The following is a 132,053-nucleotide window of genomic DNA, read 5'->3' as shown; positions in this document are numbered from 1 at the left end:
TTTCGTTCGCTCCTGCGCGGCCGGGGCGGCATCGCGATTATGCCGGCCACGCGTCGCGAGCCATGGGTGTTTCGTTCGGGCGTCGAGCGCTCTGCTGCATGGGGCCGTCGAGCGCCTGCTCCCGCTCGCCAGTAACCGCTTTACTACCACGAACATCACCCAGCAAGCTCCCCTCGCTTGGGACCTCCGCGCACGACTCATCACAGCACAGCCTCGCCTCTACGTTCCACCGCTCCCGTCGAGAACTTCTCCCGGACGCAGCATGACGCCAGGACCTGTGTTTGTGATGTGTACTGTGCTCGGTGGCCCCCAGTGACTGTGGCAACGCTTCTTTTCCTCGCGGCGCCTAAACTTTCTCTTTACCTATCTCTTTTTTTCTCTACCCTATCCTATTCATCCCCTTCTATATTCCCCACCCCCCGGACTGGGTTGTATGCCGGGGAGCCCCCAGCTGGCTCAATAATATCCCCAGTCCATTTCTTTTCCTTTTCCATCAAACCAAAACCACTACGTCTCGAACCACCGAGGAGTGAGGTTGTGTTTTCGCTCGCTCCTGCCTCGTTCGGTGCCACGATCTACGTGTACGTGCGCGCGCCGCCGGCCACCGTGGATATGCCGACGCGTTGCGCGACGCGCTGACTACGCAGTTTGTGTGTGCTCGTTTCGCCCGTGCCCCGAACCGCGCCGTGAACTGTGTTATTGTGTACGCGCGTGCGCCGCTGGCTTCCTGATAGCCAAGCGGCCGGACCATGCCGGTTACGCGCGGCAGCCTGCCGCCACCGTCAACAAGTGCTGCTGCTGCACGCGCTTTTGCTATGCATCGCGGTAGCAACAGCCTGGGGTGCTCTCGCAGCCTTGAGAGGCTGATGCCTTCGTGCGGGAGCATCCTGCAGCAGCAGCTTCGTGCCCAGCAACTCGTTGCGTGCCTGGGTGACCCGCCTGCACCACCGCCGATGCCCGCGACCTGCCAGCAGCACGCCGAGCCAACCCAGGACTTGGCTCGCCCGCACGTGGCTCCAGCGCTGCCCGGAGGTGCTGGCGCCCAAAACTACGGTCAGGCCCCCCTTCCCCAACCACCGACGGAGCCCATGGACGAGGCGCTGTGTGCCAAGCGCCCGCGGGAACCATCGGATGGCTTGGATTCTGGCCGGGCACCCAGCGACGAGGAGCGCGACGCCATGGAGCCAGCGCCGCGTCGAGCGGCCGCCATTGCTCCCTCCTCGAAGCGACGCGCCCGCGGCAGGGAGGCTGCCGTGACGTCACGATGGCGCGCGGCCTTGCCCGCGCCGGCCCCACTCCTCCTCGTGGTTGCGCGGGCCACCGGCGCTCCTCCTCCCCCTCGCCTGGGCGAGTCTACCCTGCCGGCCGCCCCCTCTCCTGGCAGCGCGGTCGTCTCGGCGAGCCCTCCCCTGCAGCCGCTCGCTCCCAGCTTCGCCGCCGCTGCCTTCTCCTCCGCTCAGGCCGCCGCGCAAGATGGCGGCGCCCAGGAGGTAAACAAACTGCCTCCCGGCTCGGCGCTCGCCCACGCGGCGGCCTGCGGCGGCCGTTCGGGTGGCCCCACGCCTTCCAAACTTCCTGGCCAGGATGAGGAGGGGCAGTGGGTCACCCAGAGGAGCAAGGCAGCCAAGCGGAAGGCCAGGAAAGTGGCTGCGCGGCGCCCCATCACGCTGCCGGCCGCCGGCACCTGCCTCTTCCGTCCTGCCGACCGGGCTACCTCCTTCTTGGCCACATCGAGGGAGGTCATCGCTCGGGAGCTCGCCGCCACCTCCGGAGTTTCCCAGGTGAGGGTAAACACCCGTTTGAACGTTGTGGCGGCCGACGCCGAAACGACGAATGCCTTGCTGCGCTATTGGGCACACAGTCCATAGCTGGCATTGCTGTCCGCACCGGCCGCCCCGCGAAACGTGGCAGGAGTCGCGGCCTCGTTTTTGGTGTTGACCCTCGCCTGGAACGGATGAGATCCTCGCCCATTGTGACTGTGAGGTGGCGGTGAGCAGTGTGGAGTGGAAGACGGATGGTGCGCTGCTGATGGAGTTCGCCTCCTCCTCCCCGCCCCACTTCGTGGCCATCTTCAAGCTGCTGCTGCCTGTGCGGGGCTGCAGGCCGCGCCCACACAGTGTGCTCGCTGTGGCCGCCTTGACCATGTGACGGCCTGCTGCAGGGGCAAGGAGAGGTGTGCGCGCTGCGGTGGGGGCCACGCTTCTGATCAGTGTACCGCTTCTGCCCCCCCTGCTCCAACTGTGGTGGTGCACACGCCGTCGACAACCCTCGTTGCCCCCGCTGGCAGCAGGAACGTCAGGTGGCCACAGCTATGGCACGGGCGCCCCAGCCTGTGCCTCGTGCTGTGGCTGTTGCATCAGTACGTGCTGGCCAGCAGCTCCCGAGCTACGCCGACATGGCCAGACGCAGCTCCAGCCCGCAGCAGCACGGCACTCAGCAGCAGCAGCAGCGCCGCAGCAGCGCCGCAGCAGCCAGCAGCAACAGCACCACAGCAGCCCACAGCAGCAACCCACCACCAACCACGGACTGCCGCAGCGGCAGCAGAAGTCAGTCCGCCGCCCCCGCCCCGCAGCCCGTGGACCAGCAGCCGCCAGCAGGCCCCGCCGCACCCAGCCAGGACCAGCTGGTACCACTCCTCCTGGCCCTGGTTCACAGCCTGGTGGGCCGCCTGCCTGCTGACGACCCCGACCGCCTGGCGGCCACTGCTGCCCTGGCATCCCTGACCCCCACTCCAGCCCCCCAGCATGGCTAGCAGACCCTGCAGGACAGGCCAGAGCCACGCATCCTGCAGTGGAACTGCAACCATCTGGGGCCACGCCATGCAGAGCTGGTGGATCATCTGCTGCGGGAGCAGTTCGACGTAGTGGCGCTTCAGGAGGCATACGTCCGAGGCGACTCCCCGCGCCTGCCAGGATACGTGTGCTACCCCAGTCCCACCGGCTGCTCCCGGCGCTCCTGCCCCGATCACCCCTGCCTCGACGTCACCCACGCACCAGGGAAGTCGCACGCAGCCATCTACGTGCGGGCCGCACTGAGCCACGCCCCAGTCAACCTGGCCTCGGTAACTGAGGGCCCCATGCAGTGCGCCGCTGTCACGGTGCGCATGGGCCCCACGGACACCACCGTGGCCAGTGTGTACGTGCGGCCAGCATGCCCCTGGGACGCCACGGCACTGCGTCGACTGCGAACACTTCTGTGCCCTGATGCTGTGATATGTGGGGACTTCAACGCCCACCACCAGGCCTGGGGCAGCCCCCGCTCCACGCGCCGCGGCCGAGACCTCTTGGATGCCACCACCTCCTGCGGGTTGCTGATCATCAACACCGACAGCCCCACCTTCGTACGCCCTGGCCCACGAGGAACCACCGTGCAGACGCACATCGATCTGACCCTGGTGTCGCAGCGGTTACCTTACTGCTGGGAGACTGCCAGCAGCACCTGGGGGTCAGACCACTACCCCATACTGGTCACCCCCAGGGATGGCCGCAGGCGTGCTGACACCAGGGTCTATGCCGTCATCAGTTGGGGCAACTTCCGCAAGGAGGTGGCCAAGTGCCTGGAGGACCCGGAGCCCGACTTCCTGGCAGCTGTCGTGAGGAGTGCCGACAAGGCAACAGTACGGGGGAGGTACCCTTATCCACGGCACTACCAGACCTGGAGCTTCTTCGGCTGCGGGCGCGCCGTAACCAGCTGCAGCGACGTGCCATCAGGAGCGGGCGGCCAGGTGACTGGACCGAGCATCGGCGGGCAGACGCACAGTGCAGACGACAGGCTCGGCAGCGACGCACACAGGGTTGGCAGTCTCTCTGCTCCTCCCTGGACTCGGGCAGAAACCCAGCCAGGGCCTGGCGTGTCTTCAAAGCCTTGCTGCGGCCTGCCACAACCAGCCGGCGCCCGCTGCAAACTGCTGCCATCGCCCGGGGCATCACCGAGGCAGGCCTGGCAGAGATTCTTGCGGACCAGTTCGCCCAGTCTGTACAAGCCCGCCCTCCTCCTCCCCCTGTCCGGCGCAACGTCACTGTGGCCGTCCTGCCGGAGTCCCGGGTCGTGGCCCTGTGCATCACGGAGCTGACCTTGCGGGAGCTGCAGGCCGCCCTGGACCGCTGCCCCAAACGCCGAAGCGCCCCGGGAATCGATGGGGTGACGTACCAGATGCTGCGAAACCTGGACGTCACCCACCTGGGGCCACTCCTGCGGCTCTTCAACCACGCTTGGACAACGGGCATCCTCCCGGCAGCCTGGCTGGTGGGCCTGGTGTCTCCGATCCTCAAGGTGGGCAAGCCGCCGTCGGAGCCAGAGTCGTACCGGCCGGTGTCGCTCACGTCCATGGCGGGCAAGGTCCTGGAGCACGTGGCCTTGGCGCGCCTGCAGTGGATCGCCGACCAGCGGGCAGTGTTCCGGGAGCAGCAGAGCGGCTTCAGGCGGCACCGCTGCACTGCTGACTCCCTGGGCGACGTCGTCTCCATGCTCGAGCAGGTCCGACACGACAAGGAGGTGGCCTACCTCCTGCTGCTCGACATGAAGGCGGCGTTCGACACTGTCCCACACGGCGCCATCCTGGAGGCACTGGACGGCTTGGGCGTCGTGGGGCACCTCAGGGCCTATGTGCAGGCGTTCCTCGCTGGCCGAACCTTCCAGGTCAAGGTCGGCCGGGCAACCAGCAGCCCGCGGGACGTCTGCTCTGGGGTGCCCCAGGGGGGCGTGCTAAGCCCCTTCCTGTTCAACCTGGTGCTGGCCCCGCTTCCAGACTGCATCCCCGCTGGCCTCCAGTACCCAGTGGGGATGGCGGTCTATGCTGACGACATCGCCATCTGGACGCACGGGACCACCGGGGAGAGCAGGCGCGTGAGGGCGTGCCTGCAGATGGCACTGGACTCGGTCGCGGCTTTCCTGGCAAGCCGTGGCCTGGTGCTGTCTGAGGCCAAGACACAAGCCTTCATGCGGCACCCCTCCGGGAAGACCGCCCGCCGCCTGACGCCGGAGTTTGTCCTGAATGGCAAGCCCCTTCCATGGCGCCACCAAGTCACGTACCTGGGGTTCCTGGTGGACTGCCGGCTCACCTGGACACCAGCCGTGCGGACCCAACAGCGACGTGCTGCCGGGGTACTGCATGGAGTACGACAGCTGCTGGCCCGTGGCAACGGGTACTCCCACAGTGTGGCATTGCGCATCTATAACAGCATGGCGACGTCGGCCGTGCTGTACGCGCTGCCGCTGGTCACGCTAAAGCGCCGCCGGTGGGGGGAGCTCGAGCTGGACCAGCGCCGGGCCATCCGGCTCTGCCTGGGCCTCCCCAGGTACTCTCCCGTGGGGGGCACCTACACCGAGGCGGCCACCTGGACCATTGAGATGCGGGCCCTCCAGACGGGTCTGCGCCACATCGATCGGCTGCAGAAGTCCCTGGATGGGGCCGCCCTGCTGCAGCGGTTCCGTGGCAGGCCCAACTCGCAAATGGGCACGCTGCTGAAGCTCTACGAGGAGAATATCGTGGTGCCGCAGCGGCCCCGTCTGGAGCCGCCTCCGCCTGGCACGGGGGAGGCCCTGCAGATCGCCACCAAGCTCCCCGGGGTACGCAGCAAGCGCACCACCCCACACGCGGCCATCCACCAGGAGGTGGCCACCCTGCTGCACGCGTTCGCCAGTGGACGCCTACATGTCTACACGGACGGCTCGGTACTGCCCCACACGGGCACTGCGGCAGCTGCCTGCACGGCTCCTGCGCTGGGCGCCAGCCGAACGTGCCGCCTGCCCTTCCCTGCGTCGTCAACCACTGCGGAGCTGGCTGGCCTGCACCTGGCTGCGGACCTGCTGCTGGAACGGGCGGGCCAGGACAGCCAGGCTTTGGTCCTGACGGACTCTCGGCCAGCTCTGCTACGACTACGGGAGGCAGACCAGCCGTCCAGTTCCTGTGGGCATGTGGAAACATCGTTGGCTGCCAAGCTCCATGCGGTTGCCTCTGGTGGCTGTAACGTCCGCCTGCAGTGGCTGCCGTCCCACATGGGGATCCCGGGGAACGACGCCGCCGACGCCCTGGCCAAGGGTGCCCACCAGCCAGTCACCCCTGTCTCCCGGGACGTCACACCATTCGACGCTGCACGCCAGCAGCTCGCCAAAGTGGCCCCCGCCATGCACCCAGACCGACGTGTGGTGAGTGGCCAGACCCCTCGGGTCCTCCCGGGGCGCCTGAGCAGGGACGTCCGCAGCCTGCTGCTCCGGCTGCGGCTGAATTGTGTCAACGTGGCAGCCCGACTGCACCGCCAAGGCCGCCGCTCCTCCCCCACCTGTGCCCACTGTCCCGAGCCTGAGACGCTGGAGCACCTGCTTTGTTCCTGCCCGGAGTTTGCGGCACACCGGGGAGTGCTGCAGACTTCGCTCCAACGTCTTGGGCTGCCCCACCAGCGCCTGGTGGGCCCCGACTCCAGCAGGCCCCGACTCCACCCGCCGTGACGTCTTCCGCCTCCTGCTGGCCTACTTGGAGGCTACAGGACTTGCTCAGCGCCTGTAGACAGTAGTCTGCTGGACGCGCCATTGCTGCTGCTTCACGGATATTCACGTCGAGGCTCCTCGCTCTTGTGCTCGCCTACCTATCCCTTTTATCTCTCCCTTTCTCCTACCTATCCTTTTATCACTCCCTTTCTCCTCTAATCTTTATATACCCCTCCTCCTCCTCCCCCCCCCGCACTGGGTTGTATGCAGGTGAGCCCCCAGCTGGGCTCAATAATATCCCCAGTGCATCTTCTTTTCCTTTTCACTCGAACCACTTAGTAGTAGTAGTAGTGCTGTCCAGCGAACAGAGGTCGCATTGTCTTTTGGGCGCCAACCTTCGGAGGAGTCGGACGTGCGTAACGCGAGGTGCGAGCTTGGTCTCCGTGTGTGCTGCGGACGGTGCCGGTAAGTAATTTCTTGTGCTTCGGCAGCCTATTGTGGTGACACTGCTTAATAACTCATGTGACAGTGCTATTTTCACTGCTCCTTCGCGGGGCAGCTCTAGCGCGCTATAATTTGAGACGCATGTGATTCGAAACGCGTCGCCCAAGGTTCATTATTTCATTTAACAATGGCGTTATGGAGGGAAAAAAAAAGAACGCGGTGGCTCGTTGCTGTTGTTTGTGCAATTATTTAAAGTATCTAGCGGCTGTTTCCTTGTCATTATGCTTTCATCTTGACAGATAGCGCACGTGTGCGAACGGGGCGCTACAAAAAGAAATGCGGGCAGGTGCTTCAAACAATGGAAATTTGAATAACAGAAAAAAAAAAAAAAACGCCGCTTGTGGTGGCCGCATTTTGAGCGCGTTTTGCAAAATGTGTTGGTAATTTCGTGTGCAGCACGAGGCCTTAAGTCACAGTGCTAACGCAGTCTTTAATGTGACGGAGTCTCTATTGCAAAGCCTTGATGTTTTATTGAGGTGCTCGAACGGCATGACAGTGTTGTTATTTATGAGAGAAGAGAAGAAGGAGGCTGTGATTATCTTGCAAATGTGGGCCGAATTGCGTGCGCCGCGCGCTGCTGCGTTTGTTGTCCAACACACTCCTCCTGCTCATTAGTACAATAACTGTTGGTCTCTCTTCTCTCGTGCAGGCGCTGCTGCTGCAGCAGCTTTCCGACCTGAGGGCGGACGAAGCTGGCGCGTGCGTATGGTTGTTCCCGCACGCAGGTACGTTCGTCGGAAATAAAAACGAAAACATGGGGGGGCTGCCAAAATGTTTCTCTTATGGGTGCCTCGCGATGGTGAATTTTGACGACGCTTGCTGCTGCTGCTGCTACTTGTTTAAACGCGGGCTTGCGAGTGTCCCAAAGTTCATCTTCGCGGCGCACCACAGTGTAACGCAAACACGCACTATTGTTTGTTCACTTGTATCGAGCTGCTGCTTTTGCCAGCGAAGAGGATGGTGAGTGACCTGAGTGTTGTGGGTGCTGCTGCTGTTTGTGTTTCTTTCAGTGCAGTTTGAGACATGTTTGCTGCGTGTGTAGATCAGGAAAAATAGCCCCCTGTTCAGTCGCTTGCACGTGGTGCTCGTGCAGTCGGCAGGGTGCGGGTGTTGGTACTGCTTCTTTAAAATGAGCTCATTTTGCATACTTGTCAAGAAGTTAAACAACCTGTACTGGAGCATAACGGTTCTCTGCTGTTAAATTGTTGCAGTTTGAGCTCCTATCGTATTGTTACTCAAAAAAATCAGGCCAGGGTCGTCTTGTAGCAGCAATTAATTTTAATTGAGCACTGTGTTGCAACTGAACAGGGGCTATTGGAGGAGGCATCTGCAGCATCCGAATTTCAGCCGAATTGGGACAGGTCTGGTTAGCCCAATTTAGAAATAATGGGCGCTAGCTTAAATTAAGGGTAGTTAAGCTCGGTGGTATAGCTGTGAGTTGCACTTGCTAAGCTGAGGGTACACTGCTAGGCGCGAAGTACATTATGTGTGTTTTTTTTTTGTGTGTGTGTGTTTGAGTGGGGGGGGGCGGCAGGAGCGGCTTGGTTGTGTTTGTGTGGGAGGGAGGGGGGGGGGCGGCAGGAGCGGCTTGGTTGTGTGTGTTTTTTTTTTGTGTGTGTTTGTGTGGGAGGGAGGGGGGTGTAGGCAGGAGCGGCTTGGTTGTGTGTGTGTTGTTTTTTTTTGTGTGTGTCGGGGGGAGAGGAGTGGAGCGAGGCAGGCGGCCCCCTTCTCGCTGCGCCGTCGCCGCCGCCGCGGCGGCGAACCTCTTCCCACCCTCCGCGTAGCTAGGATGCTGAAAATGAACAATTTTCGTCGCCACGTAAATTCGCATCGTCACAATTTCCGAACAAAAAGAGCTATCAATTCCATTCAAATTTTGCCTTGTTGCGCCTTGTGTTTTCTCTTACCTGAGCAAAAATGGTGAACGTGGTGCAAATTGCGGCCTGGCTACGACGCAAAATATTTTGCTTACCATGCAGATTTTGCGAACGAAATAAGCTATCGATTTCATTTAAAGCGTGCCCTCTTGCGCAAGACGTTTATTCTTACCTGCGAAAAATTCACACACCTGGGGCGGTATTCTCGTAACTGTCCCTTTCGAAAACATCCCTTTTGCGTCCCTTTCGTCGTGACGTACTTCCGGTTAAGCAGTGGGCCTTTTATTCAAATAGCGTAACTGTTCTTGCAAACGTATTTTAAAGAAGTGAAACCGTATCAGAGTATCTTTTATGTGTTTATTGTTCCGCGAGCGAGCTGCGACGAAAAATCGTCTGCTCCGAGTAGCCACGGCTCATAGCTCCGCCGTGCTTGCATGGCGTCACATCCGGGTGTTCGCTTTTAGCCAATCAGGGCTCGCTCAAAAGGGACACTTTTGAAAGGGACAAAACACGGGAATACCGCCCCTGGTGCGACCCACAGTCGCGCTGCAGAAGGAAACGTGGGGCACACCATAATCTATCTTGGGGGCCCACAACTGCGCGCCTTGCAAGGTGCTAGCTTGAAAAACAAAACCGCTTGATAACTTTGCATTTATCGACCTTGAATTGGCCCTGTGAAGGTTACGCGGGCTCCCTGTTCGTATATATTTTGCTACTACCAGGGCTGCTGTTTTCAAAGCGGTTGTGTCATCTTGCAGGAGGGCTCCAAAACAGGCTTGTTACATCTTGTGCACAATGTAAACAAAGGTAACGAGAACAATGAAATGGCCATTTAAATGGGATGACTAATGAAATTAGTCACCGTGGCGTCTTGCACGCGAGTGTTTAATGAATTTTCGCGCGAAGCAAGCCTTCGTGTGGTGCGAGCGCAAGTGTGCTTCTTTGGTCCACTTCAGCCACGAATTTTAACGCCATGCGCCACTCGATCTTGTTCACTTGCAAATGCCAAGTGAAAGCCCTCAGTAGGCTCAATTTGCAACCCTTGGAGCAGGGCTAGAGCGGTGTTCGAGCCCGGAGGAGGCCGAAAACGTGTGCTGGCGTTGCCCGTCCGTTCGCTCGGGGCAGCTCTTGGAGGCCTCTGCTAGTGAATGGAGAGTCGTAGAGACTTGGTTCGGGCACCGAAATGTTCGCGGAAACGTGTTTGTTCGAAGCGCGCCTGTTATTTGGCATTTGCGCCAAGCGCAGCCGTTAGCGCAGCGAAAAACCAGCGCGCGAAAAGCACAAACGAGCCGTGCGGAGTGGAGCGAGGCAGGCGGGAAGGGGGGGAAGGCCCCTCTCGCTCTCTCTAAGTGGTTCGATTAAAAAGGAAAAGAAAATGGACTGGGGATATTATTGAGCCCATCTGGGGGCTCACCGCCATACAACCCAGTCCGGGGGGGTAGGGAATATAGAAGGGGATGAATAGAATAGGGTAGAGAAAAGGAGATAGGTAAAGAGAAAAGTTGAGGCGCCGCGAGGAAAAGAAGCGTTGCCACAGTCACTGGGGGCCACCGAGCACAGTACACATCACAAACACAGGTCCTGGCGTCATGCTGCGTCCGGGAGAAGTTCTCGACGGGAGCGGTGGAGCGTAGAGGCGAGGCTGTGCTGCGAAGAGTCGTGCGCGGAGGTCCGAAGTGTGGGGAACTTGCTGGGTGAAGTCCGAGGCAGACGAGCGGTTACTGGCGAGCGGGAGCAGGCGCTCGACGACCCCACGCAGCAAAGCGCGCGCCGCCCAAACAAAACACCCATGGCTCGCGACGCGTGGCCGGCATAATCGCGATACCGCCCCGGCCGCGCAGGAGCGAACGAAAAACACGTCCGCACCCCACGACGACCGAGGCCAAACTCCGCCCCTCTCGCTGCGCCGTCGCCTCCGCCGCCGCCGCCGCTGTCGCAACGCGCGAGTTCCGCTCATCTGCCTCGCGAGTTGTGTTCTTTGCAGTAGCAGCCAGCCGTTTTGGGCCGTATTTCTCTCGTCGCTCCGGAGTTGAGAAGAGACATGTCTGAAGAAACCAGCCAAGTGCCTGCCGCTACGGCGGCAGCGTCTTCGGCTCCCAAGAGCCCCAAAAAGAAGGCTGCGCCCCGCGGATCCGGCAAGCCCAAATCAGCGCCTACGCACCCCAAGGTTTCGGCCATGGTCACCCCCTCCATCGGTGCCCTCAAAGAGCGCGGGGGTTCGTCCCTGCAAGCCATCAAGAAGTACATGGCTGGCACCTACAAAGTGGACGTCGAGAAGCTGTCTCCCTTCATCCGCAAGTATCTCAAGTCTGCCGTCGCGTCCGGCGCGCTCGTGCAAACCAAGGGTAAAGGCGCCAGTGGGTCGTTCAAGCTGTCCTCCTCTGCTTCAGCACAATCATCGTCCGCCGGCGAGAAGAAGAAGAAAGCGGCGGCGGCGGCAGGCAAGAAGAAGCCTTCGGGCACCAAGAAACCGCGAGCCAACAAGACCACCGCGACGGCAAAGAACAAGCGCGCCCCCGCTGCCGGTGCGAAGAAGCCCAAGAAAGCGGCCGCGAAAAAGCCCAAGGCAGAGAAAAAGGCGTCCCTTCCCAAGAGCCCCAAGAAGCCCAAAGCGACCAAGAAAGCCCCCAAGAAGCCAGCTTCTTCCAAAAAGTGAATGACTTCTGCGGAAGCCCGCCTCATCCTTTTTTTTTTTTTAATTAACCACCCGGTCCTGATGGGACCACACCAACAGTTTGCCATGGCGACGGAAGCTTGCCACGCCACACCCATCTCGCGTCCTCCTCCTCAATGTATTCTTAATCGCACGATTGCGGCGCAAGCACACACACAGCAGTAAAAACAAGCAAACAAACAAAGAAAAACCAAAGGCACTGCAGCTTCGCTCCTCGCTGCCGCAGCAGCCGTGGCTGTGGCCCACAGATACCCGCACGCTGCTGACATCTGTCGGACAACAGTTGGCCTGGCCCTCTTGGTTTGGGAGCTGGCAGCGAAAGAGCCTTGATCTGCCGGCGCGGACGAAGCGCGCCCGGGGTCTTTTGCGGCGCCCTTAGGGGTCGTTAATCAAAGCCCAGGCAATCGAAACATGGTTCAATCGAGAGAACAGGAGTCGTAGAATTGGACAACATGTGCCGCTGGCGTGTGCGCTGTTTAGTTGATAGGTTACGGGGCGTCCAAAACACGTTTTTCGTCAATGTCGCCCGTTTCGCTTTGTTAACAAATGCTTCTCGGGCTGTGCAGAGGTAGGAAATCGTCTCACCGTGAACTAACGTTTTTTTTTTACTGCGAGCCACAGAAACACGATGGTATGCGCGAATTTCACGTGAGGATAAGGAAAGTTCAGCTGCAAGCCGATTAACATGTCGAACGCGACTTTTCAGTGTCCCAGGCGTGGTTCTCGCTCCTCCACCGCTCGCTGGCGGGCCGAAAAACGTATTCACGGCATCAGAGACCACTCGTTGGAAATCTTATTCTTTGAGCTACGCGATGGTGCAATTTTCGTTTTCGTGCGACGAACGGTCGCGATGCCAGCGCCAAAACTCCCACGCGGCGCGGCCGAAAAGGTCGGCGCGAGGTCTACCGCTCGGGTTGTAACCCTTTTAACAGCCCTTTCCGTACAAGTGAGAGGCCCGAACGAGCCGCGACAGTAAAGTAGAGGCCCTGGCAAACCTTTCGGTGCAATTTTAGTTGGCCTGACCCTCTTGGTTTTGGAGCTGGCTGCGAAAGAGCCTTGATCTGCCTGCGCGGACGAAGCGCGCCCAGCGACTTTTGCGGCGCCCTGAGGGGTCGTTAATTAAAGCCCAGGCAATCGAAACATGGTTCAATCGAGAGAACAGGAGTTGTAGAATTGGAAAACATGCGCCGCTGGCGTGTGGGCCGTTTAGTAAACCATTTAGGGGGCATCCAAGCTACGTTTTTGTCATTCTCGCGTGTTTTGCTTTGTTTACAAATGCTTCTCGGGCTGTGGAGAGGTACCAAATCGTCTCACCATGCTGAACTAACGTTTTTTTTTACTGCGAGCCACAGAAACACGATGGTATGCGTGAATATCACGTGAACAATACAGAAATTGTCTCAAGCCCGATGACCATGGCGAAAGCTGGCCAAGGGGGCAGCCGATGTGGCGCCCTCATTTCGCGCAGCCCTCATTTGCATAGCATCGTCATTGAAAGGAGCAAAGCACAGCAGAGACAGGCGGAGGGGCGGCAATGAGAGCCCGCTTCTTTTATTTGCGATCGTTTACTACCGAAGCAGCAGCAGCCAGGCAGGTAGGATCTGTTCCCGAACGTTGTGCAGAACTCGCACTGGCCGCGCCTAGCACTGCAGCAGCAGCAGCAGGAGAGCCTGCAAAAGACAAAAATAAGTGCAACATCGCCGCCGTGTGCGTACAAATCACTTGGAACAGTGAGAACAAGCCCAACTAAAGAAAAAGATCATGCGCATGCGTGCACCATAGCTAGCCTTTGCAAAGCAAACTAGGGGATGGCACGAAACGAACTGACAGGCACAAAGAGACAGCTGGCTCAAAGCCACCTGAATTCTGTCTATAATCCTGGTATCTGCCATAAACAGATACCAGGCGCGATAAAAATAAATATGGGCGAGGTGAACCATGGAATGAAAAAAAAAAAAACGTCTCCTGCGGGATTCGAACCTGGGTCGTGCGAGTGGTGGAAGCCAAAAATGGAAGCATAACGTTTGAGTGCAATGCCTAGCTTACGAGTGCATATAAGATGAGCCTCTTTTTTTTTTTTAATGCATGGAAATTTTAGAAAACTTCAACAGACACGACACTTAACACACAATATGAACACTAGCAGACAGCAAAGGGCAAGGCCAGAGCTCTGTATCCATGTAATGAGCACAGAATGGCATGCGAACGCTCGCCAGGGCCAAATTTAGTGCTGTTTATCTACACAAATACTCATCAGAGGCAATTGGTAATTTTTGTGGCCAAACTACGCCTACTATACCAACAGAAAAACATGTCTGGCTGCGTGACAAAAATTCAGAGTGGCCATTAGAAAATGCCAAACTTGGCTCAGAGGCCTATGTGCTCCCAACTTTGCCCCAAAATAGTAGGACAAGTTACAACCTTAGAATTTTTACCGAATTTTGACGCTTACACTGCTCACACAGACGCACTGAATTTCATAGTATAAAACCCGATTACAAACATGGGGACGCACGCAAAGTCAAAGAACTTGCATAACAAGAAAAAAGCATTTTGGATTTTGCAGAAATGCTTCCCAGACGTTCGCCAGTACATGTACTGGGCCGTATTTTACATAAATATACCATGCAAATCACTTATGCACAACTTTATTGGGAAGCTGTGGCTAAAATGTTAAGGTTGTAACTTGAGTTGCACTGCTCCTACCATTAGCCACACAGTTGGCAAAAAATTGGTCTCGGAGCCAAGTTTGACAAACCGTAAAAAAACAAATAATTTTCGGTCAGCCACACAATTTTTTCAGCAACATGTACAGTAGGTTTAATTTCAGCATCAAAATGACCTGTGTGCTCAAGCAAGTATTTCTTCAGATAAATGACGCCAAAATTGGCCACTTCCCAGGCAGTGGTGGGTAAAAATAAAAATATTACTTTACAGGCACTGTAAAAATATTACAGTGCCTTGTGGCACTGTAATATTTTTCACGTAGCGTATGTCTACCTAACACTCATTAGGCAATTATATATAAATAGAAGTTCAAGAAAATTGAAGAGGGCGACCAACAGCTATCTTTTGTTCAATGTTATTTGAACTCACACAGCAGTAATCCGAGCTCCTGTTCAAATGAAAGTGATTAGCCATAACCTAAAGCTAAAATGGCAAATGTGCTCCTCACACCGTAGACATTATGGGCTGCTGCCATGTCAAGGTTAATAAAATCTGCCTACAGAAATGCCAAGCCATCTCACGAAAAAGGAGAAACGAATTATGCCTACAAATTGTAACACGCGACATCGGAAAGCTCCCAACACTACTCTTGGCAGCAGAGAATGGCGAAAGAAACAACAAGCAGGAGAGAAACGCGGTTTCGGTTTCAGCAGCACGCGAGAACAAGCCAAAGCTTGCTCCGCATCCCAGAGCGGACATTAGGTAAACATAGCGAGAGAGGTGCGCTCGCCCTTGCCCATCTGCGATCCCCCACAATGCACTTCCCTGGCGCGCGCTTTGAATAACGACGGCAGTGGCGTACACAGCGACAAGAAAGCGAATCTGCCATTGCACATTGGTGGGACAAAAAACAGCGGCTGCAGATGCAGAAAGCGCTAGTATAAACACTCACCCAACTGACGCCATTGCAGACCACGTTCAGAAGGAAACGGCTCGCACCCGACACGTAAACACAGCACAGATGGCACCCACATACACCAAAGAGAACAAGATTGGGCACGCGGCGCAGCAGTCAAGCTGCACCCACTGTAGGGTGAAATGTGGCTCTTAGAAGAGCCGTTTTGGGATCTCTTTCTTTCCTCGCGGTGGCAAGACGAAGGGAGCAGAAGAGAATCAGCCGCCGAAGCCGTACAGGGTGCGGCCCTGCCTCTTGAGCGCGTACACGACGTCCATGGCGGTGACGGTCTTGCGCTTGGCGTGCTCCGTGTACGTCACAGCATCGCGGATGACATTCTCCAGGAACACCTTGAGGACGCCGCGGGTCTCTTCGTAGATGAGTCCCGAGATGCGCTTGACGCCGCCTCGGCGCGAGACGACGGATCGCTGGCTTGGTGATGCCCTGGATGTTGTCTCGCAGAACCTTGCGGTGACGCTTCGCTCCACCCTTTCCGAGTCCCTTGCCACCCTTGCCGCGACCAGACATGACGAGTGCGGTAGTAGCGAGCGCGACGACGATGAAAGAAAACAACCGACCGTGCGCACGATAGACGAGCGGAGGCGAACTGAAGGAGGGGGAACCCCCCGCTCCGATGTCGTGCGAGAGTGCGGACCATCAGGTTCCGCAAGGCCTGATTGGCTAGGGGACTAGCCAGTCAGGTGGCTGCAGCGAAAGAGTGCTCGCGGCGTCTAGTGGGGACGCCGAAAGCGGTTGTTTGCTGCGAAAATGGACTCGATTCACGCAGGTCGCTGGCGCAACTGATGTTTCTGTTATCACCAGTCTATTTTTTTCTTGCTTTTAAACTGAACCACTCAGTAATTTTTCTGATGCTTTCCTTTCGTGGGGAACCTCATCAGATAAGCGAGAAGCTTTCCTGATTCGTTACAACACTCGCTACACGAGTTTTTCAAGCAGCAATTCCAAAACAGCAGCATTGCATTTGGAAAACGGTGGTCGGTATCTGGACATCGTTTTTTTTTCTTTTCGGTAACAAAACTCGAGCCAAATGTTAGAATATTGATTCAGTTTGCTTATTTTTCACCAAAAACATACAAACACTTGTACCAGTGCTTGCAGGAATAAAACTTATCCCTGCTGTTAAATCTTGAACCTTGCCACCCTGAGGGTATACAGTCCCTCGCAAGAAATAAATAAAGCTTGAATCGCGAGGTTTCCTACTAGCCTACGAAATCTGTGCATCAATTTGACAACACGGAGTGAAGCAACTGCTCCCAGCAGGATGGGTTTGTATGTATGTGTGTGCGTGTGTGCTTATTTTTCTTTTTTTTGATGCTCACATTGATACTTTTTTTTGCCATCATTGCACAGCTGGCATATCGGCCAAGCGGCCCGAAATGCGATGCTGACAAGAGAATAACAGCAGCAGCAGCTATTTTCCAAGAGAGAACAGAGCAGGGTGGGTGGTTGGTGGCAGCAGCATCATCTCCAGCTACTGCACGCAATTGGTTGGCCCCAATAAGGGCCATTTTTGGTTGATGGTGGTCGCCTGTGGGGGCTCCTCCGAAGGCCTACTTGGAGCTGGTGTACTTGGTGACAGCCTTGGTTCCCTCGGAGACGGCGTGCTTGGCAAGTTCGCCCGGCAGCAGCAGGCGCACGGCGGTCTGAATCTCGCGGCTCGTGATGGTGGATCGCTTGTTGTAGTGCGCCAGGCGCGAGGACTCGGCCGCGATGCGCTCGAAGATGTCGTTCACGAAGCTGTTCATGATGGACATGGCCTTGCTGGAGACGCCAGTGTCAGGGTGCACTTGCTTGAGCACCTTGTAGATGTAGATGGAGAAGCTCTCCTTCCTGCGGCGCTTCTTCTTCTTCTTGTCCGTGGCGCGCACGTTCTTCTGCGCTTACCGTTGTCAGATGGTGGAGGGTTTGGCACATGAGTGCCGCACCCCAGGGCTACAGAACCCAGCCAACCATCATCACTCAACTACTACGCCACTCAGTGTAAGCGCCCCCCCGAAGGGGAGTATTTTTTTTTCGGAGTGGTGGCCCTTACCCCTGGGCATAGGGGGGTGATGGTCTGCCGTCTCTTCATTTCTGTACGAAAGGGAAAAAACCGTTACTACCGTGATACTTATATGGGGTCAATCTGCAAAAAAAGAGAAGCATTAGAATGTGACAGAGATTTTTCCCCCAGCCTCCTCGAAAATTACTGCCGGTGAACACCAAGTGGAGATGAAGCCCTGGGCCCCAAGCCGCTGCTGCTCTCTTTGCAGGTGAAACCATACCTCTTTCCGTACTTTTGCAAGTACTTCATGGAGGCCTGGTCGCTGCTCAGAGTGAGTGACAGCGCAGCGGGCCAGCCATACTTGATATCAACATTCTACCAGGAGCAAGACGAACTGATTGATTGCTGCGCGCGGGAGTGGGTTTAGGAACCGCACTGTCTCGTATGGAATACCAGGAACATCAAATATTTGGGCTACTTTGCGTAAGAGCGCCTGTGGAATTGCGCACTCCAAAAAGATGTGCATCGTGGACTCGGCCGCCCCACAGAACAAACAAAGTGCCCTGCCGTGCGCCGGAACCAATCCCACAGGTGCACGAGTGCGTCTGGTGTAGAAAAGGAGGCTCCCGCGCGCCAAAAGCCATTGGAAAGATGCCCTGCGGGGTTCTAGAAAATCTGCCAGAATTAATTTCCATTTTGGATTCCAGTTTACGAGCATGTACTGCTTCAAGTGAGGCGGGAGGCTGGGGGACAGTATCTCTGCCAGGTCCTTCAGCGGCGACGCGAAAACGTTGATGTCGGGAACCGCTTGCTGTAAGCGAAACAGGGCATTAGCTGCCCCGTTATAAAACAGCGATGGAGTGCCAGCACGAACGACGTTATTGCGGACGGAGCTCTGCATAAACAAACCAAGACGAGTACTAAGAAAATAGGACGCGAGACAACTGGTAAGTGGAATGTCACAGCCCAGTGCCACCTGCGTCCACTTCACGTGCAGCGCTGTCGCTAAAACTCCCACATCGGTGAGGCCGAGGCCTCCCTTGCTCCTGGGCAGTTGTACTATCTGCCTCTTGACCCTGTCCGGCTTGCCGCCCCAGAGGAAACGAAACACGATGCGCTCCGCCTCCAGTTTGGTTCGCGCGGGCACGGTCATGACTGAGGCGATGTAGCTTAACAGCGTAAACAGCAAAGTCCGCGCGATCGTGGCGCGAGCAGTCACTGGGCAGCGCAGGTTTTCGAAATTACGAGCCTTCATTTGCAGTTTAGTTAACGCGCCATGCCAATTGCTGGGGGCGGGACCAGAAGCGGAAAAACGATAGCCAAGGATCTTAACTTCCGAAGCCACCGGTAGCCCATGTTTTGGTTGCGGTGGTGCATCCCGAAGGTACATCACCGAACACTTGGCGGTGTTGAGCCGCGCGCCACTTGCCTGGCCATACCGATCGATCACGGCCAGCGCGGAGCAGAGAGAGCTCTCGTCTGGCACGACGATCGTCAGATCATCGGCGTAGGCAAAGATGGGAACACGCGGGGCACCCGGCGGCAGCGGAAAACTACCTATGCGTGGATCGGACGCGAGTCTTTGAAGAAGCGGTTCGATAGCCAAAACATACAGGACAGGGCTGAGAGGACAGCCCTGCCTTACCCCGCGATTAATCGAAAAACTATCCGAGACGCGTCCGTGGATGGAAAGCGCGGATGTTGGCCCATTATATAAAGTGCGAACCATTTTCTGGAAGTTATCTGCAAGGCCCGCGTTGGCAAGAGTTTGGAAAATATACTCGTGGCTAACTCTATCGAAAGCCTTCTCCTGATCAAAGCTACAAAGAAAACCGGAAAGATTTTTATTATTGGCCCATTCTAGCAAGTCTCTGAGAGCAAAGCCGTGCAGCTGCGCCGAACGAAACGGTACGCAGCACGCCTGGTACGGACCTACTATTGCATCTATGTCAGCAGTGAGCCTTGTGGCGAGGCACTTGGCAATTAACTTGTAATCGCAATTGAGCAGCGTGATGGGGCACCAGGCTCGCAGATCGGAGCTCCTCGACTCATCCTTACACAGGAGAGTGATTAGCCCTTCCCTTTGAGACGCTGACACAACCCCACCACTCAGCAGCCTGTTCACAAGGGCTGTGAAAGGCTGCTTTAACTGCTCCCAAAACTTTAGGTAAAACTCGGGAGGTAGACCGTCCGAACCTGGGCTACGATTGCGTTTTGATGTTCGGAGTGCTTCGAATAATTCGCCCTCGGTAATAGGGTTATCGCTCACGACGGGTGGCTCCTGTGGCCCTTCTAGGGGAAGCAGTTCAGGTGTTACTGCCTCCGCCGTGTATAGGTCAACGTAAAACCGGCGCGCTGCGTCCAAAACAGTGTCCGGCGTGCTCACAACAGCTCCTGAGTGCGGATCGATTACAGACGAAAGCGGCGGATTGGATCGCGCAAGCCTACGCCTCAAAATACTTCGCGAACACCAAGTTTCCATTTCCCAACGTTCGGCGCGAGCGATAGCGCGTAGGCCATCCCATCGGATACGAAGGAGGCGGCGATGCTCCCTTCGAAGCTCAACAAGTGCAGCGGCTACCCCAGGGCCGCAGGAAACAGGCGACGAGAGCAGGAGGATCGCGTCTAACACGACTTGAATCGCCGCGCGCTGCTCCTGTGCCAGCCGTCTGCCCCAGGCCCTGAGACACTCGCGCACTTAATTTTTAAAATCATCCCACCGCTCCGCATCGAGGTCCGATGTACTATACGCTACGAGGTGTTCTACCTGCAGCACGACAGCCGGGTTCTCGAGCAGTCGCGGGTTCAGACGCCAAGGCCCTCACGAGGATGGCACGAAGTCGGAATCCGCGAGGCGCAACGCAACAAACTGATGATCGGAAAGCGCCGAGGCGACCTTCCAGATGGAATGCAGGCGCGGGGTTAGCGACGGAGAGACATAGAACCGATCGAGCCTGCTCTGTGCGCCCCGGCCGGTCCAAGTCATTCCTGACTGGCCCTGCCGAAGTAATGACCAGGCGTCGACCAGCCCCAGCTCGTCTACCAACTCCCGAAGCGCCGTGCACCCACTGCCAGGCTCTCGGCGCCGAGGTACACCGCGGTGCGATAAGCGATCGGACGCGAACAACGTGCAGTTAAAATCTCCTACCAAAACAAGACGCGACGGGCCTACAAGGTAGGAATCGAGCGTCTTGAAAAAATCCCTTTGCGGTCCGGCCGGCCTAGTGTTCGGGACGTAAACATTCACGATGCGCGTGCCACAGTCTAGGTCGATCGAGAGCAATCGGCCGTCAGAGTCGCGGGAGTGACGAAGGATCGAGCCCGTGTATCGCGGCATCAAAACAATGCCAACGCCACGAGAGCCCGTCCCCCCGAAACTCCAGAGAGATCTGGTGCCAAAATTGCTGTCGAACTGCCTAATCTGCCCTGCTCGGTGGAGGTAGGTCTCCTGCAGAACCAAAATGTCAATATTCTTTGAGCGGGCTAACTCAATTACTTCGGCCTGCTTAGGAGGCCTCGTCAATCCGCGGCAGTTAAAGGTTGCGATCGTTAGGGAGTAGCCCATGTTAAGTGTGTTGGGGGGAGTCTGTTTACAGCCGAATAGTGCCCAAAAAACGGCGGTGAGAAGAAATGCGGACTGACAGTTTAAAAAAATGGTTCAGCAGGAGATGCACGCGCGCTTGTTTACTTTCTGTTCCCTTCCGACTCCATTTCACTCTCCTCTTCGGCGCTGCTAAATTCCACGTCCTCGTTTTCAGTGGGCTCTGTGCCCGAGCCAACTACGCGTTTGCGGCGGAGAGGGCTCTCGGTTTCGGATTCCAGTTCGCTTTCGACGGCTTTAAGCAACCCCCTCCTCGAACGCTGCTTCTTCTCCTCAAAGAGCTTCCTCTTTGCTTTGCGCCCCTTCTTTTTTTGTTTGGGGGTGGGCGTGCTCGGAGGCGCCGCTTCGCCGTCCACCGCGGGGGGAACCGCGGCGGCGAGAGATGGCGCTGCCGCCGGCGCGACGATCGCGGGAGGCTCCGCGGAAGGCTCCGCGGGCGTCTGCTCGGGCCGCGTCGTCTGCTCGAGAGCATCAGCGGCTGGCGCGGCGTTTTCCTCGCTCTTTTGCGCCTCAATGCTAGCGCCCCCTACGCTGCTAGTCTCCTCTTTTCTCCCCGCGTCGTCTGCGTTGCTGCCTGTCTCGTCGCTCGCGGCGACGACGACGACGGGTTCGCTGACGGCGCTGCTTGTGCCCTCCTGACCCTCGATCTCGGTCGCCTCAGCGCCGGCGGGTTTCGTCCCCGCAACCGCGGCCGCGAAAGACTTAACGCGACACTGCGATCGCGCGTGATCGCCCTGGCACAGCGCGCATGGTGCCTCGCACGTCTCATGGCCGTACTGGTCGCACCTTGAGCACTTGGGGGTGGTGCATGCGGCTGCATAGTGGCCAGTGCCACCGCAGCGAACGCATTGATGCACGACCCCGTCGTACTCAAAGCGGGCCACATACCTGTCCAGAACCTTGATGAGGTTCGGGACAGGCGTGACCATATCCATGCGGATGCGGCGCGTCCCCGATACGAAGTCCGCGAACCCCGGAATGGTCTCGCGCTGCATCCCGTGTACCTGGCCGTACTGGCTCAGGATTTTCCTCAACTCTTCATCTGGCTCTTCCAGTGGGTACTGGAAGACGCGCACCACCTTCGACCTCGATCCTCGATACTCAAATCGGAACTTCTCCTCGCGAACTTCCACGACGGGATCGATTAGAAACCGCTCGACCGCCTGCTTCGTCTTGAAAACAACTTCAAACCGGCCGCCCGAAAAGTCCTGGACGCCACTCAGCTCGTTTTTACTGAACCGCTGCACGAGCACCTTCACCAACTCAACATTAGTGACTCCTCGAGGGAGCCGCGCGTAGAACCTGTACGGCCGCAGCCGCACGCTGTAGCTAGCCATGGCGGTTCGCTAGCGGACACGAGCTAAACACCCTGCGCTAAGCACAACGCGCCTGAAACACGCTACAAAAAAGAGAGACCCTCGTCACTCACCAAGCTGACTTCGCACTTGCTGTATCCAAACAAAATCCTGGATGGAAGCTGAAAGGAAGACAAGTATCGCTGCCAACCAGCGAGCGCAACGAGCGGAAAAAACACAACACTCAGGTGAGCGCCCCGCGGCTACATGCCGCCACTGCACACGCACGAAACGATGAACAGAGCAGGTGCTGTATCCGAAGGGAATGAAGCTCACACAACCACGACCACGCAACGCCGCCGGAGATCGCGCCGCTCACACGCCCGCCTTCTTCACGGCTTTACCACTCGGTTGGGGAGGCATGACTACTGCGATGCGAACACGACGGAGTCGACGCGAGCAGAAACGCGGCTCGCGGCACTTTTATTCGAGCGCGCCGCATTCTGGCGCCTCTCGCTGGATGCGGTTTGGGCGGGGCTTATTTTTGAGTTCTCCTTGGACGCCGTGCAGAGTAGACGTGTTTTTCTCGCGCTCCGCAGTTTCCCTAACTCTAGACCGGGCCTCCGGCCCGTTAACTTCTTTCTTTTTAATGCCACCCTTGGCAAGCCCTTTTTAGGGCTCCATACGGCAGGATGCCGCTTTTCCCGCACGTGGGCACGCCCAGCCCACGGCGCGTAATCTCCCCCGCGATCCTCTCCGCGCTGGCGCAAGGTTTCGACCTCCTGGCCCCCCCCCCGCTCAGAGGAGGAGGAGCAGGACAGCGCCAGCGAAGATGCAGAAGGCGAGGATTTAATGGATACATCAACCTCATCCCGCAGCAGCAGCAGCAGGAACAGCAGCAGCAGCAGCAACAGCAGCAGTAGCAGTAGCAGCAGCAGCAGCTCGGGTGAGTCCCGTACCCCCCCCTTCCCCCCCCCTACCCCCCCCCCACGCGCACCCAGGCCAAGCCGCACGGCCTACGACCCCAACCGCCTTGGAAGTCGGGGCCACAGCCTCGAAAGCGCTGTGCGCCGCATTCGCTTCAACAGGGAGGCATGGGAGGCCTACCAGGCCGAAAAACAGCGCCAAGCGCAGGCGGCGCGCGCCCCCATTCAAGCTGCCCCCCCCGCCCCCACCCCCCGGTCAACGCCCCTGATCGAAAGACTACGACAAAACATCGGAGCCGACCGCGCCCGCCCCGGCGCCACGGGGACGGAAGAAAGCGGCGCCGAAAAAGGCGAAACCGCCAGCCAGCCCTGAGGCCCCCCTTCGCGCTCCTGCGTCCCCCCCAGCGGCGACACACGACCCCGCTTCTCCCTCCGACCTTGCGAACGCGAGCACGCACGACCTTGCCATCCAGCGCGCACCGGAGCACGCACACCAGGCGCGAGCAAACGATGCCCCAACAAGTCAGACCCTGAACGCTGCAAGCGATACCCCGCAGCCGCCGCTTTCCGAGAACCGCACCCTCGCGAGCGCGCAGGAGATGCCCGATCTGCGCACACCAGAGAGCGAGCGCACGGCGAGCCGCACCCGGGAGAACGAAAGCAGCTTAACGCTCGCCCCAGAACCGGCTGCCCGCACGCAGGAGAGAGGGGAAGACATCGCCCCAAGCAACTCAACGCGGCACAGCCAAGCGAAAGGTCCCCCCCGTCCTCCGCCCAGAAAGCGCCCCTCGCCACCCCGCGCCGCTTCCCCCTCACCCAGACAGGCCGCCGACGAGTCGAGGCAGCACCAAGGTCAACAAAGACTCCCGCCCCCCTCCCCCCTCCAAGAGCCGCAGAGCCAGCTCGACGACGACGGCTGGCGCGTGCAGAGAGGGCGGAAAAAGCGCACCCCGCCGCGCGCCTCTCCCCAGCCGAATGGAGCGTCAGGAAACGGAGCGGCCGTCTCCACCACCACAATCTTGTATCGGCCGACTGAACGCGGGGCAAACCTCGCGGGTATCAGCCGCTTCGAGATAGAAGATCAGTTGACGCATATCCCCGACATCAACGGATACAGAGTCAATCACCGCCTAAACACCGCGGCGGTGGACACTCAGAGCGAGCAATCCCGCGAGGCGCTCCTGGCCGTGCGCTCCCTATGCGGAGTGGCAGTGCGCGCCACAGTAGCACAAACACCTCGCAACGCCAGGGGCGTGCTCCACGACATAGACCTGCCAGGAACGGCAGAGGACATCATGCAAGTGGTGGAAACACCTATCCCAATCATCAGAGCAACTTTGCATGACAACTCCATGTTCCTGACGTTCGCGGGCCCCCAGCTACCCGAGGCTGTATACATACGGGGAGTCCGCGTACGCGTCCAGCGCCTCGACCCCCGCCCCATACAATGCGGCAAATGCGGCAGGTTTAACCACCTTACCACTGCCTGCCGAGGCGGGACGCGATGCGGCAACTGTAGCGGCCCGCACCTCACCTCCGCCTGCACCGAGCACACCCAGAAATGTGCCAACTGCGGGGGAAAGCACCATTTCTCATCCCCGCGGTGCAGGCTATACAAGAGAGAACGTGCGATAGCGGCGTACGCTGCAGCCCGGAGCCTACCCATCGGCGAAGCATGGCGTCACTACTTCGCCTCCAACCGCCGCGCAGCTTGGTAAAGAAAAAACGCCACCCAGACATCCACCCAAGCCGCCCCCCCTCCCAGCTTTCGAAGCTACAGTCAGATTCTGCAGGCGCCTCGGCAGGCGGCTCCCCCCCAGCCCCCGCCAGCAGCCAACCAGGCCCCCCAGAGCTTGCTGTGGCCCAGATACTGTCTGCCGCAGACACGCTGAACGCGGCAATCGCCCTACTCCTAAATGGCGGCCACTAATCCAAATGTTGCGCCCGAGAGGCTGCCTCGCCCCAACATCCTGCAGTGGAATTGTCGGTCCTTGCGAATGCGACACGCAGATTTGTACACCTTCCTACAGGCCAACAACCAGTACGACGTCATTTGTCTACAAGAGACGTACTGCCTCCCCAGTGAGCACAGGCTACCGGGCTACGTGGCGTATCACAGCGCCGCAGCCTGCGTAAAGACCGACTGCACGGCCACTAACTGCCGAGAAGCAGGGCACGAGCCTGGCCGCTCCAAAACGGCTATATACGTGCGGAGCGGCAGTGCTCACTCGGAGGTAGTATGTAGTATGTATGTAGTACTACGTACTACATACCCCCTCAAAACCTCGAAAGAAAGAAGCAGGGCTTATTTGAGTACCTCCGCCTCGCCGCGGCCGCGCCGGACACACACCGAACGTTCGCTCGCGCGTGCACATCTCGTACCGCGCAGTCGTCTTGTTTCTCTTCGTGCAGTAGCAGCAGTAGCAGCATCATCATGTCCGGACGTGGCAAGGGTGGAAAGGCGAAGGGCAAGAGCAAGACCCGCTCCAGCCGTGCTGGGCTCCAGTTCCCCGTGGGCCGAATCCACCGTCTGTTGCGCAAGGGTAACTACGCCGAGCGCGTGGGCGCCGGTGCCCCAGTCTACCTGGCTGCAGTGCTCGAGTACCTGGCCGCCGAAGTTCTCGAGTTGGCCGGCAACGCCGCTCGCGACAACAAGAAGACCAGGATCATTCCCCGCCACCTGCAGCTGGCCATCCGCAATGACGAGGAGTTGAACAAGCTGCTCTCGGGCGTCACCATCGCCCAGGGAGGCGTCCTGCCCAACATCCAGGCCGTCCTGTTGCCCAAGAAGACCGAGACGAAGGCCTGAGCTGCCCCTGTTTCCCAGCGGCACGAGCACCTACAAAACGGCTCTTGTAAGAGCCAACCTAAGTGCGTGTCACAGCAGAAACGATGCTGCCTTTGCTGCTGCTGCCTCCTCCTTATCTCGTAGTACTTTTCGCTCGTTATTCTTTGTCCATGCACGCCTAACGTGAGCGTTTTGTGTAGCGCGTTATTTAGGCACACGATCGACACCTTATTGACTTTCTCTGCTGCAAAACTTACACAGCATTTCGTAACGTGAAAGGGAATTCTTCTGCAAAGCGCCAGGCACTGCTGCAACTGAATAAAGCTTGCGCTGTGCAGTCAGTGTGTTTTCGCAGTTAGGCAGCTTTTTTTTTTTTCTTAGAGACCCCCAGTGTAGAAGAACATCTTGCCAGCAAGAGTTGTTCCCACGGAAGTTCCTAGCGTGCTGCTCTTGTTTTTTTTTAGCATGCATTTGCGTATTCTATACCAATCACTGCAAACACGTGTCATTCAGCTAAGCTTCTGGAATCGTTTGCTCACGTATCATTCCGTTCTAATTTGGCTGATTCCAACCGTGTCTGTTTTTTAAATCAAAACTGGCCTACAGAACCCCCACATCACTGCTGCGCTAGTTAAAGAAACCAACAAACCCACGAGGAGAAAGTGAGAACACCAACAGAAGCAGCAATTTGGTTTATTCATTTTCACGCACGATAAGAGTGGCAAATAAAGCATAAACTCACTTGTTGCACACACGCAAACTAAAAAACCCCACAACACTCACCTTTTTTCGTTGTGCGAACACGCAGTGCAAAGTACAACAGCAGAGAGAGGCAGAAATGGGGTTGACGAGCTTGGCGTGTTTCGCGCAAACGCTCGCCACGAAACAAGGTGGATTTGGTTCTTAAAAGAACCGTTTGTGGGCTTCTTTTCCTGGCGGCGGTAAGAAGGAGGCACGGTCTTAGGCGCGCCCGCCGCGGATGCGCCTGGCAAGCTGGATGTCCTTGGGCATGATGGTGACACGCTTGGCGTGGATGGCACACAGGTTTGTGTCCTCGAAGAGACCCACCAGGTATGCCTCGCTGGCCTCTTGGAGCGCCATGACGGCCGAGCTCTGGAAGCGCAGGTCGGTTTTGAAGTCCTGAGCGATCTCACGCACGAGCCGCTGGAAGGGCAGCTTGCGGATCAGCAGCTCGGTGGACTTCTGGTAGCGGCGGATCTCACGCAGGGCCACGGTCCCGGGCCTGTAGCGGTGGGGCTTCTTGACGCCGCCCGTGGCCGGGGCGCTCTTGCGGGCTGCCTTGGTAGCCAGCTGCTTGCGCGGCGCCTTCCCGCCGGTACTCTTGCGGGCCGTCTGCTTGGTACGCGCCATTGCGGCTACAGGTGCTGCAAAAGCTGCGAGGCAAGATACAACAACTCGGAGGTGAAAGGAATCACGTCTACACGCTTCGGCGTCAGGAGCGAGACTGCTCGCCCTACGTTTGGCGAACCGCGTTCCCGACTGAGCGCGCCTCTGATTGGTTGCGCCGCGAGCCCCTCTTCCCCTCTTTTCGATGCTTGAATGCTGGAAAGTGCACTTTTTTTCCGTGCCCCAAATTTGCGCCCCTGCGGTTACCGAACGAAAAGAGCTATCGATTTCATTCAAACGCTGTGTTGTTGCGCGCAACGTTTTCTCTTATCCGTCCAAAAATGGTAAACCTGGCCCAAACTGCCGTCCGGCTATGACGCGAAATGTCCGACTGACCATAAACGAGAGTGCCGGCGGCCGCCGCCGCCGCCGCCGCCGCGGCGAAGCTCTTCCCAACCTCCACGGTCGCTAGGATGCTGAAAATGGAAGATTTTGGTCGCAAGGTAAATTCGCATCGCCACAGTTTCCGAACAAAAAGAGCTATCAATTCCATTCAAATTTTGCCTTGTTGCGCCTTGTGTTTTCTCTTACCTGAGCAAAAATGGTGAACGTGGTGCAGATTGCGGCCTGGCTACGACGCAAAATATTTTGCTTACCATGCAGATTTTGCGAACGAAATAAGCTATCGATTTCATTTAAAGCGTGCCCTGTTGCGCAAGACGTTTATTCTTACCTGCGAAAAATTCACCCACCTGGTGCGACCCACAGTCGCGCTGCAGAAGGAAACGTGGGGCACACCATAATCTATCTTGGGGGCCCACAACTGCGCGCCTTGCAAGGTGCTAGTTTGAAAAACAAAACCGTTTGATAACTTTGCATTTATCGACCTTCGATTGGCCCTGTGACGGTAACGCGGGCTCCCTGTTCGTATATATTTTGCTACCAGGGCTGCTGTTTTCAAAGCGGTTGCGTCATCTCGTAGGAGGGTTCCAAAACAGGCTTCTGTGCTCGTTACATCTTGTACACAATGTAAACAAAGGTAACGAGAACAATGAAATGGCCATATAAATGGAATGACTAATGAAATTAGTCACCGTGGCGTCTTGCACGCGAGTGTTTAATGAATTTTCGCGCGAAGCAAGCGTTCGTGTGGTGCGAGCGCAAGTGTGCTTCTTTGGTCCACTTCAGCCACGAATTTCAACGCCATGCGCCACTCGATCTTGTTCACTTGCAAATGCCAAGTGAAAGCCCTCAGTAGGCTCAACTTGCAACCCTTGGACCAGGGCTAGAGTGGTGTTCAAGCCCGGAGGAGGCCGAAAACGTGTGCTGGCGGTGCCCGTCCGTTCGCTCGGGGCAGCTCTTGGAGGCCTCTGCTAGTGAATGGAGAGTCGTAGAGACTTGGTTCGGGCACCGAAATGTTCGCGGGAACGTGTTTGTTCGAAGCGCGCCTGTTATTTGGCATTTGCGCCAAGCGCAGCCGTTCCCGCGGCGAAATACCCGCGCGCAAAAAGCACAAATGAGCCGTGCGGAGTGGAGCGAGGCAGGCGGCCCCCCTCTCGCTGCACCGTCGCCGCCCCCGCGGCGGCGAACCTCTTCCCACCCTCCGCGGTCGCTAGGATGCTGAAAATGAACAATTTTCGTGGCCACGTAAATTCGCATCGCCACAGTTTCCGAACAAAAAGAGCTATCAATTCCATTCAAATTTTGCCTTGTTGCGCCTTGTGTTTTCTCTTACCTGAGCAAAAATGGTGAACGTTGTGCAAATTGCGGCCTGGCTACGACGCAAAATATTTTGCTTACCATGCAGATTTTGCGAACGAAATAAGCTATCGATTTCATTTAAAGCGTGCCCTCTTGCGCAAGACGTTTATTCTTACCTGCGAAAAATTCACACACCTGGTGCGACCCACAGTCGCGCTGCAGAAGGAAACGTGGGGCACACCATAATCTATCTTGGGGGCCCACAACTGCGCGCCTTGCAAGGTGCTAGCTTGAAAAACAAAACCGCTTGATAACTTTGCATTTATCGACCTTGAATTGGCCCTGTGAAGGTTACGCGGGCTCCCTGTTCGTATATATTTTGCTACTACCAGGGCTGCTGTTTTCAAAGCGGTTGTGTCATCTCGCAGGAGGGCTCCAAGACAGGCTTGTTACATCTTGTGCACAATGTAAACAAAGGTAACGAGAACAATGAAATGGCCATTTAAATGGGATGACTAATGAAATTAGTCACCGTGGCGTCTTGCACGCGAGTGTTTAATGAATTTTCGCGCGAAGCAAGCCTTCGTGTGGTGCGAGCGCAAGTGTGCTTCTTTGGTCCACTTCAGCCACGAATTTCAACGCCATGCGCCACTCGATCTTGTTCACTTGCAAATGCCAAGTGAAAGCCCTCAGTAGGCTCAATTTGCAACCCTTGGAGCAGGGCTAGAGCGGTGTTCAAGCCCGGAGGAGGCCGAAAACGTGTGCTGGCGGTGCCCGTCCGTTCGCTCGGGGCAGCTCTTGGAGGCCTCTGCTAGTGAATGGAGAGTCGTAGAGACTTGGTTCGGGCACCGAAATGTTCGCGGAAGCGTGTTTGTTCGAAACGCGCCTGTTATTTGGCATTTGCGCCAAGCGCAGCCGTTAGCGCAGCGAAAAACCAGCGCGCGAAAAGCACAAACGAGCTGTGCGGAGTGGAGCGAGGCAGGCGGGAAGGGGGGGAAGGCCCCTCTCGCTGCGCCGTCGCCTCCGCCGCCGCCGCCGCAGTCGCAACGCGCGAGTTCCGCTCATCTGCCTCGCGAGTTGTGTTCTTTGCAGTAGCAGCCAGCCGTTTTGGGCCGTATTTCTCTCGTCGCTCCGGAGTTGAGAAGAGACATGTCTGAAGAAACCAGCCAAGTGCCTGCCGCTACGGCGGCAGCGTCTTCGGCTCCCAAGAGCCCCAAAAAGAAGGCTGCGCCCCGCGGATCCGGCAAGCCCAAATCAGCGCCTACGCACCCCAAGGTTTCGGCCATGGTCACCGCCTCCATCGGTGCCCTCAAAGAGCGCGGGGGTTCGTCCCTGCAAGCCATCAAGAAGTACATGGCTGGCACCTACAAAGTGGACGTCGAGAAGCTGTCTCCCTTCATCCGCAAGTATCTCAAGTCTGCCGTCGCGTCCGGCGCGCTCGTGCAGACCAAGGGTAAAGGCGCCAGTGGCTCGTTCAAGCTGTCCTCCTCTGCTTCAGCACAATCATCGTCCGCCGGCGAGAAGAAGAAGAAAGCGGCGGCGGCGGCGGCGGCAGGCAAGAAGAAGCCTTCGGGCACCAAGAAACCGCGAGCCAACAAGACCACCGCGACGGCAAAGCCCAAGCGCGCCCCCGCTGCCGGTGCGAAGAAGCCCAAGAAAGCGGCCGCGAAAAAGCCCAAGGCAGAGAAAAAGGCGTCCCTTCCCAAGAGCCCCAAGAAGCCCAAAGCGACCAAGAAAGCCCCCAAGAAGCCAGCTTCTTCCAAAAAGTGAATGACTTCTGCGCGAGTTCATCCTCATCATCCCCGCCTCATCCTTTTTTTTTTTTTAATTAACCACCCGGTCCTGATGGGACCACACCAACAGTTTGCCATGGCGACGGAAGCTTGCCACGCCACACCCATCTCGCGTCCTCCTCCTCAATGTATTCTTAATCGCACGATTGTGGCGCAAACACACACACAGCAGTAAAAACAAGCAAACAAACAAAGAAAAACCAAAGGCACTGCAGCTTCGCTCCTCGCTGCCGCAGCAGCCGTGGCTGTGGCCCACAGATACCCGCACGCTGCTGCCATCTGTCGGACAACAGTTGGCCTGGCCCTCTTGGTTTGGGAGCTGGCTGCGAAAATATCTTGATCTGCCGGCGCGGACGAAGCGCGCCCGGGGTCTTTTGCGGCGCCCTTAGGGGTCGTTAATCAAAGCCCAGGCAATCGAATCATGGTTCAATCGAGAGAACAGGAGTCGTAGAATTGGAAAACATGCGCCGCTGGCGTGTGCGCCGTTTAGTTGATAGGTTACGGGGCGTCCAAATCACGTTTTTCGTCAATGTCGCCCGTTTCGCTTTGTTTACAAATGCTTCTCGGGCTGTGCAGAGGTAGGAAATCGTCTCACCGTGCTGAACTAACGTTTTTTTTTTACTGCGAGCCACAGCAACACGATGGTATGCGTGAATTTCACGTGAGGATAAGGCAATTTCAGCTGCAAGCCGATCAACATGGCGAACGCGACTTTTCAGTGTCCCAGGCGTGGTTCTCGCTCCTCCACCGCTCGCTGGCGGGCCGAAAAACGTATTCACGGCGTCGTGAGACCACTCGTTGTGAAATCTTATTCTTGGAGCTACGCGATGGTGCAATTTTCGTTTTCGTGCGACGAACGGTGGCGATGCCAGCGCCAAAACTCCCACGCGGCGCGGCCGAAAAGGTCGGCGCGAGGTCTACCGCTCGGGTTGTAACCCTTTTAACAGCCCTTTCCGTACAAGTGAGAGGCCCGAACGAGCAGCGACAGTAAAGTAGAGGCCCTGGCAAACGTTTCAGTGCAATTTTAGTTGGCCTGACTCTCTTGGTTTTGGAGCTGGCTGCGAAAGAGTCTTGATCTGCCGGCGCGGACGAAGCGCGCCCAGCGACTTTTGCGGCGCCCTGAGGGGTCTTTAATTAAAGCCCAGGCAATTGAAACGCGCTCTAATCGAGAGAACAGCAGCTGTAGAATTGGAAAACATGCGCCGCTGGCGTGTGCGCCGTTTAGTTATAAGGTACGGGGCGTCCGAGATACGTTTTTCGTCATTCCTGCGTGTTTCGCTTTGTTTACAAATGCTTCTCGGGCTGTGGAGAGGTAGCAAATCGTCGCGCCATGCTGAGCTAACGTTTTTTTTTTACTGCGAGCCACAGAAACACCGTGGTATGCGTGAATTTTATGTGAGAATAAGGAAATTTCAGCTGCAAGCCGATTAACATGGCGAACGCGACTTTTCAGTGTCCCAGGCGTGGTTCTCGCTCCTCCGCCGCTCGCTGGCGGGCAGAAAAACGTCCTCACGACGTCGTGAGACCATTCGTTAGAAAGCTTATTCTTCGAGCTATGCGATGGTGCAATTTTCGTTTTCGTGCGATGAACGGTGATGATACCAGCGCCAAAACGCCAACGCGGCGCGACCGAAATGGTCGGCGCGAGGCCTACCACGCGGGTTGTAACCCTTGTGCGAGCCTTTTTCGTACAAGTGAGAAGCCCGGACGACCAGCGACAATAAAGTAGAGGCCCTGGCAAACGTTTCAGTGCACTTTTAGTTGGCCTGACCCTCTTGGTTTTGGAGCTGGCTGCGAAAGAGCCTTGATCTGCCCGCGCGGACGAAGCGCGCCCAGCGACTTTTGCGGCGTCCTGAGGGGTCGTTAATCAAACCCCAGGCAATCGAAACATGGTTCAATCGAGAGAACAGGAGTTGTAGAATTGGAAAACATGCGCCGCTGGCGTGTGGGCCGTTTAGTAAATCATTTAGTGGGCATCCAAGCTACGTTTTTGTCATTCTCGCGTGTTTTGCTTTGTTTACAAATGCTTCTCGGGCTGTGGAGAGGTACCAAATCGTCTCACCATGCTGAACTAACGTTTTTTTTTTTACTGCGAGCCACAGAAACACGATGGTATGCGTGAATATCACGTGAACAATACAGAAATTGTCTCAAGCCCGATGACCATGGCGAAAGCTGGCCAAGGGGGCAGCCGATGTGGCGCCCTCATTTCGCGCAGCCCTCATTTGCATAGCATCGTCATTGAAAGGAGCAAAGCACAGCAGAGACAGGCAGAGGGGCGGCAATGAGAGCCCGCTTCTTTTATTTGCACTCGTTTACTACCGAAGCAGCAGCAGCCAGGCAGGTAGGTTCTGTTCCCAAACGTTGTGCAGAACTCGCACTGGCCGCGCCTAGCACTGCAGCAGCAGCAGCAGGAGAGCCTGCAAAAGACAAAAATAAGTGCAACATCGCCGCCGTGTGCGTACAAATCACTTCGAACAGTGAGAACAAGCCCAACTAAAGAAAAAGATCATGCGCATGCGTGCACCATAGCTAGCCTTTGCAAAGCAAACTAGGGGATGGCACGAAACGAACTGACAGGCACAAAGAGACAGCTGGCTCAAAGCCACCTGAATTCTGTCTATAATCCAGGTATCTGCCATAAACAGATACCAGGCGCGATAAAAATAAATGTGGGCGAGGTGAACCATGGAATGAAAAAAAAAAACGTCTCCTGCGGGATTCGAACCTGGGTCGTGCGAGTGGTGGAAACCAAAAATGGAAGCATAACGTTTGAGTGCAATGCCTAGCTTACGAGTGCATATAAGATGAGCCTCTTTTTTTTTAATGCATGGAAATTTTAGAAAACTTCAACAGACAAGACACTTAACACACAATATGAACACTAGAAGACAGCAAACGGCAAGGCCAGAGCTCTGTATCCATGTAATGTGCACAGAATGGCATGCGAACGCTCGCCAGGGCCAAATTTAGTGCTGTTTATCTACACAAATACTCATCAGAGGCAATTGGTAATTTTTGTGGCCAAACTACGCCTACTATACCAACAGAAAAACATGTCTGGCTGCGTGACAAAAATTCAGAGTGGCCATTAGAAAATGCCAAACTTGGCTCAGAGGCCTATGTGCTCCCAACTTTGCCCCAAAATAGTAGGACAAGTTACAACCTTAGAATTTTTACCGAATTTTGACGCTTACACTGCTCACACAGACGCACTGAATTTCATAGTATAAAACCCGATTACAAACATGGGGACGCACGCAAAGTCAAAGAACTTGCATAACAAGAAAAAAGCATTTTGTATTTTGCAGAAATGCTTCCCAGACGTTCGCCAGTACATGTACTGGGCCGTATTTTACATAAATATACCATGCAAATCACTTATGCACAACTTTATTGGGAAGCTGTGGTTAAAATGTTAAGGTTGTAACTTGAGTTGCACTGCTCCTACCATTAGCCACACAGTTGGCAAAAAATTGGTCTCGGAGCCAAGTTTGACAAGCCGTAACAAAACAAATAATTTTCTGTCAGCCACACAATTTTTTCAGCAACATGTACAGTAGGTTTAATTTCAGCATCAAAATGACCTGTGTGCTCAAGCAAGTATTTCTTCAGATAAATGACGCCAAAATTGGCCACTTCCCAGGCAGTGGTGGGTAAAAATAAAAATATTACTTTACAGGCACTGTAAAAATATTACAGTGCCTTGTGGCACTGTAATATTTTTCACGTAGCGTATGTCTACCTAACACTCATTAGGCAATTATATATAAATAGAAGTTCAAGAAAATTGAAGAGGGCGACCAACAGCTATCTTTTGTTCAATGTTATTTGAACTCACACAGCAGTAATCCGAGCTCCTGTTCAAATGAAAGTGATTAGCCATAACCTAAAGCTAAAATGGCAAATGTGCTCCTCACACCGTAGACATCATGGGCTGCTGCCGTGTCAAGGTTAAAAAAATCTGCCTACAGAAATGCCAAGCCATCTCACGAAAAAGGAGAAACGAATTATGCCTACACCTTGTAACACGCGACATCGGAAAGCTCCCAACACTACTCTTGGCAGCAGAGAATGGCGAAAGAAATAACAAGCAGGAGAGAAACGCGGTTTCGGTTTCAGCAGCACGCGAGAACAAGCCAAAGCTTGCTCCGCATCCCAGAGCGGACATTAGGTAAACATAGCGAGAGAGGTGCGCTCGCCCTTGCCCATCTGCGATCCCCCACAATGCACTTCCCTGGCGCGCGCTTTGAATAACGACGGCAGTGGCGTACACAGCGACAAGAAAGCGAATCTGCCACTGCACATTGGTGGGACAAAAAACAGCGGCTGCAGATGCAGAAAGCGCTGGTATAAACACTCACCCAACTGACGCCATTGCAGACCACGTTGAGAAGGAAACGGCTCGCACCCGACACGTAAACACAGCACAGATGGCACCCACATACACCAAAGAGAACAAGATTGGGCACGCGGCGCAGCAGTCAAGCTGCACCCACTGTAGGGTGAGATGTGGCTCTTAGAAGAGCCGTTTTGGGATGTCTTTCTTTCCTCGTGGTGGCAAGACGAAGGGAGCAGAAGAGAATCAGCCGCCGAAGCCGTACATGGTGCGGCACTGCCTCTTGAGCGCGTACACGACGTCCATGGCGGTGACGGTCTTGCGCTTGGCGTGCTCCGTGTACGTCACAGCATCGCGGATGACATTCTCGAGGAACACCTTGAGGACGCCGCGGGTCTCTTCGTAGATGAGTCCCGAGATGCGCTTGACGCCGCCTCGGCGCGCGAGACGACGGATCGCTGGCTTGGTGATGCCTGGATGTTGTCTCGCAGAACCTTGCGGTGACGCTTCGCTCCACCCTTTCCGAGTCCCTTGCCACCCTACCGTTGTCAGATGGTTGGGGGATTGGCACCAATGTGCCGCACCCCGGAGCAGCAAAACTCAACCAACCATCATCATTCAACTCCGATAACGCCACTCAGGGTAGGGTCCCCCCGGAGCGAGGGGGAATCTTTTGATTTAGAGTGGCGGCCCTTCCCCCTGGGCGCAAGGGTGGCGGTGTGAATGCCCATGGCTACGTAGAAACGAAAGAACGTTAGCCAGCCTGAAAAACAAAGAAAACCATTAGTACACCACCTTGATGCTCCCCCCAGCCTCCTCCAAGATTACTGCTGGACTACACCAGGTGAATGCGAAGCCCTGGGGCCCAAGCCTGCGCTGCTCTCTTTTCAGGTGGAATCAGACCTCCTTCCGCACTTTTGCAAGCACTTCGTGGAGGCCTGGCCGCCGCTCAGAGTAAGCGGCAGCGCAGCGGGCCACCCAAACCTGATAGGAACACTCCACGAGGACCAAAACGAACTGGTTTACTGCTGCGCGCGGGAGCGGATTGAGGAACCTCAGAGTTTCATACGGAATGCCAGGGATGTCAAACAACTGCGCCAATTTTCGAAGGAGTGCCTGCGGGAGTGCGCAATCGCGGAAGATGTGCTCCGTGGGTTCGGGCGCCCCGCAGAACCAACAAGAGGCCCTACGGAGCGCTGGAACCAACCCCACAGGAGCCTGCCTCCGTGTGTGAGCGATAGGAAGGTTCCCGCGCGCAAACAGCCACTGGAAAGTTGCTCTGCTAGGTTCTAAAAACTGTGCCAATATGAAATGCCAACTGGGTTTCTGACGCGTGAGAGAATACTGCTGTAGATGCGGCGGGAGGCTGGGGGACAGCATTTCCGCCAATACTTTCAATGGAGTCGCAAACAAGTCTATATCTGGAGTTATTTGCTGCAGGTCGAACAGGGCGTTGGCCGCACCTGTGTAAAACGACGATGGCGTGCCTGCGCGGGCGACGTTATTGCGGACGGAACTTCGCGCGAACAGACGTAGCCGGGTGCTTAGAAAATAGGACGCGAAGCAGCTGGTTAAAGGAATGTCGCAATCCAGCGCCGCCCGCGTCCACTTCACATGCAGTGCTCTCGCCAACACTCCCACATCGGTGAGGCCTAGGCCCCCCTTGCTCTTGGGCAGTTGCACGATCTGCCTCTTGACCTTGTCTGGCTTGCCGCCCCAGAGGAAACGGAACACGATGCGCTCCGCCTCCAGTTTGGTTCGCGCAGGCACGGTCATGATAGAGGCGACGTAACTCAACAGCGAGAATAGCAAAGTCCGCACGATCGTGGCGCGGGCAGTTTCTGGACAGCGGAGCGAGTCGTAATCATGCGCTTTTACTTGGAGCTTAGTCATGGCGGAATTCCAGTTACTAGGGGATGGACCAGTCGCGGAGAAACGAAACCCGAGGACCTTAGTCTCCGAGGCCACCGGGAGACCATGTTTGGGCTGCGGTGGTGCGTCCCGAAGGTACATCACCGAGCATTTAGCTTTGTTGAGCCGCGCGCCACTTGCCTGGCCATACCGATCGATCACGGCCAGCGCGGAGCAGAGAGAGCTCTCGTCTGGCACGACGATCGTCAAATCATCGGCGTAGGCGAAGATGGGAACACGCGGGGCACCCGGCGGCAACGGAATACTACCAATGCGCGGATCAGACGCGAGCTGCTGCAGGAGTGGCTCGATAGCGAGTACATACAGGACAGGGCTGAGAGGACAGCCCTGCCTGACCCCTCGCTCAACAGAGAAGCTATCTGAGACGCGGCCGTGGATGAGAAGCGCGGAAGTGGGCCCATTATAGAGTACACGAACCATGTTCTGGAAGTTGAGGGTTAAACCCGCCTTAGCCAAAGTCTCAAAAAATATACGAATGGCTCACTACATCGAATGCCTTTAGGATTAGGATTAGGAAAAACTTTATTTGTGCCTGCAAAACGACTAAGCGCCGCGACGCGAGCCTGGCGTCGTCCTAGGGATTGCCGTTACTAGGCGCAGCGCCAACGCTTCCCGTCACCGGGTCGCCTGGTCTGTGCTTTTCGAGCGCACCCCGGACTTGCTGGACGGCCCAGAGTTGAGTGTCCTTGTCGCTACTGCGTGCAGCGTCCTGGAGCTGCGGCGGATAAGTTGTTGATTGAGCTTCGTTTGGTAACTGGGCACAGTCCCAGAAGATGTGCCACTGGTCTGCCGGACCCACACCACACACTTTACACACGTCCGTCGAATAAAGCTCTGGATGAAACCTGTGCAGCGTCGCCGGGGCGAGGATGGACCCGGTCTGCAGCTGTCGTAGTAGAACTGCTTCCTCCCGGCTCAGGCCCTGGTGGGGGGGTGGCATGACCCGTCGAGCCAGGCGGTAAGCCTTGGTGATCTCGTTGTAGCTCACGAGGCGATCTTTGTTCGCGAACCACCACGGACGGTCGGTCTCGGAGGAGCGGAGGGTAAGTGCTCGCGCCTCAGAGTGTGCCGTCTCGTTGTGGTTGGGTGCGGTTGCGCATTCGCCCATGTGCGCCGGAAACCACTTGACACGAACTTCTCTGCCCTGGAGCCTTGCCTTGCCGATGATGGCAGCCGCCTTGGCGCAAACGCGACCTTTCGCGTAGTTGCGTACGGCCATTCTCGAGTCACAGAGCACTGTGCGGCACTCAACCTCAGAGATGGCCAGGGCGATGGCGACCTCCTCGGCGTCGTGGCTTCGGTGCACCGTACACTCGCAGTCGTCGTCTTAGTGCCCGTGGAGGCCTTAACGGCGACCGCGACGTAACCTTCGTGCTGGTACTCTGCTGCGTCGACGTAACGCGCGTGCCCGTCTTCGGCATGCATCTTGATGAGGGCTTTGGCCCGCGCTGCACGCCTCTCCTTGTTGTGCTCCGGGTGCACGTTTCTAGGTATTGGGTCAACGCATATGTGTGCCATCGCTCCCTCGTTTATGTCGCGCTGTTGCTGGTCCGGCGTGCGAGGGTTGTAGCCAAGGTTCTCGAGGATTTGGCGTCCCGTCTTAGTCATGGAGAGACGTTGCATCTGTGCCGCCAACTGCGCCTCCGTGATTTCTTCCAGGGTATTGTGCACTCCTAGCTGTAGTAAGCGCGCAGTGCTCGTGGTTTCCTTAAGGCCCAGTGCCGATTTGTAAGCCTTACGTATGAGTGTATTGATCTTGGCCCGTTCCATGACCTTCCAGTTATGGTACGCGGCCACATACGTAATGTGGCTGATCACGAAGGACTGGACGAGTCTCACGAGGTTGTCCTCCTTCATGCCCGTTCTTCTCGAAGAAATGTGGCGAATGAGGCGAATTGCCTCGGCCGTCTTGCTGTTGAGCTTGGCAAGGGTTTCACCGTTGCTGTTGTTCTTGTCAATGATCATGCCCAAAACCTTGAGTCTTGTTACTTCGGGGATGCGTTGCCCCGATGCGGTGACTATTTTGATACGGTTGGTTTCGCGCTGCGGCGTATTTCCCCTGCGTTTCGGTGCTAGCACGAGTAGTTCAGACTTGCTAGGCGAACAGAGCAGGCCGGTACCAACGAGATGCTGCTCGATGGCGGTGACTGCCGTTTGCAGTTGGCTCTCGATGTATGCGTCGCTGCCACCGGCGACCCAGAGCGTGATGTCGTCGGCGTATATAGTATGCCGGATGCCCGTTCGCGCTAGCGCCTCCGCAACCCCAATCATGACGAGGTTGAAGAGGAACGGTGAGACGACCGATCCTTGCGGTGTGCCTGTGCTTCCGAGCATCTTCTTTTTAAGCTGTAGGTCCCCCGCGTGGATCTACCATCCGATCCGTAAGGAAGTCCTTGATATAGTTATAGCTGGTTTCGCCCATGTTCAACTTGGAAACTTGTGCCAAGATCGCCGAATGCTTTACCTTGTCGAAAGCACTCTGGAGATCCAGCCCAAGGATTACTCTGTTATCTCTCGTGCCTTCCTTGTCGATTATTTCCGCCTTAAGCTGGAGCATGGCGTCTTGCGTGCTCAGCTTGTGTCGAAATCCTATCATGGAGTCTGGATATAGGCCTTCCTTTTCGAGGTAGTCTTGCCATCTGCGCGCGAGCACGCGCTCCAGCACCTTGCCCACGCAGGACGTGAGCGCGATTGGACGGAGGTTGTTGGTGTCTGGCGGCTTGCCCGGTTTAGGGATCAGGATGTTCTTGGCACATTTCCACTGGCACGGCAGCCTGCCCGATCGCCAGCACTCATTGTAGTATTGGGCAAGGGCCTCTATCGATGGGTCGTCTAGGTTTTTAAGCATCTTGTTCGTGACCAGGTCCGGGCCGGCTGCCGAGCGGGTGTTTAGCTCGTGCAGCGCAGCTCGCACCTCCGCTATCGTGATGTCCCGGTCTAGCCACGCATTGGGTGACCCTGCGTACGGTGGGTGGCGCTCCGTGGGGTAGCAGGTAGGTATTTGTCCTCCAGCTTCTTGAGCACAGCGTCTTTACCTTCCTGCTGCACCGCTGTGTGCATGAGCCTAGCGAGGCGGTCTCGTTGGTGTGACTTGCTTTTAGCCTCGTCAAGCAGGTGTCGTAGGAGGTTCCACGTTCTTCCACGATGTAATTGTCCATCGGCTTTGTTACAGATCTCGTTCCACTGCTGTCTGCAGAGGAGTTTGCAGTGGATCTCGATGGCCCGATTTAACTCGGCCACTTTCTTGCGCAGTTTACGGTTCAGTCTCTGTTTCTTCCAGCGTTCCATGATTGAGTGTTTGGCCTCGATGAGGTTGGCAAGGCGGCTATCCACGCTTACTATGTCTTCGTCGGTCTCCACGGTTTTGGTGGCTGATTGCACGGCTTTGCGAAGCGCGGCGGACCACTCACCTATGTCTCGGATGACCGGACATTCCTTGGGTTGGTTCTGTCGGAAACAGTCCCAATCTGTCCATTTGTGCAGCACGGTGTTACCCCCGATCGGGCTGGGTATCGTGATCTCGAGAATGTAGTGGTCACTGCCAAGATCAACTCCGGTGTTTGCCCACGCAATCTTGCCCGTTCGATCGTTCTTGACAAAAGTGAGGTCTGGTGTAGTGTCCCTTGCAGTTGCCTATCCTGGTGGGGTTGGTGGGGTCCGTGATGAGTACGTAGTCGTTGTCCAGGGCGCTTTGCAGCAGGTCTCTGCCCTTGATCGTGTCTCGGAGGTAGCCCCATGCTGTGTGCGACGCGTTAAAGTCGCCACCGATTACGAGCGTGCTGCCCCTGGCCTTTGTGCTGGCCTGGTGGAGGAGGGAGCGGAATTTCTGGTGTATGTGCTTGGGGTTGCTGTAAACGTTGAGCAGGAACAGGCTGCCCTTGCGTTGCTTGCTCGGTATGATCTCCGTAAAGGTGTACTGAATCTTGATGTTTCCTTGCTTTATCGTGTGCTCCACAAAGGTGAGACCCTTGCGGACAAAAGTACACACGCCACGGCCTTGATCGGGGCTAACGTGTGCTTTGTACCCGGGGAGGGAGGGGGCCGCCGAGACCGTCTCTTGGAGCATGATCACGTCTGGTTTCCTGTTAACCATCGCTATGTGCTGTTGTATTACCGCCTTCTTGTGATCAAAGCTGTGGCAATTCCACTGCCAGATCGTGAGATCTGACCGCGGTTTTACTGCTGCTGTTGGGTTGGCGGCCATGATTGCGTTAAGGTGAAGGGTTGCTGTTGCTCTTGGTTATAAGGGTGGTTCACGAACATTGGTGCAAAGGTCGGGTGGCGTACGATTGGGCGTAAGGTCTGCTAGATGAACTCGAACTTTGCTTCGATTTTCTTGAAAGACGTGATAATGAGCTCCTCCAGCTTGTTGAATCTTGCTCTTGATCGAAGCTGCAAAGCAGCCCCTGAATGCCTTTAATACCTGCCCACTCTAACAAGTCCCTAATAGCGAAACCGTGCAGCTGCGCCGAGCGAAAGGGCACGCAGCACGCCTGGTACGGACCTACGATGCTACTTATGTGATCGGTCAGCCTTGAGGCGAGGCACATCGCAATCAGCTTGTAATCACAATTGAGCAGCGTGATGGGGCGCCAGACTCGCAGGTCGGAGCTTCTCGCCTCGTCCCTGCACAGGAGAGTGATCAGCCCTTCTCTTTGAGATGCTGACAGAACCCCACCACTGAGCAGCCTGTTCACAAGGGCAGTGAAAGGCTGCCCCAACTGCTTCCAAAACTTCAGGTAGAATTCCGGAGGTAGGCCATCCGAACCTGGGCTGCGGTTGCGTTTCGATTTCTTAAGTGCCTCGAGTAGTTCGCCCTCGGTGATTGGGTCATCGCTCACGGCGGGTGGGTCCTGCGGCCCTTCGAGGGGACATAGTTCAGGTGTTGTTGCCTCGGCTCTGTATAGGTCAACGTAAAACCGGCGCGCTGCGTCCAAGACAGCGCCCGGCGTGCTCACAACGGTGCCCGTGTGCGGATCGATGACAGACGAAAGAGAAGTGGACGATCGCGCTAATCTACGCCTCAAAATGTTGCGATAACACCATGTCTCTAACTCCCAACGTTCGGCGCGAGCGATAGCGCGTAAGCCATCCCATCGGATACGAAGGAGGCGCCGATGCTCCCTTCGAAGCTCAACAAGTGCAGCGGCTACGCCAGGGCCGCAGGAAACAGGCGACGAGAGCAGGAGGATCGCGTCTGACACGACTTGAATCGCCGCGTGCTCCTCCTGTGCCAGCCGCTTGCCCCAGGCCCTGAGACACTCGCGCACTTCATTTTTAAAGTCATCCCACCGCACCGCATCGAGGCCCATCGAAATATCGGTCACGAGGTGTTCTACCTGCACCACAACGCGTGGGTTCTCGAGCAGTCGCGGGTTCAGACGCCAAGGCCCTCGCGAGGATGGCACGAAGTCGGAATCCGCGAAGCGCAACGCAACAAGCTCGTGATCGGAGAGTGCAGATGCCACCTTCCAAGTGGAATGAAGACGCGGGATCAGCGACGGAGAAACGTAGAACCGGTCTATCCTGCTCCGCGAGCCCCGGCCGGTCCAAGTCATTCCTGACTGGCCCGTCCGAAGTAAAGACCAGGCATCGACCAGTCCTAGCTCGTCAACCAACCCGCGAAGTTCTCTGCACCCACCACTGGTCTCCAGAGTGGAGCTTACCCTGCCGCGCGTAACGCGATCGGACGCGAGAAGCGTGCAGTTAAAGTCGCCCACTAGAACGAGTCGCGACGGGCCTACGAGATCGGAATCAAGCGCCTTAAAGAACTCTCTCTGCGGTAAAGCCGGCCTGCTATTCGGGGCGTAAATATTTACGATGCGTGTGCCGCAGTCTAGGTCGATCGAGAGCACACGACCGTCAGAGTCGCGGGAGTGACGCAGGATCGAGCCCTTGTATTGAGGCATCAGAACAATTCCAACGCCACGAGAGCCCGTCCCTCCGAAACTCCAGAGAGATCTGGTGCCGAAATTGCTGTCGAACTGCCTAATCTGCCCTACTCGGTGGATGTAGGTCTCCTGTAGAACCAGCACATCAATGTGCTTCGCGCGGGCTAACTCGATTACTTCAGCCTGTTTAAAAGGCTTCGTCAGTCCGCGGCAGTTAAAGGTTGCAATTGTGAGGGAGTAGCCCATGTTTAAAGTGTTTAGGGGATTCAGTTTACGGCCGAATAGTGCATAAACAGTGGCAAAAAGAAGAAAAGCGGACTGACGGGTTTTAAACATGGTTCAGCAGGAGATGCACTCTAATATACTGCCCTACTTCGGCGCGCTCGCGTCCATCTCGGTTTCATCATCGGTGCCACTACAATCAGCATCCTCCATGCTGCTAAGCTCTGCGCCAGGAGAAACTGTGCGCCTGCGAACAGGGCTCGCAGCATCGGGCTCGACTTCGCTGTCCGAAGCCTTGCGCAGCCCCCTCTTTGAGCCTGCCTCTTTGCGCTCTTGAAACAACTTGCGCTTCCCCTTGCGCCTGTTTTTCTTCTTTACTGGGGTGCCGACGAGCTGCGCCACCACCTCGCACTGCGCCGCGGCAGGGTCCGCGGCGGGGGCGAGAGATGGCGCCGTCGTATTCGCGGCCGCGTCAGGGTCCGCGGCGGGGGCGAGAGATGCCGCTGCCGTCTTCGCGGCCTCCGCGAGCACCGGCGCTGGTGCGGGGTCATCGCCCTTCGGCGCGGCATGTTCGTTACCCTCAGGCGCCACGTGGTTTCCCGCTTCCACGCTGTCGTTGCGCGCGGCGTCTGCGCTCGCGATTTCTTTGTCGGCGCGCTTGTCCTCGACCTCTACTGCGTTTTCGGTCGTAGTTGCGGCTGCCCGCCCTGCGACCGCGGCCGCGAACGAGCGGACGCGGCACTGATACCGCGCGTGGTCGCCCTGGCACTGTGGGCATGGTGCGTCGCACGATTCGTGCCCAAACTGCTCGCAGCGCGAGCACTTGGGCGTAGTGCATGCGGCCGCGTAGTGGTTTGTGCCACCACAGCGGACGCACTGATGCACTACACCTTCGTACTCGAAACGCGTGACGTAGCGATCGAGGATCTTCACTAGGTTTGGGACAGGACGAACCATGTCCATGCGCACGCGCCTCGTCCCTGACAGGAAGTCTGCGAAGCCTGTGATCGTCTCGCGCTGCATGGCGTGCACGGTTCCGTACCCACCTAACACGCGCCTCAGCTGTTCGTCCTGCTCTTGGAGAGGGTAGTTGTATACCCTCACAATCTTCACTCGCGACCCTCGATACTCGAACCGAACCTGCTCACCTCGCACCTCAACGACGGGATCGGCAAGAAAGCGATCAACCGCGTCCTTTGTCTTAAAGACAACTTCGAACCTGCCTGCCGAAAAATCCTGCACGCCGCTCAACTCATTCTTTGTGAAGCGCTGCACGAGCAGCTTCGCCAGCTCAACATTCGTCACTCCACGTGGGAGTCGCGCAAAAAACGTGTACGGCCGCAGCCGCGCACCTTGGCTCGCCATCGCGGCCTGCGAACAGATAAGAAAACACTCCTATCTACGCTAGCCTGACAGAGAACCACACAAAACAACAACAGACCCCCAAGACTCACCGAGTCGACTTCAAACTTGCTGTATCCTATCCAAGAATGGAGGCTGAAAAGCAAGCTCAAAGCACAAGCATGGATTAGTTCACAACTCCGAACATCTCACGCTCACACGCGCCCGCATGCCTTGCCTCCTTTGCCGCGACCAGACATGACGAGTGCGGTAGTAGCGAGCGCGCGACGATGAAAGAAAACAACCGACCGTGCGCACGATAGACGAGCGGAGGCGAACTGAAGGAGGGGGAACCCCCCGCTCCGATGTCGTGCGAGAGTGCGGACCATCAGGTTCCGCAAGGCCTGATTGGCTAGGGGACTAGCCAGTCAGGTGGCTGCAGCGAAAGAGTGCTCGCGGCGTCTAGTGGGGACGCCGAAAGCGGTTGTTTGCTGCGAAAATGGACTCGATTCACGCAGGTCGCTGGCGCAACTGATGTTTCTGTTATCACCAGTCTATTTTTTTCTTGCTTTTAAACTGAACCACTCAGTAATTTTTCTGATGCTTTCCTTTCGTGGGGAACCTCATCAGATAAGCGAGAAGCTTTCCTGATTCGTTACAACACTCGCTACACGAGTTTTTCAAGCAGCAATTCCAAAACAGCAGCATTGCATTTGGAAAACGGTGGTCGGTATCTGGACATCGTTTTTTTTTCTTTTCGGTAACAAAACTCGAGCCAAATGTTAGAATATTGATTCAGTTTGCTTATTTTTCACCAAAAACATACAAACACTTGTACCAGTGCTTGCAGGAATAAAACTTATCCCTGCTGTTAAATCTTGAACCTTGCCACCCTGAGGGTATACAGTCCCTCGCAAGAAATAAATAAAGCTTGAATCGCGAGGTTTCCTACTAGCCTACGAAATCTGTGCATCAATTTGACAACACGGAGTGAAGCAACTGCTCCCAGCAGGATGGGTTTGTATGTATGTGTGTGCGTGTGTGCTTATTTTTCTTTTTTTTTGATGCTCACTTTGATACTTTTTTTTGCCATCATTGCACAGCTGGCATATCGGCCAAGCGGCCCGAAATGCGATGCTGACAAGAGAATAACAGCAGCAGCAGCTATTTTCCAAGAGAGAACAGAGCAGGGTGGGTGGTTGGTGGCAGGAGCATCATCTCCAGCTACTGCACGCAATTGGTTGGCCCCAATAAGGGCCGTTTTTGGTTGATGGTGGTCGCCTGTGGGGGCTCCTCCGAAGGCCTACTTGGAGCTGGTGTACTTGGTGACAGCCTTGGTTCCCTCGGAGACGGCGTGCTTGGCAAGTTCGCCCGGCAGCAGCAGGCGCACGGCGGTCTGAATCTCGCGGCTCGTGATGTTGGATCGCTTGTTGTAGTGCGCCAGGCGCGAGGACTCGGCCGCGATGCGCTCGAAGATGTCGTTCACGAAGCTGTTCATGATGGACATGGCCTTGCTGGAGACGCCAGTGTCAGGGTGCACTTGCTTGAGCACCTTGTAGATGTAGATGGAGAAGCTCTCCTTTCTGCGGCGCTTCTTCTTCTTCTTGTCCGTGGCGCGCACGTTCTTCTGCGCTTTCCGTTGTCAGATGGTGGAGGGTTTGGCACATGAGTGCCGCACCCCAGGGCTACAGAACCCAGCCAACCACCATCACTCAACTACTACGCCACTCAGTGTAAGCGCCCCCCCGAAGGGGAGTATTTTTTTTTCTGAGTGGCGGCCCTTACCCCTGGGCATAGGGGGGCGATGGTCTGCCGTCTCTTCATTTCTGTACAAAAGGGGAAAAACCGTTACTACCGTGATACTTATATGGGGTCAATCTGCAAAAAAAGAGAAGCATTAGAATGTGACAGAGATTTTTCCCCCAGCCTCCTCGAAAATTACTGCCGGTGAACACCAAGTGGAGATGAAGCCCTGGGCCCCAAGCCGCCGCTGCTCTCTTTGCAGGGGAAACCAGACCTCTTTCCGTACTTTTGCAAGTACTTCATGGAGGCCTGGTCGGTGCTCAGAGTGAGTGACAGCGCAGCGGGCCAGCCATACTTGATATGAACATTCTACCAGGAGCAAGACGAACTGATTGATTGCTGCGCGCGGGAGTGGGTTTAGGAACCGCACTGTCTCGTATGGAATACCAGGAACATCAAATATTTGGGCTACTTTGCGTAAGAGCGCCTGTGGAATTGCGCACTCCAAAAAGATGTGCATCGTGGACTCGGCCGCCCCACAGAACAAACAAAGTGCCCTGCAGTGCGCCGGAACCAATCCCACAGGTGCACGAGTGCGTCTGGTGTAGAAAAGGAGGCTCCCGCGCGCCAAAAGCCATTGGAAAGATGCCCTGCGGGGTTCTAGAAAATCTGCCAGAATTAATTTCCATTTTGGATTCCAGTTTACGAGCATGTACTGCTTCAAGTGAGGCGGGAGGCTGGGGGACAGTATCTCTGCCAGGTCCTTCAGCGGCGACGCGAAAACGTTGATGTCGGGAACCGCTTGCTGTAGGCGAAACAGGGCATTAGCTGCCCCGTTATAAAACAGCGATGGAGTGCCAGCACGAACGACGTTATTGCGGACGGAGCTCTGCATAAACAAACCAAGACGAGTACTAAGAAAATAGGACGCGAGACAACTGGTAAGTGGAATGTCACAGCCCAGTGCCACCTGCGTCCACTTCACGTGCAGCGCTGTCGCTAAAACTCCCACATCGGTGAGGCCGAGGCCTCCCTTGCTCCTGGGCAGTTGTACTATCTGCCTCTTGACCCTGTCCGGCTTGCCGCCCCAGAGGAAACGAAACACGATGCGCTCCGCCTCCAGTTTGGTTCGCGCGGGCACGGTCATGACTGAGGCGATGTAGCTTAACAGCGTAAACAGCAAAGTCCGCGCGATCGTGGCGCGAGCAGTCACTGGGCAGCGCAGGGTTTCGAAATTACGAGCCTTCATTTGCAGTTTAGTTAACGCGCCATGCCAATTGCTAGGGGCGGGACCAGAAGCGGAAAAACGATAGCCAAGGATCTTAACTTCCGAAGCCACCGGTAGCCCATGTTTTGGTTGCGGTGGTGCATCCCGAAGGTACATCACCGAACACTTGGCGGTGTTGAGCCGCGCGCCACTTGCCTGGCCATACCGATCGATCACGGCCAGCGCGGAGCAGAGAGAGCTCTCGTCTGGCACGACGATCGTCAGATCATCGGCGTAGGCAAAGATGGGAACACGCGGGTCACCCGGCGGCAGCGGAAAACTACCTATGCGTGGATCGGACGCGAGTCTTTGAAGAAGCGGTTCGATAGCCAAAACATACAGGACAGGGCTGAGAGGACAGCCCTGCCTTACCCCGTGATTAATCGAAAAACTATCCGAGACGCGTCCGTGGATGGAAAGCGCGGATGTTGGCCCATTATATAAAGTGCGAACCATTTTCTGGAAGTTATCTGCAAGGCCCGCGTTGGCAAGAGTTTGGAAAATATACTCGTGGCTAACTCTATCGAAAGCCTTCTCCTGATCAAAGCTACAAAGAAAACCGGAAAGATTTTTATTATTGGCCTATTCTAGCAAGTCTCTGAGAGCAAAGCCGTGCAGCTGCGCCGAACGAAACGGTACGCAGCACGCCTGGTACGGACCTACTATTGCATCTATGTCAGCAGTGAGCCTTGTGGCGAGGCACTTGGCAATTAACTTGTAATCGCAATTGAGCAGCGTGATGGGGCGCCAGGCTCGCAGATCGGAGCTCCTCGACTCATCCTTACACAGGAGAGTGATTAGCCCTTCCCTTTGAGACGCTGACACAACCCCACCTCTCAGCAGCCTGTTCACAAGGGCTGTGAAAGGCTGCTTTAACTGCTCCCAAAACTTTAGGTAAAACTCGGGAGGTAGACCGTCCGAACCTGGGCTACGATTGCGTTTTGATGTTCGGAGTGCTTCGAATAATTCGCCCTCGGTAATAGGGTTATCGCTCACGACGGGTGGCTCCTGTGGCCCTTCTAGGGGAAGCAGTTCAGGTGTTACTGCCTCCGCCGTGTATAGGTCAACGTAAAACCGGCGCGCTGCGTCCAAAACAGTGTCCGGCGTGCTCACAACAGCTCCTGAGTGCGGATCGATTACAGACGAAAGCGGCGGATTGGATCGCGCAAGCCTACGCCTCAAAATACTTCGCGAACACCAAGTTTCCATTTCCCAACGTTCGGCGCGAGCGATAGCGCGTAGGCCATCCCATCGGATACGAAGGAGGCGGCGATGCTCCCTTCGAAGCTCAACAAGTGCAGCGGCTACCCCAGGGCCGCAGGAAACAGGCGACGAGAGCAGGAGGATCGCGTCTGACACGACTTGAATCGCCGCGCGCTGCTCCTGTGCCAGCCGTCTGCCCCAGGCCCTGAGACACTCGCGCACTTCATTTTTAAAATCATCCCACCGCTCCGCATCGAGGTCCGATGTACTATACGCTACGAGGTGTTCTACCTGCAGCACGACAGCCGGGTTCTCGAGCAGTCGCGGGTTCAGACGCCAAGGCCCTCGCGAGGATGGCACGAAGTCGGAATCCGCGAGGCGCAACGCAACAAACTGATGATCGGAAAGCGCCGAGGCGACCTTCCAGATGGAATGCAGGCGCGGGGTTAGCGACGGAGAGACATAGAACCGATCGAGCCTGCTCTGTGCGCCCCGGCCGGTCCAAGTCATTCCTGACTGGCCCTGCCGAAGTAATGACCAGGTGTCGACCAGCCCCAGCTCGTCTACCAACTCCCGAAGCGCCGTGCACCCACTGCCAGGCTCTCGGCGCCGAGGTACACCGCGGTGCGATAAGCGATCGGACGCGAACAACGTGCAGTTAAAATCTCCTACCAAAACAAGACGCGACGGGCCTACAAGGTAGGAATCGAGCGTCTTGAAAAAATCCCTTTGCGGTCCGGCCGGCCTAGTGTTCGGGGCGTAAACATTCACGATGCGCGTGCCACAGTCTAGGTCGATCGAGAGCAAGCGGCCGTCAGAGTCGCGGGAGTGACGAAGGATCGAGCCCGTGTATCGCGGCATCAAAACAATGCCAACGCCACGAGAGCCCGTCCCCCCGAAACTCCAGAGAGATCTGGTGCCAAAATTGCTGTCGAACTGCCTAATCTGCCCAGCTCGGTGGAGGTAGGTCTCCTGCTGAACCAAAATGTCAATATTCGTTGAGCGGGCTAACTCAATTACTTCGGCCTGCTTAGGAGGCCTCGTCAATCCGCGGCAGTTAAAGGTTGCGATCGTTAGGGAGTAGCCCATGTTAAGTGTGTTGGGGGGAGTCTGTTTACAGCCGAATAGTGCCCAAAAAACGGCGGTGAGAAGAAATGCGGACTGACAGTTTAAAAAAAATTCCCCTGCATTTCCCCGAGGGGGAGAATGTGAAAGTGCGAATGCACGGTTGTCGGCCCGCTTGCGGCGCTTGCGCTCGGCCCCCGCAGCCCAACGCCTCGCCACCTTCTCTTCAATCTCTTCCATCGGGTTTGTAGTATCACGTGTACACCACGCAGTTATCAAGCCGCTATAACGCCGCTGAGTCGCCAACGCACGCCGCTGACGACGTAGTTTGAATGCGTTAAAGATATAAGGCGCGTCTAACACTGATATTACCGTCGCGTCTGTGGCTTGGTCGGTAGCGCTTCGCGCTGCGGCCCGCAAAGTCCTCGGATCGAAACCTGGCGCCGGATGCTGTTTTTTCTTTAAAGAGCACTGCGGACGCCGCCGCCCACGCCGGCGGTGGATGGTTTGGGGTCGCTTATAAAGAGCATTCGCTCTTAAAACATGGTTCAGCAGGAGATGCACGCGCGCTTGTTTACTTTCTGTTCCCTTCCGACTCCATTTCACTCTCCTCTTCGGCGCTGCTAAATTCCACGTCCTCGTTTTCAGTGGGCTCTGTGCCCGAGCCAACTACGCGTTTGCGGTGGAGAGGGCTCTCGGTTTCGGATTCCAGTTCGCTTTCGGCGGCTTTAAGCAACCCCCTCCTCGAACGCTGCTTCTTCTCCTCAAAGAGCTTCCTCTTTGCTTTGCGCCCCTTCTTTTTTTGTTTGGGGGTGGGCGTGCTCGGAGGCGCCGCTTCGCCGTCCACCGCGGGGGGAACCGCGGCGGCGAGAGATGGCGCTGCCGCCGGCGCGACGATCGCGGGAGGCTCCGCGGAAGGCTCCGCGGGCGTCTGCTCGGGCCGCGTCGTCTGCTCGAGAGCATCAGCGGCTGGCGCGGCGTTTTCCTCGCTCTTTTGCGCCTCAATGCTAGCGCCCCCTACGCTGCTAGTCTCCTCTTTTCTCCCCGCGTCGTCTGCGTTGCTGCCTGTCTCGTCGCTCGCGGCGACGACGACGACGGGTTCGCTGATGGCGCTGCTTGTGCCCTCCTGACCCTCGATCTCGGTCGCCTCAGCGCCGGCGGGTTTCGTCCCCGCAACCGCGGCCGCGAAAGACTTAACGCGACACTGCGATCGCGCGTGATCGCCCTGGCACAGCGCGCATGGTGCCTCGCACGTCTCATGGCCGTACTGGTCGCACCTTGAGCACTTGGGGGTGGTGCATGCGGCTGCATAGTGGCCAGTGCCACCGCAGCGAACGCATTGATGCACGACCCCGTCGTACTCAAAGCGGGCCACATACCTGTCCAGAACCTTGATGAGGTTCGGGACAGGCGTGACCATATCCATGCGGATGCGGCGCGTCCCCGATACGAAGTCCGCGAACCCCGGAATGGTCTCGCGCTGCATCCCGTGTACCTGGCCGTACTGGCTCAGGATTTTCCTCAACTCTTCATCTGGCTCTTCCAGTGGGTACTGGAAGACGCGCACCACCTTCGACCTCGATCCTCGATACTCAAATCGGAACTTCTCCTCGCGAACTTCCACGACGGGATCGATTAGAAACCGCTCGACCGCCTGCTTCGTCTTGAAAACAACCTCAAACCGGCCACCCGAAAAGTCCTGGACGCCACTCAGCTCGTTTTTACTGAACCGCTGCACGAGCACCTTCACCAACTCAACATTAGTGACTCCTCGAGGGAGCCGCGCGTAGAACGTGTACGGCCGCAGCCGCACGCTGTAGCTAGCCATGGCGGTTCGCTAGCGGACACGAGCTAAACACCCTGCCCTAAGCACAACGCGCCTGACACACGCTACAAAAAAGAGAGACCCTCGTCACTCACCAAGCTGACTTCGCACTTGCTGTATCCAAACAAAATCCTGGATGGAAGCTGAAAGGAAGACAAGTATCGCTGCCAACCAGCGAGCGCAACGAGCGGAAAAAACACAACACTCAGGTGAGCGCCCCGCGGCTACATGCCGCCACTGCACACGCACGAAACGATGAACAGAGCAGGTGCTGTATCCGAAGGGAATGAAGCTCACACAACCACGACCACGCAACGCCGCCGGAGATCGCGCCGCTCACACGCCCGCCTTCTTCACGGCTTCACCACTCGGTTGGGGAGTCATGACTACTGCGATGCGAACACGACGGAGTCGACGCGAGCAGAAACGCGGCTCGCGGCGCTTTTATTCGAGCGCGCCGCATTCTGGCGCCTCTCGCTGGATGCGGTTTGGGCGGGGCTTATTTTTGAGTTCTCCTTGGACGCCGTGCAGAGTGGACGTGTTTTTCTCGCGCTCCGCAGTTTCCCTAACTCTAGACCGGGCCTCCGGCCCGTTAACTTCTTTCTTTTTAATGCCACCCTTGGAAAGCCCTTTTTAGGGCTCCATACGGCAGGATGCCGCTTTTCCCGCACGTGGGCACGCCCAGCCCACGGCGCGTAATCTCCCCCGCGATCCTCTCCGCGCTGGCGCAAGGTTTCGACCTCCTGCCCCCCCCCCCGCTCAGAGGAGGAGGAGCAGGACAGCGCCAGCGAAGATGCAGAAGGCGAGGATTTAATGGATACATCAACCTCATCCCGCAGCAGCAGCAGCAGCAGCAACAGCAGCAGCAGCAGCAACAGCAGCAGTAGCAGTAGCAGCAGCAGCAGCTCGGGTGAGTCCCGTACCCCCCCCCTTCCCCCCCCTACCCCCCCACGCGCACCCAGGCCAAGCCGCACGGCCTACGACCCCAACCGCCTCGGAAGTCGGGGCCACAGCCTCGAAAGCGCTGTGCGCCGCATTCGCTTCAACAGGGAGGCATGGGAGGCCTACCAGGCCGAAAAACAGCGCCAAGCGCAGGCGGCGCGCGCCCCCATTCAAGCTGCCCCCCCCGCCCCCACCCCCCGGTCAACGCCCCTGATCGAAAGACTACGACAAAACATCCGAGCCGACCGCGCCCCCCCCGGCGCCACGGGGACGGAAGAAAGCGGCGCCGAAAAAGGCGAAACCGCCAGCCAGCCCTGAGGCCCCCCTTCGCGCTCCTGCGTCCTCCCCAGCGGCGACACACGACCCCGCTTCTCCCTCCGACCTTGTGAACGCGAGCATGCACGACCTTGCCATCCAGCGCGCACCGGAGCACGCACACCAGGCGCGAGCAAACGATGCCCCAACAAGTCAGACCCTGAACGCTGCAAGCGATACCCCGCAGCCGCCGCTTTCCGAGAACCGCACCCTCGCGAGCGCGCAGGAGATGCCCGATCCGCGCACACCAGAGAGCGCACGGCGAGCCGCACCCCGGAGAACGAAAGCAGCTTAACGCTCGCCCCAGAACCGGCTGCCCGCACGCAGGAGAGAGGGGAAGACATCGCCCCAAGCAACTCAACGCGGCACAGCCAAGCGAAAGGTCCCCCGTCCTCCGCCCAGAAAGCGCCCCTCGCCACCCCGCGCCGCTTCCCCCTCACCCAGACAGGCCGCCGACGAGTCGAGGCAGCACCAAGGTCAACAAAGACTCCCGCCCCCCTCCCCCCTCCAAGAGCCGCAGAGCCATCTCGACGACGACGGCTGGCGCGTGCAGAGAGGGCGGAAAAAGCGCACCCCGCCGCGCGCCTCTCCCCAGCCGAATGGAGCGTCAGGAAACGGAGCGGCCGTCTCCACCACCACAATCTTGTATCGGCCGACTGAACGCGGGGCAAACCTCGCGGGTATCAGCCGCTTCGAGATAGAAGATCAGTTGACGCATATCCCCGACATCAACGGATACAGAGTCAATCACCGCCTAAACACCGCGGCGGTGGACACTCAGAGCGAGCAATCCCGCGAGGCGCTCCTGGCCGTGCGCTCCCTATGCGGAGTGGCAGTGCGCGCCACAGTAGCACAAACACCTCGCAACGCCAGGGGCGTGCTCCACGACATAGACCTGCCAGGAACGGCAGAGGACATCATGCAAGTGGTGGAAACACCTATCCCAATCATCAGAGCAACTTTGCATGAACGTCAGGAACAACTCCATGTTCCTGACGTTCGCGGGCCCCCAGCTACCCGACGCTGTATACATACGGGGAGTCCGCGTACGCGTCCAGCGCCTCGACCCCCGCCCCATACAATGCGGCAAATGCGGCAGGTTTAACCACCTTACCACTGCCTGCCGAGGCGGGACGCGATGCGGCAACTGTAGCGGCCCGCACCTCACCTCCGCCTGCACCGAGCACACCCAGAAATGTGCCAACTGCGGGGGAAAGCACCATTTCTCATCCCCGCGGTGCAGGCTATACAAGAGAGAACGTGCGATAGCGGCGTACGCTGCAGCCCGGAGCCTACCCATCGGCGAAGCATGGCGTCACTACTTCGCCTCCAGCCGCCGCGCAGCTTGGGAAAGAAAAAACGCCACCCAGACATCCACCCAAGCCGCCCCCCCTCCCAGCTTTCGAAGCTACAGTCAGATTCTGCAGGCGCCTCGGCAGGCGGCTCCCCCCCAGCCCCCGCCAGCAGCCAACCAGGCCCCCCAGAGCTTGCTGTGGCCCAGATACTGTCTGCCGCAGACACGCTGAACGCGGCAATCGCCCTACTCCTAAATGGCGGCCACTAATCCAAATGTTGCGCCCGAGAGGCTGCCTCGCCCCAACATCCTGCAGTGGAATTGTCGGTCCCTGCGAATGCGACACGCAGATTTGTACACCTTCCTACAGGCCAACAACCAGTACGACGTCATTTGTCTACAAGAGACGTACTGCCTCCCCAGTGAGCACAGGCTACCGGGCTACGTGGCGTATCACAGCGCCGCAGCCTGCGTAAAGACCGACTGCACGGCCACTAACTGCCGAGAAGCAGGGCACGAGCCTGGCCGCTCCAAAACGGCTATATACGTGCGGAGCGGCAGTGCTCACTCGGAGGTAAATCTGACGGGGTTCTCCAGCCCGCACATGGAGTGTGTGGGGGCCACGATGCGATACGCTCGCACTGACACGACTGTCGTGTCCATCTACGTCCCCCCCTCCCGCGCCTGGGACCCGTCAGAGCTGCGCACACTGCGCAACCTGTGCGGAAGGGACGTATTCTGCGGGGACCTCAATGCCCACCACCACTGCTGGGGCAGTCGCTCGGTCACTTCACGGGGGCGCAGAGTGGCCGAACAATTCGGACCAACCGGCTTAACCCCCATAAACACAGGGGCGCCCACATTTATCAGGAAAGGTGGAGTGCGGACCTGCATTGATGTTACGCTGACCAGGGAGCGATGCCTGTACGATTGGGAACCCGAACCGGACACCTGGGGCTCCGACCACCACCCCATCAAAATCAAGGCCCGTGCCAGGGGGAAACCGCGGCATCGCACGTACAGCATCGTTCGCTGGGCCGATTTTCGCAAAAACATCGACGCCAGCGACAAACCCATATTGGACAGCATCTCATCCGCGCTCGCCGCCTCCACCTTCCAACACCAAGTCAATGAGGGCCAGCCGGTCCCCGACATAAAACAACTGAACTTGCGCGCTGCACGAAGGAAAGCGCAACGCCGCGCCATGCGCACCGACTCCGCGGAGGACTGGACAACCTATAACAGGATAGACGCCGTCCTCCGCCGGCACGCAAAACAACTACGCAGAAAGAGCTGGGAGGGCATATGCTCCACGCTACAGGGGGCGGCGGGCCAACGCAGAGTGTGGCACCTGCTCCGCGCCCTCACCCACCCTCCCGTCAACAACAACCCCCTCTCCGCGCTCTCCATTGAGAAGCAGAAAACTACGGAGGAGCTGGCCGAAGAGTTCGCCTCCTACTACGCGCCCGACGACCCCCAGACGACCGACACGTCACCGGGTGACGTCACACCGCCTCCGCGGCCAGCCACGCCGCTCCCCCTCGCCCACTGGGACAGCGTGGACGACGTCACCGCGGCTTTCAACGCGCCATTCACCCCGGCCGAGCTAGCGCGCGCAATTCAAAACGCCAAACGCAAAAGCGCGCCGGGAGCCGACGGAATAACCTACCAGGCTATTCGGAACCTCGACGAGAGGCAGCGCTCGCATCTACTAGACTACTACAACCTCCACTGGTCATCTGGCACACTACCCGAACAATTCGGCCTACAACTCATCGCCCCTGTACTGAAAAGAAGCAAACCCCCAACTGACTTCTCCTCCTTCCGACCCATCTCCCTCACGAGCGCTGCCTCCAAAATTCTTGAATCCATGGCACTCGCTCGTCTTCAATGGTTCGCGCGGAAAAACAACATCAACCCCGAACAGCAAACGGGCTTCCGCCGCCAGCGCAGTGCCATGGATTCCATCGCAGACCTGGTTTCAGCACTAGAACATGCAAAGGCAACAAAAACAGTTATTTTCGTCGTGCTCCTAGACATCCGGAAAGCCTTCGACTGCCTCCCCCACAACACCATCCACACCGCAATTGCCCGCAGCAACATCACAGGCAACATGCGCGCGTATTTGGAGGCATTCCTCCGCGGCCGACAGCTGCGCGTACGGCTGCCCGGATGTACTAGCTCGGCCCGGTCGGTCACCACAGGGGTCCCCCAGGGCAGCGTACTCTCCCCCTTCCTATTTAACCTCGCCCTCGCCACGCTCCCAGAGGTTCTTCCCAACGTCGCCGACACTCCCACCTACATGAGTATTTACGCGGACGACGTGGCAATATGGTGCACGGCAAGCAAACAAGATCACCTACGCGCCCGCGACACCACGCAAATAGCACTTTCTGCCACTGTCGACCATCTCAAACATCTGGGGTTGGACGTGTCCCACGACAAAACAGCCGCGATGGTGTACCATCCCACCGCCGCAAACGCTCGACAAACCCCCCCGCTCCACATTAACAGCACTCCCCTCCCCTGGCAGAAAGAGGCCAAATACTTCGGCATTAAGATCCATCACCGGGTGACGTGGCTGCCCCTGGTCAAAATGCTGCGAGGCCAATTAATCGCAGTACAGCGGGCCATACGCTCCCTGGCTGCCAGGGGCAGGGGATGCTCCCAAGAGTGGGCGCTGCGTGTGTACGACGCGGCGGGCGTATCACATATCCTGTACGCCCTCACCGTCATCACCCCAAGCAAAACAAACTGGGCCAAGGTCGAGCGGGACCATACTGCCGCAATCCGCCTCTGCCTCGGCCTCCCGCGAAGCTCACCCATTGCAGAGACCTTGGCGGAGGGCAACGCCTGGCCCGCGCAGCTACGAACACGTAAAGCGGGGCTGTGCTTCATAGACAGGCTCGTGCGCGCACCCGACGGAGCGGCGCTGCTCAAACGCCTCCAAGCTCGGACAGCCTCGACGGCAGGCAGGCTAGCAGCGGCCTACGCAGAAATAACGGGCCTCAAACAACCGCTGCCCCCCTTCGACCCCCTCCCCCCCATCGCACACCAGCAGTGGAGATCAAATGCACTCTCCCGGGAGTGAGAGGGAAAAGACGGGAGCTGCCCCAGGCACTCCGCTTTGCTGCAGCAGAGCATATGCACGAAGAGTCAACAGGAAACAACCAAGCGCTCGCCCTTTTCACCGACGGGTCGGTGACCCCAGGGCCCCCGAAGAGCGCCGCGGCAGCGTGCGTCGCCCCACAACTAAACGCGCACACACAATGCCGCCTGCCCTTCCCCGCCTGCTCCACCACGGCCGAACTGGCAGGGCTACACCTAGCGGCAGACATGGCCTTAGATCAGCAAGCAAACTACACCAGCATCACCATCTACTGCGACAATAAGGCCGCGCTACAACGACTCCAGCGCCCACACGGGCATACTGCGTCGGTGGCGTTGTTGTCCGCAAAACTGTGCGCCGTCGCCTCCCAGGGCAGCGCGGTGCGCCTGCAGTGGCTACCCTCGCACGTTGGCATTGAAGGGAACGAAGCCGCAGACGCCCTCGCCAAGGCAGCGCACTCGGCCGACACCCCGATCACCACCGACGTCTGCAGCATCGACGAGGCCCGCAATGTCATAACAGACAACCTACGCGGAGGTCATCCAGACCCACGCGTCGCTGCGGGTGATCCGCTACCACGGGTGCCCACCAACAAACTATCTCGTCAGGAAAGCGCACTCCTAAGCAGGCTGCGCACGGGATGCGCCGTTACAAACTCGCGCCTGCACCTCTACAAGAAGCGCGATTCACCGGCCTGCTCACATTGCGGTGCCTTTGACTCTATCGGCCACTGCATCGTCGTGTGCGCTGCATACAATAACGAGCGCGCCCGTCTCCGCGCGGCCTACAAGCGCCTAGGAATACCATGCAGCACGAAGACCGAGCTGCTCTTCCCCCGCTGCCTCCTCGCCGGCGCATACCGACACCTCCTCGCGTTTCTCGAGGAGAGCGGCCTGGCCTCTCGCCTGTAGTGCGCCTCTCCCCCCTCCTCCCTCTCCCCACGGGACCCCGAGCTGCAGCGGCCAACCCCCGCTGTCTCCTTCCTGACCTACCTTTCTTCTCTCCCCGCGCCCCGCGGCTGCTGAAAATAGCCGCGCTTCCGCTCCGACCCGCGACGCGCGTGCTATAAACAATCAGCCTTCGCGGCCACTGAACTGCAGCGGATGCCCCCCCCCCCCCCGCACCTATTTTTATTCTTTTACCTTCATTTTTCCACCCCCCTTTTTTCTTTGGTGCTCGTGCTGTGACAACTACGTGCCTGCCCACAGCCACTCCTCACTGCAACAACAGCTCCGGGCAACTCGCCAGCCGCCCCCTTCGCTCGCAAGACATCTGCACCCGCCCGTTCACAGACAACAGTGCTAACACCCACACGATTCTGCCGCGCGGACGTGTGATCAACTGTGCCACGCCGCATGAGGCTGAGGTGCTCTCATGAGCCAACCACCCCACCCCCTTTAACTACTGACGCCGCTGTTTCTTCTCCTGCCTCATAGGTATCTCTATTTACATGGCGCTTCCCCCCCCCTCCCCCCACACTTCCTTCAAATCTTTCAACCCCCCCCCCTCCCCCTTCCTCCCTGGACCTGATGAGGTGTCGGCACGCAAAGCCAGACAGTTTCGGGTCCCTATCTCCTATCCTCCCCCCACCCCCTCAAAACCTCGAAAGAAAGAAGCAGGGCTTATTTGAGTACCTCCGCCTCGCCGCGGCCGCGCCGGACACACACCGAACGTTCGCTCGCGTGTGCACATCTCGTACCGCGCAGTCGTCTTGTTTCTCTTCGTGCAGTAGCAGCAGTAGCAGCATCATCATGTCCAGACGTAGCAAGGGTGGAAAGGCGAAGGGCAAGAGCAAGACCCGCTCCAGCCGTGCTGGGCTCCAGTTCCCCGTGGGCCGAATCCACCGTCTGTTGCGCAAGGGTAACTACGCCGAGCGCGTGGGCGCCGGTGCCCCAGTCTACCTGACTGCAGTGCTCGAGTACCTGGCCGCCGAAGTTCTCGAGTTGGCCGGCAACGCCGCTCGCGACAACAAGAAGACCAGGATCATTCCCCGCCACCTCCAGCTGGCCATTCGCAACGACGAGGAGTTGAACAAGCTGCTCTCGGGCGTCACCATCGCCCAGGGAGGCGTCCTGCCCAACATCCAGGCCGTCCTGTTGCCCAAGAAGACCGAGAAGAAGGCCTGAGCTGCCCCTGTTTCCCAGCGCCACGAGCACCTACAAAACGGCTCTTGTAAGAGCCAACCTAAGTGCGTGTCACAGCAGAAACGATGCTGCCTCCTCCTTATCTCGTAGTACTTTTCGCTCGTTATTCTTTGTCCATGCACGCCTAACGTGAGCGTTTTGTGTAGCGCGTTATTTAGGCACACGATCGACACCTTATTGACTTTCTGTGCTGCAAAACTTACACAGCATTTCGTAACGTGAAAGGGAATTCTTCTGCAAAGCGCCAGGCACTGCTGCAACTGAATAAAGCTTGCGCTGTGCAGTCAGTGTGTTTTCGCAGTTAGGCAGCTTTTTTTTTTTTCTTAGAGACCCCCAGTGTAGAAGAACATCTTGCCAGCAAGAGTTGTTCCCACGGAAGTTCCTAGCGTGCTGCTCTTGTTTTTTTTTAGCATGCATTTGCGTATTCTATACCAATCACTGCAAACACGTGTCATTTAGCTAAGCTTCTGGAATCGTTTGCTCACGTATCATTCCGTTCTAATTTGGCTGATTCCAACCGTGTCTGTTTTTTAAATCAAAACTGGCCTACAGAACCCCCACATCACTGCTGTGCTAGTTAAAGAAACCAACAAACCCACGAGGAGAAAGTGAGAACACCAACAGAAGCAGCAATTTGGTTTTTCATTTTCACGCACGATAAGAGTGGCAAATAAAGCATAAACTCACTTGTTGCACACACGCAAACTAAAAAACCCCACAACACTCACCTTTTTTCGTTGTGCGAACACGCAGTGCAAAATACAACAGCAGAGAGAGGCAGAAATGGGGTTGACGAGCTTGGCCTCTTGGAGCGCCATGACGGCCGAGCTCTGGAAGCGCAGGTCGGTTTTGAAGTCCTGAGCGATCTCACGCACGAGCCGCTGGAAGGGCAGCTTGCGGATCAGCAGCTCGGTGGACTTGTGGTAGCGGCGGATCTCACGCAGGGCCACGGTCCCGGGCCTGTAGCGGTGGGGCTTCTTGACGCCGCCCGTGGCCGGGGCGCTCTTGCGGGCTGCCTTGGTAGCCAGCTGCTTGCGCGGCGCCTTACCTCCGGTACTCTTGCGGGCCGTCTGCTTGGTACGCGCCATTGCGGCTACAGGTGCTGCAAAAGCTGCGAGGCAAGATACAACAACTCGGAGGTGAAAGGAAAAACGTGTACACGCTTCGGCGTCAGGAGCGAGACTGCTCGCCCTACGCTCGGCGAGTCGCCTTCCCGACTGAGCGCGCCTCTGATTGGTTGCGCCGCGAGCCCCTCTTCCCCTCTTTTCGATGCTTGAATGCTGGAAAGAGCACTTTTTTTCCGTGCCCCAAATTTGCGCCCCTGCGGTTACCGAACGAAAAGAGCTATCGATTTCATTCAAACGCTGTGTTATTGCGCGCAACGTTTTCTCTTATCTGTCCAAAAATGGTAAACCTGGCCCAAACTGCCGTCCGGCTATGACGCGAAATGTCCGACTGACCATAAACGAGAGTGCCGGCGGCCGCCGCCGCCGCCGCCGCCGCGGCGAAGCTCTTCCCACCCTCCACGGTCGCTAGGATGCTGAAAATGGAAGATTTTGGTCGCAACGTAAATTCGCATCACCACAGTTTCCGAACAAAAAGAGCTATCAATTCCATTCAAATTTTGCCTTGTTGCGCCTTGTGTTTTCTCTTACCTGAGCAGAAATGGTGAACGTGGTGCAAATTGCGGCCTGGCTACGACGCAAAATATTTTGCTTACCATGCAGATTTTGCGAACGAAATAAGCTATCGATTTCATTTTAAGCGTGCCCTGTTGCGCAAGACGTTTATTCTTACCTGCGAAAAATTCACACACCTGGTGCGACCCACAGTCGCGCTGCAGAAGGAAACGTGGGGCACACCATAATCTATCTTGGGCGCCCACAACTGCGCGCCTTGCAAGGTGCTAGTTTGAAAAACAAAACCGTTTGATAACTTTGCATTTATCGACCTTCGATTTGCCCTGTGACGGTGACGCGGGCTCCCTGTTCGTATATATTTTGCTACCAGGGCTGCTGTTTTCAAAGCGGTTGCGTCATCTCGTAGGAGGGTTCCAAAACAGGCTTCTGTGCTCGTTACATCTTGTACACAATGTAAACAAAGGTAACGAGAACAATGAAATGGCCATATAAATGGAATGACTAATGAAATTAGTCACCGTGGCGTCTTGCACGCGAGTGTTTAATGAATTTTCGCGCGAAGCAAGCGTTCGTGTGGTGCGAGCGCAAGTGTGCTTCTTTGGTCCACTTCAGCCACGAATTTCAACGCCATGCGCCACTCGATCTTGTTAACTTGCAAATGCCAAGTGAAAGCCCTCAGTAGGCTCAACTTGCAACCCTTGGACCAGGGCTAGAGCGGTGTTCAAGCCCGGAGGAGGCCGAAAACATGTGCTGGCGGTGCCCGTCCGTTCGCTCGGGGCAGCTCTTGGAGGCCTCTGCTAGTGAATGGAGAGTCGTAGAGACTTGGTTCGGGCACCGAAATGTTCGCGGGAACGTGTTTGTTCGAAGCGCGCCTGTTATTTGGCATTTGCGCCAAGCGCAGCCGTTCCCGCGGCGAAATACCCGCGCGCAAAAAGCACAAATGAGCCGTGCGGAGTGGAGCGAGGCAGGCGGCCCCCCTCTCGCTGCACCATCGCCGCCGCCGCGGCGGCGAACCTCTTCCCACCCTCCGCGGTCGCTAGGATGCTGAAAATGAACAATTTTCGTGGCCACGTAAATTCGCATCGCCACAGTTTCCGAACAAAAAGAGCTATCAATTCCATTCAAATTTTGCCTTGTTGCGCCTTGTGTTTTCTCTTACCTGAGCAAAAATGGTGAACGTGGTGCAAATTGCGGCCTGGCTACGACGCAAAATATTTTGCTTACCATGCAGATTTTGCGAACGAAATAAGCTATCGATTTCATTTAAAGCGTGCCCTCTTGCGCAAGACGTTTATTCTTACCTGCGAAAAATTCACACACCTGGTGCGACCCACAGTCGCGCTGCAGAAGGAAACGTGGGGCACACCATAATCTATCTTGGGGGCCCACAACTGCGCGCCTTGCAAGGCGCTAGCTTGAAAAACAAAACCGCTTGATAACTTTGCATTTATCGACCTTGAATTGGCCCTGTGAAGGTTACGCGGGCTCCCTGTTCGTATATATTTTGCTACTACCAGGGCTGCTGTTTTCAAAGCGGTTGTGTCATCTCGCAGGAGGGCTCCAAAACAGGCTTGTTACATCTTGTGCACAATGTAAACAAAGGTAACGAGAACAATGAAATGGCCATTTAAATGGGATGACTAATGAAATTAGTGACCGTGGCGTCTTGCACGCGAGTGTTTAATGAATTTTCGCGCGAAGCAAGCCTTCGTGTGGTGCGAGCGCAAGTGTGCTTCTTTGGTCCACTTCAGCCACGAATTTCAACGCCATGCGCCACTCGATCTTGTTCACTTGCAAATGCCAAGTGAAAGCCCTCAGTAGGCTCAATTTGCAACCCTTGGAGCAGGGCTAGAGCGGTGTTCAAGCCCGGAGGAGGCCGAAAACGTGTGCTGGCGGTGCCCGTCCGTTCGCTCGGGGCAGCTCTTGGAGGCCTCTGCTAGTGAATGGAGAGTCGTAGAGACTTGGTTCGGGCACCGAAATGTTCGCGGAAACGTGTTTGTTCGAAACGCGCCTGTTATTTGGCATTTGCGCCAAGCGCAGCCGTTAGCGCAGCGAAAACCCAGCGCGCGAAAAGCACAAACGAGCCGTGCGGAGTGGAGCGAGGCAGGCGGGAAGGGGGGGAAGGCCCCTCTCGCTGCGCCGTCGCCTCCGCCGCCGCCGCCGCTGTCGCCGCAGTCGCAACGTGCGAGTTCCGCTCATCTGCCTCGCGAGTTGTGTTCTTTGCAGTAGCAGCCAGCCGTTTTGGGCCGTATTTCTCTCGTCGCTCCGGAGTTGAGAAGAGACATGTCTGAAGAAACCAGCCAAGTGCCTGCCGCTACGGCGGCAGCGTCTTCGGCTCCCAAGAGCCCCAAATAGAAGGCTGCGCCCCGCGGATCCGGCAAGCCCAAATCAGCGCCTACGCACCCCAAGGTTTCGGCCATGGTCACCGCCTCCATCGGTGCCCTCAAAGAGCGCGGGGGTTCGTCCCTGCAAGCCATCAAGAAGTACATGGCTGGCACCTACAAAGTGGACGTCGAGAAGCTGTCTCCCTTCATCCGCAAGTATCTCAAGTCTGCCGTCGCGTCCGGCGCGCTCGTGCAGACCAAGGGTAAAGGCGCCAGTGGCTCGTTCAAGCTGTCCTCCTCTGCTTCAGCACAATCATCGTCCGCCGGCGAGAAGAAGAAAGCGGCGGCGGCGGCAGGCAAGAAGAAGCCTTCGGGCACCAAGAAACCGCGAGCCAACAAGACCACCGCGACGGCAAAGCCCAAGCGCGCCCCCGCTGCCGGTGCGAAGAAGCCCAAGAAAGCGGCCGCGAAAAAGCCCAAGGCAGAGAAAAAGGCGTCCCTTCCCAAGAGCCCCAAGAAGCCCAAAGCGACCAAGAAAGCCCCCAAGAAGCCAGCTTCTTCCAAAAAGTGAATGACTTCTGCGGAAGCCCGCCTCATCCTTTTTTTTTTTTAATTAACCACCCGGTCCTGATGGGACCACACCAACAGTTTGCCATGGCGACGGAAGCTTGCCACGCCACACCCATCTCGCGTCCTCCTCCTCAATGTATTCTTAATCGCACGATTGCGGCGCAAACACACACACAGCAGTAAAAACAAGCAAACAAACAAAGAAAAACCAAAGGCACTGCAGCTTCGCTCCTCGCTGCCGCAGCAGCCGTGGCTGTGGCCCACAGATACCCGCACGCTGCTGCCATCTGTCGGACAACAGTTGGCCTGGCCCTCTTGGTTTGGGAGCTGGCAGCGAAAGAGCCTTGATCTGCCGGCGCGGACGAAGCGCGCCCGGGGTCTTTTGCGGCGCCCTTAGGGGTCGTTAATCAAAGCCCAGGCAATCGAAACATGGTTCAATCGAGAGAACAGGAGTCGTAGAATTGGAAAACATGCGCCGCTGGCGTGTGCGCCGTTTAGTTGATAGGTTACGGGGCGTCCAAAACACGTTTTTCTTCAATGTCGCCCGTTTCGCTTTGTTTACAAATGCTTCTCGGGCTGTGCAGAGGTAGGAAATCGTCTCACCGTGCTGAACTAACGTTTTTTTTTTTTACTGCGAGCCACAGCAACACGATGGTATGCGTGAATTTCACGTGAGGATAAGGCAATTTCAGCTGCAAGCCGATCAACATGGCGAACGCGACTTTTCAGTGTCCCAGGCGTGGTTCTCGCTCCTCCACCGCTTGCTGGCGGGCCGAAAAACGTCTTGACGGCGTTGTGAGACCACTCGTTGGAAAGCTTATTCTTCGAGCTACGCGATGGTGCAATTTCGGTTTTCGTGCGACGAACGGTGCCGATGCTAGCGCCAAAACTCCGACGCGGCGCGGCCGACAAGGTCGGCGCGAGGCCGACCGCTCGGGTTGTAGCCCTTTTACAAGCCATTTCCGTACGACTGAGAGGCCCGAACGAGCAGCGACAATAAAGTAGAGGCCCTGGCAAACGTTTCGGTGCAATTTTAGTTGGCCTGGCCCTCTTGGTCTGGGATTAGTTGATAGGCTACGAGGCGTTCAAGACACGTTTTTCGTCAATTTCGCCCGTTTCGCATTGTTTATAAATGCTTCCCGGGCTGTGGAGAGGTAGGACATCGTCTCACCGTGCTGAGCTTAGACTTTTCTGGTTCCTCCTAGCCACAGAAACACGATGGTATGCGTGAACTTCACGTGAGAGTAAGGAAAGTTCAGCTACAAGCCGACTAACACGGCGAACGCGACTTTTCAGTGTCCCAGGCGAGGTTCTCGCTCCTCCGCCGCTTGCTGGCGGGCAGAAAAACGTCCTCACGGCGTCGTGAGACCACTCGTTGGAAAGCTTATTCTTAGAGCTACGCGAGGGTGCAGTTATCGTTTTCATGCGTTGAACGGTTACGATGCCAGCGCCAGAACTCCGACGCGGCGCGGCCGAAGTGGTCGGCGCGAGGCCTACCGCTCGGGTTGTAGCCCTTTTACAAGCTCTTTCCGTACGAGTGGGAGGCCCGAACGAGCAGCGACAGTAAAGTAGAGGCCCCGGCAAACGTTTCAGTGCGATTTTAGTTCGCCTGACCCCCTTGGTTTTGGAGCTGGCCGCGAAAGAGCCTTGTTCTGCCCGCGCGGACCAAGCGCGCCCGGGGTCTTTTGCGGTGCCCTGAGGGGTCGTCAATCAAAGCCCTGACACTCGAAACACGGTTCAATCGAGAGAACAGGAGTTGTAGAATCGGAAAACATGCGCCGCTTGCGCGAGCGTCGCTCAGTTGATAAGTTACGGGGCGTCCAAGACACGTTTTTTGTCATTCTTGCGTGTTTCGCTTTGTTTACAAATGCTTCTCGGGCTGTGGACAGGCGGAAAAGCGTCTCACCGTGCTGAGCTATACGTTTTTTTTTCTTTTTTTTGCTTTGTTTTTTGTTGTTTTACAACGAGCCGCAGAAACACGATGGTACGCGTGAATTTTACGCGAACAATAAAGAAATCTCAGTTTGAAGCCGAAAACGGCTTTCCAAGGCCCGCGCGTCGTTTCGTAAGTCGGCGCAAACCGCTGTCGTGTGGCGACGACGCGGAGCGCGGCGTCGGGCCCCCGCGAACAGCAAAATATACGAACAGGGAGCCCGCGTCACCTTCACAGGGCCAATCGAAGGTCGATAAATGCAAAGTTATCAAACGGTTTTGTTTTTCAAACCAGCACCTTGCAAGGGGCGCGCAGTGGTGGGCCCCCAAGATCGGTTATGGTGTGCCCCACGTTTCCTTCTGCAGCCCAACTGTGGTTCGCACCAGGTGTGTGAATTTTTCGCAGGTAAGAATAGACGTCTTGCGCAAGAGGGCATGCTTTAAATGAAATCGATAGCTTATTTCGTTCGCAAAATATGCATGGTAAGCAAAATACTTTGCGTCGTAGCCAGGCCGCAGTTTGCAACACGTTCACCATTTTTGCTCAGGTAAGAGAAAACACAAGGCGCAACAAGGCAAAATTTGAATGGAATTGATAGCTCTTTTTGTTCGGAAACTGTGGCGATGCAAATTTACGTGGCGACCAAAATTGTCCATTTTCAGCATCCTAGCGACCGCGGAGGGTGGGAAGAGCTTCGCCGCGTCGGCGGCGGCGGCGGCGGCCGCTGGTACTCTCTTTTATGGTCAGTCGGACGTTTCGCGTCATAGCCGGACCGCAGTTTGGGCCAGGTTTACCATTTTTGGACAGATAAGAGAAAACGTTGCGCGCAACAACACAGCGTTTGAATGAAATCGATAGCTCTTTTCGTTTGGTAACTGCAGGGGCGCAAATTTGGGGCACGGAAAAAAAGTGCACTTTCCAGCATTCAAGCATCGAAAAGAGGGGAAGACGCGCTTGCGGCGCAGCCAATTAGAAGCGCGCTCCGTCTCCAGCCATTCGCGCGCGCGCGTTTCGTTCGCTCCTGCGCGGCCGGGGCGGTATCGCGATTATGCCGGCCACGCGTCGCGAGCCATGGGTGTTTGTTTGTTTGGGCGGCGCGCGCTCTGCTGCGTGGGGCCGTCGAGCGCCTGCTCCCGCTCGCCAGTAACCGCTCGTCTGCCTCGAACTTCACTCAGCAAGCTCCCCACACTTCGGACCTCCGCGCACGACTCATCACAGCACAGCCTCGCCTCTACGCTCCACCGCTCCCGTCGAGAACTTCTCCCGGACGCAGCATGATGCCAGGACCTGTGTTTGTGGTGTGTACTGTGCTCGGTGGCCCCCAGTGACTGTGGCAACGCTTCTTTTCCTCGCGGCGCCTCAACTTTTCTCTCTTTACCTATCTCCTTTTCTCTACCCTATCCTATTTATCCCCTTCTATATTCCCCACCCCCCGGACTGGGTTGTATGCCGGTGAGCCCCCAGCTGGGCTCAATAATATCCCCAGTCCATTTCTTTTCCTTTTCCATCGAACCACCTACCTACCTACCGTGCTGTCCAGCGAACAGAGGTCGCATTGTCTTTTGGGCGCCAACCTTCGGAGGAGTCGGACGTGCGTAACGCGAGGTGCGAGCTTGGTCTCCGTGTGTGCTGCCGACGGTGCCGGTAAGTCATTTCTTGTGCTTCGGCAGCCTATTATGGTGACACTGCTTAATAACTCATGTGACAGTGCTATTTTCACTGCTCCTTCGCGGGGCAGCTCTAGCGCGCTATAATTTGAGACGCATGTGATTCGAAACGCGTCGCCCAAGGTTCATTATTTCATTTAACAATGGCGTTATGGAGGGAAAAAAAAGAACGCGGTGGCTCGTTGCTGTTGTTTGTGCAATTATTTAAAGTATCTAGCGGCTGTTTCCTTATCATTATGCTTTCATCTTGACAGATAGCGCACGTGTGCGAACGGGGCGCTACAAAAAGAAATGCGGGCAGGTGCTTCAAACAATGGAAATTCGAATAACAGAAAAAAAAAACGCCGCTTGTGGTGGCCGCATTTTGGGCGCGTTTTGCAAAATGTGTTGGTAATTTCGTGTGCAGCACGAGGCTTTATGTCACAGTGCTAACGCAGTCTTTAATGTGACGGAGTCTCTATTGCAAAGCCTTGATGTTTTATTGAGATGCTCGAACGGCATGACAGTGTTGTTATTTATGAGAGAAGAGAAGAAGGAGGCTGTGATTATCTTGCAAATGTGGGCCGAATTGCGTGCGCCGCGCGCTGCTGCGTTTGTTGTCCAACACACTCCTCCTGCTCATTAGTACAATAACTGTTGGTCTCTCTTCTCTCGTGCAGGCGCTGCTGCTGCAGCAGCTTTTCGACCTGGGGGCGGACGAAGCTGGCGCGTGCGTATGGTTGCTCCCGCACGCAGGTACGTTCGTCGGAAATAAAAAGGAAAACATGGGGGGCTGCCAAAATGTTTCTCTTATGGGTGCCTCGCGATGGTGAATTTTGACGACGCTTGCTGCTGCTGCTGCTACTACTTGTTTAAACGCGGGCTTGCGAGTGTCCCAAAGTTCATCTTCGCGGTGCACCACAGTGTAACGCAAACACGCACTATTGTTCGTTCACTTGTATCGAGCTGCTGCTTTTGCCAGCGAAGAGGATGGTGAGTGACCTGAGTGTTGTGGGTGCTGCTGCTGTTTGTGTTTCTTTCAGTGCAGTTTGAGACATGTTTGCTGCGTGTGTAGATCAGGAAAAATAGCCCCCTGTTCAGTCGCTTGCACGTGGTGCTCGTGCAGTCGGCAAGGTGCGGGTGTTGGTACTGCTCCTTTAAAATGAGCTCATTTTGCATACTTGTCAAGAAGTTAAACAACCTGTACTGGAGCATAACGGTTCTCTGCTGTTAAATTGTTGCAGTTTGAGCTCGTATCGTATTGTTACTCAAAAAAATCAGGCCAGGGTCGTCTTGTAGCAGCAATTAATTTTAATTGAGCACTGTGTTGCAACTGAACAGGGGCTATTGGAGGAGGCATCTGCAGCATCCGAATTTCAGCCTAATTGGGACAGGTCTGGTTAGCCCAATTTAGAAATAATGGGCGCTAGCTTAAATTAAGGGTAGTTAAGCTCGGTGGTATAGCTGTGAGTTGCACTTGCTAAGCTGAGGGTACACTGCTAGGCGCGAAGTACATTATGTGTGTGTTTTTTTTTTGTGTGTGTGTGTGTTTGAGTGGGGGGGGCGGCAGGAGCGGCTTGGTTGTGTGTGTGTGTTTGTGTGGGAGGGAGGGGGGGGGGTCGGCAGGAGCGGCTTGGTTGTGTGTGTGTTGTTTTTTTTTTTTTTGTGTGTCGGGGGGAGAGGGGGGGGGCGGCAGGAGCGGCTTGGTCAACTAATCCCCAGGAGGGGCCGCGCAAAAATTTTTCAAACTATGTGGGGAATATTGCCACGCAAAGCGCGCGCGCAAACCTAAATACTGAAAATACAATAAAAAAAAGCACAAATTCAGCACAAAAAGCAAAGGAATGAAAATACAAACAAAAAAGCACAAATTCAGCACAAAAAGCAAAGGAATGAAAATACAAACAAAAAAGCACGAATTCAGCATAAAAAGCAAAGGAATGAAAATACAAAAACGAAATCAATAAATCACAACAAACAAAATCATAAAAACATAATAAAATGGCTGCAGTGCGCGGCGCCCTCTACTTTGCATATTCGTAATGAAATCAAACACTGCTTCACTAAACCCACGCTAGAATGCGCGAACCAACCATCATCAACAGCGTGTTGGCTTTTTGTTTTTCTTTGTGAATTCATTATTTTGCTTTCCAGGCGCGCTTTTAGCGCCACATTCCCGATGGTTCCGATTCTGTTCCGGTTTCGCTTTCCAAGCATGTCCTTCATATATCGTTCACGGTGCATTTGCGCTCGCTCTGGTGTAGTTAATTAAGGCCTAGGATCCTCGAAACATGGTTCAATCGAGAGAACAGGAGTCGTAGAATTGGAAAACATACGCCGCTGGCGTGTGCGCCGTTTAGTTGATAGGTTACGGGGCGTCCAAAACACGTTTTTCGTCAATGTCGCCCGTTTCGCTTTGTTTACAAATGCTTCTCGGGCTGTGCAGAGGTAGGAAATCGTCTCACCGTGCTGAACTAACGTTTTTTTTACTGCGAGCCACAGCAACACGATGGTATGCGTGAATTTCCCGTGAGGATAAGGCAATTTCAGCTGCAAGCCGATCAACATGGCGAACGCGACTTTTCAGTGTCCCAGGCGTGGTTCTCGCTCCTACGCCGCTCGCTGGCGGGCCGAAAAACGTCCTCACGGCGTCGTGAGACCACTCGTTGGAAAGCTTATTCTTCGCGCTACGCGATGGTGCAATTTTGGTTTTCGTGCAAAGAACGGTGCTGATGCTAGCGCCAAAACTCCGACGCGGCGCGGCCGACAAGGTCGGCGCGAGGCCGACCGCTCGGGTTGTAGCCCTTTTGCAAGCCATTTCCGTACGACTGCGAGGCCCGAACGAGCAGCGAGAGTAAAGTAGAGGCCCTGGCAAACGTTTCAGTGCAATTTTAGTTGGCCTGACCCTCTTGGTTTTGGAGCTGGCTGCGAAAGAGCCCTGATCTGCCTGCGCGGACGAAGCGCGCCCGGGGTCTTTTGCGGCGCCCTGAGGGGTCGTTAATCAAAGCCCAGGCAATCGAAACATGGTTCAATCGAGAGGACAGGAGTTGTAGAATTGGAAAACATGCGCCGCTGGCGTGTGCGCCGTTTAGTAAATCATTTAGGGGGCATCCAAGCTACGTTTTTGTCATTCTCGCGTGTTTTGCTTTGTTTACAAATGCTTCTTGGGCTGTGGAGAGGTAGCAAATCGTCTCACCATGCTGAACTAACGTTTTTTTTTTACTGCGAGCCACAGAAACACGATGCTATGCGTGAATTTTACGTGAGGATAAGGAAAGTTCAGCTGCAAGCCGATTAACATGTCGAACGCGACTTTTCAGTGTCCCAGGCGTGGTTCTCGCTCCTCCACCGCTCGCTGGCGGGCCGAAAAACGTATTCACGGCGTCGTGAGACCACTCGTTGTGAAATCTTATTCTTCGAGCTACGCGATGGTGCAATTTTCGTTTTCGTGCGACGAACGGTGGCGATGCCAGCGCCAAAACTCCCACGCGGCGCGGCCGAAAAGGTCGGCGCGAGGTGTACCGCTCGGGTTGTAACCCTTTTAACAGCCCTTTCCGTACAAGTGAGAGGCCCGAACGAGCAGCGACAGTAAAGTAGAGGCCCTGGCAAACGTTTCAGTGCAATTTTAGTTGGCCTGACTCTCTTGGTTTTGGAGAGAGAGAGAGATCAAACTTTATTTAAAGCGGCCCATGTCCGGGCTGCCGAAAATGTGGTTCTGGTGGGCCTGGAAGACGTTCAGGTGGGAATTCCGCAGGTGTCAGGGCCCCGCACGTGGGCAATGTGCCGGGCGAGGCGAGGCCAAAGGATGGGGCGAAGATAAGGCGGAGGAGCGGCCCAGTTTTCCCATGAGTATGGAATGTGGGATGGTAAAAGGTGTGGATGAAGAAAGTGAGGTGATCTCCTGGCGCGAGGACAAGTCCAGTAGGTGTGTTTAACGTCGGGATAGGCACCACACACCTGACAGTGGGGCGTGCCATCTCGGGTCATGATATAGTGAAGAACGAGGTCACAAGGGAGGGAGAGAGTCTGAGCCTGGCGGATGTAAGTGCCTTCGCGGCGTGTGAGGTCAGAAGTGGGAGGAGGAAGATTACGGCGAGATCTGCGAAGGTCCTTCAGCTGTTGCCTCCGGGCCTTGCGATGGGCGGCGCGTTCTTCCTTGGGGCTGTAGTCCTGGGGCCAGGGTTGAGGGTCGCTCGGGTTTCGATTTGCACGAGCAAGGGCATGAGCCCTTTCATTCCCAACAATTCCCTGGTGTCCGGGGACCCATTCTAGAAATACGTGCAGGTGACTGTGGGCTGCCATGTAGCATGTCAGCTCGTGATGAATGTGCGCAGGTAAGGAGTTAGTTGCGAATTCTCTGAGGGCAGATTGACTATCCGTGCGGATGGTAATTTGGTCAGTTGAATGGGGTTGCAGCATGATCGAATCGGCAATGGCTTGAATTTCAGCAGCTGTAGAAGAAGGTACATTACAGTGTTGACGGATGGTTTCTTCACGTGGACCTACCGTGACAGTTGTGGCCATGTTGTCGGTAAACGTGGCGTCTGTGTAATATGTGTCATGTGATGGGCTGGAAAGATGGAGGGCTCTACTTCGGCGCCTGCCGGAGTCTGAAGACGGGTCCATGTGGCGTGGGATGGGCTTGACCATTATTCTAGGAATTGTGTCCCATGGTGGAGGTTCTTTTGGTAGAGGAGGTAAGTGAGATGTCGCAAACCCTATATCAGCCAGGATGGTGCGACCTTGGGTTGACGTCGTGAGCCTGTGCTGTTGGGCAGCGATGTGCGCGGCTACTTTCTCCTCAAGAGTATTGTGGAGGGCCGTGTCGTCAAGAAGATAGTTGGGGGCGTACATGGGCACCCCGAGCTCAGTTCGTAAGCATTTCCGGATGGCGATCTCCAATTTATTGTTTTGAGTTTTCGTGAGTTTAAGGTAGGGAAGGGTGTACAAAACTCTGGAAAAGATAGTTGCTTCTACTATCTTGCGAAGCTCGTGTTCCTTGAGGCCTGTTGTGTGGCGGGTGACTCGACGAAGCATGTTATTGATTAGATTGATCTGATTGGTAATACTTTTGGTCCATACTGTGCTCTTCCCATCTTGTTGCCATATAAAGCCTAGGATGCGGATGTGGGGTCGTCGGGGAATTGGGTGGCCATTAACAGTGAGGCTGATAAGGGAGCTGGCTGCGAAAGAGCCTTGATCTGCCGGCGCGGACGAAGCGCGCCCAGCGACTTTTGCGGCGCCCTGAGGGGTCTTTAATTAAAGCCCAGGCAATTGAAACGAGCTCTAATCGAGAGAACAGCAGTTGTAGAATTGGAAAACATGCGCCGCTGGCGTGTGCGCCGTTTAGTTATAAGGTACGGGGCGGTCGAGATACGTTTTTCGTCATTCCTGCGTGTTTCGCTTTGTTTACAAATGCTTCTCGGGCTGTGGAGAGGTAGCAAATCGTCGCGCCATGCTGAGCTAACGTTTTTTTTTTACTGCGAGCCACAGAAACACGATGCTATGCGTGAATTTTACGTGAGGATAAGGAAAGTTCAGCTGCAAGCCGATTAACATGTCGAACGCGACTTTTCAGTGTCCCAGGCGTGGTTCTCGCTCCTCCACCGCTCGCTGGCGGGCCGAAAAACGTATTCACGGCGTCGTGAGACCACTCGTTGTGAAATCTTATTCTTCGAGCTACGCGATGGTGCAATTTTCGTTTTCGTGCGACGAACGGTGGCGATGCCAGCGCCAAAACTCCCACGCGGCGCGGCCGAAAAGGTCGGCGCGAGGTGTACCGCTCGGGTTGTAACCCTTTTAACAGCCCTTTCCGTACAAGTGAGAGGCCCGAACGAGCAGCGACAGTAAAGTAGAGGCCCTGGCAAACGTTTCAGTGCAATTTTAGTTGGCCTGACTCTCTTGGTTTTGGAGCTGGCTGCGAAAGAGCCTTGATCTGCCGGCGCGGACGAAGCGCGCCCAGCGACTTTTGCGGCGCCCTGAGGGGTCTTTAATTAAAGCCCAGGCAATTGAAACGAGCTCTAATCGAGAGAACAGCAGTTGTAGAATTGGAAAACATGCGCCGCTGGCGTGTGCGCCGTTTAGTTATAAGGTACGGGGCGGTCGAGATACGTTTTTCGTCATTCCTGCGTGTTTCGCTTTGTTTACAAATGCTTCTCGGGCTGTGGAGAGGTAGCAAATCGTCGCGCCATGCTGAGCTAACGTTTTTTTTTTACTGCGAGCCACAGAAACACCGTGGTATGCGTTAATTTTATGTGAGAATAAGGAAATTTCAGCTGCAAGCCGATTAACATGGCGAACGCGACTTTTCAGTGTCCCAGGCGTGGTTCTCGCTCCTCCGCCGCTCGCTGGCGGGCAGAAAAACGTCCTCACGACGTCGTGAGACCATTTGTTAGAAAGCTTATTCTTCGAGCTATGCGATGGTGCAATTTTCGTTTTCGTGCGACGAACGGTGATGATACCAGCGCCAAAACGCCAACGCGGCGCGACCGAAATGGTCGGCGCGAGGCCTACCACGCGGGTTGTAACCCTTGTGCGAGCCTTTTTCGTACAAGTGAGAAGCCCGGACGACCAGCGACAATAAAGTAGAGGCCCTGGCAAACGTTTCAGTGCACTTTTAGTTGGCCTGACCCTCTTGGTTTTGGAGCTGGCTGCGAAAGAGCCTTGATCAGCCCGCGCGGACGAAGCGCGCCCAGCGACTTTTGCGGCGTTCTGAGGGGTCGTTAATCAAAGCCCAGGCAATAGAAACATGGTTCAATCGAGAGAACAGGAGTTGTAGAATTGGAAAACATGCGGCGCTGGCGTGTGGGCCGTTAAATAAATCATTCAGTGGGCATCCAAGCTACGTTTTTGTCATTCTCGCGTGTTTTGCTTTGTTTACAAATGCTTCTCGGGCTGTGGAGAGGTACCAAATCGTCTCAACATGCTGAACTAACGTTTTTTTTTTACTGCGAGCCACAGAAACACGATGGTATGCGTGAATATCACGTGAACAATACAGAAATTGTCTCAAGCCCGATGACCATGGCGAAAGCTGGCCAAGGGGGCAGCCCGAGTGGCGCCCTCATTTCGCGCAGCCCTCATTTGCATAGCATCGTCATTGAAAGGAGCAAAGCACAGCAGAGACAGGCGGAGGGGCGGCAATGAGAGCCCGCTTCTTTTATTTGCGATCGTTTACTACCGAAGCAGCAGCAGCCAGGCAGGTAGGTTCTGTTCCCGAACGTTGTGCAGAACTCGCACTGGCCGCGCCTAGCACTGCAGCAGCAGCAGCAGGAGAGCCTGCAAAAGACAAAAATAAGTGCAACATCGCCGCCGTGTGCGTACAAATCACTTGGAACAGTGAGAACAAGCCCAACTAAAGAAAAAGATCATGCGCATGCGTGCACCATAGCTAGCCTTTGCAAAGCAAACTAGGGGATGGCACGAAACGAACTGACAGGCACAAAGAGACAGCTGGCTCAAAGCCACCTGAATTCTGTCTATAATCCAGGTATCTGCCATAAACAGATACCAGGCGCGATAAAAATAAATGTGGGCGAGGTGAACCATGGAATGAAAAAAAAAACGTCTCCTGCGGGATTCGAACCTGGGTCGTGCGAGTGGTGGAAACCAAAAATGGAAGCATAACGTTTGAGTGCAATGCCTAGCTTACGAGTGCATATAAGATGAGCCTCTTTTTTTTTAATGCATGGAAATTTTAGAAAACTTCAACAGACAAGACACTTAACACACAATATGAACACTAGCAGACAGCAAAGGGCAAGGCCAGAGCTCTGTATCTATGTAATGAGCACAGAATGGCATGCGAACGCTCGCCAGGGCCAAATTTAGTGCTGTTTATCTACACAAATACTCATCAGAGGCAATTGGTAATTTTTGTGGCCAAACTACGCCTACTATACCAACAGAAAAACATGTCTGGCTGCGTGACAAAAATTCAGAGTGGCCATTAGAAAATGCCAAACTTGGCTCAGAGGCCTATGTGCTCCCAACTTTGCCCCAAAATAGTAGGACAAGTTACAACCTTAGATTTTTACTGAATTTTGATGCTTACACTGCTCACACAGACGCACTGAATTTCATAGTATAAAACCCGATTACAAACATGGGGACGCACGCAAAGTCAAAGAACTTGCATAACAAGAAAAAAGCATTTTGTATTTTGCAGAAATGCTTCCCAGACGTTCGCCAGTACATGTACTGGGCCGTATTTTACATAAATATACCATGCAAATCACTTATGCACAACTTTATTGGGAAGCTGTGGTTAAAATGTTAAGGTTGTAACTTGAGTTGCACTGCTCCTACCATTAGCCACACAGTTGGCAAAAAATTGGTCTCGGAGCCAAGTTTGACAAGCCGTAACAAAACAAATAATTTTCTGTCAGCCACACAATTTTTTCAGCAACATGTTCTCGGGATCGGGGGACACCTGTCCGCGTTCCATCCGATAGCCGAGCAGGCTCACTTGAGCGCTGCATATTTGCGCCTTGGCAGGATTGATGGTTATGCCCGCCGCCCTGAGTCGTCCCAGGACGTCTCTCAGGTGGCAGAGGTGCTCCTCGAAGGTGCGGGAGTAGACGACAATGTCGTCCAAATAGGCGAGGGCATGCTGCCACTTTGCCTCACCGAGCACCCGGTCGATCAGGCGTTGGAATGTGCTCGGACTTCCGCACAAACCGAAAGGCATACGTACGAACTCGTACAGCCCCCGATGGCAAGTGAACGCTGTCTTGCATTCATCGCCGGCACGCATCTCGACCTGAAGGTACCCCTTGCTGGCGTCCAAAATGGAGAAGTATTTTGCGCCACCGAGATTTGCGACGATTTCGTCAACGCTCGGGAAGGGGTACGCATCCTTTTTCGTGACCGCATTCAGCCGCCGATAGTCGACGCACAAACGCCAGCTACCGTCTTTCTTTCGTACGAGCACCACTGGAAACCCCCAAGGGCTCGTCGAGCGGCGGATAATGCCTGCTTTCAGCAGTTCCTCCAGCGCCTCGTCAGTTGCCTGCCTCTTGGCCGGGCTGACGGGCCGGGGATTGCATTTCCATGGTTGAGCATCGCCGGTGTCTATGCAGTGCTGCACCAACCTTGTGCAACCTGCTTGCTCAGTGAATATCTCGCCGAAGTCACCTAACAACGACAAGACGCGGTCACGCTGCGCTGCTGTCAGCTCGCTAGCACTTGCTAGGAGCGCGCTCAATTCCTCGCCCTGACCTCGGGGTGGAAGGCGCGCAGCGCAGAAGAAATCAGCCGCGGCAGCAGCAACGACCGAGCCCGGAGGTTGCTGCGCGCGCCGGCTACCGGCAGCGCCTGAAGCTCCTGCTTCCCGCGGCGCGAGAGACGTTTCGGCGGCGCGCCCATGCAGTGACTTCTCTGCGGGCGGCGGCTCGAAAAACGGGTTTAGCGGCATAAACGGGCCCTCCCGATAGCCTACGTTGCCGACGTCCACGACGCGATTACGCTGCGCCGCTGTCAGCTCACTAGCACCTGCTAGGAGCGCGCCTAACTCCTCGCTCTGATTTCGGGCCGGAGGGCTGGCGGCGCAGGAGAAATCAACCGCGCCGGGAGCGGCAACACCCGAGCTCGGAGGGTGCCGCGCGCGCCGGCTATCGGCTGCGCCTGAAGCTTTTGCTTCCCTCGGCGCGCGGGACGTTTCGGCGGCGGCTTTACACAGCGACCTCGCTGCAGGCGGCGGTTCGGCGAACGGCTTTAGCGGCGTAAACGGGCCCTCCCGATAGCCTCCGTTGCCGATGTCCACGACCAGTCCAACCTTGGGCATAAAGTCTCTCCCCAGAATGACTGGGACCGTCAGTCCGGGCAAGTGGACGAAACGCATTCGCCGTACACGCTGACTCCAACGCACGACGAGGCGTACGTCACCGCGTGACGTAACATCACCACACGCAAGCTGGAGAGGCAACTTCCGCGCGCGCAGCCGAATAGCTTTGCGCTCGAGATGGGAAACGACCTCGTCCCCTACGAGTGAAGTGCTTGCCCCGGTGTCCAGCAGTGCCTTAAAACTCCGTCCCGCAATTGCGAGGTCGAGAAAGGGCGCAGGCGCGCTGGTCGGAACTCCGACTCTGAATGCGGCGGGCGCGGTGATGTTTTCCTCTCGGGCGCGTTGATCAGCCGCCGGCGACTTCACCGGCGGCCCGCTGCGTTTCCCTGCCCACCTGGGCAGATTCGCATCATGTGACCAACTTGGCCACACCTGAAACAGCGAACAGAATTCCGTGCTGCTTGCTGCGCCGATCGAGGCTGCTCGTACGCTCCGCGGCCAGCTGGCCGCATCCGGTTCTCCGGGGGAGAGTTGTGAGCGGGTGCCAGCAACTGCGGCAGCGCCGATCCTGTGTAGGGAAGCCCACTTGGGCGTGCGTTCGCCGGCCGATCACCTGACCGGTTTGTTGTGTGCACAGCGCGCGGGGCTGCCAGAATCTCCGGCCGTATCGCCTCCGCGTTGCGCAACCCATACGAGTAGGGGTCCAGCGCTCGGTCCCCGAGACCGAGCGTTTCTCGCTGGCTGGGTATCAACGTAGAGCCGACCTCGACTCGTCCGCTGCCCGTAACGCCACGCCAAGCACAGCTTGGTTCCAGTGTTTCCACCGGAGGCGGCGGTGGCCGATACGCGCGTGCAGCCGCAATTGCTGCTTGCACACGACGAGATTCGGCCGCCAGCTCGTTGAGATCCCTGCACCTGCAGTTCCTCAAGTACAAGGCAAAGGTGGGGTGGCATTGCCTGATGACCCGATCGACCCGCTCCGAGTTCGGGGCATGTGGGTCGGCGTACTCGTAAAGCTCCTGCATCGCGCGGACATACTCGATCATCGATTCGTCCGGAGCTTGGGTGCGCATTTCCAACTCTCTACGCATCCGCGGGAGGTAGTCGACGGGCAGGAATTCCTCCCTGAACATCGTTCCGAAGTCATCCATCGTGCGCGCCGTGTGGCCTATCACTCGATACCACCGGGCGGCATGGTCGACTAGGGCTGCGGGCAGAACTCTGTGCAGCACCTCGCTCTCGCTGATGCCGGTCGCCTGCTCGTAACGGCTCAGAGCCAGCAGGAAAGCGTTTGCGCTCACTTGATCGCTATAACCGCTATACGTCGGCATCGGTAGCTGCACCCTGGGAGCGGGTGAGCGCGCCGCCTGCAGCACTTGCTGCATGGCGCTTGCGAGAGCGTTCGCGATGGAAGCTGCATCCACAGTCATTCCTTCGCTTACGGGCGCCTGCGTGCTCACTTGCACGAGAGGCGCGCCGCATGGGGCTTCAGCATATGCGTAGGCCCGGCGCATGGTGGTTGAAAGCGCGGCGTCACCTGACGTAGAGCGCTCGTGGAATTCAGAACTTTCCGAAATTCTCGTTGGTGCGCGAGCCGCAGCATCTGCGTAGGCCCGGCGCATGGTGGTTGAAAGCGCCGCGTCACCTGACGTATAGCGCTCGCGGAATTCAGAACTTTCCGAAATTCTCGCTGGTGCGCAAGCCGCACTCGCGGTTGCGTAGGGGCCGTGGAGAAGGGGGACCCGAGCCGCTCCTGCGGCTGCGGTGGGCGCTGTTGATGCAGAGCATCGCGGGACCTCCCGGGCATGATCACAAAGGTCGGCCAACAGCATCAAATCCACCAACTCATAATCCTGTGCCATGTTCCTCGGAGCTAGCGAACCTCGAATTCACTTGAAAACGAGCCCCACGTTCGGGCGCCAAAAATGTGGGGACCAGGGTTCTAACGGCGGCCTAGCTCGATCCTCGAGATCCGGCCGCAAGGCTAGCTCCACTGAACACCGCCGCGGATCACCAACTTGGCGTATCGGCAGCGAACAGCAAGGAACACAGGACACAGAATTCGCCCACTCCGACGTTTATTGCAATGCAATAAAGGAGACGTCGGGCGCGTCGTTCTACACCGCCGACCACCTTAGCCGGGCGGGAGAGACAGGCGCGAGGGCGGACAAAGGAAGGCCAAAAAGGAGCGAGTCGTACTTACGGCCGCTCCCGACGATGGTTCGTGTCCAAAGAGGCCCTCTCCTTGTCGCCCGTCGCGGACCCGGCCGCCGGAGCTTCCGGGCAAACCTGTCACGTGAGGGGGTCGGCCGCGCCCCCTCGCTCTGACGGGCATCCTCCCGGAGGGGAAGCGCGCGACCGCGGAGAGAGAGGTACCACCCCTCTCGCCTCCGCGGCGGGCCGAGAGGGATAGCAAAGATGGCGGAGCTCCGCAATTCCCACAATGTACAGTAGGTTTAATTTCAGCATCAAAATGACCTGTGTGCTCAAGCAAGTATTTCTTCAGATAAATGACGCCAAAATTGGCCACTTCCCAGGCAGTGGTGGGTAAAAATAAAAATATTACTTTACAGGCACTGTAAAAATATTACAGTGCCTTGTGGCACTGTAATATTTTTCACGTAGCGTATGTCTACCTAACACTCATTAGGCAATTATATATAAATAGAAGTTCAAGAAAATTGAAGAGGGCGACCAACAGCTATCTTTTGTTCAATGTTATTTGAACTCACACAGCAGTAATCCGAGCTCCTGTTCAAATGAAAGTGATTAGCCATAACCTAAAGCTAAAATGGCAAATGTGCTCCTCACACCGTAGACATCATGGGCTGCTGCCGTGTCAAGGTTAAAAAAATCTGCCTACAGAAATGCCAAGCCATCTCACGAAAAAGGAGAAACGAATTATGCCTACACCTTGTAACACGCGACATCGGAAAGCTCCCAACACTACTCTTGGCAGCAGAGAATGGCGAAAGAAACAACAAGCAGGAGAGAAACGCGGTTTCGGTTTCAGCAGCACGCGAGAAGAAGCCAAAGCTTGCTCCGCATCCCAGAGCGGACATTAGGTAAACATAGCGAGAGAGGTGCGCTCGCCCTTGCCCATCTGCGGTCCCCGACAATGCACTTCCCTTGCGCGCGCTTTGAATAACGACGGCAGTGGTGTACACAGCGACAAGAAAGCGAATCTGCCACTGCACATTGGTGGGACAAAAAACAGCGGCTGCAGATGCAGAAAGCGCTGGTATAAACACTCACCCAACTGACGCCATTGCAGACCACGTTGAGAAGGAAACGGCTCGCACCCGACACGTAAACACAGCACAGATGGCACCCACATACACCAAAGAGAACAAGATTGGGCACGCGGCGCAGCAGTCAAGCTGCACCCACTGAGGGTGAGATGTGGCTCTTAGAAGAGCCGTTTTGGGATCTCTTTCTTTCCTCGTGGTGGCAAGACGAAGGGAGCAGAAGAGAATCAGCCGCCGAAGCCGTACATGGTGCGGCCCTGCTTCTTGAGCGCGTACACGACGTCCATGGCGGTGACGGTCTTGCGCTTGGCGTGCTCCGTGTACGTCACAGCATCGCGGATGACATTCTCGAGGAACACCTTGAGGACGCCGCGGGTCTCTTCGTAGATGAGTCCCGAGATGCGCTTGACGCCGCCTCGGCGCGCGAGACGACGGATCGCTGGCTTGGTGATGCCCTGGATGTTGTCTCGCAGAACCTTGAGGTGACGCTTCGCTCCACCCTTTCCGAGTCCCTTGCCACCCTACCGTTGTGGAAATTGTGGCTGCCCGCGATCCCGACTCGGTACGCGGCAGCGCTCGAAGGGCCGCGCGGCTTGCGCGGGATTGCGCAACAAGACGGCAAGAACGTGGCCTCGGCACCTCTAGGCTCGGCACGGCAAGAATAGAGGGGTTCGCTTGCGCGTCGCGAGATGGCGCCACCGGCGCGCGCGGAGTGGCTTCGGCGGAGAGGCGGCTGCGGAGAGCGGGGGACTTGGTCTGCGGCGCTCGGCTGGCTCGGCCGGCTCGGTTGCGGCGGGCGGCCGCTCCGGACGAGGACGAGACCACGAGACGGCGGCGGCGGAGCGACCTGGCGACTTCCCCTTCGAGCCTGGACCGACCATCGTCCAACGGTAGCGGCGGAGTCGAACGACTCCGGCCGCACGAGCAACGCGGGATCCGAGAAGACGGAGCCAGCTAAGGGAGGCTTTGGGAATAAACCCCCCCTTGGAGGTTGGCGTGGGTTGCCTTTGTGTCTTGCCTGCCTCTCACGCCGGCGCCGTCTACACGGCAGCCGCGTGCGGAGGATCGTCGGAGTATGACCCACACCACAAATTGGCGCACCAACGTGGGGCCTCGACTGCAAACGCAGTTGAGGCGCATGCAGGCAAGATGGCAAGCAACGCAACGAGCGGAGCGACGGGAAGAGGCTGGAGGCACGTAGGCCTACTGCCAACATGGCGGCGGGTCGGCTCCCCCGCCGGGCCGTTCCCGCGCACATGCGCCGGCCGCAGCGTTGAGTTGACCCCCCAAGCACCGAATGGTGCGGCGGACACTGCCTACAAGGATGCAGCGGTTGGGAGTACGCAAATGCGCACCATAAACCCGTGACTACAGCTTCTTCGACTTGGCCGATGCGACGTTGACAAAGAGCGAGGAGGACGTTGAAGGCCAGTCTTTTCCTTTTGCTACGGGTGGTGCGAAGGGAGACGAAACCGTCTCCATGCTAGTGGGTGCTTGCGTCTCGTCGGAAAGGTGGAGAAGGTACCGCCCGAGATTGCATTCAGGCAGTAAGAGCTTCGCGTGGCTCGGCAGGGGGCTCGTTATTTTTCGGGAGGTGATCGTCAGTGTTTGAAGAGACGGACCTCAGGCGACTATCACCGCAGAGCCGCGCCCGTAAGCCGCCTGTAACGCGGTGGGCGCTAGTGTTACGGCAGCCTGTATGCTGCGATCGGGGATAGTTCGTGTGTGTGGGCGAGCGTTACTGTGAGAGTGAACGTGTGCGTGTGTGTGCGATCGCCCGTAAGCCGCTCAGATTGCGGCGGGCGCTGGGTCTAGTGCAGCTGGTAATGTTGCGACCTAGGGTGTTTGAGAATGCGTGCGGGAGTGCGCGCCTGTAAGCCGCTAATATGGCGGTTGGCGCCGGCAGCTGATATTTCTGCAAGTGAGTTGTAGGAGCCCTGCCTGCTTGACGCTAACGCAGCTTTGCCGAGTAACGCACCCCGGGCAAAGAAAACCTGAACGGGTATTTCGAAGCCACCACCCCTGTTATGTCAGACGAGCTGCATCCGAGTAGGCTGTCTCGCCAGTGACAGGAGTTGGCGGAAATCCACTGCTCCCTTCCTCGGTAGTCGGAATCGCTCGCATTGAGGGGTGAGAGCGGAGCCCTCGGCACACGGACGGCAGCGGGAGTCACGCCAGTTGCCAGTCGCCACCGCCAGTGGCCAATCGCCACTCGGTACGCGGCAGCGCTCGAAGGGCCGCGCGGCTTGCGCGGCATTGCGCAACAAGACGGCAAGAACGTGGCCTCGGCACCTCTAGGCTCGGCACGGCAAGAATAGAGGGGTTCGCTTGCGCGTCGCGAGATGGCGCCACCGGCGCGCGCGGAGTGGCTTCGGCGGAGAGGCGGCTGCGGAGAGCGGGGGACTTGGTCTGCGGCGCTCGGCTGGCTCGGCCGGCTCGGTTGCGGCGGGCGGCCGCTCCGGACGAGGACGAGACCACGAGACGGCGGCGGCGGAGCGACCTGGCGACTTCCCCTTCGAGCCTGGACCGACCATCGTCCAACGGTAGCGGCGGAGTCGAACGACTCCGGCCGCACGAGCAACGCGGGATCCGAGAAGACGGAGCCAGCTAAGGGAGGCTTTGGGAATAAACCCCCCCTTGGAGGTTGGCGTCGGTTGCCTTTGTGTCTTGCCTGCCTCTCACGCCGGCGCCGTCTACACGGCAGCCGCGTGCGGAGGATCGTCGGAGTATGACCCACACCACACCGTTGTCAGATGGTTGGGGGATTGGCACCAATGTGCCGCACCCCGGAGCAGCAAAACTCAACCAACCATCATCATTCAACTCCGATAACGCCACTCAGGGTAGGGTCCCCCCGGAGCGAGGGGGAATCTTTTGATTTAGAGTGGCGGCCCTTCCCCCTGGGCGCAAGGGTGGCGGTGTGAATGCCCATGGCTACGTAGAAACAAAAGAACGTTAGCCAGCCTGAAAAACAAAGAAAACCATTAGTACACCACCTTGATGCTCCCCCCAGCCTCCTCCAAGATTACTGCTGGACTACACCAGGTGAATGCGAAGCCCTGGGGCCCAAGCCTGCGCTGCTCTCTTTTCAGGTGGAATCAGACCTCCTTCCGCACTTTTGCAAGCACTTCGTGGAGGCCTGGCCGCCGCTCAGAGTAAGCGGCAGCGCAGCGGGCCACCCAAACCTGATAGGAACACTCCACGAGGACCAAAACGAACTGGTTTACTGCTGCGCGCGGGAGCGGATTGAGGAACCTCAGAGTTTCATACGGAATGCCAGAGATGTCAAACAACTGCGCCAATTTTCGAAGGAGTGCCTGCGGGAGTGCGCAATCGCGGAAGATGTGCTCCGTGGGTTCGGGCGCCCCGCAGAACCAACAAGAGGCCCTACGGAGCGCTGGAACCAACCCCACAGGAGCCTGCCTCCGTGTGTGAGCGATAGGAAGGTTCCCGCGCGCAAACAGCCACTGGAAAGTTGCACTGCTAGGTTCTAAAAACTGTGCCAATATGAAATGCCAACTGGGTTTCTGACGCGTGAGAGAATGCTGCTGTAGATGCGGCGGGAGGCTGGGGGACAGCATTTCCGCCAATACTTTCAATGGAGTCGCAAACAAGTCTATATCTGGAGTTATTTGCTGCAGGTCGAACAGGGCGTTGGCCGCACCTGTGTAAAACGACGTCGCCCGCGCGGGCGACGTTATTGCGGACGGAACTTCGCGCGAACAGACGTAGCCGGGTGCTTAGAAAATAGGACGCGAAGCAGCTGGTTAAAGGAATGTCGCAATCCAGCGCCGCCCGCGTCCACTTCACATGCAGTGCTCTCGCCAACACTCCCACATCGGTGAGGCCTAGGCCCCCCTTGCTCTTGGGCAGTTGCACGATCTGCCTCTTGACCTTGTCTGGCTTGCCGCCCCAGAGGAAACGGAACACGATGCACTCCGCCTCCAGTTTGGTTCGCGCAGGCACGGTCATGATAGAGGCGACGTAACTCAACAGCGAGAATAGCAAAGTCCGCACGATCGTGGCGCGGGCAGTTTCTGGACAGCGGAGCGAGTCGTAATCATGCGCTTTTACTTGGAGCTTAGTCATGGCGGAATTCCAGTTACTAGGGGATGGACTAGTCGCGGAGAAACGAAACCCGAGGACCTTAGTCTCCGAGGCCACCGGGAGACCATGTTTGGGCTGCGGTGGTGCGTCCCGAAGGTACATCACCGAGCATTTAGCTTTGTTGAGCCGCGCGCCACTTGCCTGGCCATACCGATCGATCACGGCCAGCGCGGAGCAGAGAGAGCTCTCGTCTGGCACGACGATCGTCAAATCATCGGCGTAGGCGAAGATGGGAACACGCGGGGCACCCGGCGGCAACGGAATACTACCAATGCGCGGATCAGACGCGAGCTGCTGCAGGAGTGGCTCGATAGCGAGTACATACAGGACAGGGCTGAGAGGACAGCCCTGCCTGACCCCTCGCTCAACAGAGAAGCTATCTGAGACGCGGCCGTGGATGAGAAGCGCGGAAGTGGGCCCATTATAGAGTACACGAACCATGTTCTGGAAGTTGAGGGTTAAACCCGCCTTAGCCAAAGTCTCAAAAAATATACGAATGGCTCACTACATCGAATGCCTTTAGGATTAGGATTAGGAAAAACTTTATTTGTGCCTGCAAAACGACTAAGCGCCGCGACGCGGGCCTGGCGTCGTCCTAGGGATTGCCGTTACTAGGCGCAGCGCCAACGCTTCTCGTCACCGGGTCGCCTGGTCTGTGCTTTTCGAGCGCACCCCGGACTTGCTGGACGGCCCAGAGTTGAGTGTCCTTGTCGCTACTGCGTGCAGTGTCCTGGAGCTGCGGCGGATAAGTTCTTGATTGAGCTTCGTTTGGTAACTGGGCACAGTCCCAGAAGATGTGCCACTGGTCTGCCGGACCCACACCACACACTTTACACACGTCCGTCGAATAAAGCTCTGGATGAAACCTGTGCAGCGTCGCCGGGGCGAGGATGGACCCGGTCTGGAGCTGTCGTAGTAGAGCTGCTTCCTCCCGGCTCAGGCCCTGGTGGGGGGGTGGCATGACCCGTCGAGCCAGGCGGTAAGCCTTGGTGATCTCGTTGTAGCTCACGAGGCGATCTTTGTTCGCGAACCACCACGGACGGTCGGTCTCGGAGGAGCGGAGGGTAAGTGCTCGCGCCTCAGAGTGTGCCGTCTCGTTGTGGTTGGGTGCGGTTGCGCATTCGCCCATGTGCGCCGGAAACCACTTGACACGAACTTCTCTGCCCTGGAGCCTTGCCTTGCCGATGATGGCGGCCGCCTTGGCGCAAACGCGACCTTTCGCGTAGTTGCGTACGGCCATTCTCGAGTCACAGAGCACTGTGCGGCACTCAACCTCAGAGATGGCCAGGGCGATGGCGACCTCCTCGGCGTCCGTGGCTTCGGTGCACCGTACACTCGCAGTCGTCGTCTTAGTGCCCGTGGAGGCCTTAACGGCGACCGCGACGTAACCTTCGTGCTGGTACTCTGCTGCGTCGACGTAACGCGCGTGCCCGTCTTCGGCATGCATCTTGATGAGGGCTTTGGCCCGCGCTGCACGCCTCTCCTTGTTGTGCTCCGGGTGCACGTTTCTAGGTATTGGGTCAACGCATATGTGTGCCATCGCTTCCTCGTTTATGTCGCGCTGTTGCTGGTCCGGCGTGCGAGGGTTGTAGCCAAGGTTCTCGAGGATTTGGCGTCCCGTCTTAGTCATGGAGAGACGTTCCATCTGTGCCGCCAACTGCGCCTCCGTGATTTCTTCCAGGGTATTGTGCACTCCTAGCTGTAGTAAGCGCGCAGTGCTCGTGGTTTCCATAAGGCCCAGTGCCGATTTGTAAGCCTTACGTATGAGTGTATTGATCTTGGCCCGTTCCATGACCTTCCAGTTATGGTACGCGGCCACATACGTAATGTGGCTGATCACGAAGGACTGGACGAGTCTCACGAGGTTGTCCTCCTTCATGCCCGTTCTTCTCGAAGAAATGTGGCGAATGAGGCGAATTGCTTCGGCCGTCTTGCTGTTGAGCTTGGCAAGGGTTTCACCGTTGCTGTTGTTCTTGTCAATGATCATGCCCAAAACCTTGAGTGTTGTTACTTCGGGGATGCGTTGCCCCGATGCGGTGACTATTTTGATACGGTTGGTTTCGCGCTGCGGCGTATTTCCCCTGCGTTTTGGTGCTAGCACGAGTAGTTCAGACTTGCTAGGCGAACAGAGCAGGCCGGTACCAACGAGATGCTGCTCGATGGCGGTGACTGCCGTTTGCAGTTGGCTCTCGATGTATGCGTCGCTGCCGCCGGCGACCCAGAGCGTGATGTCGTCGGCGTATATAGTATGCCGGTTGCCCGTTCGCGCTAGCGCCTCCGCAACCCCAATCATGACGAGGTTGAAGAGGAACGGTGAGACGACCGATCCTTGCGGTGTGCCTGTGCTTCCGAGCATCTTCTTTTTAAGCTGTAGGTCCCCCGCGTGGAGATCTACCATCCGATCCGTAAGGAAGTCCTTGATATAGTTATAGCTGGTTTCGCCCATGTTCAACTTGGAAACTTGTGCCAAGATCGCCGAATGCTTTACCTTGTCGAAAGCACTCTGGAGATCCAGCCCAAGGATTACTCTGTTATCTCTCGTGCCTTCCTTGTCGATTATTTCCGCCTTAAGCTGGAGCATGGTGTCTTGCGTGCTCAGCTTGTGTCGAAATCCTATCATGGAGTCTGGATATAGGCATTCCTTTTCGAGGTAGTCTTGCCATCTGCGCGCGAGCACGCGCTCCAGCACCTTGCCCACGCAGGACGTGAGCGCGATTGGACGGAGGTTGTTGGTGTCTGGCGGCTTGCCCGGTTTAGGGATCAGGATGGTCTTGGCACATTTCCACTGGCACGGCAGCCTGCCCGATCGCCAGCACTCACTGTAGTATTGGGTAAGGGCCTCTATCGATGGGTCGTCTAGGTTTTTAAGCATCTTGTTCGTGACCAGGTCCGGGCCGGCTGCCGAGCGGGTGTTTAGCTCGTGCAGCGCAGCTCGCACCTCCGCTATCGTGATGTCCCGGTCTAGCCACGCATTGGGTGACCCTGCGTACGGTGGGTGGCGCTCCGTGGGTGTAGCAGGTAGGTATTTGTCCTCCAGCTTCTTGAGCACAGCGTCTTTACCTTCCTGCTGCACCGCTGTGTGCATGAGCCTAGCGAGGCGGTCTCGTTGGTGTGACTTGGTTTTAGCCTCGTCAAGCAGGTGTCGTAGGAGGTTCCACGTTCTTCCACGATGTAATTGTCCATCGGCTTTGTTACAGATCTCGTTCCACTGCTGTCTGCAGAGGAGTTTGCAGTGGATCTCGATGGCCCGATTTAACTCGGCCACTTTCTTGCGCAGTTTACGGTTCAGTCTCTGTTTCTTCCAGCGTTCCATGATTGAGTGTTTGGCCTCGATGAGGTTGGCAAGGCGGCTATCCACGCTTTCTATGTCTTCGTCGGTCTCCACGGTTTTGGTGGCTGATTGCACGGCTTTGCGAAGCGCGGCGGACCACTCACCTATGTCTCGGATGACCGGACATTCCTTGGGTTGGTTCTGTCGGAAACAGTCCCAATCTGTCCATTTGTGCAGCACGGTGTTACCCCCGATCGGGCTGAGTATCGTGATCTCGAGAATGTAGTGGTCACTGCCAAGATCAACTCCGGTGTTTGCCCACGCAATCTTGCCCGTTCGATCGTTCTTGACAAAAGTGAGGTCTGGTGTAGTGTCTCTTGCCACGGAGTTGCCTATCCTGGTGGGGTTGGTGGGGTCCGTGATGAGTACGTAGTCGTTGTCCAGGGCGCTTTGCAGCAGGTCTCTGCCCTTGATCGTGTCTCGGAGGTAGCCCCATGCTGTGTGCGACGCGTTAAAGTCGCCACCGATCACGAGCGTGCTGCCCCTGGCCTTTGTGCTGGCCTGGTGGAGGAGGGAGCGGAATTTCTGGTGTATGTGCTAGGGGTTGCTGTAAACGTTGAGCAGGAACAGGCTGCCCTTGCGTTGCTTGCTCGGTATGATCTCCGTAAAGGTGTACTGAATCTTGATGTTTCCTTGCTTTATCGTGTGCTCCACAAAGGTAAGACCCTTGCGGGCAAAAGTACACACGCCACGGCCTTGATCGGGGCTAACGTGTGCTTTGTACCCGGGGAGGGAGGGGGCCGCCGAGACCGTCTCTTGGAGCATGATCACGTCTGGTTTCCTGTTAACCATCGCTATGTGCTGTTGTATTACCGCCTTCTTGTGATCAAAGCTGTGGCAATTCCACTGCCAGATCGTGAGATCTGACCGCGGTTTTACTGCTGCTGTTGGGTTGGCGGCCATGATTGCGTTAAGGTGAAGGGTTGCTGTTGCTCTTGGTTATAAGGGTGGTTCACGAACATTGGTGCAAAGGTCGGGTGGCGTACGATTGGGCGTAAGGTCTGCTCGATGAACTCGAACTTTGCTTCGATTTTCTTGAAAGACGTGATAATGAGCTCCTCCAGCTTGTTGAATCTTGCTCTTGATCGAAGCTGCAAAGCAGCCCCTGAATGCCTTTAATACCTGCCCACTCTAACAAGTCCCTAATAGCGAAACCGTGCAGCTGCGCCGAGCGAAAGGGCACGCAGCACGCCTGGTACGGACCTACGATGCTACTTATGTGATCGGTCAGCCTTGAGGCGAGGCACATCGCAATCAGCTTGTAATCACAATTGAGCAGCGTGATGGGGCGCCAGACTCGCAGGTCGGAGCTTCTCGCCTCGTCCTTGCACAGGAGAGTGATCAGCCCTTCCCTTTGAGATGCTGACAGAACCCCACCACTGAGCAGCCTGTTCACAAGGGCAGTGAAAGGCTGCCCCAACTGCTTCCAAAACTTCAGGTAGAATTCCGGAGGTAGGCCATCCGAACCTGGGCTGCGGTTGGGTTTCGATTTCTTAAGTGCCTCGAGTAGTTCGCCCTCGGTGATTGGGTCATCGCTCACGGCGGGTGGGTCCTGCGGCCCTTCGAGGGGACATAGTTCAGGTGTTGTTGCCTCGGCTCTGTATAGGTCAACGTAAAACCGGCGCGCTGCGTCCAAGACAGCGCCCGGCGTGCTCACAACGGTGCCCGTGTGCGGATCGATGACAGACGAAAGAGAAGTGGACGATCGCGCTAATCTACGCCTCAAAATGTTGCGAGAACACCATGTCTCTAACTCCCAACGTTCGGCGCGAGCGATAGCGCGTAAGCCATCCCATCGGATACGAAGGAGGCGCCGATGCTCCCTTCGAAGCTCAACAAGTGCAGCGGCTACCCCAGGGCCGCAGGAAACAGGCGACGAGAGCAGGAGGATCGCGTCTGACACGACTTGAATCGCCGCGCGCTCCTCCTGTGCCAGCCGCTTGCCCCAGGCCCTGAGACACTCGCGCACTTCATTTTTAAAGTCATCCCACCGCACCGCATCGAGGCCCATCGAAATATCGGTCACGAGGTGTTCTACCTGCACCACAACGCGTGGGTTCTCGAGCAGTCGCGGGTTCAGACGCCAAGGCCCTCGCGAGGATGGCACGAAGTCGGAATCCGCGAAGCGCAACGCAACAAGCTCGTGATCGGAGAGTGCAGAGGCCACCTTCCAAGTGGAATGAAGACGCGGGATCAGCGACGGAGAAACGTAGAACCGGTCTATCCTGCTCCGCGAGCCCCGGCCGGTCCAAGTCATTCCTGACTGGCCCGGCCGAAGTAAAGACCAGGCATCGACCAGTCCTAGCTCGTCAACCAACCCGCGAAGTTCTCTGCACCCACCACTGGTCTCCAGAGTGGAGCTTACCCTGCCGCGCGTAACGCGATCGGACGCGAGAAGCGTGCAGTTAAAGTCGCCCACTAGAACGAGTCGCGACGGGCCTACGAGATCGGAATCAAGCGCCCTAAAGAACTCTCTCTGCGGTAAAGCCGGCCTGCTATTCGGGGCGTAAATATTTACGATGCGTGTGCCGCAGTCTAGGTCGATCGAGAGCACACGACCGTCAAAGTCGCGGGAGTGACGCAGGATCGAGCCCTTGTATTGTGGCATCAGAACAATTCCAACGCCACGAGAGCCCGTCCCTCCGAAACTCCAGAGAGATCTGGTGCCGAAATTGCTGTCGAACTGCCTAATCTGCCCTACTCGGTGGATGTAGGTCTCCTGTAGAACCAACACATCAATGTGCTTCGAGCGGGCTAACTCGATTACTTCAGCCTGTTTAAAAGGCTTCGTCAGTCCGCGGCAGTTAAAGGTTGCAATGGTGAGGGAGTAGCCCATGTTTAAAGTGTTTAGGGGATTCAGTTTACGGCCGAATAGTGCACAAACAGTGGCAAAAAGAAGAAAAGCGGACTGACGGGTTTTAAACATGGTTCAGCAGGAGATGCACTCTAATATACTGCCCTACTTCGGCGCGCTCGCGTCCATCTCGGTTTCATCATCGGTGCCACTACAATCAGCATCCTCCATGCTGCTAAGCTCTGCGCCAGGAGAAACTGTGCGCCTGCGAACAGGGCTCGCAGCATCGGGCTCGACTTCGCTGTCCGAAGCCTTGCGCAGCCCCCTCTTTGAGCCTGCCTCTTTGCGCTCTTGAAACAACTTGCGCTTCCCCTTGCGCCTGTTTTTCTTCTTTACTGGGGTGCCGACGAGCGGCGCCACCACCTCGCACTGCGCCGCGGCAGGGTCCGCGGAGGGGGCGAGAGATGGCGCCGTCGTATTCGCGGCCGCGTCAGGGTCCGCGGCGGGGGCGAGAGATGCCGCTGCCGTCTTCGCGGCCGCGCCAGCGGCCTCCGCGAGCACCGGCGCTGGTGCGGGGTCATCGCCCTTCGGCGCGGCATGTTCGTTACCCTCAGGCGCCACGTGGTTTCCCGCTTCCACGCTGTCGTTGCGCGCGGCGTCTGCGCTCGCGATTTCTTTGTCGGCGCGCTTGTCCTCGACCTCTACCGCGTTTTCGGTCGTAGTTGCGGCTGCCCGCCCTGCGACCGCGGCCGCGAACGAGCGGACGCGGCACTGATACCGCGCGTGGTCGCCCTGGCACTGTGGGCATGGTGCGTCGCACGATTCGTGCCCAAACTGCTCGCAGCGCGAGCACTTGGGCGTAGTGCATGCGGCCACGTAGTGGTTTGTGCCACCACTTGCCTGGCCATACCGATCGATCACGGCCAGCGCGGAGCAGAGAGAGCTCTCGTCTGGCACGACGATCGTCAGATCATCGGCGTAGGCAAAGATGGGAACACGCGGGGACCCGGCGGCAGCGGAAAACTACCTATGCGTGGATCGAACGCGAGTCTTTGAAGAAGCGGTTCGATAGCCAAAACATACAGGACAGGGCTGAGAGGACAGCCCTGCCTTACCCCGCGATTAATCGAAAAACTATCCGAGACGCGTCCGTGGATGGAAAGCGCGGATGTTGGCCCATTATATAAAGTGCGAACCATTTTCTGGAAGTTATCTGCAAGGCCCGCGTTGGCAAGAGTTTGGAAAATATACTCGTGGCTAACTCTATCGAAAGCCTTCTCCTGATCAAAGCTACAAAGCAAACCGGAAAGATTTTTATTATTGGCCCATTCTAGCAAGTCTCTGAGAGCAAAGCCGTGTAGCTGCGCCGAACGAAACGGTACGCAGCACGCCTGGTACGGACCTACTATTGCATCTATGTCAGCAGTGAGCCTTGTGGCGAGGCACTTGGCAATTAACTTGTAATCGCAATTGAGCAGCGTGATGGGGCGCCAGGCTCGCAGATCGGAGCTCCTCGACTCATCCTTACACAGGAGAGTGATTAGCCCTTCCCTTTGAGACGCTGACACAACCCCATCACTCAGCAGCCTGTTCACAAGGGCTGTGAAAGGCTGCTTTAACTGCTCCCAAAACTTTAGGTAAAACTCGGGAGGTAGACCGTCCGAGCCTGGGCTACGATTGCGTTTTGATGTTCGGAGTGCTTCGAATAATTCGCCCTCGGTAATAGGGTTATCGCTCACGACGGGTGGCTCCTGTGGCCCTTCTAGGGGAAGCAGTTCAGGTGTTACTGCCTCCGCCGTGTATAGGTCAACGTAAAACCGGCGCGCTGCATCCAAAACAGTGTCCGGCGTGCTCACAACAGCTCCTGAGTGCGGATCGATTACAGACGAAAGCGGCGGATTGGGTCGCGCAAGCCTACGCCTCAAAATACTTCGCGAACACCAAGCTTCCATTTCCCAACGTTCGGCGCGAGCGATAGCGCGTAGGCCATCCCATCGGATACGAAGGAGGCGGCGATGCTCCCTTCGAAGCTCAACAAGTGCAGCGGCTACCCCAGGGCCGCAGGAAACAGGCGACGAGAGCAGGAGGATCGCGTCTGACACGACTTGAATCGCCGCGCGCTGCTCCTGTGCCAGCCGTCTGCCCCAGGCCCTGAGACACTCGCGCACTTCATTTTTAAAATCATCCCACCGCTCCGCATCGAGGTCCGATGTACTATACGCTACGAGGTGTTCTACCTGCAGCACGACAGCCGGGTTCTCGAGCAGTCGCGGGTTCAGACGCCAAGGCCCTCGCGAGGATGGCACGAAGTCGGAATCCGCGAGGCGCAACGCCACAAACTGATGATCGGAAAGCGCCGAGGCGACCTTCCAGATGGAATGCAGGCGCGGGGTTAGCGACGGAGAGACATAGAACCGATCGAGCCTGCTCTGTGCGCCCCGGCCGGTCCAAGTCATTCCTGACTGGCCCTGCCAAAGTAATGACCAGGCGTCGACCAGCCCCAGCTCGTCTACCAACTCCCGAAGCGCCGTGCACCCACTGCCAGGCTCTCGGCGCCGAGGTACACCGCGGTGCAATAAGCGATCGGACGCGAACAACGTGCAGTTAAAATCTCCTACCAAAACAAGACGCGACGGGCCTACAAGGTAGGAATCGAGCGTCTTGAAAAAATCCCTTTGCGGTCCGGCCGGCCTAGTGTTCGGGGCGTAAACATTCAGGATGCGCGTGCCACAGTCTAGGTCGATCGAGAGCAAGCGGCTGTCAGAGTCGCGGGAGTGACGAAGGATCGAGCCCGTGTATCGCGGCATCAAAACAATGCCAACGCCACGAGAGCCTGTCCCCCCGAAACTCCAGAGAGATCTGGTGCCAAAATTGCTGTCGAACTGCCTAATCTGCCCTGCTCGGTGGAGGTAGGTCTCCTGCAGAACCAAAATGTCAATATTCTTTGAGCGGGCTAACTCAATTACTTCGGCCTGCTTAGGAGGCCTCGTCAATCCGCGGCAGTTAAAGGTTGCGATCGTTAGGGAGTAGCCCATGTTAAGTGTGTTGGGGGGAGTCTGTTTACAGCCGAATAGTGCCCAAAAAACGGCGGTGAGAAGAAATGCGGACTGACAGTTTAAAAACATGGTTCAGCAGGAGATGCACGCGCGCTTGTTTACTTTCTGTTCCCTTCCGACTCCATTTCACTCTCCTCTTCGGCGCTGCTAAATTCCACGTCCTCGTTTTCAGTGGGCTCTGTGCCCGAGCCAACTACGCGTTTGCGGCGGAGAGGGCTCTCGGTTTCGGATTCCAGTTCGCTTTCGACGGCTTTAAGCAACCCCCTCCTCGAACGCTGCTTCTTCTCCTCAAAGAGCTTCCTCTTTGCTTTGCGCCCCTTCTTTTTTTGTTTGGGGGTGGGCGTGCTCGGAGGCGCCGCTTCGCCGTCCACCGCGGGGGGACCCGCGGCGGCGAGAGATGGCGCTGCCTCCGGCGCGACGATCGCGGGGGGCTCCGCGGAAGGCTCCGCGGGCGTCTGCTCGGGCCGCGTCGTCTGCTCGAGAGCATCAGCGGCTGGCGCGGCGTTTTCCTCGCTCTTTTGCGCCTCAATGCTAGCGCCCCCTACGCTGCTAGTCTCCTCTTTTCTCCCCGCGTCGTCTGCGTTGCTGCCTGTCTCGTCGCTCGCGGCGACGACGACGACGGGTTCGCTGACGGCGCTGCTTGTGCCCTCCTGACCCTCGATCTCAGTCGCCTCAGCGCCGGCGGGTTTCGTCCCCGCAACCGCGGCCGCGAAAGACTTAACGCGACACTGCGATCGCGCGTGATCGCCCTGGCACAGCGCGCATGGTGCCTCGCACGTCTCATGGCCGTACTGGTCGCACCTTGAGCACTTGGGGGTGATGCATGCGGCTGCATAGTGGCCAGTGCCACCGCAGCGAACGCATTGATGCACGACCCCGTCGTACTCAAAGCGGGCCACATACCTGTCCAGAACCTTGATGAGGTTCGGGACAGGCGTGACCATATCCATGCGGATGCGGCGCGTCCCCGAAACGAAGTCCGCGAACCCCGGAATGGTCTCGCGCTGCATCCCGTGTACCTGGCCGTACTGGCTCAGGATTTTCCTCAACTCTTCATCTGGCTCTTCCAGTGGGTACTGGAAGACGCGCACCACCTTCGACCTCGATCCGCGATACTCAAATCGGAACTTCTCCTCGCGAACTTCCACGACGGGATCGATTAGAAACCGCTCGACCGCCTGCTTCGTCTTGAAAACAACCTCAAACCGGCCGCCCGAAAAGTCCTGGACGCCACTCAGCTCGTTTTTACTGAACCGCTGCACGAGCACCTTCACCAACTCAACATTAGTGACTCCTCGAGGGAGCCGCGCGTAGAACGTGTACGGCGGCAGCCGCACGCTGTAGCTAGCCATGGCGGTTCGCTAGCGGACACGAGCTAAACACCCTGCCCTAAGCACAACGCGCCTGACACACGCTACAAAAAAGAGAGACCCTCGTCACTCACCAAGCTGACTTCGCACTTGCTGTATCCAAACAAAATCCTGGATGGAAGCTGAAAGGAAGACAAGTATCGCTGCCAACCAGCGAGCGCAACGAGCAGAAAAAACACAACACTCAGGTGAGCGCCCCGCGGCTACATGCCGCCACTGCACACGCACGAAACGATGAACACAGCAGGTGCTGTATCCGAAGGGAATGAAGCTCACACAACCACGACCACGCAACGCCGCCGGAGATCGCGCCGCTCACACGCCCGCCTTCTTCACGGCTTCACCACTCGGTTGGGGAGGCATGACTACTGCGATGCGAACACGACGGAGTCGACGCGAGCAGAAACGCGGCTCGCGGCGCTTTTATTCGAGCGCGCCGCATTCTGGCGCCTCTCGCTGGATGCGGTTTGGGCGGGGCTTATTTTTGAGTTCTCCTTGGACGCCGTGCAGAGTAGACGTGTTTTTCTCGCGCTCCACAGTTTCCCTAACTCCAGACCGGGCCTCCGGCCCGTTAACTTCTTTCTTTTAATTGCCACCCTTGGCAAGCCCTTTTTAAGGCTCCATACGGCAGGATGCCGCTTTTCCCGCACGTGGGCACGCCCAGCCCACGGCGCGTAATCTCCCCCGCGATCCTCTCCGCGCTGGCGCAAGGTTTCGACCTCCTGCCCCCCCCCCCGCTCAGAGGAGGAGGAGCAGGACAGCGCCAGCGAAGATGCAGAAGGCGAGGATTTAATGGATACATCAACCTCATCCCGCAGCAGCAGCAGCAGCAGCAACAGCAGCAGCAGCAGCAACAGCAGCAGTAGCAGTAGCAGCAGCAGCAGCTCGGGTGGCGACACACGACCCCGCTTCTCCCTCCGACCTTGCGAACGCGAGCACGCACGACCTTGCCATCCAGCGCGCACCGGAGCACGCACACCAGGCGCGAGCAAACGATGCCCCAACAAGTCAGACCCTGAACGCTGCAAGCGATACCCCGCAGCCGCCGCTTTCCGAGAACCGCACCCTCGCGAGCGCGCAGGAGATGCCCGATCCGCGCACACCAGACACCAGAGAGCGAGCGCAGGGCGAGCCGCACCCGGGAGAACGAAAGCAGCTTAACGCTCGCCCCAGAACCGGCTGCCCGCACGCAGGAGAGAGGGGAAGACATCGCCCCAAGAAACTCAACGCGGCACAGCCAAGCGAAAGGTCCCCCCGTCCTCCGCCCAGAAAGCGCCCCTCGCCACCCCGCGCCGCTTCCCCCTCACCCAGACAGGCCGCCGATAAGTCGAGGCAGCACCAAGGTCAACAAAGACTCCCGCCCCCCTCCCCCCTCCAAGAGCCGCAGAGCCAGCTCGACGACGACGGCTGGCGCGTGCAGAGAGGGCGGAAAAAGCGCACCCCGCCGCGCGCCTCTCCCCAGCCGAATGGAGCGTCAGGAAACGGAGCGGCCGTCTCCACCACCACAATCTTGTATCGGCCGACTGAACGCGGGGCAAACCTCGCGGGTATCAGCCGCTTCGAGATAGAAGATCAGTTGACGCATATCCCCGACATCAACGGATACAGAGTCAATCACCGCCTAAACACCGCGGCGGTGGACACTCAGAGCGAGCAATCCCGCGAGGCGCTCCTGGCCGTGCGCTCCCTATGCGGAGTGGCAGTGCGCGCCACAGTAGCACAAACACCTCGCAACGCCAGGGGCGTGCTCCACGACATAGACCTGCCAGGAACGGCAGAGGACATCATGCAAGTGGTGGAAACACCTATCCCAATCATCAGAGCAACTTTGCATGACAACTCCATGTTCCTGACGTTCGCGGGCCCCCAGCTACCCGAGGCTGTATACATACGGGGAGTCCGCGTACGCGTCCAGCGCCTCGACCCCCGCCCCATACAATGCGGCAAATGCGGCAGGTTTAACCACCTTACCACTGCCTGCCGAGGCGGGACGCGATGCGGCAACTGTAGCGGCCCGCACCTCACCTCCGCCTGCACCGAGCACACCCAGAAATGTGCCAACTGCGGGGGAAAGCACCATTTCTCATCCCCGCGGTGCAGGCTATACAAGAGAGAACGTGCGATAGCGGCGTACGCTGCAGCCCGGAGCCTACCCATCGGCGAAGCATGGCGTCACTACTTCGCCTCCAACCGCCGCGCAGCTTGGGAAAGAAAAAACGCCACCCAGACATCCACCCAAGCCGCCCCCCCTCCCAGCTTTCGAAGCTACAGTCAGATTCTGCAGGCGCCTCGGCAGGTGGCTCCCCCCCAGCCCCCTGGCCGAAGAGTTCGCCTCCTACTACGCGCCCGACGACCCCCAGACGACCGACACGTCACCGGGTGACGTCACACCGCCTCCGCGGCCAGCCACGCCGCTCCCCCTCGCCCACTGGGACAGCGTGGACTACGTCACCGCGGCTTTCAACGCGCCATTCACCCCGGCCGAGCTAGCGCGCGCAATTCAAAACGCCAAACGCAAAAGCGCGCCGAGAGCCGACGGAATAACCTACCAGGCTATTCGGAACCTCGACGAGAGGCAGCGCTCGCATCTACTAGACTACTACAACCTCCACTGGTCATCTGGCACACTACCCGAACAATTCGGCCTACAACTCATCGCCCCTGTACTGAAAAGAAGCAAACCCCCACCTGACTTCTCCTCCTTCCGACCCATCTCCCTCACGAGCGCTGCCTCCAAAATTCTTGAATCCATGGCACTCGCTCGTCTTCAATGGTTCGCGCAGAAAAACAACATCAACCCCGAACAGCAAACGGGCTTCCGCCGCCAGCGCAGTGCCATGGATTCCATCGCAGACCTGGTTTCAGCACTAGAACATGCAAAGGCAACAAAAACAGTTATTTTCGTCGTGCTCCTAGACATCCGGAAAGCCTTCGACTGCCTCCCCCACAACACCATCCACGCCGCAATTGCCCGCAGCAACATCACAGGCAACATGCGCGCGTATTTGGAGGCATTCCTCCGCGGCCGACAGCTGCGCGTACGGCTGCCCGGATGTACTAGCTCGGCCCGGTCGGTCACCACAGGGGTCCTCCAGGGCAGCGTACTCTCCCCCTTCCTATTTAACCTCGCCCTCGCCACGCTCCCAGAGGTTCTTCCCAACGTCGCCGACACTCCCACCTACATGAGTATTTACGCGGACGATGTGGCAATATGGTGCACGGCAAGCAAACAAGATCACCTACGCGCCCGCGACACCACGCAAATAGCACTTTCTGCCACTGTCGACCATCTCAAACATCTGGGGTTGGACGTGTCCCACGACAAAACAGCCGCGATGGTCTACCATCCCACCGCCGCAAACGCTCGACAAACCCCCCCCGCTCCACATTAACAGCACTCCCCTCCCCTGGCAGAAAGAGGCCAAATACTTCGGCATTAAGATCCATCACCGGGTGACGTGGCTGCCCCTGGTCAAAATGCTGCGAGGCCAATTAATCGCAGTACAGCGGGCCATACGCTCCCTGGCTGCCAGGGGCAGGGGATGCTCCCAAGAGTGGGCGCTGCGTGTGTACGACGCGGCGGGCGTATCACATATCCTGTACGCCCTCACTGTCATCACCCCAAGCAAAACAAACTGGGCCAAGGTCGAGCGGGACCATACTGCCGCAATCCGCCTCTGCCTCGGCATCCCGCGAAGCTCACCCATTGCAGAGACCTTGGCGGAGGGCAACGCCTGGCCCGCGCAGCTACGAACACGTAAAGCGGGGCTGTGCTTCATAGACAGGCTCGTGCGCGCACCCGACGGAGCGGCGCTGCTCAAACGCCTCCAAGCTCGGACAGCCTCGACGGCAGGCAGGCTAGCAGCGGCCTACGCAGAAATAACGGGCCTCAAACAACCGCTGCCCCCCTTCGACCCCCTCCCCCCCCATCGCACACCAGCAGTGGAGATCAAATGCACTCTCCCGGGAGTGAGAGGGAAAAGACGGGAGCTGCCCCAGGCACTCCGCTTTGCTGCAGCAGAGCATATGCACGAAGAGTCAACAGGAAACAACCAAGCGCTCGCTCTTTTCACCGACGGGTCGGTGACCCCAGGGCCCCCGAAGAGCGCCGCGGCAGCGTGCGTCGCCCCACAACTAAACGCGCACACACAATGCCGCCTGCCCTTCCCCGCCTGCTCCACCACGGCCGAACTGGCAGGGCTACACCTAGCGGCAGACATGGCCCTAGATCAGCAAGCAAACTACACCAGCATCACCATCTACTGCGACAATAAGGCCGCGCTACAACGACTCCAGCGCCCACACGGGCATACTGCGTCGGTGGCGTTGTTGTACGCAAAACTGTGCGCCGTCGCCTCCCAGGGCAGCGCGGTGCGCCTGCAGTGGCTGCCCTCGCACGTTGGCATTGAAGGGAACGAAGCCGCAGACGCCCTCGCCAAGGCAGCGCACTCGGCCGACACCCCGATCACCACCGACGTCTGCTGCATCGACGAGGCCCGCAATGTCATAACAGACAACCTACGCGGAGGTCATCCAGACCCACGCGTCGCTGCGGGTGATCCGCTACCACGGGTGCCCACCAACAAACTATCTCGTCAGGAAAGCGCACTCCTAAGCAGGCTGCGCACGGGATGCGCCGTTACAAACTCGCGCCTGCACCTCTACAAGAAGCGCGATTCACCGGCCTGCTCACATTGCGGTGCCTTTGACTCTATCGGCCACTGCATCGTCGTGTGCGCTGCATACAATAACGAGCGCGCCCGTCTCCGCGCGGCCTACAAGCGCCTAGGAATACCATGCAGCATGAAGACCGAGCTGCTCTTCCCCCGCTGCCCCCGCTCCCTCCTCGCCGGAGCATACCGACACCTCCTCGCGTTTCTCGAGGAGATCGGCCTGGCCTCTCGCCTGTAGTGCGCCTCTCCCCCCTCCTCCCTCTCCCCACGGGACCCCGAGCTGCAGCGGCCAACCCCCGCTGTCTCCTTCCTGACCTACCTTTCTTCTCTCCCCGCGCCCCGCGGCTGCTGAAAATAGCCGCGCTTCCGCTCCGACCCGCGACGCGCGTGCTATAAACAATCAGCCTTCGCGGCCACTGAACTGCAGCGGATGCCCCCCCCGCACCTATTTTAATTCTTTTACCTTCATTTTTCCACCCCCTTTTTTCTTTGGTGCTCGTGCTGTGGTGTGACAACTACGTGCCTGCCCACAGCCACTCCTCACTGCAACAACAGCTCCGGGCAACTCGCCAGCCGCCCCCTTCGCTCGCAAGACATCTGCGCCCGCCCGTTCACAGACAACAGTGCTAACACCCACACGATTCTGCCGCGCGGACGAGTGATCAACTGTGCCACGCCACATGAGGCTGAGGTGCTCTCATGAGCCAACCACCCCACCCCCTTTAACTACTGACGCCGCTGTTTCTTCTCCTGCCTCATAGGTATCTCTATTTACATGGCGCTTCCCCCCCCCCTCCCCCCACACTTCCTTCAAATCTTTCAACCCCCCCCTCCCCCTTCCTCCCTGGACCCGATGAGGTGTCGGCACGCAAAGCCAGACAGTTTCGGGTCCCTATCTCCTATCCTCCCCCCACCCCCTCAAAACCTCGAAAGAAAGAAGCAGGGCTTATTTGAGTACCTCCGCCTCGCCGCGGCCGCGCCGGACACACACCGAACGTTCGCTCGCGCGTGCACATCTCGTACCGCGCAGTCGTCTTGTTTCTCTTCGTGCAGTAGCAGCAGTAGCAGCATCATCATGTCCGGACGTGGCAAGGGTGGAAAGGCGAAGGGCAAGAGCAAGACCCGCTCCAGCCGTGCTGGGCTCCAGTTCCCCGTGGGCCGAATCCACCGTCTGTTGCGCAAGGGTCACTACGCCGAGCGCGTGGGCGCCGGTGCCCCAGTCTACCTGGCTGCAGTGCTCGAGTACCTGGCCGCCGAATTTCTCGAGTTGGCCGGCAACGCCGCTCGCGACAACAAGAAGACCAGGATCATTCCCCGCCACCTCCAGCTGGCCATCCGCAACGACGAGGAGTTGAACAAGCTGCTCTCGGGGGCGTCACCATCGCCCAGGGAGGCGTCCTGCCCAACATCCAGGCCGTTCTGTTGCCCAAGAAGACCGAGAAGAAGGCCTGAAATGCCCCTGTTTCCCAGCGCCACGAGCACCTACAAAACGGCTCTTGTAAGAGCCAACCCAAGTGCGTGTCACAGCAGAAACGATGCTGCCTTTGCTGCTGCTGCCTCCTCCTTATCTCGTAGTACTTTTCGCTCGTTATTCTTTGTCCATGCACGCCTAACGTGAGCGTTTTGTGTAGCGCGTTATTTAGGCACACGATCGACACCTTATTGACTTTCTCTGCTGCAAAACTTACACAGCATTTCGTAACGTGAAAGGGAATTCTTCTGCAAAGCGCCAGGCACTGCTGCAACTGAATAAAGCTTGCGCTGTGCAGTCAGTGTGTTTTCGCAGTTAGGCAGCTTTTTTTTTTCTTAGAGACCCCCAGTGTAGAAGAACATCTTGCCAGCAAGAGTTGTTCCCACGGAAGTTCCTAGCGTGCTGCTCTTGTTTTTTTTTAGCATGCATTTGCGTATTCTATACCAATCACTGCAAACACATGTCATTTGGCTAAGCTTCTGGAATCGTTTGCTCACGTATCATTCCGTTCTAATTTGGCTGATTCCAACCGTGTCTGTTTTTTAAATCAAAACTGGCCTACAGAACCCCCACATCACTGCTGTGCTAGTTAAAGAAACCAACAAACCCACGAGGAGAAAGTGAGAACACCAACAGAAGCAGCAATTTGGTTTATTCATTTTCACGCACGATAAGAGTGGCATATAAAGCATAAACTCACTTGTTGCACACACGCAAACTAAAAAACCCCACAACACTCACCTTTTTTCGTTGTGCGAACACGCAGTGCAAAATACAACAGCAGAGAGAGGCAGAAATGGGGTTTACGAGCTTGGCGTGCTTCGCGCAAACGCTAGCCACGAAACAAGGTGGATTTGGTTCTTAAAAGAACCGTTTGTGGGCTTCTTTTCCTGGCGGCGGTAAGAAGGAGGCAAGGTCTTAGGCGCGCTCGCCGCGGATGCGCCTGGCAAGCTGGATGTCCTTGGGCATGATGGTGACACGCTTGGCGTGGATGGCACACAGGTTTGTGTCCTCGAAGAGACCCACCAGGTATGCCTCGCTGGCCTCTTGGAGCGCCATGACGGCCGAGCTCTGGAAGCGCAGGTCGGTTTTGAAGTCCTGAGCGATCTCACGCACGAGCCGCTGGAAGGGCAGCTTGCGGATCAGCAGCTCGGTGGACTTCTGGTAGCGGCGGATCTCACGCAGGGCCACGGTCCCGGGCCTGTAGCGGTGTGGCTTCTTGACGCCGCCCGTGGCCGGGGCGCTGTTGCGGGCTGCCTTGGTAGCCAGCTGCTTGCGCGGCGCCTTGCCGCCGGTACTCTTGCGGGCCGTCTGCTTGGTACGCGCCATTGCGGCTACAGGTGCTGCAAAAGCTGCGAGGCAAGATACAACAACTCGGAGGTGAAAGGAATCACGTGTACACGCTTCGGCGTCAGGAGCGAGACTGCTCGCCCTACGCTCGGCGAGTCGCCTTCCCGACTGAGCGCGCCTCTGATTGGTTGCGCCGCGAGCCCCTCTTCCCCTCTTTTCGATGCTTGAATGCTGGAAAGTGCACTTTTTTTCCGTGCCGCAAATTTGCGCCCCTGCGGTTACCGAACGAAAAAAGCTATTGATTTCATTCAAACGCTGTGTTGTTGCGCGCTACGTTTTCTCTTATCTGTCCAAAAATGGTAAACCTGGCCCAAACTGCCGTCCGGCTATGACGCGAAATGTCCGACTGACCATAAACGAGAGTGCCGGCGGCCGCCGCCGCCGCCGCCGCCGCGGCGAAGCTCTTCCCACCCTCCACGGTCGCTAGGATGCTGAAAATGGACAATTTTGGTCGGTCGCTTCGGAGCCACCGAAGCGAGCAGTCGTGTTTTTCACCGCTCTCCTATCTTGTTCCACTATCTAATAATGTAATATCTCTATCCCCCTCAGTTTATTTTAGTACAGGCCGCGCCCCGTGGCAAGCCCTTCTCAGGGCTCATTAGGGAGGGCCCTTTCTTCCCCATACCTCGTTAATAGCCCCTCATTTCATTTGCACTCATCATGCCCCCCCCCACCTTCTGACGCCCCATGGCAACCTCTATCCCCCCACCAACTCCCCGTTCCCAGCCTGTCCGCACCCCCATCCGCACTATCTCACCTTGCTACTTGTTAGCTATCGAGTCCGGTATGAGAGCTCTCAGCTCCATGAAAAGGGCAGCGGCGCAGGCTAGCGATGGTGGTGGCGAGACGACCCAGCATTCCGTCTCGCCGTCTTCCTCGTCGTCTGCCACTACTAGCAGCAGCAGTGATACCAACAGCAGCTCTGGTGAGTGTTCGCCCCCCGTTTCCCCCCCACAGCGCCCCTCGCGATCGACCCTAGACCGAGAACGCATCCGAACCCGAGGGCACAGCGCTGATAGCCCCCTGCAGCGTATCGCATTCTGCCGAAGCGCCTGGCTCAAACATCGCGCATCAGCGACATGTACGCTCCCAAAGCGGCCCGCTGCGACGCAAGAAGCGCCCCCACCCCCCCGCTCTCTCGCCTGCGAAAAAGCGTGCGACAGGGACGCGTCCCTGCATCCCCGAAAAAGCGCCGTCCAGCCCCAAGACGCAAGCGAAACCAACCTTCCCCTGAGACGCCTCGAAGGCCCCGGCCATCTTTTCTCCGGCCTCCCGGTGGAAATCAGTCACTTGCGGCCATTTCCGAAGGCTCCCCGCCCCCCTCAAGCGGCGACGAAGCATGCCTGACGACAGCTGCAAGGAATGCGGAGGGCCCCCAGCCCCCCACTGTCGGCGGCGCTTCACCGGGGACCGATGACCCGAGCGGGAGCCGCGGCGACGAGGCGGAGAGCGTCCCCCTGGCCGCTGCAGCCGATCGCGAGGCAGCCGCAAACAGCACCTCCGGGCGGCTGCAAGAGATCACGCACGCAGCGCCCGCTTCCAAGAACAAGTGCCGCCCCCCTCCCGCGGAGACGTCGCAAACAGCGCGCGGCCCCCGAACGCGACCTGCGGCTCCTCCTCCCCCGCCAACTCCACGAGCAGGAAGAGTGCGAATGACGCGGTCAGCGAGTGCCACCCTCCCCCCTCGAAGACGCAGCAACCAGCGCGCGGCCCCCCGAACGCGGCCCCCAGCTCCTCCTCCCCTACCGGCTCCTCCGAGGGCAGGGAGAGCCCCAACCGCCCCCGATGCGGATGACGCGGCCGGCGCGGATGACGAGGGATTCACGTTGGTGAAGCACGGGAAGCGCCGGCCTAAGAAAACAAGCCCGCCAGCACCCTCCCCTCCTCTCCCCCAGGCCACCCCTCCCCGAGCAGGAGGTAAACAAACCGACTCCCGGCGAGCGAGCGCCGCTGGCAGACTCGCCCCTCAGGTCACGGTGCTCTTCAAACCCAACACCCAAGGCGCAAGCCTACGCCACCTGAGCCGCTATGACCTGAGCGAGGAACTTAAACACCTCCGCGGCCTGGGTGAGATCCGCATAAACGCGCGGCTTAATCTGGTGGCAGTAGATACAGCGCGCGATGACACCCGCGACGCTCTGCTCGGGCTTCGCTCCCTCGGGGGTGTGCCCGTGCAGCCGTACCCTGCCTCGAGGGAGGGACGCACGCGCGCGGTTCTGCGGGGCATTGATGCCGCAGGTGGAGCAGAGGAGCTGATCGCAAGAATCAAAACAGCGGTGCCCATCATCGGGGGGTCGCGCAAGGGTCAGCTGCTGTTTCTGACCTTCCTGGGCCGCCAGCCACCCACCCATGTGTTCCTTTCACACATCCGCGTCCCGGTGGAGCTTCTGACCGCTCGCAATCTCCAATGCGGGCAGTGCTACCGCTTCGGCCATGTCCGAACGGCCTGCAGGGGCGCGGCTCGCTGCGCCAGGTGTGCTGGCGCCCACTCCACGCAAGACTGCGCGGCTCCAGGGCTCCGCTGCTGCAACTGCGGGGGGCCCCACTGGGCAACAGCTACAAGATGTCCCGCGCGCCCGACCGCGACGCTGACACCTCCCACAGCGCACATTCAACCCCCCGCCCCCCCCCAGCTGTACGAGAACGGCCCGCTAGCCCCCCGTCACCGGAGAGACCATCCTACGCCAGCCGGCTGCGAGCGCCAGCCCCCTCGGCCGCACTACTGGATGAAGCGCGCAAGACAATAGCAAATCTCACAAGCTACATAGAACACCTCGAAAATGGAAGGTAACAATCCCACACCAAACACCCGCACCCAAGCCAAAACAAGACCTTCCATCCTCCAATGGAACTGCAACTCACTCCACAGGCGCCACGACGACCTCTACGCGCGGGTCCTGCAACATCCGCATGACATCCTGTGCCTCCAGGAGACAGACACCTTACCTGAGGAATGCCGACTGCCCGGTTATGTCGCCTACCATTGTGCGACGAAATGCGCCGAGCCGCACTGCCCGCTCAAGCGTTGCGACAACACCGCGCACGCCCCCGGCCGCACGAGAGCAGCCATTTACATCAAAAAGTCCATCCCGCACGCTCGGGTCGACCTTGGTGGCCCCCGGAGCGATCACCTCGAATGCGTGGCCGTTACGACGCGCATGGGGAAAGCCGAGACGACGGTGGTGAGTGCCTACGTGCCACCCAACCGGGACTGGGACCCTGCCGAGCTGTGCTCCCTGACTGCTCTCTGCACGCGTGATAAGATCGTGTGCGGCGACTTTAACGCACACCACGCCAGCTGGGGGAGCAGGCGTGCCAACAACCGCGGCACTCAGCTTGTTGACGCTATTACCACCTGCGGGCTCGCCCCCATCAACACCGGGGAAACAACATTCGCAAAGCGCAACAACCGGCAGTCGTGCATCGATGTCGCCTTTACATCTGAACACCTCAGGTACTCCTGGAGGCCTCAGGCCAGCACATGGGGCTCGGATCATAAGCCAATTGCAATTGAACCAGAGAGCGGGGGCGCCGCACGAGGCCGCGTTTTCTCCGTGACGCACTGGGACCGCTTCCGAGAACTGCTCTCCGAATCCCAACAGGAAGACTTTCTCGGCGCGCTCGAGCGCTCCCTCAAAGCGGCCACAACAACGGCCCACGCGGCCCCCTTCCAGCCGGCCCCGGATCTGAAGCTCCTCAACCTGCGCGCCGCGAGACAGCGAGCGCAACGCCAGGCCCTCCGCTCCGGCGCGCGGGATGAATGGACCCTTTACAACCGGATCGACGCCGTATTACGCCGCCACGCGAAGAAGCTGCGGCGCGAGAGCTGGGTTTCCATCTGCGCCTCTCTCGAAAGCGCCGCGGGCACGGCGAGAGCGTGGCGGCTCCTACGTGCCCTCATCCAGCCCCCTCGCCCAGCAAGCTTCCCCTCCTCTCGCTGGCCATCGCCCAAAAGAAGCCCCTCGCCGAAGTGGCCGAGGCCTTCGCCGCGCACGTCACCTCCTGCTCCCCCCCCCCGGCCTCCGTCGGCCGCGCGCCGCCGAACGTAAACAAACCACCCCTCTCGGCCCCCGACGCGCGCGCGGCCGAGGTCATGAATGAACCCTTCACGGCGCAGGAGCTGGAGCGTGAGCTGGCGAGGGCGAAGCGAAAGAGCGCCCTGGGCCCCGACGGAATAACCTTCCAGGCGCTCAGAAACCTCAACGAAGAACAGCGCAAAAGGCTCCTGACCTATTTCAACAGGCTGTGGGAACGGGGCACGCTGCCCAATTTGCTCACCCTGGCGTACGTCTGCCCCATCCTAAAGCGCGGCAAGCCACCATCCGAGCTCGGCTCCTACCGGCCCATCTCTCTGACCTCTGCAGTAGGAAAACTGCTAGAGATGATGGTGCTGGCAAGGCTGGAGTGGCTCGCGGGGGAGTACAAATGGAGCCCCGAGCAGCAAGTCGGCTTTAAAAGGGGGCGCAGCACGGCGGACTGCATCGCGGACGTCGTCTCCACGTTTGAGCAGGCCAAGGGAAGCAAGCACACCATGTTTTTGGTCCTGCTCGACGTGGAGAAAGCTTTCGACGCCCTCCCCCACAAGACGATCCATGCCGCGCTTGACCGCTGCCGAGTGACGGGGCGGATGCGCGCATACCTGGATGCCTTCCTAGGCAACCGCCACCTCTAGGTACGCGTGGGAAAAACCCTAAGCTCGGCCTGCCCCGTCACAGCAGGCGTACCCCAGGGCAGCGTGTTGTCCCCCTTTATGTTCAATCTGGCCCTATCAACACTCCCTACTGCATTCCCCTCCTCCGACCCCATCCCGACCCACATGATGCTTTATGCCGACGATATAGCCATCTGGAACACCGCCCACACGGGCAGGCGGGAGGCTGCCCGCGAAGCCATCCAGGTGGCCCTCAACATCGTCGGCAGACAGCTAGAAGATTTTGGCCTGCGGGTATCGCCCACCAAAACTGTGCCCCTCACATACCACCCCACGGCAGGAATGGAGAAGTGCACCCAAGAGCTCCAACTGAATGGTGTCACCCTGCCGTGGAAAAAGAAGGTGGTGTATTTGGGGGCCACATTAGACAACAGGCTCTGCTGGCGGCCCCACCTGAAAGCTGCCCGAGCCATGGCCGCCACAGCATTACAAGCCATCAAGAAGATCGTGGCAGGTGGGCGTGGCTGCACCCCGGAGCTGGCCGCGCGTATATACACGGCCACTGGCGTCAGCCGTGTGCTGTACGCGCTCCCGCAGGCGAAGGTAACCCCCGCGACCTGGAGGAAGCTCGAGCTTCAACACCGCGCCACCCTGCGCCTCTGCCTCGGCCTCCCCAACCACTCACGCATCGTCGAAACCCTCGCCGAGGGCGGATCGTGGCCCCTGCAGTCCATCGCAACGCGCTACGGGCTCAACTTTATAGCGCGCTTGAAGCTTGCCCCAGACGGCCACACCCTCCTCGAGCGGTTTCGCCAGCGACCTCACTCGCAAGCCTACCAGCTTCTAACAAACTATGAACAGCTCGTGGGTCCAGACCCGCCACCCACAGACCCGCCCCCCCCACCGCAGCGCGACGCGGGTGTGCACATCGACACCACGATCCCCGGCGTCAGAAGCAAGCGCGCCACCCCCACCTGCGCTTTACAACAGGAGGTCGCGTGTCTGCTGCACGAGCGCTACGCAGGCGCAGTAAAAATGTACACCGACGGCTCCGTGCTGCCCGGCCCCCGAGGCTCCGCCGCCGCCGCTTGCGCGGCCCCCGAGCTAGATCTAACGGTGCAGCGCCGTCTCAGCTTTGCCTCCGGCTCAACAACAGCCGAGCTGGTAGGCCTGCACCTGGCGGCGGACGCCCTGACGGAACGCCGCGACATCATCCAGGCTGTCATCCTTTGCGACAGCCGGGCGGCACTCCTGCGCCTGCAAAACCCATACAAACATGGGCCGCTCGTGCGGCAGCTCGCCAAGAAGCTGCGTGAACTACAATCAGAGGGGAGACGCGTCTCGCTGCACTGGGTGCCGGCTCACGTGGGTTTGGCGGGCAACGAGCTGGCCGACTCGCTCGCCAAGGCGGCCCACTCGGCGAACACGGCCGTCTACGAAGCAGCCACCAAAGGGGACGAGGCGCGCTACTGGGTAGCGATGCACGCAGAAAAACAACACCCGCACCCGCGACTGGCCAACGGAAATTCCCCGGGGCGCCTCCCGAGCCGCACCTTCGGCCGCGCGGACTGCAGCCTGCTGCTTCGCCTCCGCACGCGCAGCGCTTTGTCCACGGCCCGCCGCTTCTTCTTCGGACGGGCCGCCTCCCCCAACTGCCAGCACTGCGGCGAACTCGAAAACACAGAGCACGCCCTACTACGCTGCAGCCACCACCACGCCGAACGGGCCAAGATGCTGCAACGCTATGCTGCCCTCGGAGTTGCGTGCAGCACGCGGGAGGAGCTTCTATTCCCCTCGGCCTCCCGCGAACGGGGCGCGGCACTCACCGCACTGCTGCAGTATTTGCACGCTACCGGTTTGGCCCAGCTGCTCTAAAGGCCAACGGCCCCGCCGCCGTCGCTCTCCTTCCCCCTTCTCATTCCTCCTCCCCCTCCTCCCTGCCCCCGTTCCGGCGCTCCTGTGCGCGGCTCCCCGTGGCCGCCGCCGCACGATCCGGCGCTTCCGTGTGCGGCCCCTCTGGTCCTGCTGCTGCCGCACGAACTCTGAGCCCCCTGCGGCGTGCGGGGCCCCAACCGTCAGCCAAGAACATTCCCCCCAAAACTTTCCAGGCCCAGTGCCCGAATCGGAACGCGTGTGAGTGTGTGTGTGTGTGTGTGTGACATAGTGCGGTCAGGCAGGGTTGTGCCCACGCGCCTCCCAGCACACCCAGCCTGCCTCATAACTATCCTGTGCCGCAGACATCCGAACTCTACGAACACTCTGCTTGCGGCGCGCGCTTCTTCAACCTATTACACATTATCACCAGTGTCTATGTCAACCCGTTCGCATGCTGTACCTTGTCCATATTAAGCACATATCCCTTTTCCTTCAAACCTTGTATTTACCCCCGCAAGCCCCTTATTACGCCCCCTGTAACTCGCTTACCAGCTATCCCCACTTATATCCACCCCACCTATATCCTGCTGCCATTATCATGTACCCCTGTAACCCGCTATACGAGGTTCCTTTTTTTTTCTTTTTTTTTCTCTTCTTTATTCTTATACCATTTGTTGTTGTTGTTATTGTTTTCTTCCCCTGCCGTGTCGGTCGTACCTAGCACAGCTGTCGTCATTATCTGCCGCCCGTACAGCTGCTGCTGTTACGTCTCCCCCCCAGTTGTTTTCGCGTTTCCCGCATATGTTACTGATGCCATCCACTAATACTGATGTGACCCCCTGTTAACCCACTCAGTATCCAATGTCTTACACTTTACACTGTTTTTTTATTATTATTATTATTATCATTCCTTTTTTTTATTATTATTATTATTATTATTTTACTTTCTGCTGTGTCCCCCCATGTTATTCTACTCCGAATCCGATGTCAACCGCTAATGTTGATGTATCCCTCTATATTTTTTTTTCTTCCGATGTCTGCTGCCAATTCTGTTGTGCCCCCTAGTTATTTTACTACGTTTCCTATGTCACCTGTTAATTCTGGTGGGACCCCCTGTTTTCTTATTTTGTATTCCATGTCAACTGCAAACCTTGTTGTGACACCCTGTCATCCCCGCCTGCCCCACTGTACTGCGACATTTGCGTGTGTGCGACTCCTGTTACCTGCCCATTCACCTTTTCCCTACACCCTTCCCCCCCACTTTACCTACTCTTTCGTCTCTCCCACCCTCCTCGCTTCCGTTCGGCCGGTTGAGGTGTCGGCGTAACGCCAGACAGTTACTGGCCTCTGTCCCCCCTCCCCCCCCCCCAACAATCACTTCATCATCATCATCATCAGAATTTTGGTCGCCACGTAAATTCGCATCGCCACAGTTTCCGAACAAAAAGAGCTATCAATTCCATTCAAATTTTGCCTTGTTGCGCCTTGTGTTTTCTCTTACGTGAGCAAAAATGGTGAACGTGGTGAAAATTGCGGCCTGGCTACGACGCAAAATATTTTGCTTACCATGCAGATTTTGCGAACGCAATAAGCTATCGATTTCATTTAAAGCGTGCCCTCTTGCGCAAGACGTTTATTCTTACCTGCGAAAAATTCACACACCTGGTGCGACCCACAGTCGCGCTGCAGAAGGAAACGTGGGGCACACCATAATCTATCTTGGGGGGCCCACAACTGCGCGCCTTGCAAGGGGCTAGTTTGAAAAACAAAACCGTTTGATAACTTTGCATTTATCGACCTTGGATTGGCCCTGTGAAGGTTACGCGGGCTCCCTGTTCGTATATATTTTGCTACTACCAGGGCTGCTGTTTTCAAAGCGGTTGTGTCATCTCGCAGGAGGGCTCCAAAACAGGCTTGTTACATCTTGTACACAATGTAAACAAAGGTAACGAGAACAATGAAATGGTCATTTAAATGGAATGACTAATGAAATTAGTCACCGTGGCGTCTTGCACGCGAGTGTTTACTGAATTTTCGCGCGAAGCAAGCGTTCATGTGGTGCGAGCGCAAGTGTGCGCTCTTTGGTCCCCTTCAGCCACGAATTTCAACGCCATGCACCACTCGATCTTGTTCACTTGCAAATGCCAAGTGAAAGCCCTCAGTAGGCTCAATTTGCAACCCTTGGAGCAGGGCTAGAGCGGTGTTCAAGCCCGGAGGAGGCCGAAAACCTGTGCTGGCGGTGCCCGTCCGTTCGCTCGGGGCAGCTCTTGGAGGCCTCTGGTAGTGCATAGAGAGTCGTAGAGACTTGGTTCGGGCACCGAAATGTTCGCGGGAACGTGTTTGTTCGAAGCGCGCCTGTTATTTGGCGTTTGCGCCACGCGCAGCCGTTAGCTCAGCGAAAAACCAGCGCGCGAAAAGCACAAACGAGCCGTGCGGAGTGGAGCGACGCAGGCGGGAAGGGGGGGAAGGCCCCTCTCGCTGCGCCGTCGCCTCCGCCGCCGCCGCCGCTGTCGCCGCAGTCGCAACGCGCGAGTTCCGCTCATCTGCCTCGCGAGTTGTGTTCTTTGCAGTAGCAGCCAGCCGTTTTGGGCCGCATTTCTCTCGTCGCTCCGGAGTTGAGAAGAGACATGTCTGAAGAAACCAGCCAAGTGCCTGCCGCTACGGCGGCAGCGTCTTCGGCTCCAAAGAGCCCCAAAAAGAAGGCTGCGCCCCGCGGATCCGGCAAGCCCAAATCAGCGCCTACGCACCCCAAGGTTTCGGCCATGGTCACCGCCTCCATCGGTGCCCTCAAAGAGCGCGGGGGTTCGTCCCTGCAAGCCATCAAGAAGTACATGGCTGGCACCTACAAAGTGGACGTCGAGAAGCTGTCTCCCTTCATCCGCAAGTATCTCAAGTCTGCCGTCGCGTCCGGCGCGCTCGTGCAGACCAAGGGTAAAGGCGCTCGTTCAAGCTGTCCTCCTCTGCTTCAGCACAATCATCGTCCGCCGGCGAGAAGAAGAAAGCGGCGGCGGCGGCGGCAGGCAAGAAGAAGCCTTCGGGCACCAAGAAACAGCGAGCCAACAAGACCACCGCGACGGCAAAGCCCAAGCGCGCCCAATCTGCCGGTGCGAAGAAGCCCAAGAAAGGAGCCGCGAAAAAGCCCAAGGCAGAGAAAAAGGCGTCCCTTCCCAAGAGCCCCAAGAAGCCCAAAGCGACCAAGAAAGCCCCCAAGAAGCCAGCTTCTTCCAAAAAGTGAATGACTTCTGCGGAAGCCCGCCTCATCCTTTTTTTTTTAATAAACCAGCCGGTCCTGATAGGACCACACCAACAGTTTGCCATGGCGACGGAAGCTTGCCACGCCACACCCATCTCGCGTCCTCCTCCTCAATGCATTCTTAATCGCACGATTGCAGCGCAAACACACACACACACAGCAGTAAAAACAAGCAAACAAACAAAGAAAAACCAAAGGCACTGCAGCTTCGCTCCTCGCTGCCGCAGCAGCCGTGGCTGTGGCCCACAGATACCCGCACGCTGCTGCCATCTGTCGGGCAACAGTTGGCCTGACCCTCTTGGTTTTGGAGCTGGCCGCGAAAGAGCTTTGATCTGCCCGCGCGGACCAAGCGCGCCCGGGGTCTTTTGCGGTGCCCTGAGGGGTCGTTAATCAAAGCGCAGACACTCGAAACACGGTTCAATCGAGAGAACAGGAGTTGTAGTATCGGAAAACATGCGCCGCTTGCGCAAGCGTCGCTCAGTTGATAAGTTACGGGGCGTCCAAGACACGTTTTTTGTCATTCTTGCGTGTTTCGCTTTGTTTACAAATGCTTCTCGGGCTGTAGACAGGCGGAAAAGCGTCTCACCGTGCTGAGCTATACGTTTTTTTTTTGCTTTGTTTTTTGTTGTTTTACAACGAGCCGCAGAAACACGATGGTACGCGTGAATTTTACGCGAACAATAATGAAATCTCAGTTTGAAGCCGAAAACGGCTTTCCAAGGCCCGCGCGTCGTTTCGTAAGTCGGCGCAAACCGCTGTCGTGTTGTGGCGACGACGGGCCCCCGCGAACAGCAAAATATACGAACAGGGAGCCCGCGTCACCTTCACAGGGCAATCGAAGGTCGATAAATGCAAAGTTATCAAACGGTTTTGTTTTTCAAACCAGCACCTTGCAAGGGGCGCGCAGTGGTGGGCCCCAAGATCGGTTATGGTGTGCCCCACGTTTCCTTCTGCAGCCCAACTGTGGTTCGCACCAGGTGTGTGAATTTTTCGCAGGTAAGAATAGACGTCTTGCGCAAGAGGGCATGCTTTAAATGAAACCGATAGCTTATTTTGTTCGCAAAATCTGCATGGTAAGCAAAATATTTTGCGTCGTAGATAGGCCGCAATTTGCACCACGTTCGCCATTTTTGCTCAGGAAAGAGAAAACACAAGGCGCAACAAGGGAAAATTTCAATGGAATTGATAGCTCTTTTTGTTCGGAAACTGTGGGGAGGCGAATTTACGAGGCGACGAAAATTGTCCATTTCCAGCATCCTAGCGACCGCGGAGGGTGGGAAGAGCTTCGCTGCCGCGGCGGCGGCCGCCGGCACTCTCGTTTATGGTCAGTCGGACATTTCGCGTCATAGCCGGACCGCAGATTGGGCGAAGTTTACCATTTTAGGACAGATAAGAGAAAACGTTGCGCGCAACAACACACCGTTTGAATGAAATCTATAGCTCTTTTCGTTCGGTAACTGCAGGGGCGCAAATTTTGGGCACGGAAAAAAGTGGAGTTTTCAGCATTGAAGCATCGAAAAGAGGGGAAGAGGGGCTCGCGGCGCAACCAATCAGAAGCGCGCTCCGTCTCCAGCCAATTGCGTGAGCGCGTTTCCGTGCTGTCCAGAGAACAGAGGTTGCATTGTCTTTCGGGTCGGTCTCGCTCGAACCGCCGAGGAGTGAGGTTGTGTTTTCGCTCGCTTCTGCCTCGTTCGCTGCCGCGATCTACGTGTACGTGCGCGCGACGACGGCTACCGTGGATATGCCGACGCGTCGCGCTGACTACGCAGTTTGTGGCCTGGATCGGTGCTGTGTTCTTCGTGTACGCGCGCGCCGCCGGCTATCGTGGATTATGCCGACGCGTCGCGCGTCGCCCTGACTGCGCAGTTTGTGTGCTCGCCTCGCTCGTGCCCCGAACCGCGCAGTGAACTGTGTTGTCGTGTACGTGCGGGACCATGCCGACGACAGGCGGCAGCCCCCGCCGTCCACAAGTGCTGCTGCTGCATGCGCGTTCGCTATGCATCGCCGTAGCAATAGCGTGGGGTGCTCCCGCAGCCTTGAGAAGCTGATGGCTTCCTGCGCGGGCATCCTGCAGCAGCAGCAACGTGCCCAGCAACTGGTTGGTTGCCTGGGCGACCCGCCGGCACCTCCGCCGCCGCCCCAGACCAGCGAGCAGCACGCCGAGCCAGCCCTGGATATGGTCGGCGTGCACGTGGCCCCTGCACTGCCCAGGAGTGCTGGCGCCCAAAACTATGCCCCAGCTGACCTTCTCCAACCACCGACGGAGCCCATGGACGAGGCGCTGTGTGCCAAGCGCCCGCGGGAACCATCGGATGGCTTGGATTCTGGCCGGGACCAAGCGACGAGGAGCGCGACGCCATGGGGCCAGCGCCGCGTCGAGCGGCCGCCATTGCTCCCTCCTGGAAGCGACGCGCCCGCGGCGGGGAGGCTGCCGTGACGTCATGAGGGCGCGCTGCCTTGCTCGCGCTGGCCCGACTCCTCCTCGCAGAGTTGCCGGCCGCCAGCGCTCCCCCTCTCCTGGGCGAGCCCATCCTGGGGGCCGCCCCCTCTCCTGGCAGCGCTGTCGTCTCGGCGAGCCCTCCCCTGCAGTCGCTCGCTCCCAGCGTCGCCGCCGCTGCCTTCTCCTCCGCGCAGGCCGCCGCGCAAGATGGCGGCCCCCAGGAGGTAAACAAACTGCCTCCCGGCTCGGCGCTCGCCCACGCGGCGGCCGTTCGGGTGGCCCCACGCCTTCCAAACTTCCTGGCCAGGATCAGGAGGGGGCAGTGGGTCACCCAGAGGAGCAAGGCAGCCAAGCGGAGGGCCAGGAAAGTGTCTGCGCGGCGCCCCATCGCGCTGCCGGCCGCCGGCACCTGCCTCTTCCGCCCTGCTGACCGAGCTGCTTCCTTCCTGGCCACATCGAGGGAGGCCATCGCTCGCGAGCTCGCCGCCACCTCTGGAGTTTCCCAGATGAGGGTAAACACCCGCTTGAACGTGGTGGCGGCCGACGCCGAAACGGACGAGTGCCTCGCAGCGCTATTCTGCACACAGTCCATAGCTGGCATTGCTGTCCGCGGCGGCCGCCCCGCGAAACGAGGCACGACCCGCGGCCTTGTTTTTGGTGTTGACCCTCGCCTGGGAACGGACGAGATCCTCGCCAATTGTGACTGTGAGGTGGCGGTGAGCAGTGTGGTGCGGAAGACGGATGGTGCGCTGCTGCTGGATTTCGCCTCCTCCTCCCCGCCCCAGTTCGTGGCCATCTTCAAGCTGCTGCTGCCTGTGCGGGGCTGCAGGCCGCGGCCCACACAGTGTGCTCGCTGTGGCCGCCTTGACCATGTGACAGCCTGCTGCAGGGGCAAGGAGAGGTGTGCGCGCTGCGGTGGGGGCCACGCTTCTGATCAGTGTACCGCTTCTGCCCCCCGCTGCTCCAACTGTGGTGGTGCACACGCCGTCGACAACCCTCGTTGCCCCCGCAGGCAGCAGGAACGTCAGGTGGTCACAGCTATGGCACGGGCGCCCCAGCCTGTGCCCCGTGCTGTGGCTGTTGCATCAGTACGCGCTGGCCAGCAGCTCCCGAGCTACGCCGACATGGCCAGGCGTAGCTCCAGCCCGCAGCAGCACGACACTCAGCAGCAGCAGCAGCGCCACAGCAGCCAGCAGCAGCAGCACCACAGCAGCCCGCAGCAGCAACCTACCACCAACCACGGACTGCCGCAGCGGCAGCGGAAGTCAGTCCGCCGCCCCCCCCGCCCCGCAGCCCGTGGACCAGCAGACGCCAGCAGGCCCCGCCGCCCCCAGCCAGGACCAGCTGGTGCCACTCCTCCTGGCCCTGGTTCACAGCCTGTTGGGCGCCTGCCTGCTGACGACCCCGACCGCCTGGCGGCCACTGCTGTCCTGGCTTCCGTAACCTCCACTCCAGCCCCCCAGCATGGCTAGCAGACCCTGCAGGACAGGCCAGCAGCCACGCATCCTGCAGTGGAACTGCAACCATCTGGGGCCACGCCATGCAGAGCTGGTGGACCACCTGCTGAGGGAACAATTCGACGTGGTGGCCCTCCAGGAGGCATACGTCCGTGGTGGTTCCCCGCGCCTGCCAGGCTACGTGTGCTACCCCAGCCCCACTAGCTGCTCACGGCGCAACTGCAGCGTTTACCCCTGCCTGGACGACACCCATGCACCAGGCAAGTCGCACGCAGCCGTCTATGTGCGGGCAGCACTGAGCCACGCCCCGGTCAACCTGGCCTTTATTCCTTTATTAATTCCGTGTTCCCCATAAAAAAAAAAAAAAAAAAAAAAAAAAAAAATCGGGGAACGAAACCCGCTCCAGCCAAGCTATGGCAGGTTTACAGCCAATATAAAATAAATAAAAAGGAGCGACGGCCCAAAAATAGTTTTTTTTTTTTTTGTAGAAACCAATTTGTAGATGAGAAAAAAAAATGATACTTAGCACCAAACCAAACTCTCCACGCTTACCCAAATCACAGGGAGCAAGCTAATAGCGAACTGGTTAAGCACTAATGACAAAAAAAAAATCAGAATCAGTACAAATAAAACATACACACTAAGGCAGCCCCGCACACTGCGAAAAGAAAAAGGTAAACAGTGCACATATGTGGCATCGCACAGTATCGAAAAGCGGTCTACAACGCTATATAGCTGACACCAGTCAACAAAAAGTGGCACCTATGACTAGCTTGTGAAAGCATATCTCGCAAAGTTTCAAAAGCGGGGAGAAACAGCATGACGCTATATCCTTGTACACTGCATAAGAAAAAGACAGACAAAACTCAGTGCATGTTGCGCTTGCACGAGAGAACTCCAGTCCCACAGCGAATCAGGATGCGGTAGCCAGCACAATTCTGCAGCCCCGCACACTGCACACATCATACTAGAAAATGCTGTTCATGTGATATTGCAGCCCCGCACACTGCAAAGAACAAAAGCCAGTCACACTAACACGAAAAAAAAAAAAAAAAAAAAAAAAAAAACTGAGCACATCACTCGCAGAAAAGTACACCTTGATCGGATTGCTGGATATCTGTCACACTTCAGGCAGTGCCTTTGAAATAAACTCAACGAGTTCCGTTAGAATTTTTACTGCTACACAGTCATTCAATACTGTCCGTAAATGAGGTGGTTCCAGTGCTTTTCTTATTACATTGTGGAGTCGTCGAACGTACACAACTGTTCTTGTACAATCTTGTAAATAGTGAGAAATGGAAGGTGCGTCTTGTCCACAGAAGCATCGACATGTTACCGTCAGTTGTAACCTATAAAAATAATGTGGGAACCGTCCATGTCCAGTGATCAATTGAGTTAGCTTTTTTGGTGGAGGGAAGAAGGAGGGAATGTCCAATACATTGGGTATCCATCTGTACAGTTCTGTGTCAGTATTATCCGTCGACCACCTTCGCTGCCATTGCAGGTGACCCTCTTTTGTTAATCGAGATCTCATCATGCGTTTGGACAGTTTACCGCGGGCATCTTCTCCTCTCGTAGCCGCACTTGCCGCCACCATGTCCGCCAGCTCGTTACCCCAAACACCTGAGTGTCCCGGTACGTGATAAAGATGTACAGAAACAACATTCGCGAGAGAAAGGATGGCTATTTTCAATTGGTGAACTACGGTGGATTGATTAAACGGGTTGTCAAGGGCGGTTAGGACAGAGAGGCTGTCAGTGTAGATGTGAACCGGAGAAGAAGGTGGATTATCAAGCAAAAACTGAAGTAGTTTGTTCAGGGCTAGTGCTTCTACGTCGAACGAAGAGGTTGGGGTAACGAGCCGGTAACGGCGCACTGCTGTAATAGAATCAGGCCCAGACATGATAACAAAGCCAGCACCAGCTGAAGTAGAAGTATGCGACCCATCTGTGTAGGCGTGTAGGCCAGGGATTCGTAATCTTTGGTTAGCATCGGCAGCATTAAGCCTCCCGCTGCTAATTCGAATCAATCTGGCTGGATGAGTGAGAGAGTCAATGGGAAGGTCTACGTCGGATGGTTCGCAATTAATCGAGTTGAACGTGATGGATTGCCGCTCAGAAAACAGGAGAAACATAAGTACTTGGATGTCTAGGTGTATGTCTAGAGGTAACGTATTAGCTATTACCTCCAGAGCAGCCGTTCTTGTTGTCGTGTACGCTCCTGTGACCGCAAACAGTGTAGATCTGAGAAGCGAGCGTACTCTTGTCCGAAGCATGGAGTGTTGACTCGTATACCACCACGCAGGAGCAGCGTACGAAACGGCTGGCATCACAACCAAATGATGTAATAGGCGAAGATGCTGTCTATTTACAATGGTGTGCATACGCCCCGGTCAACCTGGCCTTGGTCACTGAGGGCCCCATGCAGTGCGCCGCTGTCACTGTGCGCATGGGGACCACGGACACCACCGTGGCCAGCGTGTACGTGCGGCCAGCACGCCCCTGGGATGCCACAGCACTGTGCCGACTGCGCCCACTCCTACGCCCTGACGCCGTGGTGTGTGAGGACTTCAACGCCCACCACCCGGCCTGGGGCAGCCCCCGCACCACTTGCCGTAGCCGAGACCTCGTGGACGCCGCCACCTCCTGCGGGCTGTTTGTGGCCAACACGGGCAGCCCCACCTTCGTGCGCCCTGGCCAACGGGGCTCCACCCAGCTGTCCCACATCGATCTGACCCTGGTGTCGCAGCGGTTACCCTACTGCTGGGAGACTGCCAGCAGCACCTGGGGGTCAGACCATTACCCCATTCTGGTCACCCCCAGGGGCGACCGCAGGCAGGCCGACACCAGGGTCTATGCCGTCGTCAGCTGGTCCAGTTTCCGCAAGGAGGTGTCCAAGTGCCTGGATGATCCGGAGCCCGACTTCCTGGCAGCGGTCGTGCGTTGTGCGGACAAGGCAACGGTACGAGGGGAGGCACCCCTCTGCACGGCACTGCCAGACTTGGAGCTCCTCCGGCTCCGGGCGCGCCGCAACCAGCTGCAGCGGCGTGCCATCAGGAGCGGGCGCCCAAGTGACTGGACTGAGCAGCGACGAGCAGACGCCCAGTGTAGACGACGGGCTCGGAAGCGGCGCACGCAGGGCTGGGAGTCCCTCTGCTCATCCCTGGATTCGCGCAGAGACCCAGCCAGGGCCTGGCGTGTTTTCAAGGCCTTGCTGCGCCCTGCCACCACCAGGCGACGCCCACTGCAAACGGCTGCCATCGTCCGGGACATCACCGAGGCGGGCCTGGCTGAGCTCTTCGCGGACCAGTTCGCACAGTCTGTCCAGGCCCGCCTGCCTGCCCCCGTCCGGCAGAACGTCGCTGCTGCGGTCCTGCCGGAGCCCCTAGTTGTGGCCCTGTGCACCACGGAGCTGACCTTGAGGGAGCTGCAGGCCGCCCTGGACCGATGCCCCAAACGCAGGAGCGCCCCAGGAATTGATGGGGGGACGTACCAGATGCTGCGCAACCTGGACGTCACCCACCTGGGGCCGCTCCTGCTGCTCTTCAACCGCTCCTGGACAACGGGCATCCTCCCGGCAGCCTGGCTGGTTGGCCTGGTGTCCCCAATCCTGAAGGTGGGCAAGCCACCATCGGAGCCAGAGTCCTACCGGCCGGTGTCTCTCACTTCCACGGCGGGCAAGGTCTTGGAGCACGTGGCCCTGGCGCGCCTGCGGTGGATCGCCGACCAGCGGGCAGTGTTCCGGGAGCAGCAGAGCGGCTTCAGGCGGCACCGCTGCACTGCTGACTCCCTGGGCGACGTCTCCATGCTCGAGCAGGCCCAACACGACAAGGAGGTGGCCTACCTCCTGCTGCTCGACATGAAGGCGGCGTTCGACACTGTCCCGCACAGTGCCATCCTGGAGGCGCTGGACGGCATGGGCGTCGTGGGGCACCTCAGGGGCTACGTGCGGGCTTTCCTGGCTGGCCGAACCTTCCGGGTCAAGGTCGGCCGGGCGACCAGCAGCCCGCGGGACGTCTGTTCTGGGGTGCCCCAGGGGGGCGTGCTAAGCCCCTTCTTGTTCAACCTGGTGCTGGCCCCGCTTCCAGACTGCATCCCCGCTGGCCTCCAGTATCCAGTGGGGATTGCGGTCTATGCTGATGACGTCGCCATTTGGACGCACGGGCCCACCGAGGAGAACATGCACGTGAGGGCATGCCTGGAGACGGCACTGGACTCGGTCGCGGATTTCCTGGCAAGCCGCGGCCTGGTGCTGTCCGAGGCCAAGACGCAGGCACTCATGCTGCACCCGAGAGGGCAGGCCGCCCGCCGTAAGACGCCCGAGTTCCGGCTGAACGGCAAGCCCCTCCCATGGCGACGCCAGGTCACCTACCTGGGCCTGCTCGTAGACTGCCGGCTGTCATGGGTCCCGGCCACGAAGGCGTTGCGGAAGCGTGCTGCTGGGGTGCTGCACGGAGTGTGGCAGCTGCTCGCTGCAGCAGGGCAGCTGCTGCCCTGCTGCAGCGGTTCCGCGGCCGGCCGGACTCGCAGATGGGCATGCTGCTGCAGATCTACGACGAAAACATCGCAGTGCCGCAGCGGCCCCGTCTGGAGCCGCCTCCGCCTGGCACGAGGGAGGCCCTACAGATTGCCACCAAGCTTCCTGGAGGGCGCAGCAAGCGCTCCACCCCCCATGCGGCCATCTACCAAGAGGTGGCTGCCTTCCTGCAAGAGGACCCCAGCGGCCGCCGCCTGCACGTCTTCACGGATGGCTCGGTGCTGCCCCACACGGGCAACGCGGCAGCCGCCTACACGGCTCCTGCGGTCGGCGCCAGCCGAACATGCCGACTGCTGCTCGAGCGGGCAGGCCAAGACAGCGAGGCCCTGGTCTTGACGGACTCCCAGCCAGCCCTTCTACGACTGCGAGAGGCAGACCAGCCGTCCAGCTCCTGCGGGTACGTGGAGACGTCGCTGGCGGCCAAACTACATGCAGTGGCCTCGGGCGGCTGCCATGTTCAACTGCAGTGGCTGCCATCACACATGGGCATCCCGGGCAACGAGAAGGCTGACGCCCTGGCCAAGGGCGCCCACCACCAGGACACTCCCGTCTCCCGGGACGTCACACCGTACGACGCCGCATGGCAGCAGCTGACCAGAGTGGCCCTCACCATGCACCCAGATCGCCGTGTGGTGAGTGGCCAGGCCCCTCGGGTCCTCCCGGGGCGTCTCAACAGGGACGACCGCAGCCTGCTGCTCCGACTGCGGCTCAACTGCTGTGACGTGGCAGCCAGACTGCACCACCAAGGCCGCTGCTCCTCCCCCTCCTGTGCCCACTGTCCCGAGCCCGAGACTGTGGAGCACCTGCTATGCTCCTGCCCGGTGTTTGCAGCACACCGAGGAGTGCTGCAGACTTCGCTTCAGTGGCTTGGGCTGCCCTATCAGCAGCTCGAGAGTCTACTGTTCCCGAGGGACCCCGCCGGAACTCGCCGCGAGGTCTTCCGCCACCTGCTCACCTACTTGGAGGCCGCCGGTTCCAACAAGCGCCTGTAGACGGCCGTCTGCTGTCCGCGCCATTGCTGCTCCTGCTTCGCTTAGCTTAAAGTGGAGGCTCCACGTTTTAATTTCCTAGCCTACCTATCTCTTTCATCACCCCTTTTCTCCTCTAATCTTTCATCCCCCTCCCCCCGCACTGGGTTGTATGCAGGTGAGCCCCCAGCTGGGCTCAATAATATCCCAAGTGCATTTCCTTTCCTTTTCTCTTGAACCACTTATGTATGTATGTATGCATTGTCTTTTGGGCGCCAACCTTCGGAGGAGTCGGACGTGCGTAACGCGAGGTGCGAGCTAGGTCTCAGTGTGTGCTGCCGACGGTGCCGGTAAGTCATTTCTTGTGCTTCGGCAGCCTATTATGGTGACACTGCTTAATAACTCATGTGACAGTGCTATTTTCACTACTCCTTCGCGGGGCGGCTCCTTCACTGCTCCTTCGCGGGCGGGGGGGGGGGGGGGGCGGCAGGAGCGCCTTGGTCAACCAAACCCCAGCAGGGGCCGCGCAGAAATTTTTCAAACAACTATATGGGGAATACTGCCACGCAAAGCGCGCGCGCAAACCTAAATAATGAAAATACAATAAAAAAAGCACAAAAAGCAAAGGAATGAAAAAACAAACAACAAAGCACAAATTCAACATGAAAAGCAAAGGAATGAAAATACAAACAAAAAAGCACAAATTCAGCATCAAACGCAAAAGAATGAAAATACAAAAACGAAATCAATAAATCACAACAAACAAAATCATCAAAACATAATAAAATGGCTGCAGTGCGCGGCGCCCTCTACTTGTCATATTCGTAATGAAATCAAACGCTGCTTCACTAAACCCACGCTAGAATGCTGGAACACACCATCATCATCAGCGTGATGGGTTTTCTTTTCTTTGTGAATTCATTATTTTGCTTTCCAGGCGCGCTTTTTGCGCTACATTCCCGTTGGTTCCGATTCTGTTTCGGTTTCGCTTTCCAAGCATGTCCTTCATATATCGTTCACGGTGCATTTGGGCTCGGTCTGGTGTAGTTAATTAAGGCCTAGGATCGTCGAAAGGCGATTCAATCGAGAGAACAGGAGTTGTAGAATTCGAAAACATGCGCCGCTGGCGTGTGCGCCGTTTAGTAAATCATTTAGGGGGCGTCCAAGATACGTTTTTCGTCATTCTTGCGCGTTCTCACTTGTTTACAAATGCTTCTCGGGATGTGCAGAGGTAGGAAATCGTCTCACCGTGCTGAACTAACGTTTTGTTTTTACTGCGAGCCACAGAAACACGATGGTATGCGTGAATTTCACGTGAGGATAAGGAAAGTTCAGCTGCAAGCCGATTAACATGGCGAACGCGACTTTTCAGTGTCCCAGGCGTGGTTCTCGCTCCTCCACCGCTTGCTGGCGGGCCGAAAAACGTCTTCACGGCGTCGTGAGACCACTCGTTCGAAAGCTTATGCTTCGAGCTACGCGATAGTGCAATTTTCGTTTTCGTGCGACGAACGGTGGCGATGCCAGCGCCAAAACTCCGACGCGGCGCGGCCGAAAAGGTCGGCGCGAGGTCTACCGCTCGGGTTCTAACCCTTTTAACAGCCCTTTCCGTACAAGTAAGAAGCCCGAACGAGCAGCGACCGTAAAGTAGAGGCCCTGGCAAACGTTTCAGTGCAATTTTGTGTTGGCCTGACCCTCTTCGTTTTGGAGCTGGCTGCGAAAGAGCCTTGATCTGCCTGCGCGGACGAAGCGCGCCCAGCGACTTTTGCGGCGCCCTGAGGGGTCTTTAATTAAAGCCCAGGCAATTGAAACGCGCTCTAATCGAGAGAACAGGAGTTGTAGAATTGGAAAACATTCGCCGCTGGCGTGTGCGCCGTTTAGTAAATCATTTAGGGGGCATCCAAGCTACGTTTTTGTCATTCCTGCGTGTTTCGCTTTGTTTACAAATGCTTCTCGGGCTGTGGAGAGGTAGCAAATCGTCTCACCATGCTGAACAAACGTTTTTTTTTACTGCGAGCCACAGAAACACCGTGGTATGCGTGAATATGTCGTGAACAATACAGAAATTGTCTCAAACCCGATGACCATGGCGAAAGCTGGCCAAGGGGGCAGCCGATGGGGCGCCCTCATTTCGCGCAGCCCTCATTTGCATAGCATCGTCATTGAAAGGAGTAAAGCACAGCAGAGACAGGTGGAGGGGCGGCAATGAGAGCCCGCTTCTTTTATTTGCGATCGTTTACTACCGAAGCAGCAGCAGCCAGGCAGGTAGGTTCTGTTCCCGAACGTTGTGCAGAACTCGCACTGGCCGCGCCTAGCACTGCAGCAGCAGCAGCAGGAGAGCCTGCAAAAGACAAAATAAGTGCAACATCGCCGCCGTGTGCATACAAATCACTTGGAACAGTGAGAACAAGCCCAACTAAAGAAAAAGATCATGCGCATGCGTCTACCATAGCTAGCCTTTGCAAAGCAAAATAGGGGATGGCACGAAACGATCTGACAGGCACAAAGAGACAGCTGGCTCAAAGCCACCTGAATTCTGTCTATAATCCTGGTATCTGCCATAAACAGATACCAGGCGCGATAAAAATAAATGTGGGCGAGGTGAACCATGGAATGAAAAAAAAAAAACGTCTCCTGCGGGATTCGAACCTGGGTCATGCGAGTGGTGGAAAGCAAAAATGGAAGCATAACGTTTGAGTGCAATGCCTAGCTTACGAGTGCATATAAGATGAGCCTCTTTTTTTTTTAATGCATGGAAATTTTAGAAAACTTCAACAGACAAGACACTTAACACACAATATGAACACTAGCAGACAGCAAAGGGCAAGGACAGAGCTCTGTATCCAGGTAATGAGCACAGAATGGCATGCGAACGCTCGCCAGGGCCAAATTTAGTGCTGTTTATCTACAGAAATACTCATCAGAGGCAATTGGTAATTTTTGTGGCCACACTACGCCTACTATACCAACAGATAAACATGTCTGGCTGCGTGACAAAAATTCAGAGTGGCCATTAGAAAATGACAAACTTGGCTCAGAGGCCTATGTGCTCCCAACTTTGCCCCAAAATAGTAGGACAAGTTACAACCTTAGAATTTTTATCGAATTTTGACGCTTACACTGCTCACACAGACGCACTGAATTTCATAGTATAAAACCCGATTACAAACATGGGGACGCACGCAAACTCAAAGAACTTGTATAACAAGAAAAAGGCATTTTGGATTTTTCAGAAATGCTTCCCAGACGTTCGCCCGTACATGTACTGGGCCGTATTTTACATAAATATACCATGCAAATCACTTATGCACAACTTTATTGGGAAGCTGTGGTTAAAATGTTAAGGTTGTAACTTGAGTTGCACTGCTCCTACCATTAGCCACACAGTTGGCAAAAAATTGGTCTCGAAGCCAAGTTTGACAAGCCGTAACAAAACAAATAATTTTCTGTCAGCCACACAATTTTTTCAGCAACATGTACAGTAGGTTTAATTTCAGCATCAAAATGACCTGTGTGCTCAAGCAAGTATTTCTTCAGATAAATGACGCCGAAATTGGCCACTTCCCAGGCAGTGGTGGGTAAAAATAAAAATATTACTTTACAGGCACTGTAAAAATATTACAGTGCCTTGTGGCACTGTAATATTTTTCACGTAGCGTATGTCTACGTAGCGTATGTCTAAAATAAAAATATTACTTTTACAGGCACTGTAAAAATACTACAGTGCCTTGTGGCACTGTAATATTTTTCACGTAGCGTATGTCTACCTAACACTCATTAGGCAATTATATATAAATAGAAGTTCAAGAAAATTGAAGAGGGCGACCAACAGCTATCTTTTGTTCAGTGTTATTTGAACTCACACCGCAGTAATCCGAGCTTCTGTTCAAATGAAAGTGATTAGCCATAACCTAAAGCTAAAATGGCAAATGTGCTCCTCACACCGTAGACATCATGGGCTGCTGCCGTGTCAAGGTTAAAAAAATCTGCCTACAGAAATGCCAAGCCATCTTACGAAAAAGGAGAAACGAATTATGCCTACACCTTGTAACACGCGACATCGGAAAGCTCCCAACACTACTCTTGGCAGCAGAGAATGGCGAAAGAAACAACAAGCAGGAGAGAAACGCGGTTTCGGTTTGAGCAGCACGCGAGAACAAGCCAAAGCTTGCTCCGCATCCCAGAGCGGACATTAGGTAAACATAGCGAGAGAGGTGCGCTCGCCCTTGCCTATCTGCGATCCCCCACAATGCACTTCCCTGGCGCGCGCTTTGAATAACGACGGCAGTGGCGTACACAGCGACAAGAAAGCGAATCTGCCACTGCACATTGGTGGGACAAAAAACAGCGGCTGCAGATGCAGAAAGCGCTGGTATAAACACTCACCCAACTGACGCCATTGCAGACCACGTTGAGAAGGAAACGGCTCGCACCCGACACGTAAACACAGCACAGATGGCACCCACATACACCAAAGAGAACAAGAGTGGGCACGCGGCACAGCAGTCAAGCTGCACCCACTGTAGGGTGAGATGTGGCTCTTAGAAGAGCCGTTTTTGGATCTCTTTCTTTCCTCGCGGTGGCAAGACGAAGGGAGCAGAAGAGAATCAGCCGCCGAAGCTGTACAGGATGCGGCCCTGCCTCTTGAGCGCGTACACGACGTCCATGGCGGTGACGGTCTTGCGCTTGGCATGCTCCGTGTACGTCACAGCATCGCGGATGACATTCTCGAGGAACACCTTGAGGACGCCGCGGGTCTCTTCGTAGATGAGTCCCGAGATGCGCTTGACGCCGCCTCGGCGCGCAAGACGACGGATCGCTAGCTTGGTGATGCCCTGGATGTTGTCTCGCAGAACCTTGCGGTGACGCTTCGCTCCACCTTACCGTTGTCAGATGGAGTGGGGGGTTGCACATAAGTGGTTGCCCCAGAGCTTACAAACTCATCCATCCATCATCATCCAACTACACTGCTCAGGTAAGGACCCCCTGGTGGTGTGGGGGTTTTTTGTTTAGAGCAGCGGTCCTTTCTTTTACCTGGACATAGGTGGGCGAGCATCATTCGCTTGGATCTGCTTTGACTCCAGCAATCCGTAGCCTCGCTCCGAGGTGCGCAGCACAACTTCGAGAGCCATCTGGCGACCCGAAAAGGCTTGGGGGGGGTGGGGGGCTTAGGGTCATTGCCGGGGGAAGGTGCTTTAGAAGGTCACCTTGATTTGGCCTCTGTCTTCACTGACAATTATCGGTGGCCGACACCATTGATCTGTGAACTGCTGATTCCCTAGCCTGCGTTGCTCTCTTCGTAGGTGGAACCAGAGCTCCTTCCGTACCTTGGCGAGTACTTCATGAAGCCCTGGCCGCCTGTCAGAGTAAGTAGCAATGCAGCGGGCTACCCAGACTTGGTAGGAGCATTCAACTAGTGCCAGAACAAACTGGTTCACAGCATGACGTGGAAGGTACCGAAGGAATCTCACTGTGGGATATGGGATACCAGGCACATCAAACAAATCTGCGACCCTTTTCAAGAGAGCGCTGGGAAGCAGGCAGTTATGAAAGACGTGCTCTGCTGTCTCAGACTCACCACAGAAAAGACAGCGTGCTGTTAGGCATGCCCGAGTGAATTGCCTTTGACGGAGTGGAAGATTGCCACGAGCAAAGAGCCATTGGAATGTGGCTCTGCTGGCATCCAGGTACTCTGCATGGATGAGACTCCAGTTCGGACGTTGACGTTCGAGGGAGTAGCAGGCCAAATGCAGAGGCAAAGCTGGCGTGAGCAGGCGACCAAATCTTTCAGTGGAGTACCAAGTATGTCAAACTTTGGGAGTACTTCCTGGATGTCTGCCAGGGCGTTAGCTGCTCCGCGCTAGAATGGGGATGGCTCCCCTGCTCGTGGAACGTTGTTACATAAGCGGCTCTGGGAGAACAAACGTAGACGGGTGCTTAGGAGGTAGGAAGCTAAAGATCGAGTCAGAGACATGTCGGTGTTGAGGGCTGTATTCGTCCATTTGACATGCAAGGCAGTAGCTAGGATGCTTAGGTCGGAAAGGCCAAGGCCGCCTCTCTTCTTGGGGAGCTTCACAATATCTCTTTTGACTTTGTCAGGTTTACCGTTCCATACGAATCGGAATACGACACGTTTCACCTCCTGCTTGGTTGGTGCTAGGATAGGCATGATGCTGGTGACGTAGCTGAGCACTGATAGTAAGAGGGTCCGAGCAATTGTGGCTCGGGCGGTGACGGGGCAATTGAGCTGCCGGTAGTCCCGCACCCTCGACTCGAGCTTTGTCAGTGCAGCAGTCCAATTGCTGGGAGAGGGGCCATTGGGACCAAAGCGATAACCCAGTACTTTGACTTCGGAAGCGATGGGAAGGCCATGTTGCGGACACGATGCAGGGTTGCGCAGGTACATGACTGAGCTCTTTGCGGTATTCAGCTTAGCCCCGCTCGCCTGCCCATACATCTGGATGATGGCCATTGCCCTCATGAGCGAGCGCTCATCAGGCAGTACCAGAGTCAGGTCGTCTGCATAGGCAAAAATGGCTGCCGGGGGAGCCTCCGGTGGGAGCGGGAATCTGCCTACTTGGGGATCGCTAGCGAGCCGCTGCAACAGAGGTTCAATAGCTAGGACGTAGAGGACAGGGCTCAGAGGACAGCCCTGCCGAACTCCACGCCCAACAGAGAACCTCTCGGACACAAGACCCTGAATGGTGACGGCAGAAGTGGGCCCACTGTATACTGCACGCACCATCTTTTGCACGTTCGCCCCTATGCTAGCCTGTTGGAGGGTGTTGAATATGTAGCTATGGCTGATGACGTCAAATGCTTTTTCTTGGTCGAATGAGCAAAGAAGGCCCTGTAGGTTCCTCGACTCGGCCCATTCGAGCAGATCCCGAATGCCGAAGCCATGCAGTTGTGCTGAACAGCCCGGCACGCAACAAGCCTGATACGGACCAAGGATTATGTCCAGGGCATCAGTGAGTCTCGTGGCTATGCACTTTGCAATCATCTTGTAATCGCAGTTGAGCAATGTAATTGGTCGCCATGCTCGCAGGTCGGAGCGTCTCGCCTCGTCCTTGCAAAGGAGATTGATGAGCCCCTCCCTTTGAGAAACACTAAGACAACCACTGCTCAGCATCTTGTTAGCCAGCGAGGTGAATGGCTTGCCCAGCCTCCCCCAGAACTTGAGGTAAAATTCTGGGGTGAGCCCATCTGAGCCTGGACTTCTCGACAGCTTGGATTTATGCCTCGAAGAGCTCCCCCTCCGTCAGGGGTGAATCAGTTACCTCGAATGGTTCCTGAGGCCCAACTAGAGGGAAGAGCTCTGGTGTTGTAGCTTGTTGCTCATATAGTTCACTGTAGAAAAGACGAGCTGCATCTAGGACTGCGTCCGGAGTACTAGCTATCTGTCCAGTTTGGGGGTTGATCACTAGCGAAAGAGCAGGGGCACGACGGGCGAGGCGGCGACGAAGTATGTTACGTGCGCACCATGCCTCCGACTCCCAGCGCTCTGCTCTTGCCAAGGCCCTCATAGCATCCCAACGATGCCTTAGCAGGCGCCGATATTCTTTGCGGAGCTCTGCAAGGGCCGCTATGACACCAGAACCGCGAGAGAGGGGTGACGACAGTAATAGGATGGCATCGGAAACAATGGTTATTTGGGCTCGCTCCTCACGAGCTCGCTTTCTGCCCCATGTTTGAAGACGCTCCCTTACTCTGTTTTTAAGCTCATCCCAATCTGTGGGCTCGAGCTCTGTGTTCAGGAAGTTGTCAATGAGCATCCCCACATCAGTGACAATTTCTGGATCGTGCAGGAGCCGCGCATTGAGGCGCCAAGTCCCACGTTCGCGCGGTGTCCATTCTGGGTCCGCAAAGCGCAGGACAGCGAGATGGTGGTCGCTGAGCGCTGACGGCGTAATCCAGGTGGAGTGCATACTGGCTGCTAGCGATGGAGATGCATAAAATTGGTCTAGCCGGCTCTGCGAACCCCGGCCAGTCCAAGTCATCCCCGCTTGTCCAGGCCGCAGTGCACGCCAGGCGTCTACCAAGTCTAGTTCATTCACTAGAGCTCGGAGTGCCTTTACACCACTGTAATCTTTAAGGGCTGTTCTTCCGCGGTTGGAGGAGCGATCAGTTGTATTCAAAACAACATTGAAATCCCCTGCCACGACCACGCGGGAAGGCCCTAACATGATGTCGTCCAAAGTCTTGAAGAATTCAGCCTGTTTGGATCGGGGCTTGCTGGGGGCATATATGTTTACAACACGGATACCACAGTCGAGATCGATCCACATTTTGCTGCCTTCCGAGTCTCGGGAGTGGCGAAGAACATTGCCCTCAAAATGCGGCATCAGCACAATCGCCACACCGCAAGAGCCAGTTCTGCCAAAACTCCACAAGGATCTCGTTTTAAAAAGGCTGTCAAAATTGCGAATCTGTGCTACCGAGTGAATATAGGTTTCCTGTAGCAGGAGGATGTCGACATGTTTTGATTTAGCTAGCTCTAGCACCTCTGCCTGCTTGGAAGGTTTCGTGAAGCCGCGGCAATTGAAGGTAGCTATTGTTAAGGAAAAGGCCATGAAAGGTGGAAAAAGAAGCTGATAGAGAACCAGAAATGCCAACGGGGCAACTAGTGGAAGGAAGACCGAAGGGGGCTTAATTTCCATGTTGGTTTGGAGGGGCTCGGTCTAGACTCTTGGTAGAGAAATCTCTACACTATCCTGAGTACTTGTATGAGGACTCACAGCGTCCTGCAAGGCTTCCTGCATAGATTCCTCGCTGTCTGAAGACGAAGAATCATCAGCAGTCATCTCACTGTCTGAGCTGCTGTTGTCCTCGCTTCCCGCAACCTCAGGCTCCTCTACAGCAGGCCGTTTTTCTGCAGGGGCCTCTTGTGAGGCTCGGGAGTGCTCATCGTCTGATGCGCCGATTGTACTCGTCTCCAACGTGGGGTTACGCACCTTCCCCCTCTGGCGTGGCCTCTTCCTTCTCCTGGCCGGTTTGGGCGCCTCCTCAAACACAGCTTCTGGCTTTTCGGCTGGCTCCACTTCCGCCGCGGCGGCATCGGGGGCCGATTGCTCAGGGTTAGGGGCTACCAATGGCTCCTTGAGTGTTTCTCTCGCGGGTTCGGCGCTCTCGCCATCACCCGCGCTGTCTAGGCTACTCTGGCCCGAGCTGCTGCTTGGGTTTGAGCCGTTTTCCTCCTCAGGAACTACTGGCTTAGCGGCCTGTCCCGCGGGACGTGGCGGCCCTTGAGTGACCATCGCAAACGAGCGGAAGGTGCACTCAGAGATGGCATGGTCGCCACCGCACTTGGTGCAGGGTTTTTCACACTGTTCGTGGCCGAACAGCTCGCAGCGTTTGCACTTGGGCGTCGTGCATGCAGCCGCGTAGTGGGCAGGAAAGCCACAGCGGATGCAAAGACGCACGACACCCTCGTACTCGCACTGCACAGTGAATCTCCCCACAAGAACCAAGTTTGGCACTGCTCGATTCATGTCCACACGCAACCTCCGAATGCCTGACCACACGCCTGGGAATCCCGACACGCTCTCCTTTGAACAGCTATGCACCTGCCCATAGACGCCGAGGGCGCGGCACAAAGCCTCGTCCTGTTGATCATTAGGGTAATGCAACACTCGCACAACCTTCGCCTGTGAACCTCGATATTCAAAACGGATCTCCTGCTCGCGAACAGTGACAACAGGGCTAGCTAAGAAACGCTCCACTGCAGGTTTGGTCTTGAAAAAGATCTCAAAACGACCCGCGCCAAAATCCTGCACTCCACCCAATTCCTGCTTCGAAAACTGCTGAACGAGAATTTTTGTGAGCTCGACATTTGTCACCCCTTTCGGGAGACGAGCGAAGAACGTGAAGGGCCTAAGCCGCGCGGCCTGCGCCGCCATGGCGAGCGCGAAAGGCAAAGAGAATACACTCCTACCAAACACTCGCGCCTGGCAAACAAAGAACCCCAACGACTCACCCTTTCGATGTCTTGTGGCTTTCGTATCCAACCAAGAGAAACAGGGCTTGACACAAGCACTGGGAACACAAAACACGCACGCACACAGCACCGCTCACATGCCGAGTCCTTTGCCACCTTTGCCGCGACCAGACATGACGAGTGCGGTAGTAGCGAGCGCGCGACGATGAAAGAAAACAACCGACCGTGCGCACGGTAGACGAGCGGAGGCGAACTGAAGGAGGGGGAACCCCCCGCTCCGATGTCGTGCGAGAGTGCGGACCATCAGGTTCCGCAAGGCCTGATTGGCTAGGGGACTAGCCAGTCAGGTGGCTGCAGCGAAAGAGTGCCCGCGGCGTCTAGTGGGGACGCCGAAAGCTGTTGCTGCTGCGAAAATGGACTCGATTCACGCAGGTCGCTGGCGCAACTGATG

The 132,053-nt window shown here is 57.1% G+C and overlaps 10 protein-coding genes and 4 pseudogenes across 12 annotated transcripts; 7 read left to right on the top strand and 7 right to left on the bottom strand.

Moving 5' to 3' along the window:
- The first annotated feature begins 10,728 nt into the window (after window positions 1-10,728).
- LOC144166480 (histone H1.5-like) lies at window positions 10,729-11,677 on the top strand. The gene has a single exon (XM_077695987.1). It carries the CDS (start codon window positions 10,849-10,851, stop codon window positions 11,461-11,463), a length of 615 nt encoding a protein of 204 aa, XP_077552113.1. The 5' UTR covers window positions 10,729-10,848; the 3' UTR covers window positions 11,464-11,677.
- A 1,247-nt stretch (window positions 11,678-12,924) lies between these two features.
- Window positions 12,925-15,989, bottom strand: LOC144166510 (histone H4-like; annotated as a pseudogene). The gene is made up of 2 exons (XR_013321689.1): window positions 15,101-15,989; window positions 12,925-13,151 (listed from the first exon to the last, which is right to left on the bottom strand). The product of XR_013321689.1 is annotated as a histone H4-like (transcript).
- Window positions 15,990-16,154: 165 nt separating this feature from the next.
- On the bottom strand, window positions 16,155-17,031 carry LOC144166513 (histone H2B). Its single transcript, XM_077696021.1, has one exon. The coding sequence runs from the start codon at window positions 16,876-16,878 to the stop codon at window positions 16,675-16,677; it is 204 nt and encodes a 67-aa protein (XP_077552147.1). The 5' UTR covers window positions 16,879-17,031; the 3' UTR covers window positions 16,155-16,674.
- An 8,220-nt stretch (window positions 17,032-25,251) lies between these two features.
- LOC144166508 (histone H2A-like) lies at window positions 25,252-25,754 on the top strand. Its single transcript, XM_077696018.1, has one exon. It carries the CDS (start codon window positions 25,365-25,367, stop codon window positions 25,737-25,739), a length of 375 nt encoding a protein of 124 aa, XP_077552144.1. The 5' UTR covers window positions 25,252-25,364; the 3' UTR covers window positions 25,740-25,754.
- Window positions 25,755-26,620: 866 nt separating this feature from the next.
- LOC144166507 (histone H3-like) lies at window positions 26,621-27,200 on the bottom strand. Its single transcript, XM_077696017.1, has one exon. The coding sequence runs from the start codon at window positions 27,087-27,089 to the stop codon at window positions 26,679-26,681; it is 411 nt and encodes a 136-aa protein (XP_077552143.1). The 5' UTR covers window positions 27,090-27,200; the 3' UTR covers window positions 26,621-26,678.
- Window positions 27,201-29,795: 2,595 nt separating this feature from the next.
- On the top strand, window positions 29,796-30,558 carry LOC144166506 (uncharacterized). Its single transcript, XM_077696016.1, has one exon. The coding sequence runs from the start codon at window positions 29,916-29,918 to the stop codon at window positions 30,534-30,536; it is 621 nt and encodes a 206-aa protein (XP_077552142.1). The 5' UTR covers window positions 29,796-29,915; the 3' UTR covers window positions 30,537-30,558.
- Window positions 30,559-35,005: 4,447 nt separating this feature from the next.
- LOC144166505 (histone H4-like) lies at window positions 35,006-44,559 on the bottom strand (annotated as a pseudogene). Its single transcript, XR_013321688.1, has 2 exons — window positions 44,518-44,559; window positions 35,006-35,428 (listed from the first exon to the last, which is right to left on the bottom strand). The product of XR_013321688.1 is annotated as a histone H4-like (transcript).
- A 795-nt stretch (window positions 44,560-45,354) lies between these two features.
- Window positions 45,355-47,174, bottom strand: LOC144166481 (histone H2B-like). Its single transcript, XM_077695988.1, has 3 exons — window positions 47,040-47,174; window positions 46,734-46,832; window positions 45,355-45,920 (listed from the first exon to the last, which is right to left on the bottom strand). Exons 1-3 carry the CDS (start codon window positions 47,172-47,174, stop codon window positions 45,588-45,590), a joined length of 567 nt encoding a protein of 188 aa, XP_077552114.1. The 3' UTR covers window positions 45,355-45,587.
- An 11,566-nt stretch (window positions 47,175-58,740) lies between these two features.
- On the top strand, window positions 58,741-59,235 carry LOC144166504 (histone H2A-like). The gene has a single exon (XM_077696015.1). The coding sequence runs from the start codon at window positions 58,799-58,801 to the stop codon at window positions 59,171-59,173; it is 375 nt and encodes a 124-aa protein (XP_077552141.1). The 5' UTR covers window positions 58,741-58,798; the 3' UTR covers window positions 59,174-59,235.
- A 444-nt stretch (window positions 59,236-59,679) lies between these two features.
- On the bottom strand, window positions 59,680-60,331 carry LOC144166503 (histone H3-like). Its single transcript, XM_077696014.1, has one exon. It carries the CDS (start codon window positions 60,277-60,279, stop codon window positions 59,875-59,877), a length of 405 nt encoding a protein of 134 aa, XP_077552140.1. The 5' UTR covers window positions 60,280-60,331; the 3' UTR covers window positions 59,680-59,874.
- A 2,231-nt stretch (window positions 60,332-62,562) lies between these two features.
- On the top strand, window positions 62,563-64,781 carry LOC144166501 (uncharacterized). Its single transcript, XM_077696012.1, has one exon. The coding sequence runs from the start codon at window positions 63,250-63,252 to the stop codon at window positions 63,724-63,726; it is 477 nt and encodes a 158-aa protein (XP_077552138.1). The 5' UTR covers window positions 62,563-63,249; the 3' UTR covers window positions 63,727-64,781.
- A 35,843-nt stretch (window positions 64,782-100,624) lies between these two features.
- LOC144166479 (histone H2A-like) lies at window positions 100,625-101,119 on the top strand (annotated as a pseudogene).
- An 871-nt stretch (window positions 101,120-101,990) lies between these two features.
- On the bottom strand, window positions 101,991-102,565 carry LOC144166502 (histone H3). Its single transcript, XM_077696013.1, has one exon. The coding sequence runs from the start codon at window positions 102,465-102,467 to the stop codon at window positions 102,057-102,059; it is 411 nt and encodes a 136-aa protein (XP_077552139.1). The 5' UTR covers window positions 102,468-102,565; the 3' UTR covers window positions 101,991-102,056.
- An 8,934-nt stretch (window positions 102,566-111,499) lies between these two features.
- LOC144166478 (histone H1.5-like) lies at window positions 111,500-112,281 on the top strand (annotated as a pseudogene).
- The last annotated feature ends 19,772 nt before the right edge of the window (window positions 112,282-132,053 follow it).

Source organism: Haemaphysalis longicornis, unplaced genomic scaffold (assembly GCF_048455015.1).
Source record: "Haemaphysalis longicornis isolate Haplotype H1 unplaced genomic scaffold, Haemaphysalis longicornis Haplotype H1 scaffold_173, whole genome shotgun sequence".
In the NCBI taxonomy this organism is placed as follows: Eukaryota; Metazoa; Arthropoda; class Arachnida; order Ixodida; family Ixodidae; genus Haemaphysalis; species Haemaphysalis longicornis.
Note: the sequence above shows the minus strand (reverse complement) of the source record. Positions and strands in the feature narration are given on the sequence as shown.

What these genes read in the sequence shown, in the direction of transcription:
- LOC144166480 (XM_077695987.1), top strand. Translation starts at nt 10,849, where the DNA reads ATGTCTGAAGAAACCAGCCAAGTGCCTGCCGCTACGGCGGCAGCGTCT.
- LOC144166513 (XM_077696021.1), bottom strand. Translation starts at nt 16,878, where the DNA reads ATGTCCATCATGAACAGCTTCGTGAACGACATCTTCGAGCGCATCGCG.
- LOC144166508 (XM_077696018.1), top strand. Translation starts at nt 25,365, where the DNA reads ATGTCCGGACGTGGCAAGGGTGGAAAGGCGAAGGGCAAGAGCAAGACC.
- LOC144166507 (XM_077696017.1), bottom strand. Translation starts at nt 27,089, where the DNA reads ATGGCGCGTACCAAGCAGACGGCCCGCAAGAGTACCGGCGGGAAGGCG.
- LOC144166506 (XM_077696016.1), top strand. Translation starts at nt 29,916, where the DNA reads ATGTCTGAAGAAACCAGCCAAGTGCCTGCCGCTACGGCGGCAGCGTCT.
- LOC144166481 (XM_077695988.1), bottom strand. Translation starts at nt 47,174, where the DNA reads ATGACCGTGCCCGCGCGAACCAAACTGGAGGCGGAGCGCATCGTGTTT. An exon ending in GAGGCCTCGGCCTCACCGAT is followed by an intron (nt 46,833 to 47,039) that starts GTGGGAGTTTTA and finishes TTTCGCCTACAG; the next exon opens with CAAGCGGTTCCCGACATCAA. An exon ending in ACTTGAAGCAGTACATGCTC is followed by an intron (nt 45,921 to 46,733) that starts GTAAACTGGAAT and finishes ATCTGACAACGG; the next exon opens with AAAGCGCAGAAGAACGTGCG.
- LOC144166504 (XM_077696015.1), top strand. Translation starts at nt 58,799, where the DNA reads ATGTCCAGACGTAGCAAGGGTGGAAAGGCGAAGGGCAAGAGCAAGACC.
- LOC144166503 (XM_077696014.1), bottom strand. Translation starts at nt 60,279, where the DNA reads ATGGCGCGTACCAAGCAGACGGCCCGCAAGAGTACCGGAGGTAAGGCG.
- LOC144166501 (XM_077696012.1), top strand. Translation starts at nt 63,250, where the DNA reads ATGGTCACCGCCTCCATCGGTGCCCTCAAAGAGCGCGGGGGTTCGTCC.
- LOC144166502 (XM_077696013.1), bottom strand. Translation starts at nt 102,467, where the DNA reads ATGGCGCGTACCAAGCAGACGGCCCGCAAGAGTACCGGCGGCAAGGCG.